Genomic DNA, 141,861 nt, shown 5'->3' with positions numbered 1-141,861 from the left:
CACTGGGTCCTGCCTGCAGCGGAATTCCATGGGCTTTGGGACAGCCTGGTATATGATGTGGAAGTCAAATCTCATCTCCTTGACTATGTGATGACGACTTTGCTGTTCTCAGACAAGAACGTCGACAGCAATCTCATCGCCTGGAACCGGGTGGTGCTGCTGCATGGTCCTCCGGGAACTGGAAAAACATCCCTGTGTAAAGCATTAGCCCAGAAACTGACCATTAGACTTTCATGCAGGTACCGGTATGGCCAATTAATTGAAATAAATAGCCACAGTCTCTTTTCTAAGTGGTTTTCGGAAAGTGGCAAGATGGTAACTAAGATGTTCCAGAAGATTCAGGATTTGATTGATGACAAAGATGCTCTGGTGTTTGTGCTGATTGATGAGGTGGAGAGTCTCACGGCTGCCCGCAATGCTTGCAGGGCAGGCACCGAGCCTTCGGATGCCATACGCGTGGTCAATGCCATCTTGACCCAGATCGATCAGATTAAGAGGCACTGCAACGTGGTGATTCTGACCACTTCCAACATCACAGAGAGGATCGACGTGGCCTTCGTGGACAGGGCTGACATTAGGCAGTACATTGGACCGCCGTCTGCAGCAGCCATCTTCAAAATCTACCTCTCATGTTTGGAAGAACTGATGAAGTGTCAGATCATATACCCTCGCCAGCAGCTGCTGACCCTCCGGGAGCTGGAGATGATTGGCTTCATTGAAAACAACGTGTCAAAGTTGAGCCTCCTTTTGAGTGAAATTTCAAGGAAGAGCGAGGGCCTCAGTGGCCGTGTCCTAAGGAGACTCCCTTTTCTGGCTCACGCACTGTACATCCAGGCCCCCACTGTCACCATCGAGGGCTTCCTGCAGGCCCTGTCTCTGGCAGTGGACAAGCAGTTTGAAGAAAGGAAGACGCTCTCGTCTCGCATTTGATCTGAGCTCCCTGCCTGTGGGTCGCAAGTGACGTTACTGCTCACGGCAGCAGCTGCCCAGAAGTCTCCAAACACTCGGCGCACGTCTCTAGGCCAGAAGCTCCTGAGGCTAAGCAGTGTTCAAAGAAGTGTGTTGTATTTACATGGTTTTTAAGACAAACAGCCTGTCAGTTTCACTATTTTGAAAGCCGTTAATTCACGTTCTGTCCTATGAAGAACTGTCTAGATGTGCTTGTTCCATCCTGTGTCTGGTGGATCAGACACAAAATGCTGACAAATATGGTTTGAAAGAGGCAGTCACCATAGGTTTTAAGAAACAAAAGAGAAACTATATCACCTTATAATAAAGTAATCACAACATTAAAAACGTTTCCCGCACTGAAGATAGAAGGCAGCTTTCTGACCTGAGCTTGTTTTATTGAGTGCACACATTTTAGAGACTTAATGAATAAAGAAACCCTATTCCTGTGTTCTAGAAATGGAGAAAAAAATTCCAGGTAGAGCGTTCTTCATGATAATCAGTCACGGTGCTGTTTGTGGGAAAGTGCAGCCTCGGCGTTCGGGTTGGCTCTTGCCACACACCCTGCCACCCACAACAGGCAGTATCACGTGGTACTTCGGCCTGTCATTTTGTTCCTTCAGTCACATTCCTGCGGCCCAAGTGCAGATTCACGTTAACAATGTAAAGTATACTGGCTAATCGGCGTGCCTCATGGAATGTTGTATTTTGCTCTTATCTGATGCTAAAATTTCATGTTTGTGTTTTATATACATTTTTGAAGAACATGTTAACTTTTGTTACAGAACTTTTTTAAGTATTAAAACTTTTCCCCAGAAAAAAAAAAAAGATAACGATCTCTCGTGCTTCCCATTTCACATTTTGATCTGATAACTTAAATTAAACTGAAAAGCAGGGGCACCTGGGTGGCTCAGTTGTTAGGCATCTGCCTTCAACTTGGGTCATGATCCCAAGGTTCTGGGATCGAGTCCCATGTGGGGCTCCCCGCTCAGTGGGGAGCCTGCTTCTCCTTCTCCCTCTGCCTGCTACTCCCCCTGCTTGTGGTCTCTCTGTGTCAAATAAATAAAATAAACTGAAAATCAGTTTGGGATAAAAGGAAGAGGCTGATTTGTTCAAAATTGTAGGAGAAAGACCTTCATTATAATAATCATTTTCATACATTTAAATAAGTATCTATTTCTTAGAGCCAATCTCTATACCGAGTTGTAGTCTGAGAGTTTGGACTCCAAAATCAGACAACCCCAAGTTCCAAACTTTAATTCACCACTTAAGTGATCTAGGTAAATTATTTAAACTCTCTGAGCTTCAGTTCCTTCCTCCCTGTAAAGTGAGTATAACTATAGTCCTTTCTCTTAGATTTAAAGACTTACACAGAGCCTGACATATATTAAGTCTTTTTTAAAAAAAAGTAGTAATTGTGATTTGTAGTAGTAATGTACTAGGCATTATAGATGTTGGGCTGTAAGGTGAATAAAAGATTTTTGAAGTCTCTGTAACAGGGAGATTTAATTTACCAAGAGGAAAAGATTCCAACTTAAGTTTCCTTTAGACTGTTTTTTGGGGTGGGGGGGAGGTTAAGATTTTATTTATTCATTTGAGAGAGAGGGAAAGCGAGAGAGATCACAGAGGGAGAGATAGAAACAGACTCACTGCTGAGTGGAGAGCCCGATGCAGGGCTCAATCCCACAACCCCGAGATCATGACTTGAGCTGAAGGCAGACACTTAACCGACTGAGCCACCCAGGTGCGCCTAGACTGGATTTTCAGAAGGTTAGGTCATTCTCCCTCCTTCCTCCTGCTTCTCCCCCCGCCCCCCGCCCCAAAGACTTGATAAGCTTTAGGAAAGCAAGCACAATTACTTACCATGAGCATCATCATAGCAACTTATGTTAAGAGTTTGAAATTAAAATAAAGACTTAAAAAATATAATAGTTTGAAAACTAATTTGTTTAGGTCGACTTAATGATACAAACAAATTCCATTTTTATGGGTTGTAAATGTTTTGTCTGTAAATGTGTTTGTAAATGTCTCAAGTCATTGTATTGATACCATCATATAATTACTAAATTCAATACAATTATGCCTGGCTGGTTGGCTCAGTCAGTGGAGCATGCCACTCTTGATCTCAGGGTCGTGAGTTCAAGCCCCACATTGGATGTTGAGATTACTTAAATAAAAACTTTTTTTATAAAGAAGTATTCTAGGGGGACGCCTGGGTGGCTCAGTCGTTAAGCATCTGCCTTCGGCTCAGGTCATGGTCCCGGGGTCCCAGGACCGAGCCCCACATCCGGCTCCCTGCTCCGCGGGAAGCCTGCTTCTCCATCTCCCCCTCCCCCTGCTTGTGTTTCCTCTCTCGCTGTGTCTCTCCCTGTCAAATAAATAAAAATAAAAAATAAAATAAAAAGAAGTATTCTAGGGGTGCCTGGGTGGCTGGCTCATTTGGGCTCCCAGCTCCACAGGGAGTCTGCTTCTCCCTCTCCCTCTACCTCTCCCCGCTTGTGCTCTGTCTCTCTCTCAAATGAATAAATAAAATCTTTAAAATAAAATATTTTTTAAAAAGTATTCAATATAATTATGCCCAATTTTACAAAATTTATCAATTTATATCATTTTAGGGGTTCTCGAGTCCAGCTACCTGGATTCAAATCCCTGGTAACCCGAAAAAAGTGACCATAACCTCCCCATGCTTGTATTTTTTCAACTGTAACATAGGAATAACAGCACCAGCTTCATAGGACTGTTGTGAGAATTAAACTGAACACAGGGAGATGTTGACTATTATTTGTTTTCTGTGATTCCGAGTTCCTAGTAAAGAATGAATCGTGGAGAGAAGTAGGAACAACCTCCCCTATCAAAAAAGGTATCTGAGGGGCACCTGGGTGGCACAGTCAGTTGAGTGCCTGACTCTTGATTTTGGCTCAGGTCATGATCTCAGGGTTGTGGGATCAAGCCCGGAGTTGGGTTCTGCGTTCAGCGGGCAGTCTGCTTGAGGATTCTTTCCCTCTGCCCCACCCCCACTCATTCTCTCTCTCTCTCTCTCTCTCTCTCAAATAAATAATTTTTTTAAAGGTATCTGTGTTGCGCCTGGGTGGCTCAGTCAGTTAAATAGATGTATTCAGCTCAGGTCATGATCTCAGGGTCTTGGGATCGAGCCCCATATCGGGCTCCCTGCTCAGCGGGGAGTCTGCTTCTCCCTCTTCCTCTGCTGCTCTCCGGGCTTGTGCTCTCTCTCAAATAAATGAATAAAATCTTTAAAAAAATTAAAATAAAAAAAGGTATCTGAAAGTCCTAAGTGCTCTAGTGAGCTTGTCTCAGGAAAAAATCTGACCCAACAGGTAGTGAACCACTATCCAAAGAAATGCAGACCAACTATGCCAGTCAGGAATCCATTTCATGCACAACTACCCTAGAGGTTAGGGACAAACCTAGCAAGTCAGCTTATTGGAGCATAGAATCAACTGACTGGTCCCATCCTTTGACTAATAGAATTTTTCGGGAGTCCGTACAAAAGCTTAAAGCAGGGGCACAAAGGCAGGCTCAGTTGGTAGAGCATGTGACTCTTGATCTTGGGGTTGTGAGTTCAAGCCCCACGTTGGGCATGAAGCCTACTTAAAGAAAAAAAAAAATCTTAAAGCAGCCCCAGGCATCTTTACCACACCATCCCCCTGGGCTGTGGCCTCATGGATGGTAGGGTCTAGGTTGTTGCAAGCAGTTTCCCAAGTAGGTTGTTTCCATTACTCAGAGAGTAGTGATTTTTCCCTCCACTGCTCCTTCTCATCTAGTTAGGGGAGAACAGAGGTGTTCAACCAGCAAGCTTTGTGCTTTTCGACACTGGGTATAATATCAGGTTCAAAGTCACAGCTCAACAGATTATTATTAAGACTGATCCAAGGAGATTAGGGAGAGGCAGTTGAGAGTTGGGCAGGCCCCTGAACTATGTCATTCTGTGCTGAAAAACCTTGAATATCTTTCCTACACAAATTCAAAAAGCTTATATTAAAAACAAACCAAAAAAAAAAAAAAACCCTTAAGACCGATTTCTTTTTTACAGGACACGTACCTTTAAAATCCAGCCATGCTGCACTCCTTGTGGGTCCTCAAACTCACTAAGTTCTCACTCCCCCTAAGCCTCTCAGTGCCTGGGATGCCCTTTAGAGAGAGCGAGCAAGAAAGAGAGCACAAGCAGGGGGGAGCAGCAGAGGGAGTGGGAGAGGGAGAAGCAGACTCCCCACTGAGCAGGGAGCTCAACGTGAGTCTCGATCCCAGGACCCCTGGATCATGACCTGAGCTGAAGGCAGATGCTTAACCGAATGAGCCACCCAGGCGCCCCTGATATTTTATTTTTAAGTAATATCTACACCCAACGTGGGGCTTGAACTTACAACCCTGAAATCAAGAGTCACATGCTCCACCGACTGAGCCAGCCAGGCGCCCCTGGTTTCACTGTCTTTCTAAAACTTATTTCGACCCTGTTAGTTTACTTGGTGAATATCTGCCTCCCCACTTTACAAACTACCACAAAAGCAGGGATCTGTCTATCTTGTTCACCACTTACCTCAACACCCAGAACAATGCATGGCATCTATTGGGTAGGTATTTAATAAATATTTATTGAATGGATGAATGCATGCAGGCATAAATGAAACAAAGTGCTGTCCTAGAAGGAGTTGTTTTGGGTGGGTGTATCTACCCTTGTTCTGACAGCGATCATGACTCAAAAGTATTTGGGGATGTCATCGTTTAGAACTGACTTCAGGATCACTTCAGAAGTTACCCAAGAAAATCAGATTCACTACTCTATCCTCACACCTAAGTTTTTCTTTAAAACATATTTCTCCCTGGGGTGCCTGGGTGGCTCAGTTGGTTAAGTGTCTGCGTTCAGCTTGGGTCATGATCCCGGAGTCCTGGGATCAAGCCCCGCGTCGGGCTCCCTGCTCATTGGGGAGCCTGCTTCTCGCTCTGCACCCCCCACCCCGTGCCTGTTCTCTCTCCCCCCTCCCCGCAAATGAGTGAATAAAATAAAAAAAAAAAAGTTTCTCCCCAACTTGACTTTTCTTTTCTTTCTTTCTTTCTTTTTTTTTTTTAAAGTAGGCTCTGTGCCCAATGTGGGGCTAGAACTCATGACACTGAGATCAAGAGTCACATGCTCTACCACTGAGCCAGCCAGGTGCCCCTCCCCAACTTGATTTCTATATTATTCACTGACTTAGGCTCTGAATTACTTGTTTCCCCAAATTAAATTCATCTTCAAGAATAAAAAGTTGTCACCTTTGATAACAGTCTGAAGAATGGACTTTAGGCCCTGAAGACAAATTTGAAAAGAGGAATTCAAAACCTCTCATTTCAACATGTAAATTCTGGAATGTTGTGCTGATTTCAAACAATGCCCTTATTTTACAGTGAAACGCTTTACACTGGGACAATACTATTTTTACCCCTGGATTGGTTTTCCATTTTAGTTATTTTTGAAACAGTTCCATTGAGAGAGAGAGAGAGAGAGAGTGCTCCCGTGAGCAGGTGGGAAGGGGCAGAGGGAAAGGGAGAGAGAGAATCTCAAGCAGACTCCCCACTGAGCGCAGAGCCCTGCACAGGGCTCGACACCATGACCATGAGACCATGACCTGAGCCGAAATCAAGAGTCGGATGCTCAACCGACTGAGCCACCCAGGCTTCCCAAAACAGTTCCATTTTAAAGAATTTATTTCTAGAAAAAAATCCAATGGTTAGATTAAAAGGCAACCTAGGGTCTAAACAATTCGCTTTTTTTTTCTTCTACAAAAATCACTCCAACCCAGTACTTCACTATTCCTCAAACATCTCACACATTCTCAACAGTTCTTCCTGTTCTCTCTTCTGACTGGAATTGGCCCTCCATGCTCCAACCCAAGCCCTAGCAAAATTGTATTCTTCTTTTTGGGCCCAACTTGAATGATTGCCTGTCAGAATTAATTCCATCATCCTCTGATCTCCCAAACCACCTAGGTAGAAGCTCTTAGTCAGAGGCCATGTCTATCTTCTTCATAATTGTATCTCAGCACCTAGCACGGTGTCTGACACATGGTAGATGCTCATGCTCAAAATATATTTATTGAATGAATGAGTGCTTTTCTATTCTATTATCTAGCACATAATAGTTATTTATCTTTCTACCCCACAAGACTGTTAATTTCTTCAATAGTAAGGACCATAGGCTTATTCATCTTTTATCTCTCTGTGATATGGACAGGGCAAAGGTGAGCCCAGAAGAAGTTAGCATTTATCTTGCTAAAATTCCAAAGTTTCCATTCATTTGCTCTCAGATCAGCTAGGATCAAAGTAGATTTCCTGTTTTGTTTTTATCTTCTCTTTAGCCCAATAAAAGCTGCTGATGGTGGAAGAGAGTCTCTAAGTTCTGAACCTTATTCCCCTCCTCCAGCCCAAGCCTGGGCCAGACTGACTGGGTCCAGATGTAGTGTGCCTTAGGTCTAAGTGTCTCCACCTCCCATGTGAACTCCCCTCTCTCCCTCGGTTCCTCGGTTCCATGGCCCTTCCCCACCCGCTCCAATCAATGGTTCCCTCCAGAACTGGGTCACTAACTCAAATGCTTAGAGTCTGGCTGGGAGCAAAAGTGCCTGGGGAGTTACAGGCAGTGCCCTCTAAAGGCAGAAACTAATTATTGCTTGAAGGAATATGAACCCAGGGTTCCTAGAATGTCTGATGTTTCAAGAAAAACTAGAAATCCAGAAATTGTTTTTAAATGTGAACTCTCCCGATGTTTAAGTACCAGCAACTATTTCATTTTTTAAAATTAGGCAAGCCAATTAAAACATATGCACAAGTCAAATCTGGCCTGTGAGCCACTGGTTTCCTTCTCTACTCTTGATCTGCGACCATGTCACCTCGCTGCTCCCCATGGGCATTCTATTTCTTTCCTTGAGCTTCCAGACACAGACTACGGCTGGAGCCTCATCTCCTGCCATTTTCCAGGCACACTTCCCCTTCCCCAGTCTAGGTCATATGACATGACTTGCCAAACCAGGGACCTATGCCAAGTTTTGTAATGCTTTAATGTCTCTGTATGTGCTGTTCCTATTTCCATTAATTGAGCCAACAAATCTTTATTGATCAGACCATCCAGCCCAGCACTCTGCTGGGTGCTGGAGACATAACCTTAAGCACTACAAGCAAAGTTCCTGCCCTCATGGGGCTTACATTCAAGTGACAGAGGTAAACTGCCCGGCTAGCTCAGTCGGTAGAGCATGAGACTCTTAATCAAGTGACAGAGGTAGATGTTACTCAAACAATAACATAAAGTAAATTTAAAATGTGATAGGTGGAGCCCCTGGGTGGCTCAGTTAGTTAAGCATCTGCCTTCAGCTCGGATCATGAGCCCAGGGTCCTAGGATCGAGTCCCACATGGGGCTCCCCATTCAGCAGGGAGCCTGCTTCTCCCTCTCCCTCACCCTCTGCCTGCCGCTCCCCCTGCTTGTGCTTTCTCTGTCAAATAAATAAATAAAATCTTTAAAAAAATAAAAATAAATAAAATAAAATGTGATAGGTTTTAGGAATAAGTCATGAAAATATATAACAAGAAGAGCTAATCTGACCTGCTCTGGGGATCTGGGAAGGCTTCCCTAAAGAAGTGACATTTTCAGGGCACCTGGCTGGCTCAGTCAGTAGGGCGTGTGACTCTTGATCTTGGGGGTTGTCAGTTCGAGCCCCACATTGGGTGTAGAGATAACTTAAAAATAAACTCTTAAAAAAAAAGAAGTGACATTTTCATATATCTGAAATTACAGTATACCGTATCCAAGGAAAAGAGGCACTGGGGAAGGGAGGGGCTGGGTCGGGGGCAGGAGAGCAGTGATCAGAATTTTAGGGTAAGGAACCAGAAAAGTGTGCAGTCTGGAGGAAGCAGGAATCTGGCTTCGTTGAGGAACTGAAAAAGGCCAGGGCTGCTGAGTACAGGAACTGAGGAAGGGAACAGCCTGAGCTGCGGCAAGAAAGCCAGGCGGGGCTAGCCATGCGGGCAGGGTGGAGTCAGGCATGTTAAGAGCTCTGGTCTTTAATCCTGAGGGCAATGGGAAGTCACTGAAAAAGTTTTACAAGGTGTGTGTGTGTGTGTGTGTGTGTGTGAGAGAGAGAGAGAGAGAGAGAGAGAGAGAGAGAGGCAGGCAGGCAGACACAATCAAATCTGCATTTTGAAAATATGCTGCAGGGCGCCTGGGTGGCTCAGTCGTTAACCGTCTGCCTCCAGCTCAGGTCATGATCCCAGGGTCCTGGGATTGAGCCCTGCATCGGGCTCCCCGCTCGGCGGGAAGCCTGCTTCTCCCTCTCCCGCTCCCCCTGCTTGTGTTCCCTCTCTCGCTATATCTCTCTCTGTCAAATAAATAAATAAAATCTTAAAAAAATATATTATGCTGGCTTTTGGGTAGAAAATAGAGAAAGGATGCAGGAGTAGAAGTAGGGAGAAGGAGAAGAAGGAGGAGAAGCAGCGGAAGCAGCAGAAGCAGCAGTAATAGTAGTAGTAGTAGTAGTAGTAGTAGTAGTAGTAGTAGTTGTAGTAGTAGTAGTAGTTGTAGTAGTAGTAGTAGTAGTAGTAGTTGTTGTAGTAGTAGTAGTTGTAGTAGTAGTAGTAGTTGTTGTTGTTGTAGTAGTTGTTGTTGTAGTAGTTGTAGTAGTAGTAGTTGTAGTAGTAGTAGTAGTTGTAGTAGTAGTAGTAGTAGTAGTTGTAGTAGTAGTAGTTGTTGTTGTAGTAGTAGTTGTAGTAGTAGTTGTTGTTGTAGTTGTAGTAGTAGTAGTTGTTGTAGTAGTAGTAGTAGTTGTTGTTGTAGTAGTAGTAGTAGTTGTAGTAGTAGTAGTAGTTGTAGTAGTAGTAGTAGTTGTAGTAGTAGTTGTAGTTGTAGTAGTAGTTGTAGTAGTAGTTGTAGTAGTAGTAGTAGTTGTAGTAGTAGTAGTAGTAGTAGTAGTAGTAGTAGTAGTAGTTGTAGTAGGGGACCAGTCCAGAGGTGGCAGAAGTTCAAGTGAGGCATTACAGCACCTCAGATGGAGGCAGAGGTGGTGGAGATAGAGAAACACGGGGTTTACGATATTTATGCAGGAAACAATATGATTTAGGCATGGAGTATATATGGGGGGGTGAGGCAGTGGAGAGCAATTAAAGATGACTCCCAGATTTCCAGCTGTGCAGTGAGTTAGGGGAGCTGTTCCCTAAGACAGGGGACACTGGAGGAGGAGCAGGTTGGTGGTGAAGGCAACGGAGAGAATGGGAATTTAATTATTTTGCAGATATTTACTTGGTCAGCAAACATTTATTGAATGCTTGCTCTGTTCCAGCCTCCGTCTGTATATACAAAGATAGAAATGTTTCCTGCCCATAAGCTGCTCACCTTCTGGTTGGGGGAGACAGGCAGAAAAAAAAGATGATTATAACCCAAGTATCATGTAGGCCTCAGAAGCCTATGGACTCAAACAAAACCACATGAACACTAATCATCATCCTGAGTTCCTGTTGTTGGCCCTGAAAAGTCCCCTTTAAGTATTTTGGGGACACTTCCAGGGACTTTTCACAAGTGGCTGTCAGACAAAGCAATGGGTTAAGTCCCAGGGCACACCAACACTGCTCTGATCCCCTCTGTCGCTACAAAAGGCACCTTCTGTGGGAATCCTAAGAGCACCCTGGGACTAGAGTGAGGCAAGCAAGGAACATGGCCTTGAGAGGGAATGCCTCCTTAAATTTTGCTGGCCCTTAAATTTTGCTTGAGGTGCTGGAGAAGGCCTGGGTCCTGGAAAAGGAGCTTCTCCCAAGAGATATGTCAAGTCATCTGGGCCCTGAAGCAGCACCGGTAAGGGCAGAAGTTTGAATTTTATTGTGGACACATGGAGTTACACAGCCAGACAGGGATGTAACAGGGGTGCAATTGGCTATCTAGATTTGGAGCTCAGAAGTTTGGGCTAGAGGTCTACATTCCAGAATCACGAACATGGAAAATGGAGAACAGGCCCAGGGACCAAGCTCTGCTGAACAACCAACATTCATTCATTCATTCATTTTGAACAACCAACATTTAAATGCCTTGCCCCCACTCCACCTGGCAACTTCCCAAAGATCCAGCTTCCTTAATTCATGTCCCTGGTTGGTCAGTCACTCTTCCCTGTGCATTCCTGCAGCTCTTTGTAGTCCTCTGCTATAGCACTTTTCAGTCTACATGGTTAACTCTTGGTTGTATATTTGTCTCCTTCACCAAGCCAAGAGCTCCTTGAGGGCATGGACTCTTATTCAATGTTCAATCTCATGCCCATTTTCATTTATTACACTGGCAAAGATTAAAATTATGAGAGGATGGCACCCAGAATTGATTGTGGAGAAGGGAGAAGAGACAGTTGTCTCCCCTGCTGTATGTCACAGTCTTCTTGTATCATTCCTAGAATTAACCTATAGATATATGGATACTAGTGCACAAAAACGTTCAGTGATGTTCATTGCATTATGATTTGCCATACTGAAAAGGTAAAATGACCCTTACACATTTCCAAATATGGCACCAGACCTACATTTCTATCAGAAGTGAACTGGTTAAGAGGTAGCTGATGGAATGCTAGGCAGCCATGAGAAAATGAAATAGATTTCCTGAGAAGGAAAAATGACCAGAATATTTCATTTAAAAACAAGTCCCAAACTGTTTGTATAGAATGCTGCAATTTGTGTTTAAAACAAAAAAGATAGTTTTGCATATACATGTATTAAAATGTCTGGAAAGCTACACAAGTAACCACTGGGTAATGCTTTGGAGAGGGGCAGTCTAGTGCATGGGCAAGGTTTGGGGGGAATTTCATTTTATGCCTATCTTATGGTTGGATTTTTCTTAAAACTAGAAAAATATATATATATATACACACACACACACATATATATACACATATGGTTTTATTTTTAAGTAACCTCTACGTCCAATGTGGGGCTTGAACTCACAACCCCAAGATCAAGAGTCACATGCCCTATTGAGTCAACCAGGAGCCCCAAAAGATATAGTAAAAAAAAAAAATCTCAGAAAATAATTTAAAACTCTGAATCTTGGTCTCCCTTTCTCATTCTCCACCCTCCATATATTTGGCACCAAGTAGGTGTCTAAGACTGAACAGATGAATTACACTCTTGGAAGAGAAACTCTCCTGTTCAAAGCTGGAGCCCTCCTCCCAGGACCTGGCTGCAAAGCAGCAGAGGTAGACAAGGCTTGTGGATCCCCCAGTGGTAGAGGTCACACAGGTCAGGCAGTGACAGGCAAACTTCCATCTTTCCCAATCCATCCATTAGGGACTCACACGAAAGTGAAAGTCTGCAATAGGGTACTCAAAAATGTGTGTAGTAATAATAACAATGGTCACCATCGCCTCTCAAGCACCTACTAATTGCCAGCCTGGTGCTGAGTGCTTTAATCCTCACAGCCTAGAGGTAGGTATTGTTTCGACTCCTGATTTTATCAAAGGGGAGGAAGGAGAGGCTGAGTAAGGGTAAGTAATGTGCTCAAGCAACCAGCAGGTAAGAAGAGCCCAACTCTCTCTGAACCACTCTGCTCCCAGTTGTTCCTACAACCTTCACCATAGTAACTGGATTATGGGAGGAAACAGGGTAAAAGTTACTTACTTGTGTTTTGGAAACTCCCCCTTCAAAACAAAGTCTGTAGTCAGTGAAAATGAGACAGATTAGAGAGCAGGCCTTTCAGATCCACAAGCAACTCTTCACTGGGCACCAGATGGCATGATAGTAATTTTCCTTTTGCTTACAAGTTCTACTGTCAGGAGGTTTACACTGGTATTTGTTCACACCAGTTCTGCAACGTAGATGTCATTACCTCCCCTTTATAGAGGAGGAAACTAAGGCTCAGACAGGTTGTGCTTTTGCTATTGACATACAGCAAGACAAGGCATTGCTGGGTTTGAACCTGTCTGCCTCACTCCAAAGTCAGTCCTTTCACAAGGCTATATACTGTTAATACCTTCAGGTGAACCTGGAGCACCATGTGATACCGTGGTCAACATAAAATGAGCTCCAGACCTCTGAGCTTTCAGGACAGGAATTACTTTTCTAACACCCAGGGAACTCCCAGGGCCAGGCCCACCTCCACCCCAATGGAAGGCTGCTGCATCACTTACTTGGTAAGTTCACCGCAGCGTCACAACCCGTTGCCTCAGTCAGAGATTACCTTTTGTGTGTCTCATCAGGAAGAAGAGCTCGAATCTCCCATCAACCCCACCCTTTTCAAGTAAGTAAAGGTTTGGCAGCCATCTGGAAGGACTGGTGATTCTAGTCCAGAAACCCACAGATACCACTACCCAGCTCCTTCTCAGACACTTCTTTATCAAAGTTTTATTAGCCTCAGCTCAAGGTACCTCCATCTGGGCATCTCATTACAGAGCAAGGACACTTCAGCCATTTGTAATACCACTCCTACCCAAACAGGATTTTCAAGGACAGCAGCTGAAATGAGTTGCAAGAGAGCTATAAATCCACCTTGCCCCCTCTTTCCCCTCCTCCATGCATTTGCTCTCTCAACCCACCTATTTCTTCACACTCTGCAACTGGATTACTCCCATTCCTTAAATGCATCTCTGACATTCTCATCTCAAATGCTCATTTATTCACACTTCCCTTTACCTGGAACTCATTCTCCCCTGGCCCAAATCTATCTCCTGCCTTGAATGCCAACTGCACTTAATAGTCACCTATCTTTTGGCACTGGTCACATTACATTCTTCATTATAATTACTCAAAAACATTTTTTCTCCTACTTATAAACTACCTATGTGACTTCAAAGTCAAGTACTAACAGTGGAGATTTATATATATATATATATGTGTATATATATATATATATTATATGTGCTAGTTTATGGAGATATTTGTGTTTATTCTCATTTCTGTGGGTAGTTTCTTTCCCCCACCCCCAAGAAGATAGCCAGGCCTTAAATGTTCCCTAGTTTGAAGGCTTCTAAGTTTCAGATTCAAAAATCAACAGTTTCTAGCCACACAGGAGACAATGTCCAGAAATGGTTTTGAAAAGCGTGGGCTTAGTAGGGAAACTGATCCCAAAGGAAAAGGAATGGGAGTGCTTTGAATGGGGAAAGCACAAATCTGTGGAAGGAAAGGTTAGAGAAAGCACCAGGTTTCTGAGAGTTTATGGGAGTAGAGACCTAGGCTCATTTGCATATAGCACCCCGGGATGAGGAGACTGCTGTGGGAGACTGTCCACTATATACCTTGGCCTTGAAAGCAGTGTTAAGGCTCTGTCTCTTTGAGCAAGTCTGGAATGATCCATTGTGAAGGGTTGGATAGAGGCAGGGGGATTAGCACTCATATCAGTAGAAGGAGCCACCCTAGTGATACAACCATCACGGATTAAGGACCTGGCCTCTTCCTCACTTTTTTGCGCAATAAACAAACTTAAGTCAGCAGAAAGCAGCGCTATGTGTGAAGAGCTAAAAGGCTTCATCTTTTAAGACGACTTCTCAGACCAACAATGGCTAAACTTTTAGAACCTACTATATTGGAAACCATGGGATAGGACTTCTGGGGTTCCCTTCTTCGGTCGGGCGCCCTTTTCCTCGCTAGATTGCCGGTCTCCAATCTAAACCTTCCCTCTTAGTTCAAGTCCTCCAATAGCCTTCAGTCTTCCCACTGACCCGTCCTTCCTCAATTTCTCCCTCCAAGCTTCCCTTCCCCATCTCCACCCCTCATCCCTGAGTCAGATCTCCCTTAGTCGTCCCTCCTTCACCCCTAGTTTCCCCGGTGCTCTGTCTCTTCCCCTTCCCTGTTCAGGCAGTCTCTCTCCTCTCTTCCTGCCCAGACCGCCCTCCCGTGACCCCCACTCTGGTTTCCGTTCATTTCCACACTTCAGTGACGCCCCTCCACCCCACTTCATTCTCACCCCGAACCCCACAGAGCACAGCCCCCCTCCGCGTCTTAGCCGTTGGTGGGGGCGTGGCCCCGCGAGTAACAGGTCTCCCGCCCCACACTCCGCGGGCTCGCGCGCAGACAAAGACATTCCACAGCCCCCGCCCCTCCGCGCACTAGGCCAGAGGGGGAGGAGACACGTGTCCCGCTAGCGCCGAGTCACGTGGAAAAGAAAACGAACGAAGCCCGCGGCCACTCGCGCACGCGCACAAGACTCTGGCCTGGCGGGCTCGGAGGGAAAAGGGGAGCGGGGAGGCGACTTCTTCGGGCTCCGCGGCGGTGCGCAGGCGCCGTGGCCCGACTGGAGACTTTGTTCTCCGCGGAGAGACCCAAGGGCGGTGCCGGTGGCTGGTTGCGCACGCGCGCCGCCTCATTTCCGGTGCTCTCTTTCGCTGGGTCGCTCGGGTCGGCTTCGGTCGCTGTCGCTCCCGCTCTCCCACCCCCGCCAACCGCCGCTCGGGCCTCTGCCGCTGCCGCGTCGCTTCCTCGATCCCTCGATCGCACATCCGCCCCAATGCAGCGCCGGGACGACCCCGCCGCGCGCATGAGCCGGTCCTCGGGCCGCAGCGGCTCCATGGACCCCTCCGGTGCCCACCCCTCAGTGCGTCAGGCGCCGTCTCGGCAGCCACCGCTGCCTCACAGGTCCCGGGGAGGCGGAGGGGGATCCCGGGGGGGCGCTCGGGCCTCGCCCGCCACGCAGCCACCACCGCTGCTGCCGCCCTCGGCCACGGGTCCCGACGCGACAGTGGGCGGTCCAGCACCGACCCCGCTGCTGCCCCCCTCAGCCACTGCCTCCGTCAAGATGGAGCCGGAGAACAAGTACCTGCCCGAACTCATGGCCGAGAAGGACTCGCTCGACCCGTCCTTCACTCACGCCATGCAGCTACTGACGGCAGGTAAGCGGGCCTCCCGGATCCCTCTGGGTCGACTGGCCAGCAGTGGCTTTGTTCCGCCCGCTTCCCGCCCCCTCGGGGCCAAGCAGTCGTGAACTCCCCTTCTCTCGTTCTCATCCTGGGGAGCCTGGAGTCCACACTCCCATCCCGGCCCTCGGTGCGAGGGAGAATTTCTAAGCTGCAGTGAAGGCCCGAAGGGGACTTGGCGATCTCTTAGCGCAAAGATCTTGATGGATGCGCTGCGCTCCCCGCCCCTTTGCCGACCCTTCCCCCTCCCACTTCTTGCAGCTGCCCTGCGCTCCGAGTGTTCAGATTCTTCCAGAAATGAACCTTTATCTCCCCCTACCTCCCCCCGCAAAGGGAAAGCTTTCTTCATTGCGGATGGCGGTAGACGCCTCTACTGAGGGTGTAGGGGGTGAAGACAGCCCGAACCGGGGAGGGACCGTGGGAGGGAGGGCCGAGGTGAAATGGGGTGAGGCTGGAGTGCCCTGTCCAGCGCGCCGCGGTCGCTGGGGGCCGGGTCGGACTTAGCGGTAACAGGAGCTTAAGTTGCTCGGAGGCAGGAGCAACCTGTGGGAATCCGAGCTTGAGGTTTTCCGAATCAGATTTCCGATTTCGGCAGATAAAATGATAATTGCTATAGAGCCAGAAGGTTGGACCCCTTTATTTTATAAGGTGTTGTTCATCAGAAGGATAAAAATAACCCTAGAGACAGTGAAACGGGGGTAGGAGGAGGTAGAGGGTGGTTTGCAGGACATTCCCCAAGATGGACAAAAACTGAGAGAAGTTGCAAGATGCTTGTACCTGAAAGGCTTGGTCGTCTTTTATTTCTTTTTGCTTCAGTAGTGAAATAGATGAGGAAAAGTAGTCTTTGTTCTCTGTAGACTAACGCTCCTTTCCTGCTCTGCACTGGCCATTCACCTAGTCGCTCTGATTTCTCCCTAAAGCCGTCTGTTTTGCCCTCTCTTCTAGTTAAAACGTTGTTTTAATAAGTATTTCTTATGAGACCTGAATTTTATAAGCAAGTAAAAAGTTGCAGCCTTCAACACTAAATGAGTAGTTGGGCTCATTGGCAAGGTTGATACAATGGACAGATCGTTACGAAAATACCATTGCCCTCCCCTTTGTTCTCTATCTCCCTACATTGGTAAGGGGTCTTCACTTTGTAACGCAATAAACAAAGCTCGCTGTGGTCAAGAATAAGAACATTTGGATAAACTGCTTACATTTTCAATTGGGTGCTTTGCTGTTCTGTAACACAGTCGGATTGTTTGAAACATTACTGTTCATTGTGTTCTTCTGGCAATCGTTTTGAAGACCAGGATGCCTTTTTTTATCTTTAGATTTTTCATATTGTCTTGCATATAGCAAACACCAGGTGTTTGAATCTGAAAGCAACTACATGCAGACTTAGGAATGGCAGGCTAAATGCTAAAGGTTGACTGGTAGTCTAATTTTTATTTCCTCTAATCTTTAAGCAGTCCAGGTTAAGTGAGTAAGAATAACAAACTTTAGAACTTAAAGGTGTTGGCTTGGGTTTGAAATTCTGACCCTTAATTAGTTACCTACTCTTGGGAAGTTTTCTGAACCTCAGTAACCTTATCTGGAAAGTGGGATGGTGAATTGAGAGAATTAAATGTCATGTAAAAGTACTAGCAGCATTCCCTTTGGCCAAAATCAGATAATAACTTATCACCACAGTTTTCTTCTAATTGTAAATCCATGGTACTGAATAAGGTATGAAAACAAGGTATTTTTTGCCTTTCTGACCCCACCAAGTGCCTAGTACAGTGTTTGTCTTTCAAGTAAAAGGTGGTTTCTGAGAATAATCATCAAAAACTGTTGATCCTTAAAACTTACTTACAGGGGCACCTGGCTGGCTCAGTCGGTAGAACATGTGACTCTTGATCTCGATGTTGTAAGTTGGAGCCCATGTTGGGTATAGAGATTACTGAAAAATCTTTTTTTAAAAAGTTATTTAAAATTTTCACTCTTACGGCTTAAATTCTGTTACAAGAGAGTGCTCTTTAATACTTTTTAACTTGGGCTTTTTTGGTGTTTGTTTTTTAATAAACTGAAATTTTAATTGGAGAATTGGGGGTGAGGTAATGCTAGCTCGTTGAGAAAACAGACTTGGGGAATATGGATGCTTCTTAGCGTGGTTAAGTTTTGATATATATTCGACCTGGCTCTTAATGTATTTTTTAATGATCTGGAAAAGGGATTGTAGTTAAGTCAACCCCCTGTGAGGAAGTGAGACTCTGAGAAGACAGAAGAGTAGTATTTAAACTCTGATAAAAGGGTGCCTGGGTGGCTTATTCGGTTAAGCGTCTGCCTTCAGCTCAGGTCATGATCCCAGTATTCTGGGGCTTGAGCCCAGAGTTGGGCTCCCTGCTCAGCAGGTATTCGGCTTCTCCCTCTCCCTCTGCCCCGCCCCTCAGCTCGTGCTCTATCTCTAGCTCTGCTCTCTCTCTCAAATAAATAAAATCTAAAAAAACAAAACTCTGATAAGGATACATGTAAGAAAAATATAGTTAACACTTACTGCGCCAGGCACTGGTCTGAGCACTTTATGTCAAATATTTAGTCTTTGTGACAATATTATGAGGAAGTTACTTTTTTTTTTTAAATTTTATTTGACAGAGAGAGCGCGCGAGCGCACAAACGGGGAGCGCACAAACGGGGAGCGGCAGGGAGAGGGAGAAGCAGGCTCCCCGCAGAGCAGGGAGCCTGACATGGGGCTCGATCCCAGGACTCTGGGATCATGACCTGAGCTGAAGGCAGGTGCTTAACCGACTGAGCCACCCAGGTGCCCCTATGAGAAGTTACTCTTATCCTCATTTTTACAAACAAGGAAATCAAGGCACCCAGAGATTAAATAATTTGCCTACAGTAACAAAATTAGTAAGCAGCATAACTAGGATTTGAAGTCGGTCTGAGTCTGGATCCATACACCTAACCTTCCCCACCCACCCCACCCCCTACTATATGTAATACCTGCAAAAAATTGTGAACAAATTGTACTTCAAAAATATTTTGTACTACTTGGACAAAATATTACAATTTATTTGAATGCATTGGAGTGCTAGCTAACAGGTCAGTAAAGATAAGGCCAGAAGAAGAAGAAGGAAACCCAAACAGCAGAGCCTAGCTCTTGGAACTGACTCTCCTCAGGCACCTCTGCTCATTTCCAAAGAGAATCCTCAAGACCCAGAACACTCTTCCTTCAGCAGCCACATACCCCTTCCTGTCCCTTTCCCAGCTTTATTTTTTTTAAAGATTTTATTTTTGAGTAATCTCTCCACCCAGCGTGGGGCTCAAACTTAGAAACCTTGAGATCAGGAGTCGTATGCTCTACTGACTGAGCCCCCCCAGATGTCCCCCAGCTTTACTTTATTTTGCACCTAATCAGCATCTGATGTACTATATATTGTAGTTACGTGTGTATTTGTTAACCACTCCTCCTTCACAGCTAGAATGTCAGCTCTACCAGGGCAGGGATCTTTTGTCTGCTTTGTTCACTGCTGTATCTCCTGTTCCTTGAAGAGTGCCGCACAGAATGGACTCTTACTAAATATTTGATGAACAGATATTCATCTTCATTGCATGATGGAAAAACATCAACACAGTTCTGAGAGATTTACATTTTGAATATAGATTTCTGTGTTAGCCAAATTGATACTCAGCTATGATGACAATTAAATGCATTTGCAGACATGCAAGGACTCGGTGTACCCATGCTTGTTTTCTGAAACGAAAATAATTTATCTTGTGTTACATATTTATGTAATAAACATACAATGCCTGTACACATATCAGTGTTCTTTTTCTACTTTGTACAATTAGGAAAATATGTTTGTGTAAATGACTCAGGAGTAAGGAAACATTTTGAATAGATTAATCCCCACAGGTTCTTGAAAATATACTTAGAATCTATCTATCTTTCAAGAGCACTCATTGGACATTTTAAAGATAGTCTAGTGAAACTTCAAAATACTTAATTTATTTTGTGCACAATATGTTAGAGAAATACCTATTTCATCTATAGGGCTAGCAAAACCTGTTAAAATCAGAAAGTGGAATTAGTTGCAAAGAATTCTAGACCAAATATAAGTGTAAATAGTAGGATAAACAGGCAGAGGTTCTCACTATTTGCAACAATATTGTTGTTTACATAGGAAAATGGTCAGTGATGCAGCTGATTACAAGATAGAGATGTACAAATCAGTAGGTTTCTGATACATGAGAGGTAGACAATTAGAAAAGAATTGACAAAATCTCATTTTTAGAATAGTATCCAAAAAATTAAAAATTAAAAAAAAGAATAGTATCAATTGCCTTGGGATAAGGAATAAAAATCAGTTCAAAATGTCTGTGAATAATCATAAATAATAACATTAAATAATATTTAACCTTTGTGTAGAGCATGTAACATGTGCCATGAGGTATGCTACTTATTCAGTCTTCCTGGCCATTCTATGAGGAAGAATTTTTATCTCAGTATTACAGATGAGTAATATTGTGATCACATATTATCAACTTAAAACAAAATTTTTTTTTAGATTTTATTTATTTATTTGACAGAGACACAGCGAGAGAGGGAACACAAGCAGGGGGAGTGGGAGAGGGAGAAGCAGGCTTCCTGCCGAGCAGGGAGCCCGATGCGGGGCTTGATCCCTGGACCCTGGGATCATGACCTGAGCCGAAGGCAGACGCTTAATGACTGAGCCACCCAGGCGCCCCTCAAAATTTTACTAAAGGTGATAAAGGGAGATCTGAATGAAAAGAGAAATATGCCATGTCCTGGGGAAGTTGTGGGGTGGGGGTGTGGAAGTGGGGGGACTAGCATTGTAAAGATGATAGCACTTTTAACATGTTGATTTTTTGCATTTCCCAAACTAATTCCAACTGGATTTATTTTTATTTTATTTAAGAGATTTATTTATTTATGTTAGAGCACAAGTGGGAGGGGCAGAAGGAGAGAGAGAGAGAATCTCAAGCAGACTCCACGCTGAGCTCGGAGCTGGTCTCGGGGATTGATCACATGACCCCGATGTGACCTGAGCCGAAACCAAGAGCCAAACATTCAACCTGCTGCGCCACCCAGGCACCCCAACTGGATTTATTTTTTCAACCTGACTTGTTGAATATAAAGTAGCTGGAAGAAGAAATGACAATAAATGAGAACAAAAATTTGGAGACAGGAAAATAATGAAAATCTACAGTATTGACAGAAAATCAGTCAAACAAAACTTAGGGTTTGAGAGCCTGAGAATTAGAAGGAACTCTTAAACATTACTGGTGGAAGTGTGTATTGATACAACCACTCTGGATAACAGTTTAATATTTCATCTGAAAGTTAACTTTCAAATTCCTTAAAATTCAGCAACACCATTCCTAGGAATATGCCCAAAGAAACTTTTGTACGCGAATGTCTCATTCATAAAATGGTGCACGTTGTTCACAAAATGGTGCAACTTGTTTCACTATTGACTGGAGACTGTGAGCTTTTCAAAATGAAATATTTATATAGCTGTGAAAATGAAAACTTACAGCTACATGCAACAACATAGAGAAATCTTGGAAATCTAATGTTAGAAAAGCAAGTCCCATAAGGCTAGATACATACGGTACAATACTATTTTTATAGAACATAATACTAGTGAGATTAAGCAAAATATTGTTAACATACATTTTTTTCTGATAAAGCAGCTTTTTACAAAACTAAACATATGTTTACCATACGACTCAGCAATTGCACTCTTAGGCATTTATCCCAGAAAAATTAAAACTTAGTTTCACACAAACCTGTGCATGAATGTTCACAGCAGCTTTATTCATAATAGCCCAAAACTGAATACAAACCATATGCCTCCAATAGGTGAATAAACTGGTACATTCATACCATGGAATACTACTTAGCAATAAAAAGAAATGATAAATGCAACAACTTGGATGAATCTCAAGAGAATTATGCTGAGTAAAAAGAGCCAGTTTCTAAAGGAAACATATTGTATGATTCCATTAATTTAAGATTCTTGAAAATACAAAATAATAGAGATGGAGAACAGATAAGTGGTTGCCAGTGTGAAGAACAGCTGGAGGGAGGGGCCTCTGGTCGCAAAAAGGTAGCATGAGGAATCCTGGTGATAGAATTGTTCTGCACCTTGCCTGTGGTCGTGCGCACATGACTGATTAAACTGCATAGAACTAAACACATATAAGTGGGTGTAAAACTGAAAAAATCTAAATAAAGCCAGTAGATTGTATTAATGTTAATTTTCTGGTTATGATACTATAATATATATGTGCAAAGTATTATGGAGAAAACTGGGTGAAGGGTATATGAGATTTTTTATTTCTTACAACTGCATATAAATCTACAATTATCTCAGAAAAAGGGAGTGGGGGTGCCTGGGTGGCTTGGTTAAGCATCTGCCCTTGGATCAGGTCATGATCTCCGTCCTGGGATTGAGCCCCCACTGCAGATTCCCTGCTCAGTGGGGAGTCTGCTTATTCCTCTCCCTCTGCCCCTCTGCCCCACTTGTATGTACTCTTTCTCTAAAATAAATAAGATCCTTAAAAAAGCAAAGAAAAGCTCTAAACTCTAAATTATATCGTAAGAAAGAGATTCAGGAGACCCTGGTCAATATGTCATAAGAGGGTTTGCCACTATCTGGAATGTGAGAATTGAGCCCTTCAGAGGGCTCTTTACTCAGACTTTGGGGGATTTTTCTGAACCAATGCCTATCCTCTGTCAACATTGTCTTTGAAATACTGTGTTGGTATCTTTTCCTAGGGCACTAATCTACGGCTTTCATCAGATTCTCAAAGGGGCCCATGACCCCAAAAAAGATTAAGGACCGATTGGTCTGTGCTCTTGCTTAAAACAGTTAAATAATTTGATAAAAAGAATGGAGTTTTTTTATACGCAGATAGTAAACTTACTGGACTTGTGATTCCACAAGGTGGGGACCAACAGAAAAGATACAGGGCAGAGAATTACAAATTTGGGGATGATAAAGTCATATGAAGGTATAGGGCAGAGAATTATAAACTTGGGAATGATAAAAGTAATGAATCATTGAGGGTGTTAATGGTATGTTTCTTTCATTCAGTAAACATTTATAGTTGCCTATTGTGTATGAGACATTATGCTAAAGATGGCAGGTACTCAGTTTAGTGATGGAAGGGGTCCAGAAATCATTAACAGGGGAAGGAGTAAGGTGGTTAAAAGTAGGAACCAAGTGCATTGAGAGTCAAGAGGAGGGCATGACCCTTGACCTTTTGGAGCAGAGATCCTTTGAATCCTGCCCTCCTAAAAACACTGTCTCCGGGTGTCTTAGAAAATCCTGACCATTGTCTTGCTGCTTATGCAGCCCTTATCAAATGTTCAGTTAATGAAATGTACATGGTAGCCTGTTTTTAGTTAAGCCAATCCAGTTGATAAAGTTTGTATATAATTTTCCCTAGTATTAACATTTTTGTGTTTATTAAATCTTTTTTTTTTTTTTAATTATCCTTTTTAAAAGTAAGAAGGGAAGACTAAGAGGTTTAATGACTTGCTCAAGGTCACATACCAAGCATGTAGCAGAACTGGGAATCAAACACAGTTCTGTCCAGCTTCAAAACTCATGCTCTTTCCTCTGAGATATGCATTTAAGAAACATTCCTTAACAGCTCTTTCTACCCACGGGTCCTGTCCCCATGCTTTAACAAAACCACCTTTTGCACCAAAAAAAGAAACCTCATCCTTTAGAGCTTACAATCTGATTGTGGTAAGACCTACCAAAAAAGGAACGGTCAAATCATAGTGAAAGATAGAGTAAAAGAAATGCCACAATATTACATGAATTTGCTCTGACTGATGGAAAGAGTAACCTGGGTTTAAGTACCTGCTGTGTCACTAACAAGTTTTGTGATAAGTTATATACTTTTCTGAGCCCAGGTTTTTGCACTTGTTAAATAAGGATAGTCCTGGTTATAAAGACAAAATGAAACAAATACAAAATTCCTGACACACAGAGACACGGGATGAAATACAATTTTTGTAAGCGCCTTGCTAGAAAACAAATGAGTCACCTCTCTGTGTTGTTTACACTTTAGCTTTCCTTTCTTTGGCTCTTGGGACATCTAAGGTCTCTAGAGGCCCAAGCAAAGATCTATTAAAGGAATTAGTCTCAAAAAAGTTGTCTAGAAAGTACTGTTGCCTGAGGGTTAAACCATTTTTAGGAAGCTTCTCCTTGATTTTTTTTTTCTTCCCAATACAACCTACTCCAGGCTCTCCAAGAAAAGTAAGGCCAAGGAGAGAAATAGAGAATTGGAAAAGAAAAGAAAAACAAGATCAGGCTGCTGAACATCTGAAGCACCCGCAGAGTCCTTCCATGGACTTTAACCACATGACAGTGTCGGAGGGTATAAACTGTACCCCAAATTTTACAAAATCAATTCTTCCTTGCTTAAGTAAAGTCCCCCCTCCCCCACTTTAGAAACTCTTCATCGAGAGGCAGTAATAAAAGCATGAGGTTTTAAGTTAAGAGAAAGCCTGGGGTTTGATCCTTATTCTGGTACTTTATAACAGCTTTGTGATATAGAAACTTTTTTCTGAGTTTGTTTCCTCATTTGTAAAATGGGGATGGTCCAGCTACTTCGCTGAGTTATTTTGTAGGATAAATGAGGTAATAATTGTACGGTGTTTGATACATAGTAGACACTGAGTGAATATTCAGTCCTTTCACTTTCAAACACAGAAGATGAGCCCTCTTGAAGACTTCAAGTTGCCTCTTTGTGTTTTGCTTTCTAGGCTAAACTCCCCTGATTCTTTTATCTTTTTAAAGCTCAGTTTTATTTAAATCATCCTTCTGGAACTTCTCTAAAAATGCTTTAATATTCTTTTAAAAATTGTGAGATAAACTGGACAAAGGGATTCTAATTAAGATATGATTAGTGCAAAATATAACAGAAAGATCCATGTTATAGAAAGGCCTTAAATGTACAGGGTGCATTACACTGCATAAAACATCTTTCTCCTGGCTTCGGTTTTTGCAGCTCTCCTTCTGTAGGAGGACAACAGATTAACAGGCTTTGAGTCTTACCTTCTTGCGCTGGCCAAGTAAAGTTTCTGGAAAGTGCTATAAAATATAGCTGAAGGGCCTAACTAGATGGTAGCAATTAGGACACACAGAGAGACATTTAAAATGAAGCATGTAATTTGTTCCACATTTTTAGAAGCTGTTTGGTGATGTTTTCAGATCACAAATGTGGCATCTTTGTTCCTAGGATTTGTGAGGATTGAGTACCCATTTTTTCAGCCTGGAAACTCGAGATGTTTTCATGGGCACCTGGGTGGCTCAGTCGTTAAGTGTCTGCCTTCAGCTCAGGTCATGATCCCAGGGTCCTGGGATTGAGCCCCACATCGGGCTCCCTGCTCGGCGGGAGGCCTGCTTCTCCCTCTGCCACTCCCCCTGCTTGTGTTCCCTCTCTTGCTGTTTCTCTCTCTCTCTCTGTCAAATAAATAAATAAAATCTTTAAAAAAAGAAGAAGAAGAGATGTATTCAGAGATGGGAGGCTCAAAACTAGTGACTAGAAAAAGCTAATATTAGCAGTTAAGTGGGAGGGCAGAATAGAGGTCAGGATATACCACCAGTAAAACAAGCAAACAAATAGGGTGTTGAATGAAGCATTTAGTCTGTTAATTTTAAGGTCAAATTTGTTCTCTCTTTCAAGCAATGAAACATAGGAGTGTAAGAGCACTGTCATCTACAGTTCTTCTCATAGGAGTAAAGGTTTAGTTAATATTTACAATATGGGGGGGCGCCTGGGTGGCTTGGTCAGTTGGAAGTCTGCCTTCGGCTTGGGTCATGGTCTTGGGGTCCTGGGATCGGGCCCCACGGCAGGCTCCCCCAGAGGGGTCTGCTTGTCCTTCTCTCCCTGCCCCCACTCCTGTTCTCTCTCTGCCTCTCTCTCTCTCTCAAATAAATAAAAAATATTTTTTAAAAAAAAGAATATTTACAATATGGGGTGGGATACTGGGTGGCTCAGTCGTTAGCTGTCTGCCTTTGGCTCAGGTCATGATCCTGGGGTCCTGGGATCGAGCCCCGCTCCCTACTCAGCAGGGAGTCTGCTTCTCCCTCCCTCTGCTGCTCTCTGTCTCTCTGTCAACAGTTCTAATTGTCAGAAAGCAAGGGAGTATGTGCTTTTGGGCATAAACAGGTCAGTTAGCTCACCATATTCTATAACATCTAAAATTAGGCTTTTTAATAAGCAGAAGCCTTCAGTTTGAAATTCTGAACTCTTATGAAGTCTGTCAGAATCAGAGTGACCTTCCTTCATCTGTATACTTCACAGCTGGACTTAATCTAACCAGTTATTTTTAAAAACTGTTAAAGGCATGGGTTTGCACAATGTGTTTGAAGTAGTATATCTTTTTTTTTTAATATTTTATTTTTAAGTAATCTCCACACCGAACGTGGGGCTTGACCTCACATCCCCGAAATCAAGAGTCTCATGCTCCACTGAGCCAGCCAGGTGCCCCTGGAGTAATACATCTTTATACCTTAAACCAGTGGCTTTCAAAGTGTGGTTCCTAGATCAGCAATATCAGCATCGCCTGGTAACTTGCTAGAAATGCAGATTCCTAACACAAATCCCAGACTGGGGTTGGGGCCCAGCAATCTAGTTGAATAAGCCCTTCAGGTGATTCTGATGCATACTGAAGTTTGAGAACCCTTACCTTAAAATTATAGAAGATAGAGGGGTGCCTGGTTGGCTCAGTCGGTTGGGCGTCCAACTCTTGCTTACAGTTCAGGTCATGATCTCGTGGTTGTGAGATCGAGCCCTGCCTTGTGTTCCCTGATTAGCCGGGAGTCTGCTTGAGATTCTTTCCTTTTCCCTCTGCACCCTTCCTTCCCATGCTAGGGCACACACTCTCTCTCTCTCTCTCAAATAAAATGTATTAAAAAATTATAGAAGAAAAAATTGTAGAAGATAGAAACATAGTATGGGGATGATATATAAGAACATTCTGCATTCATTAGAATGTTCCACTGACTTAAGGGAGTATACATTTCTTTTTTTGACTGTTTTCAGTGGACCATGTAACATTTTAGTTGCTGTTCATTGCCTGCACACACTCTGCCCCATCTCTGTTAGTACTCCTGTCGTAGCACTTGGAAGTGTACTTCATTGCCATCTTCGTAGACTGGGAGTGTCAGTGTATAAACATAGTGAAGATGGGGATTATATCGGACTTGTTCTGCCATATCTCCTATACTTTATAGGATGGATGCCTGACCTTAGTAAGTCTCGCCTAGTGGTTAATGATCATACCTGTATCTCTCCCTTCATCTGCCTCTCCATAGAAAGCACTCAGATGCTTCCAATGAAGGAAATCTTTTTGGATACTAAGGTTATATCTGATGAAACTATCTTAACCTGTGAATTGAAAGTACCTCAGTGCATGTTTTCCTTTAGGACATTGACTGAATTTGGGCTAGATAATGTTGATGCTTAAGCACTTCCTAGGAAATGGGCTGTAATTAGTATGTGTACATGTTATTTTATTCAGTCTTTATAGCAACCTCATGAGGTAGATATTGCTTCCATTTTACAGATGAGGAAACCAAAAATTAGAGCAATTAAATAACTTTTCAAAACTCTTAAGGACTGTCATCCAAAGCACTACGTCACAATGGAATTTTAGTAGGACTGTTCATTGTATATTTATTTATTTATTTAGGATTTTATTTATTTATTTGACAGAGACACAGCAAAAGAGAGAACACAAGCGGGGGGAGTGAGAGGGAGTAGCAGGCCTCCTGCCGAGCAGGGAGCCCGATGTGGGGCTCAATCCCAGGACCCTGGGATCATGACCTGAGCCGAAGGCAGATGCTTAACAACTGAGCCACCCAGGCACCCCTGTTCATTGTATATTTAAATTACTGACCTTTGTTTCTTCATAAAGATACGACTTTGTGCTTTTTTTTTTGTTTGATGTAGACTTTATTTTTAGTTCATTTATCCCCTTTTTCCCATCTCTCTGCATTGGTTTTGTTAAATTCACTTATTCTTGAGAAACATTTGAATGGCTCTGGTGTAGAGGCTTCAGGTGGGGATGGAAGAGCAAACTGCTTTCATGAGAAGCAGCCTTTGGGTTTCCTAGTCAACTCCGTACGTCTGAACTCTTTGGTCTTCTACTATGTTATTGCTTTATGCAGACTTGAAACTTTGCGTCTAGATACCAGAACAAACTAAACTGTGTTTGTCTTATCCAGAAATTGAGAAGATTCAGAAAGGAGATTCAAAAAAAGACGATGAGGAGAATTACTTGGATTTATTTTCTCATAAGAACATGAAGCTGAAGGAGCGGGTACTGATACCTGTCAAGCAGTATCCCAAGGTAAGGCATAAAGTGCCTCACTCACTTCGTCGTTTTTGTAGGTGTGAGAGCCATGGGCTGAAATAAAGACTTCTGGAAGTTGTGATGCATCAGGACCTTGAGCCTGTGAAGCTTCTCTACCGTACTTGCAGTACTTGTTTCTGGCAGTTGAAACATCTAAGTCTGTAACAGCATACCTATAGCTAGGAAGGAAATATAACCAACTTTTTATTACCAAAAAGTTTCTTTCTCAAGTGTTTGTTCAGGCTCCAAGTTCAAAGAAAAAAGTTGAAGAGTTGCCCTCTGTTGAAAGATTGACGTGGGGGGAGAAAGATTGCCACACAATCTAAATACAGGAAATGTAACACAAATCCTTGACTAGATGAAGTTAATTTTATTTCTTACTCAGTGTTTTACTTTTAAATAAATGCTTTCTTGTTTTTCTCCTCCTCCTCCTCTTTTCTGTTTTTTAAAGCAAAGAAATTAGTTCTATTTAGTTGACAAAACAAGTACTACAAAAGAATGCCATATGTCTATTCTGTTCTGAGGTCACTGCCTTAAAAATACTTATGTGTGTTGAAGTACTAAGGGTTGCAGTGTGATAGTCTGGAAAGAGCACCTGACTACATCAGGAAACCCAAGTTCAAGTCTAGGAGCTGCTGCTTTCTAGTGTAATGTTAGACTATTCACTTTTTTCAGTCTATCCTCAGCATATCCTACAGTAAAATGGGAATGGTAATACGGCCCCTATTTTACAGGGTTGTTGAAGATCAAATGAAATAATACATATGGAAATGTTTTATAGGAACACGTGTATTGAGAAATCTATTTTTATTTTCTGTCAGTTCAATTTTGTGGGGAAGATCCTCGGGCCACAAGGGAATACAATCAAAAGACTGCAAGAAGAGACAGGTGCAAAGATCTCTGTGCTGGGCAAGGGCTCAATGAGAGACAAAGCCAAGGTAAGCTCCTGTCAGTGAGGCAAGAAGACAATGCCTTCAAGAAGCCAGCACTTGTACAGAATGTGAATCCCTTAAATTTGTGTTGGCTGTAAGAGATTATAGACCAGGTTAACTTACTTGTTCGGCAACCCTGGAAGAGCCTAGGTGTGCCCTGGTGATTGTTTCTTTTGTGACTTTTGACCGCATAGTAATGGAAGCAGCAGTAGCAAACTTTCGCATTTGTAAACTCGTCTGTGAAAACTTGGAAGGGGAGCTGGATATACTAAAACTGGTCCAGACGAAAGACACTAAAATGTGAACAGCATATTCCCTCTCCAGTAACACATAAAAGTGAGAGCAATAATGTTTTGAGTGCAGGTGAGTCTGAGAATTAGTTGTCTGGGTTTTTTAATAGCCTGCTGGAATGTAAAGAACACTAAAAGAAAGTATTTTTTTTTTAAGATTTTATTTATTTATTTGACAGAGACACAGCCAGAGAGAGAGAACACAAGCAGGGGGAGTGGGAGAGGGAGAAGCAGGCTTCCCGCTGAGCAGGGAGCCCGATGCGGGGCTCGATCCCAGGACCCCAGGATCATGACCTGAGCCGAAGGCAGACGCTTAATGACTGAGTCACCCAGACACCCCTAAAAGAAAGTATTTCAAAAGGAACCATGAGTAATCCTGACAACAGAACCTAATGCTGATTTTTTTTTCATGTCATAGCCGCATGGGCTTTGTATTCTTTATAAGTTTCAAAAAAATTCCTATCAAAACAGAATAGTCTTAGCCTTCTAGAGTCAGCTTTTTAGATGAGACATACCAGGTACAGCCTAAAAATTTGTCATTCAGGGCTCTTTTTTGCAACCTAAGTTGACAAACATTGTTTTCTCAGAGCCTCTTCTTTTGTCCACTCACATTTCTCATTAGATGAATACACTTAGGGCTGAAGTATGTTATTCTACCTAATGAGATTTACTTGAGATTTTCTTCACTCTATCCTGACTTTTTTCCTCCCCTAGAACTCCCCAGACCATATAAGCAAATAGGAAGAGCTGGTGCTGGGACACCTGGCTGGCTTAGTAGAGCATGCGACTCTTGATCTCGGGGTCATGAGTTTGAGCCCCACAGTGGGGGTAGAGATTACTTAATAAATTTAAAAAGTTTAGGGGCACCTGGGTGGCTCAGTCAGTTAAGCTTCAGACTCTTGGTTTAGGCTCAGGTCATGATCTCAGGGTTTGTGAGGTCAAGCCCTGCTTTGGGCTCCGCGCTAGGCATGGAGCTTGTTTAAGATTCTCTCTTCCCCTCCCTTGGCTCCCCCCATAAGTAAATAAACTTACTTATTTATTTATTTAAAATAAATAAATAAAAAAGCTGGTACTTAACAGCACTACCTGGGACTTAAAAGCAAATGCTTCGCAGTGAATGAGTGCATGCATGCTTGGCAAACAGCTGATACCTGAATGAAGACTGGAATTAAGTTTCTCTCTTCGGGGTGCCTGGGTGGCTCAGATGTTAAGCGTCTGCCTTCGGCTCTGGTCATGATCCCAGAGTCCTGGGATCGAGCCCCATGTCGGGCTCCCTGCTCAGCGGGAAGCCTGCTTCTCCCTCTCCCTCTGCCCCTGCTTGTGTTCCTTCTGTCACTGTGTCTTTCTTTGTCAAATAAATAAAATCTTTAAAAAAAAAAAAGTTTCTTCTACACCTTCTAATAAGAGCTGCAGTGAATACACCAGGAATTCAAGACAGTGGTTAACTTTTAGTAGCGGACTGATTACAGGTTTAGCAAGTTGTGTGAATTACTATTCTCCGGACCTTGTTTTGCTTTCTTCTTACACTTTGCTGTTTTTCTTAGATTTTTAGGTTATTTCTTGCTATCTCTTTGGGCTGGAAGTAACAGTGTCATTTTCTCCCATTCCATGTGATGTGATGTTTTTTTGCATTTTTCCATAGGAGGAAGAACTGCGCAAAGGTGGAGACCCGAAATATGCCCACTTGAATATGGATCTGCATGTCTTCATTGAAGTCTTTGGACCCCCATGTGAGGCTTATGCTCTTATGGCCCATGCTATGGAGGAAGTCAAGAAGTTCCTAGTACCAGTAAGGAAATCCACATTCTATATCTTTGAGCAAGAGAGAACTGGGATCTTGTGCTGTTGCTAATAAGGCAGGGGTTCTTAATCACGACCTCTGCATAACCTGAAATTGCATACCAAATTCTGTATTTATGTTCATTTTTTGAGGTAGTGTGTTACTTGTACCTAGTTCTCAAAACACTGTGCCCCAAAGCCACTCTACCCGTCCTTGTCTAATGTGGTTTTAGTTATATACCAGGATCTGTTGTTAGTATCTTAGGTCCACAGTGTGTCTGGCATGTTAACATTTGGTTAACAAAGATTTAACAGAGTCTTCACTGAGCTAAGTGTGTTGGTATTAGTGTGGAACCAGGAGGTTATGATAAGACAATGGCTAAGATGGTCATAAACCCCCTGTACTCAAGGGTTTATGTTGTAGACTCTAGAGAGTGTAAAACTCTAGAGAGTGCTAGAGGCAAGAGCCTTCTAGCATCCAATGTTAATAGACTAAATTTTGACCAGGGTGCATTCAGGGCTTTCTCTCCTGGAGGAATTTCTTACATAGAGTTTGATTTGAAAGAGGCATAATTGTTATAGGCTTGACTGTTGATGATACTAAACAAATAGGTGTGCAGAGTGTAACTGAGGCCCTTGAAGAGTTGGGACAGCCCAGGTTACCCTTCTTGCTTATTACCACCTGGTCAGAGAATCCATTCTTTGAATAAGTAGAAAATGGTGTGATTTTTGCTCAGCAAGACCTACTAGTTGTCAGAATTAACATACTACAGCTGAATATTTAATAACCAAGGATGAATCTGGAACGTTAGGAAGCATGAGAAATACTCTTAACTAGAATTGAGTAAGCATCCTGTTTTCATCACTAAAACTAAGAGAGTGAGATGCAGTTCTTGGCTTTCTTGTGTACGCAAAATGAGTTGGAACTAAATGTGGTGTCAGAGGATGTGAGAATTGATAGAGCAAAAATATATAGGCAGTGTGTACCTATAATGCTGAGCTCTAAAAATTCCAACACTGTCTCAGATGTCTCAGCAGCTGTTTTGCTTCCAAGTACCTCGTCTTCTTTAGAATGTTCAAACATGAAACAGCCGATTTAAAATATCTTAGAGAAGACCTCAGAGCTGGTAAATTTTCCCTTGAGAGAGTTCTTTTTACTCTTTTTGAGGTGTTCTATTGAAGCATCCTGAGCCACCCAGTTTCTGAAGGACTGTAGGGGAATGCCCATCTCTTCTTTATCCTTAACTCTCAGCATATTTCTCAAAAGGGATAGCTTTACAAGGCTTTCATGTAAGTGGTCTTCTAAAAAGATGCCTGCCAGGCATATCTGGGTTTCCTCAGTGTTGGTGTAGCATTTGGAAGAATCTAGGCAAATGGGCTGTCATTGGTCACTTGATTCTCCAGGGTGGGTCTCAAGCAGCAGTAATGTGTAAGGTAGGAGGAAGTGAAGAGTTGGGGTAGGGGGGCATCTCTCTGGTGACTAGAATCTTCTATTCTTGAAGCTCTATCCACCTGGGATATATAAAAAAGCATGGAGTATTAAAACTGAATGGCTCTCATCAGGAAATATGTGAAAAGATTTGCAAATGGCATTTGACTCAATTCTTCCCTCTTGTGAAGAAAAAAAAAAGTGAGCCTATTTTTGCATCCATGACCAGAGCCTCCGTTTTCCCCTTAGAACCATTAACTGTACCAGAGAGGCTTCCTGGTACAGTAGGAAGAGCACTGGACTGGGACCTTTATCCGCGTCATCTTGGACAAGTTATTATTTCACTTTTCTGAGCCTCAGGTTCCTTGTTCATCCCAAACATTTGTTAAGTATCTGGTAGGTGCCTAATACTCTGCTTGGGTCTGAAGTAACAAAAATGGCTCCTTTCTCACAATCTAGTGAGAAAGACAATTCTAGAATGACGTGGTAAGTGCTTGGGTAGAGAAAATTACACGGTGCTGTGGAAAAAGAGGAGGGAGTGGGGGTGGCATCAAGGAAAGTTTTTTCAAAAGAGGTAATATTTTAGATTAAGTCTTGTAAGAATGAGTTAGTCTCTCAGGTAGACAAAAAAGGCAGTGTAGTCCAGTGATTCAAAGCCTAAATTTTGGACACAGATAATTCTGAATTCATATCAAGTCTGCTACTTACTAGCTGTATGTCCCTAGGCTGGTGACTTTATATGCCCTGATTCTTTTTTCCCAACTGTAAAATGGGAAGACCTGCCTACTTACTTCAGGGTTATCTTGAAGATTAAACTGCAAAATCTATAGAGAGGTTATTGTAAAGTGTCCAGTATGTAGAGCTTAATTAACGGTAGTGGCTTTTACTATCCTAGGAAGAGGAAGCTATTTGCAAGAATGGGTGTATACGTATGCCAGGTTCTGAACTACAAGTTGTTCCACATGGCTTGAAAGGAGGTTATCCATGGAGAGTGACTGGAAGTGATCTGGAGAGCTAGGTAGGGACTGATTATGAAGATCTTCAGCTGAATAATGAGGGGTCTGCCATCAGGACTTTCCTCGAAGAGGTGACAGGTAGGGTGCCATTTGACTTCAGAGAATGCATGACCTGAGACTTCATCCAGGCATTCAGAGCTGGTCTTAGTATCCAAGGCTTATGTGGGCTGGACAGCTTCTCAGCAGAAGGTGGAGATGTGGCCCAGTAATCCTTATTCTCTTTCATTTGCAGGATATGATGGATGATATCTGCCAGGAGCAGTTTCTAGAGCTCTCCTATTTGAATGGAGTACCGGAGCCCTCTCGCGGACGTGGGGTGCCAGTGAGAGGCCGAGGAGCTGCACCTCCTCCTCCACCTGTTCCCAGGTAAAAATAATGGAGACAACTAGAAACAGGCTGTAAATTTGGCCAGTACCATTTCTCTCTTAGTGGTGCTCTTACCTGCAGCTTAGAAGGGGGCCTCAGGATTTATACCATCAAGAGTGGAATAAGTAGGGCGCCTGGGTGGCTCAGTCGGTTGAGCGACTGCCTTCGGCTCAGGTCATGATCCTGGAGTCCCGGGATCGAATCCCGCATCGGGCTCCCTGCTGGGCAGGGAGTCTGCTTCTCCCTCTGACCCTCCCCCCTCTCATGTGCTCTCTCTCTCTCTCTCATTCTCTCTGTCTCAAATAATAAAAAAAAATCTTTAAAAAAAAAAGAGTGGAATAAGTAGGTCTTAGGTACTTTGGCCATAGTCAAGTGCAGCAGTCCTGTTGAAACTTTTGGTCTTTTAATTTTGGACAGTCCTAGCATTTTAAAATGGTCTCTGGCTTTAGAATTTTGCCTTTTGTGACTGACCTTTATGGAGTGTTCAGATTTTCCATAGTCCACTGATGAAACATTCATAGGTCTGTTGTGGAACCTGGGGAGTCTCCAGGATGGGTCCTTTACCCACCCATGTAGTCCACTGGGGGTTTTTTGGGGGATTTTGTTTGTTTTTTCCCCTGTATTTTAATAGTAGTTTACTTAAGGCATTGTGAAATCTGTCTAGCTCCAGGATTTGCAAACAGGTCTGAACATGAAAGTACCATCTGTGTATTAAAAGCTCCATTTAAAATAAATTTTCTTCGGGCGCCTGGGTGGCTCAGTTGGTTAAGCGACTGCCTTCGGCTCAGGTCATGATCCTGGAGTCCCTGGATCGAGTCCCCACATTGGCAGGGAGTCTGCTGCTCCCTCTGACCCTCCCCCTTCTCATGTGCTCTCGCTCTCATTCTCTCTCTCAAATAAATAAATAAAATCTTTAAAAAAAATAAAATTAAATTTTCTTCTTGCAGGGGCCGTGGTGTTGGACCACCTCGGGGGGCTTTGGTGCGTGGTACGCCAGTGAGAGGAGCCATCACCAGAGGTGCCACCGTAACTCGAGGAGTGCCACCCCCGCCTACAGTGAGGGGTGCCCCAGCACCGAGAGCACGGACAGCAGGCATCCAGAGGATACCCTTGCCTCCACCCCCCGCACCAGAAACATACGAGGACTATGTAAGAAGTTCGAACAGTGCGCCATTTCCCAAGACCTAGAAGGTGGCCAGAGGAAGTTGAGTGATAGGGCATTGGCCCTTGATGTAGGTGGCAGGGACCACCTATCAGATCTGGAGTCTGGTCTCTTCTTTTGCAGTGAATGTTAAACTCAGAAGATTTTTCCATTTTAAGCATAGTTTACTATGTGTGAATAGATTAAACAGCAAACAGGCTGTGCCTTGATAAATACACAGTGTTTTAGTAAGGGATCTTTTCACTAGTACTGCTGATAATGCTCAAGTTCAACATTTTACCTTGCTTCCTGCCCACAATTTGAAGGGTGGTTTGGTTTGGTTGGTGGTTCAGTTTTGTTTGTTTGTTTCTTTTTTTTTTTTTTTAAACCCTTTCTCTGGCAACTATTCCCCAGTGGGTGTCAATTTTGGAGGAAAATTCTGCATTCTGTTAATCTAGAAGCCTACCTTCCTCCCATGGGATGTAATTACCTTCCCTACTCTGTGTGAGTCTGACTTTCTATTTTATTTTGTTTTTTCTAGGGATATGATGACACATATGCAGAACAAAGTTATGAAGGCTACGAAGGCTATTACAGCCAGAGCCAAGGGTAAGTCAGGCAATAGAAGTGCTACTGCGTGTCCTAGGGGTGGATGGGAGGAGTTGGAGCAACCGAGAGTTTTAGGTAGCACACATCTAAGGAGCAGTGTGGTTCCCCTCCAGAGGGTATCTCCTTTGCTTTCCACGTCTGCAAGTCACACAGATCTGTAAGCTTAGATAACTGAGTCTTAATTTATAGTATAGAATCTGGGAATAGCAGATGAAAAATTCCTGAGCTGTGACCACATGGAAATGAAGGGAAAATGCCTTTAAATTGTTTTGTTGTATTATTGCCACATTAAAGGTACATAAAAGTTTAAAAGGAAGCTAGAGTCCTACTACCATAACTTACCTTATTTTCTGCACTCGTCTTAAATAACGTTTTTGTGTATATGTGTTTTATCTGTGATTGATTGAAAAAGTGTTTCAGAATTGTACAGTGGGGACAGAACAGCATGTTTGTTTATTCTCTTCCAGTGAGCCCTATGAATGTGTGTGTGTGTGTGTGTGTGTGTGTGTGTGTACACTATGATTAAGATGGTCAGTTTTGGATTGTGCTTTTTCACTTTAAATTATGTGGTATCCATTTTTCTTTGCTATGGTTGTAAGTTTTTTTGTTTGTTTAAATACATAGCACATACGTGTTTTGGAAATATTTTCTGGTTTGGAGATGGGGCAAAATGAGCATTTTCCTGTCTTACACATGTAGTAAAATGCCTGAAATGTGGGAGGAAGGGGAAATGGAAATAGAGTCACTCTGTAGCTCTCTAACACTCCGTCTTTGGCTTTCAGGGACTCAGAATATTATGACTATGGACATGGGGAGGTTCAAGATTCTTATGAAGCTTATGGTATGTCTTTATTTCCATGGTGGGCAGAGTGTGCAAGTAAGTGCCTGCAGGAGTGCTAGTGGCTGGTTTACTGGGGGCTACCAGGCACACACCCAAAAAGGAGCCTTTAGAAAGCTGAGATGTTGGTAGGTGTGACAGTAGCCGTCCTGTTCTTACTGAGTTTGTGTGGTGTGCCATAGAAGGAGGGGCTCTTAAGGCGAGATGGAGTTACTCTTGGAAAGTTAAGCACATGTCTTAAACTAGATGTCTGTTTGGCCTGGTTGGAGCTGCAAACTTTTAAGCTGATGTTGATCTTTTTCTACTTTAGACCAGGAGAGTTTGCCAGGCCTAGGTCATGTTGCAGGGCCTTTGCGCTTGGTACCTAGGCCACATTGGTGCATACTAAAAACTTCATCATATCCAATTTTATTCTCCAGCCCCACCACATTTTTTTCTTAAGATTTTATTTATTTTGAGAGAGAGAGCGAGTGTGCTTAAGCAGGTGGGAGGGGCAGAAGGAGAGGGAGAACCAGACTCCTCACTGAGCAGGGAGCCCAACGCAGGGCTCAATCCCAGGACCCTGGGATCATGACCTGAGCTGAAGACAGACGCTTAACTGACTGAGCCACCCAGGCACCTGGCCCCACTTCATTTTTAAGAACAATTTTGGATCTCATTGAAAACAATCTCAGTGTAGAGGAAGTGTTAGCTGAAAGGGAACTAGATGGCAAGTAGCTAGCCAAAAGCAAGTTGGGTGCAAGAATCGTGCCTGTCAGTCTCAGATCTGAGGTGGTAGGGGCTGGGGCCAATTCAGGGCAGTACTGGCACCAAGCTCCTTACTGGCTTGGAGAAATCTCAACTCAGTTCTTGATCCCAGGAGAGTTATAGAGGCTGAAATGACAGCAGGACCAAGTTGTCTTCCCTGAGGTTTAGTTGAAAACACATTGCTCAAGAGTGTCCTCAAGAGCCAATTATGACCCCATGTTAATGGGCCCCAGAGGGAGTGCCATGTGGCAGTGGGGTGCAGGGAGAGCAGCCTTTTAAATGCAAGGTATTTTCAACATACCTGAGGGAATTCCAGAGTCCTTGGCCAGGAGCTCAGCAATTGACAGTACATCTTAAGACACTAGTTAACAGTGTCCCGTGGTCCCCCCGCCCCCAACCTTAGCCTAGCTGAAAAGAGGGAATAGGGAGCCTCTTGGAGCTCCCAAAGACAGACAAGCTGAGCTTAACTCTTCAGCACAGTTTGTAGTAGCCAGTCAGCTGCTTGGCTAGGGAAACACTTTTTACCAGTTCTAGCTAAAGGGTACTGGACAGTTGCCATCAGTAACACTGCACTGCTCTGCTGGTAGGCCACTATTTAGAAGGGCAGTGGGATTGCCCCAGGGTATTTCCCTCCCATCCGTGAGGCAGCACAATGGGGCTTCTGTATGTGTTTGACTGAATTACATTTCTGTTTTGCCAGAGAAGAGACTGAACTGAAAGAGGCCGACTGCCTCTCTTGCTCCTGGTGTGCTGTTGCCACAGTTAATCAGTTATGATTTCTGCCTTTATAAACAGGATTACAAAAATAAACTGTCTTGTTAGGACCAGAAGCCACTTGGAAAGTGATGGATGTACCTATTATACTAAGAGTATAAACAAACTTAGGTAGGGCTCTGTGGAACTTCAGGTCCATATAGAGGCTTTAAACCTTTAGTGAATGCAGGCAGCTGGAGAAATACATCGGGGATGAACTGGCATGGGTAAAGTATGGGGGTGAGTGGGAAGATTAAGCTCATAAATGCAACTCCTTTTCATGAGAGGTCAGCTATAGAAGTAAGTGATCATTTCCCTCAGGCTTTTCCCTGTAACAAAGGAAAGCCATTTGAGGATTTCAGCCATGTTGTCTGGCTTCTCTGGACTATTGCATGAGAAAGGAAACCGTGAATTCTCCGTATCATTGCTATAAGCACATTGAACTGTACTTCCCTCTGCCAGAGCAGTGTACCAGCTCTCCTGGTCGGGAAGCCTCATGAAATGTGGCCCTTGCTTGCTTCTCCCAGAGAGCCAGAGGATACTTTTCAACAGGGAAACCTGACTTGCTGTTGGAAAGGAGCTACCTGCTTCCAGTCTGAAAGACTTCCCAAAGTTGCCACATTACCTGAGGCTTTCTCCCCAGTTCCTTTGGGAACAGGAAAAAGGGCATTGCAGACCTACTAAGATTCATTTCCACTGTCTCAAGCAAAGTGTTGGGTTCGTCAGGTTTGGGGGCTGGAGTAGAGATCATGTTGCCTGTGGAGAACCTCTTTGCTAAAGATGACTCCAGGCTTTTGAGCTGTTTCCTTCTGTTTGTCCACTCAAAATTGCCCTACGGCTGGGAAATTAAGCTGTTCAGGAGGGCCAAGCAGAGCGAAAAGCAGGGACCACTGGGACATGCAAGACCCTGGAAGCAAAGCAGTGTTTTTGGTGATCTTTACCCTTTGACCTATTCCTGCTCATCCCAAAATGCCAATAGCACATGGTTTATAAACTGTTCTTGCTTTCCTCACAGGCCAAGACGACTGGAATGGGACCAGGCCGTCGCTGAAGGCCCCTCCAGCTAGGCCAGTGAAGGGAGCATACAGAGAGCACCCATATGGACGTTATTAAAAACAAACATGAGGGGAAAATATCAGTTATGAGCAAAGTTGTTACTGATTTCTTGTATCTCCCAGGATTCCTGTTGCTTTACCCACAACAGACAAGTAATTGTCTAAGTGTTTTTCTTCGTGGTCCCCTTCTTCTCCCCACCTTACTCCATTCTTAACTCTGCATTCTGGCTTCTGTATGTAGTATTTTAAAATGAGTTAAAATAGATTTAGGAATATCGAATTAATTTTTTAAGTGTGTAGATGCTTTTTTCTTTGTTGTTTAAATATAAACAGAAATGTACCTTTTATAATAAAAAGAAGAAGTTGAGTAAAAAAAAAAAACCACAAACCTGTTAGTTTCAAAAGTGACATTGCTTGCTTAAAGGTTCTGAAGTTTAAGGCTTGTTAACTTTCTCTTAGTTTTGATTTGAGGCATCCCGTAAAGTTGTAGTTGCAGAATCCCAAACTAGGCTACATTTCAAAATTCAGGGCTGTTTAAGATTTAAAATCACAAACGTTAACGGCAGTAGGTGCCACCATGTAAAAGTGAGCTCAGACGTCTCTAAAAATGTTTCCTTTAAAAGCACATGGCGGTTGAATCTTAAGGTTAAATTTTAATATGAAAGATCCTCATGAATTAAATAGTTGATGCAATTTTTAACGTTAATTGATTTAAAACAACAACAAAATTAGGTTTGTAAAACTGACTTTTTCATTATGTGGGTTTTGAAATCTAGCCCCAGACATACAGTGTTGAGAGATACTTAGTGGGGAGTAGGTTTTGAAGAGGTGGATTCGGGGAAAGGGGCTGGCCACCTGGATTGAATTCGATGCAGAGCTTTTCAGCCATGAAAAATCCTTCAGTAATCGTACTAATAATTAAAATTTCAGTATTTAAAAAGACAAAGTGTTTTGTCCCTCTGAGGTTCTGCATTCCATGAAAAGCTCACTTGGACACTGGAACCAAAAGCTGATGATTTTTTTAAGTTGACAGTTGTCAATATTGAACTGTTCCCAAGGTAGTTAGTCAAGTATGTCTCAACACTAGCATGATATAAAAAGGGACACTGCAGCTGAATGAAAAAAGGAATCAAAATCCACTTTGTACATAAGTTAAAGTCCTAATTGGATTTGTACCGTCCTCCCATTTTGTTCTTGGAAGATTAAATGCTACATGTGTAAGTCTGCCTAAATAGGTAGCTTAAACTTATGTCAAAATGTCTGCAGCAGTTTGTCAATAAAGTTTAGTCCTTTTTTAATCAAAGTAAATGTGATGAATTGTCATTTTTTTGGGTGGACAATAAAATAGTTTTCTCTTTCAAATAAACTTAAATTAACTCTAAAGTTAATGGGCTTGTTAAAAGTTGGAGACATTCTTAAAAGTGGTGGGGGGGATTTTATTTTAAGTTTACCAAAAAAAAGTTTATCGAGTTGTTAAGTTTTAGTTTAAAAATAACCAAAGCTTTTTCACCCCCTGGAAGTTGTTGACAGCATTTTTATCCCATCCTATCACAAGCTCTAATTTCTGGAGAGAAAAACCCAACTGAGCCGAAACTTGGATTGGTTTCCGTACATAGGCCTCAGTGTTTAAAGTGCCAGCCACCCTCGTCTGCACCTCTCTAGAGCCCCTAGGTGGCCCTAAGTGTGACACCAAATAATCTCCGTGAGCTTGGAAAGGGATAGTACCTGCCTTCAGATATGACAATTCAGCAAACCCTGGGCGCCCTTAAGGGTTTCCCTTCCAATCCCAGAAACGCTGTTAACAAATCAGCTGGGCTGGGGCAGGATCTGGCATGATAGGCTGGCTCTGAACTCCCTCCTGAGACACCAAGAGAGGAAATGATGGAATTGGTTGGCCCTGTTTCCACTCCTCTGTTCATTCTCAGGGTTCTCATGCCTTCCCTAAGGGAGCCACCTAAACTGCTCGGGGGTGAAAAATCCTCTTGTATGAAGTGCCAAGCTTCCTGCAGCAGTGCATGATGGACATTTTTTTTCTTTTTAAAACACACCAACAAAAAAATGTATTTGTAGATTGTGATAAAGTGTAAATAACTGAATTTTCAACCATGGTTTGAAGTCAGCTTTCAGGGCATTATGTCTTGTTTTGATGAAAAGAGATCACTCTATACCCCCCTTTTTAAAGGAAAATTATCGCAAGAGAATCAGGATGTGTAAAGCTAACATGCATCGCAAAAAACCAAAGGTAACCTAAATGTCTGATTTTAATAGCACATATTTCTCTTTTACATAAACTGTGACAGCAACTTGCATAAACAATTCTTTAGCTGTTAATTTTAATGTTAAAACTTTGCAAAACTTGTTTAATAAAAAATAGCTGTAAAAAGAAAAACCATATGCTGCCGCATAAATTAGCCATAACTCTTAATAATCCTGCCCATCACAAGTGAACTGTAATGTAACCTGGGCACAAAGTCTGACATCTTAAATGACACATTGTAAAATTTCAATGACTGTAGATTAGACCTGCTGCTCCCCAAAGTCAAGCTTTCTGCTCAGCTATTTAAAAATGTATAAGGATGAGCCCCATAGGTCCCCGTATTGATATTCACAATGAAATGTTATTTAAAATTTCTTTAAAGTTGCATGTTTCTCTCCTGTAATGTGTAAACTGCATGCAGGATCTCTATCTTTTATTTTGTATGTCTTTAAAACTTCCTCTTCAAAAGGTTGATCTCTTACTTCTCCATTTTCAGGTGATTGAAAACTCCTGAGGCATTTCTTGGAGTAGAATGGGTAGTGAAGACCCATGTCAGGTATGTTAAGGTAGCTTTCTATTAAGGATGTGGGACTTTTATCCTAATTATAAAATAGTTTTGCCAGGAAGTGGCCTGGGACATGGTCCATGGGCAAATCTTTCTCGCATGTCATTTGTACCATATTTACAACACGACCGTCAGTCCATATTAAATTTACTTGTGATGATTGTAGTGTCAGCTTACATCTGTTGGATCCCACCCTATCCTGTTAGTAACCGAATGGGACAATGTTTCATTTGGAGTTCACTGGTTGTAAGCAACAAAGTGACCAGCTAATGTAAATAAAAGGGAATTTATTAGAAGGATGTTAGGGGCTCACAGATTTAGTATGAAGGCTAGAAAATCTGGCATGGGAGCCAGATTGGCTGCAGAGAACTGGGACAGCAGCGATAGACCACAGGAATGTTCTTGAAGCCAGGACTAGCTGTTTAGGTGCTGTTGCTAGAATGAGTGAATTCTAGCCCTGTTTGCTTTCTTTTTCCCTGGAGATGCAAATTCTAGGGAGGGAATGTCAAGACTGTATTAGCTTAAGTCACATGTTCATACTTTACAAGGTTGTGGTAAGAAAAAAGTAATTCCTCAAAAGGAAGTCGGGTGTTATTAGGAAAAGGGAATGGATACTGGGCAGGCAAACAACAGTTGTCCAGGATTATTTGTGTAATACAGAAGTGACTGAGGCTTAATAAGGTTAAGTGACTTCCCGCGGTCATATAATTAGTATGTTGGTTAGTAATCAAGCCCAAGTTTGTTGCCAGAACCTAACATCTTTACTTTCCATATTATATTGCTTTTAATCTAAGGAAGGAGTATTTCTCACCATGAGGAGACCCTCGGAAGAGGATAGTGTGGCATAGTAGAGAGGGCATGAGACCTAACAGTTGAATCGACAAACTATTTTTGTAACCACTTATTTCCACATCTAGGAAGGAAGGTAGTGATAATAGACACCTTATAGTGGTCAGCAAACTGAATGACTTTTATTATATATAAGGCCAATCAATTCAGTGTCCTATACATAGTAAATATTAGTGTTCGTTCTCTAAGAAAGGTTAGCCCCCTGATTGGGGGGTGGGGGGCTCTGACAACTGAGCAAGCCTACCTGCTGATTGAAGCCATCCAGGAACTAGCTGGATGATTTTTCCCTCTGCCCCTGAGTGGGTTGTTAGGGTTAGGAGGGCACCGAAGGGAAAAGAACAAACTCGGGAGAGGCCAAAGGCACATAGAGCCTTTGTCAGTGAAATTTGCCTTCTTGGAGTTCATGTCTTCCCAACCTGCCTCTCCCAGGAGCCTCTGAGATCTAGAGACTTTAAAGAGGACTGTGTATATTGAGCATGGTTCTGGGCACCAAGGAAGTCCTAAGTTTGATATTGATTACATGCATGGCAAAACAATTTTAGAGGAAAGTCCCTGAATGCAGAGAATTAGTTCCAACTCTTCCTGGGGTAGTCTTAAGAGCAGAATTTTGGGGATGCTTCTTTCCTCATTCGGCCTGTAACTTGCACCTGGAAAAACAGGTTTTATTGTTGGCAGACCCAGGTCTGTCGGTGGTCTGCCTTTTCTGGATGTGGAGCTTAGTCAGTTGGTCCCAATGTTTTCCATAGCTTTCTGTCACTACCTGTGAATGTTTATTACAGTCCTGTAATCTTTAGAGCCAAGCAAGATTGGGGACCTGTCCTGACTCTGCCTCATCATAGCCTTGGTCTCTGTTTTGACAAAACCAAACCTTTAATCCCTCTCTGGGCTTCATTTCTTTATCATCAAATGAAGTTGATAATAGTAGCTAACATTACTGTGATAATATCCTAAGCAGTTAATAAGGACGATCTCATTTGGTCTTCTCTACCTTTCTCTCTCAATTAATACAGAATTCGTGTAACTTAAAATTTACCATTTAACCATTTTAAAGTGTACAGTTTGGTGGCTTTTAGAATATTCACAGTGCTGTGCAACCATCATCACTATTTAATTCCAGAAAATTCCCATTACCCCCAAAAGAAATCCCATACCTGTTAGCAATCACTCCCAATTCCCCTCTTTCCCCAGCCCCTGGCAACCACTCACCTACTTTCTGTTTCTGTGAAATTGTATAATATGTGCCTTTTGTGATAGGCTTCTTTCACTTTGCATAAAGTTTTCAAGGATCATCCCTGTTGTAACATGTATCAGTACTTTGTACTAGTGATAGGAAGCATATTACTTCCAAAAGCAACCCATTTCATTTAAGACAACCCCAAGTATTAGAAGTTATCCATCATTTTGAATGAGTCATGGGTTCTACCTTGGACCCCTGAAGGAATATCCTATCAAACATTTGAAGTTCATTTTCATTCATGTTTCTTTTCCAGCTCCAGAAATTTTTTTGTTAGACTTGCTGGATCTGATTTTCCAGAAAAACTAGAAATTTGGATTTTACATACAGCAATTGTTTAATGTCCGCTCAGATTAGTATTAGTCCCTGTAAAACCTCTGTGGCAAGCCAGTGCTGCCATTAGGCAGCCTACCAGCTTGCACCTTCTGGTTAACTTCTATTATGTACAAATTAAAAGACACGTTAGGATTATTGGGATACAATCATATCCATAGGATTCACCCATTTATAGTGTACAATTCAGGGGCGCCTGGGTGGCTCAGTCGCTTAAGTGTCTGCCTTCTGCTCAGGTCATGATCCTGGGGTCCTGGGATCGAGCCCCATGTTCTTGGGCTCCCTGCTCAGCAGGGAGCCTGTTTTTCCCTCTCCCTCTGCCCTCCTCCCTCACCCTAGCTTGTGCTTGCTTGCTCTCTCTCAAATAAATAAAATCTTTAAAAAAATATATACAGGGTGCCTGGGTGGCTCAGTTGGTTAAGCGACTGCCTTCGGCTCGGGTCATGATCCTGGAGTCCCGGGATCGAGTCCCGCATCGGGCTCCCTGCTCGGCGGGGAGTCTGCTTCTCCCTCTGACCCTCTTCCCTCTCGTGCTCTCTATCTCTCATTCTCTCTCTCTCAAATAAATAAATAAAATCTTTAAAAAAAATAAATAAATAAATAAATAAAAATAAAAAAATATATACAATTCAGTGTTTTTTGTTTTTTGTTTTTTTAAGATTTATTTATTTGAGAGAGCGAGAATGAGAGAGAGAGGGTACATGAGAGGGGAGAAGGTCAGAGGGAGAAGCAGGCTCCTCGCCGAGCAGGGAGCCCGATGCGGGACTCAATCCCAGGACCCCGGGATCATGACCCGAGCCGAAGGCAGTCGCTTAACCAACTGAGCCACCCAGGCGCCCCAATTCAGTGGTTTTTAATAGATAACGAAATTGTGTAGTCATCACCACTGTCAATTTGAGAATATGTTTATCAACCTCAGAAAAGAATTCCCATGCTTTTTAGTCATCTCGCCCAGTCTACTGAACTTCTCCAGCCCTGATCAGCCACTCATCTACTTCCTACCTCTGTTGACTTGCCTATTCTGGACATTTCATATAAATGGAATCATACAATATATGGAATATTTTTTGACTGGCTTCTGTCACTTAGCATCGTGTCTCCAAGTTCCATCCATGTTGTAACTTGTGTCAGTACCTCATTCCTTTTATTGTCAAATACTGTTTGATCATATATGTTTTTCAGCATTATTTGTCCACTCACCCACTGGTGGACGTCTGGGTTGTTTCTGCTTTTTGGCTATGATGAAAAATACTGTTATGAGCATTCATGTACAAGTTTTTGTGTAGACATATGTTTTCAATTTCTTGAACATGCACCTAGGAGAGGAATTGCTGTGTCAGACAACAGCTCAATGCTTACCTGTTGGAGGGACTGTCAGACTCTTATGTAGAGGCTGCACCATTCCCACCAGCAATGTATGAAGTTTCTAATTTCTCCGTATCCCCACCAACACTTAACTATGTTCTGCTTTGTTTACTGTAGTCATCCTACTGGGTGTGAAGTGGTGTCTCATGGTGGTTTTGATTTGCACTTCCCTAATGACTAATGTTGAGCTGCTTTTCGTGCGCTGATCCACTGTTTGTGTATCTTCTGTGGAGAAATGTTTATTTAAATCTCCTGTCAATTTTTTAATTGAATTATTTGTCTTTTTATTATTAAATTGTAAGTTCTTTATATGGTCTGGTGTGAGACCCTTGTCAGATGGATGATTTGCAAGTATTTTGCTCCCATTCCATGGGTTATCTTTTTATTTTTTGAAACACAAAAGTTCCATTTTGTTGAAGTCCAGTTTATTTTCTTTCGTTGCTTGTGCTTTTGTTGTCTTAGATAAGAAGCCATTGTCTCATCAGCGTCCTGAAAATTTATACCTATCTCCATCTAAGACTTTTATTGTTTAAATTCTTACATTTAGGTCTGTGGCCCATTTTGCATTAACTCTTGCATATGGTGTGCGATCGGAGTTTCATACTCATTCTTTTGCATATGGATATCCAGTTGTCCCAGCATCATTTATTAAAAAGACTGTTTTGGGGGTGCCTGGGTGGCTCAGCCAGTTGGACATCTGACTGTGGATTTCAGCTTGGGTCACGATCCTGGGGATCATGGGATCGAGCCCCACATCAGGCTCCATGCTCGGCAGGGAGTCTGCTTGAGTTTCTCTCCCTCTGCCCCTCCCCCTGCTCTCATGCATGCACACATGCGCGTGTGTACGCTCTTTCTCTCTCTCCCTCTCTCTCTGTCAAATAAGTAAATCTTTAAAAAAAAAATCTTTTTTTTTTTTTTAAAGATTTTATTTATTTATTTGAGAGACAGAGAGAATGAGAGAGAAAGCACATGAGATGGGGGGAGGGTCAGAGGGAGAAGCAGACTCCCTGCTGAGCAGGGAGCCCGATGCGGGACTCGATCCAGGGACTCCAGGATCATGACCTGAGCCGAAGGCAGTCGCTTAACCAACTGAGCCACCCAGGCGCCCTAAAAAAAAATCTTTAAAAAGACTGTTTTTTCCCCATTGAATGATCTTGGTGCCTTTGTCCATATTGACACACTTATTGACCACAGAGGTATACTACCTTTTGAAGTAGGTATTACTTAAAAGTGATTCATACAATTTCTGGCATGTAATAGCTACTCAATGATAAGGAGTAGCTAACTGGATTATTTTGGCACCACTAAAGGCTACTGGTAAGTGATGGGGCTAGGATTTGATCCCATGTATGGGTATCTCCAAACCACATCTTTACCCTGTGCTTATAGTGCAGGCTGCTAAAGTGGGAATGAGGCTTGCTGTTCTAGCTGCCACGCCTGGCCATATGTAGTTCTTCAGGAGCTTCGAGGCTGAGCTCCACATGCCATTTCCCCACCATCAACGTCCTTTGCTCCTCTCTCCATCTCCCTCCACGATTTCTGTGGAATCTCCGGGGTGCTCCTGGCAATGACTGTGGCTGCTAAGGGAACAGCCTCACCCTCTCTTACCTAGGGATATGGTAGTTATTCAAGAAGGCTCAGGGTTTGTCCCCTCTTGTTTTCTCCCTACCACTTCCCACCCCCTGCCGCAAGCTAAGAATGAAGCTAAAGATGCATCAGCAGCTGCTAGAGCTTTCTGGCCACTAAGGATGAAACAGATTCAGACTGTGTTTTGTTTCAGGAACAGTAGCCTGAGAGTTGGGACCGAAAAACCTTCTTGCTCACGCATATGCAGAGTTCCCCTGTACCATGTGCATAGCGGTATAGAGGTGTTACAGTAGTGGATGTTTTCCTCAGGTTTTTGAAACTTACATACTCCCTGCCTGGTCTCAAACCCCGAAGTTCTGTGTCCCTCAAGGCTTTGCCCAAAGATCATATCGGAATTGGAATGTACAAGGCAGAACATGGACTCCCTCTTTCTTGATATGTTCTTGTGCTTCGTGTGGACCTATGCAAGCTGCTGTTTGCTGGCAGTGTTACTGTTAAGTAGTCATTTAAATTGTTCCTCCATCTACTCCCATTCATTGATCTTGACCCCACTTTGTAAAAGGAGGAGGAAGTGACGTAGGGAAAATAGGCAGCTCTGCCTGGCTAAGGGAGGAGAGAACTGAATTTGCAGGCCTACTATCTGTCCCTATTTTTGGAAAGGAGGCAGCTGATACTAGGAGGGGTGGAGTAATTTACCACAGTCTCATAGCAAGTTGTGGGGTGTGCCTGTCAACATTTTTGTATACTGAAGTCCATTCTCTATGCTGAAAGTGTGCTCCTTCTGTAAGATAACGCCATATTTCATTGACACTGAGGCCATTTATTATAAGATGTAGCAAGTACTGCAAAGAAAGAAAAAATATTGCCAATTAAACTGACACGATAGTTTGTTTTCGTATCAAGTATAAAATGCATCCTGATTTCGGGGATGTTAAAATCTGAAAAATACGTATTTTAACTACTATTGCATTTTGTCAGTTCTCGCATTGATTCTTTACTATGTGCCATGCACTGTCTTCTCCACCTGTAAAGTAGCTATTATTGTCCCGTTTTTACACAATGATGAAACTGAAGCCCAGAAAATTAAATAACTTATCCAAGGTCATGCAGCTGTTAACTAGCGGAGCTGGGATTTAAGCTCAGACAGTCTGATTTCAGAGTCTGTGATCAACCTCAACTTTAGGATTATGCTGGAATGTAGAAGGAGCTTTACCTGTCAGCCAGAACCATCTCAGGGAGCCTGTACAGCTGTTCTCTATCCTGGAAGGAGGCTGCTTCTGCAGGAATATTATTGCTAGGGCAGTGAATATTTGCTGAGGCCACTTAGGTCTTTATTCTGGCTGTTCTGGGTCATGGGTCTCCATCAGTTCATAGTGTCTACCTTCCAAAATCTCAGTCTAATGGGAGAGAGTAAGTCTTCAACAGTTACAGTAGTGTGTGGTTGTGCTCTGTTGCTGAGCCCAATACGAAGGACCCTGAGGGAACTGTCTGAGAAGGTTTAGAAAACACCAGGCAGACAGATTAACACAGCACCTTAATATGGCTTTAAAAAGACTAATGTCAACTCTGCCGCCTCCAGGGTTAATTCCACTAGCTTTGGAGCCTTAGGCGAGCTATCCTCCCCAAGACTCAGTTTCATCATCTGTAAAATGGGAGATTATCATTTATGTCACCACATTGTTGTAAAGATTGAGTGAATTCATGGAAAACATTCAACATGACCTGTATAGTAAGCACCCAATAAATGTTAGGCTGGAAGAGAGGTGAGTGCCCATTTTGAAAAGCTAAATGTTAGGCAAAGTATTTGGACTTGATTCTGAAGTTTAGGGAGCTGTCGAAGGCCCTGAGCATGAGAGTGACTTGGACACACCTGTGTTTGCCATTATGCCGGCAAGGTAGGGAAGGAGGGAAGGAGCAGAGGAGCAGAGCTTTCTGTAAAGTGGCACCACTCCTTGTGGGAGAGTGAAGGGGATATTCTCCCCTCACCTTGCCTGCCTTCTGCTCTCCTCTTGCCTGAAGGCCTTTTGGTTCTAATCTTTTTGAGAAAGAATAATCCTCTGTCCTCTCAGAGATTTGGGCTATTTGAGGGTGGGACGTTAGGCCTTTGTCGTGTGTTAAGGGCGAGCTCCCACCTCCTGTCCCTTTAACCCACCCTGTGAATTGGAGACCGGAACCTGGAGTCTCCTCTGGTAGAAACTTTGCTCTTAAGGAATTGTTAAACATGGCTTTGCTTCCCCTGAATGCATGAAGATTCTGCCTCCATTTTAAGCTCTTAATTCTGTGCTAATTCTACTGGAATTATCATATGCAGATACAGTGACCTACTTAATTTCACAGACAACCCTGTGAAGCAGGGATTATCCTGAGAAACTGACAAGTCCGGATTAGGATGACCGCAGGCCCTAAGAGCTGGAGTTTAGACCCAAGTCCCTGCTCTGACTTAACTGCCTCCTGGTCTCTTCTGTATGCCTACAGTGGCCACCAGAAGATCAGCTTACACTCAAAGTAGTTCCCAGCTGTGGTGTACAGGATGGGTACCCCTTTCTGGTTTCCAGATTCCTGAAATTAAGAGAAACATATCCTTCTGAGCCTTCCCTTTCTCTCTCCAGAACCTTCATGTACCTCTTGCTCTCTGGATTAATAGTCTTTACATGTTTAAAGCTAGCAAGCATTGGATGACTAATAGCCTGAGCAGACAGGCTGGATACAGCTGTCTGAGACAGCAGCTGTTGCGGGGGGAGGGGAGGAAGTGCACCGCCCAGCCTAACTACTTGTTCTCTTGTTCCCTGAGCTCGCCCTTCTAGGCCCCTTAGGAGCAAAGGCCTATGGTGGCCACTGCACGCTAGTTCCGTCGTGGCCTGATTGCTCCCTGGGCTTCCAAGGAGGCTGCCTTCAGGGAGCAGACCAAACCTTTTTAGGGGGTAATAAGGAGCAGATAAGTTCACTGACCTCTAAAGTCAGTTTTCTGGGGTGCCTGTGTGGCTCAGTTGGTTTGGGCATCCAACTGTTGGTTTCGGCTTGGGTCATGATCTTGGGATCATGAGATTGAGCCCCATGTTGGGCTCCAAACTCGGCAGGGAGTCTGCTTGAGATTCTCTTCCTCTCCTTCTCCCCCCACCCAAATAAATAAAATCTTTAAAAAAAAAATAAGTAAATTTTCTAACCCCTGGGCTGAAAATATTCTACTCTGTAACCTGTTCTCGCACTGGGGCCGAGGACATGTTCTCAGCCAGTGTTCTGCCAACCGTAGGTCTCTATTCTAAGAGGAGGGAGACCTGTATCTGGAAGGGACTTGAATTTCATAACCATGCTGCTGGAGTTTAGCTTCTCGACATTCCTTGACTACAAACGCAGCATCCTCTTGGCAGGAGGTGGACTGCTGTGGTGAGTGTCTTAGGCTGGTGTCTCAGGCAGCAGATGGGCAGGTAGGAGTTTTCGGGTAGGAACACAAGCTCTCTCAGTGCTTCTCCCCACCTAGACCTAGGGAGCTTGTCTCTTCCAGGAGGCCTTGTCAGTTCCAGGGCAAACTTGGGGAGGATATGGGGACTCCTGAAAAAAGACAACTCATTTGAGAGGTTTCCAGGCAGAGTATGACGCACAGCCAGGCTGCCAGCCCGGATCAGTCACTTAAGTAGAACACAGTGCCAGAAATTGGGAAACTACTCCTGTTCTTAAAACTACATTAAGATGCCTGAATTAACTGTTCCCTTGTCAACCTCTGGAGCCCACTTAGTCTACCTCCGTCTCTTCTTCCCAGACACTGTGGTGTGAGAACTTGAGATAGAAGAGTTTGGGTTCAGATAGAGCTAATTCCTCCCAGGGGCTTTTGGCTCCTGCAGCCTTCATGCTTCCCATTCATGGCCCAGCTTTAGGTATAGAACGGGTGCTCCCCATTTCTCAGGCTCTCTGAGGTTGGAATTCAGAAACAAGCTCTACATTTGCCTTTGAGAAAGAAATACCTTGTGTTCTGATAGGATTCATCATAAGCTTCTCTCCAGAGGTCAATATAAATGCCCCCTTTCATTCATTTTATTTTTTTTAAATTTTATTTTTTCATTTTTATTCATTCATTTTATTTTTTTATTTATTTGCGAGAAAGTGTGAGCAGGGGGATGGCTAGAGGGAGAGAGAGAGAGAGAATCCTCAAGCAGACTCCCCATTGAGCACAGAGCCTGACACAGGGCTCGATCCCATAACCCTGAGATCATGACCTGAGACAAAATCAAGATTCAGCTGCTCAACCAACTGAGCCATCCAGGTGCCCCAATTTTATTAAACACATTGGCTAATAGAAATTGGAACACCTACTGTGTGCTAGACACTGGAGATTCAGTGGCAAATAAGGTAAAATTGGTTCCTGACTTCATGAGCTTATATTTGAGGAGACAGATGCTAAAGAGATGTTAGTCTCATAAATAGCATACATCATTTCAGTTGTGATAAGAGCTATGAAAGAAAGGAACAGAGTTGTATGAGGACAGACACCAGGCAGACCAGCCTAGCCCAGGGGTTCTCTTTGAGGAAATGCTGTTTAAGCTGACATCTAAAGGAAGAGTTAGCTAGACAGAGGGTTTATGAAATGGTTTGGGGCAAGGACACAAAGCACATTCTAGGCAGAGGGTGGGACTGAGGCAGGTTCAAGGTGAGGGAGGAACCTGGCCCTTACTCCAAGGTCAACCCTGAAGACCACTGAATCCGGGAGTGAGGTGTGGGGAACAACATGATTAAAGTTAAACTTCACTTGCTCCTGAGTGGAAAATGGATTATGGATTATGAGGACCTATTTTTTTTTAAAGATTTTATTTATTTATTTGAGAGAGAGAGAATGAGAGGTAGAGAGCACGAGAGGGAAGAGGGTCAGAGGGAGAAGCAGACTCCCTGCTGAGCAGGGAGCCCGATGCGGGACTCGATCCCGGGACTCCAGGATCATGACCTGAGCCAAAGGCAGTCGCTTAACCAACTGAGCCACCCAGGCGCCCTTATGAGGACCTATTAAGAAACTTTGTGTTAGTCCAGACGAGAAATGAGAAAGACCTCTAGTAAGTAGGGTGATACCAGTGAAAATGTGGAGAAGTGACTGGATCCAAGGACTTTTCAGAGCTACCCTAAACATCGTTTGGTGGCTGATTAATGTGGGAGAGAAGGGCTTGACCAAGAGGGGGCTCCTCCACTTACTGGCTGGAACAGCTGGCAGAATGGGGGCACCATATGTTAACAGAATGGGAGCACTGCTACAGGCTTTGGCACGTGCCCCAGGCTTCAGATGTGTGTCTCCTGCAGATAACCCTGAGTATTTGGAGCTGGGATGAACCCCTCAAAAGGCCAGAGGAGATGCCCCACTGAGCCTAGGACTGAGGTACTAATAATAGCTGTAAGAAGATGACTGTTTCCTCATTCTCTTTCCTCTAAAGGCTTTATGGGTGTTTTTTTTTTTTTTTTAAGATTTTATTTATTTACTTTAGAGAGAGCACAAGTGGGGGGTGGGGCAGGCAGAGGGAGAGGCAAAAGCAGACTCCCTGCTGAGCAGGGAGCCCGACATGGGGCTGGATCCCAGGACCCCTGGACCATGACCTGAATCGAAGATAGATGCTTAACCGACTGAGCCACCCAGGCGCCCCTCCTCCAAAGGCTTTAAAGCTCTTTGTTAATGTTTATCTTTTTCACATCTCTGGGAGAGCAGAAATCATTTTCCCTTTTGTACAGCTGGAGGCCCCAAAGTTTGAATAGCTAAAGGCTCCAGTGGCTTAGTTGATTCTGCCCTGGATCACTCAGCTTAGGCACCGCTAAGGATGGGAGGTATGTATATGAAGTGAGAATCCATTCTCATTGCCCGACCAACAGCACAAAAGCAGCTCTTAGGCCGTGGACTTCTATTGCCTACCCATCTGTGCACCTAGAAACCTGTACAGAATGAAATAACTAAAGTTGTGCCATGGGGGACGCCTGGGTGACTCAGTCAGTTAAGCCTCTGCCTTCGGCTCAGGTCATGATCCTGGGGTCCTGGGATCGAGTCCCACATCGGGCTCCTTGCTGAGCAAGGAGCCTGCTTCTCCCTCTGCCTGCCTCTGTCTCTCTCTCTCTGATAAATAAATAAAAATCTTAAAAAATAAAATAAGGGGTGCCTGGGTGGCTCAGTCGTTAAGCGTCTGCCTTCGGCTCAGGTCATGATCCCGGGGTCCTGGGATCGAGCCCCGCATCAGGCTCCCTGCTCCGTGGGAAGCCTGCTTCTCCCTCTCCCACTCCCCCTGCTTGTATTCCTTCTCTCCCTGTGTCTCTCTCTGTCAAATAAATAAATAAAATCTTTAAAAACATAAATAAATAAAATAAAAAATAAAGTTGTGCCATGGGATGAGGAGATTGTAAGGGGGGGGCACCCTGGCCAAATGGGAGGCCAGGAAGCCCCTTGATAGGGTAGCTTCGTGTCTAATTTTCTACCTGTGTCTTTGCAGTGATCAGAGGACTCTGGAAACCAGGAGAGCTGCCCGCTGTGTCAAGGCTGGCCTGAGGGCATTTGCTGAGCACAGAGAAACCCAGGAGAGATCAACAGTCTTTTCCCACTCTACCTCTTGATCTGTCTGATTTGCATACAGAAAGCCAGCCAGGATCCCCTAAAAGAGTCTCTAGGCCCAGAATGGAGTCCTCAGGGCTGCAGGGGGCTGTGATGCTAACAATTAAACCTGCTCAGGACTTTAAAGAGTTGAAGGGGACTAATGGTATCCCAAGGACAGCCTCCTAGATCTGAATAAACTGGCATCTGCCACTGTGTCACTCCTATTTTGCCTGCTTCCCCTTAGCCTCCAGCAGAACTGGCTGGAACACACTACCTCCATCTCTTCCTTCCCACCTTACCACACCTGGTCTGCCTGTAAGTGCCAGCCCAGGAGCCCTTGGGCACCTCCGGAGGGTTCCCAGGACAAGGCTGGTTGTCACCTCTGTTACAGGCAGAGGAAAGCCAAGTGAGAAGGTTTATTTACTTTGAACAAGTTATTTAACCTCTGAGCCTGTTTTGCTCTTCATTGTTGATTACTAACCTTGTCTAAAAGGCTCTTGAAGAGTAGGGCTTTTCCATTTCACCTCTGTACTCTATCCCTTCCCCAGCAAATACCTGGCACTGAGGAGCTCAATAAAAGATTTGGTCAAGTGAAGAATGATCCCACTCTGGTAGCTTCTGTCAGTTTTGGGAAAGAGCCAAAGGCCCCTTGCCTAGCTCCTACTTTTCTAACTATATTGAGCTAGCTGTTTGTCCTAACACGTTCTCTCGAAGGATTGGAAAGTCAGCCTTTGATAGACTTCCAGTTTCCTGTGGCCTATGTCTAGGCTGATTTCATACTGAGCTTCCTGAGAGGTTAGGGTTGTCTAATATTATACTCTTCCTTTAATAAAATAACTTCTGGTCATTTATCCTAACAAGGGAACCAGGAGAAGAGCTGAGTTTGGGAAGAGAGACTGCATTTTAACTGTGCCTGGGGCATTCTAATGAGCTTGGATTCATTCTTAGCAGGAAAAGGATGTTGAAATCAGTTGATTTACTCTGGGCAAGTTAGTAAACATCTGAGCCCATTTTTATCTTCATTATTGATTATTATAAATAATAGCTAATAATGTATTAAGTGCTTAATATATAGCAGGCACTATGTCAAGCGTTTATATGCACAATTTCACTTAATCTTCCAATCCATGATACTCATTTTACAGATGAGGAAACGGAAGCTCAAGGAGGATAAATAACTTGTATAAAGCTAAAAGAAGAAGATATCAGACTTCATAGTCCCACTTTTCACCCATACGTCTCACCACCACAAGTACTTTGAAACAGGAAAGCATTTGTGTTTGTGTGAGAGATTTATGTATGGTGACAAACCTTATCCAGGTTTACTCAAGGTAGAGAAGTTTCCTGTGCCCAAACCAGGAGAGTCCCAGGCAAACCGAGATGCATTTGTCAAATTATTTGCATTGATACTCTTTGTCCAGAGCTGACCACTGAGGCTGCATCTTCCTTGGCTTCTTGGTCGCTTAGGCCTCACCTTGTGGCTAGAGTTCCTTTATCTTATCCTTTATTTGAGGACTTGCTGCAGGTCAGCAGGCAGGGGCGTAGTTTGGCGCAGGGAGTTCGGGATTCAGATGGCATCTGAATGATAAATGGAGCCACAGAGCCTGGGTCACTATCTGAAAAGCCAGCAGTCCTTTCCTGGGCAGCCACACCCTCCACCCCCAGATGCAGGGGTATCTACTTGGGAGCCACAGAATTACAGTAAAGCTCATGGAGCTAAAGCCAAATCCTACATTCAAATCCTATAGCTCATCACTTGGTGTGTATTTTTCTGGGCCTGTTTACTCCTAAAAGTAGGGTAATAATCCTTGTCCACTCAGCAGGATTTGAGAAACAAATGAAATGGGTATGAAACAACTAACACGAGGTCTACATATAATACTGCTCAACACTTAGGTTTCCTTCCTCCATTCTTCCGGCTTGTGTTTCTTCCCCAAGTCCTGCCCACCTGTCACGTCTGTCACATACAGCCTCCTCCCTCCTCCCGTTACTGCTTGCAGCAGCCCTGACCTCGGGGGCCACCCCCCCCCAGCTGCCCTGCCTGTCAGTCACCTCCCCTGCAAGCAGAGAAGGGATGACATCAACCCTCTGCCCTCCCCCCCAGCTGAAGCCTCTGAACTGTTTTGAGCCATAAATATTTGAGCTGGGCCTTCCTCTGGCTGTTGCCAGGGTGATGGGCTCTCAGGGGACTGGGGTGGGAGTGTGGGGCAGGGCTGGCCGCCTGGGGCCTAGCAACAGAGCAGGCTCTGGAGGGGCGGTTATGAAGTCTGGCCAAGAGCCGGTGCTTGTTGCAGCAGGTTCTGAAGGCTGTTGCTCTGTCTGCCTGCCTTCCCTTTCCTGGCCCCCTCAGAGTGACTCCTGCTGCTTCTAGGCCCAGCTCTGCCCTGGAGGGCTACGTGATCTTGGGTAAATTGCTAAGTGTCTCTGGGCCTTCATTTGAACATCCGTACCAGAAAAGTCCCTGTTTAACCCAGCGCCAGAAGACAAAACAAAGGAGGTTTTACAAAAATCCTATGAAATACTAGGTTAGTTGTGACTGGAGAAGCTAGGCCGCATAACCCTTTCTGATAGACCTAACGGCTGGAGTCCCAGGGCAATGTGGATGCCACTCCAAAGATGGATTGTCAGATAGGGCCCTGCCTCTCCCGTCCCCCTCCTCAGGCTGCAGCCCTGGCTACTTTTCTACAGTTCCCAGGTCTAGCTGGACTGCCTGGCACAGGGTGTTCTAGCAAGGAGTTGGGCCCAGTGACTTATGAGCAGAGTTGATGAAGGCCTTTTTTGCTTGAGATACAGAAACTCAGACCCCCCCACTCCTCATCCCCAGATTAGATCTGGCCCTCATCTACCCCTGTCCCATAGATCTTACATCTCAGAGCTAAACGCTAGGTTGTGGCAGCATGCCTCACCCCTCCTTGGGATGGGTCTAATAAAAGAGACCCAGAGAGGGGGGCACCTGGGTCCATGCCCCATTCATACCATTAAGACTCTGGATTGGGTCCAGGATTCCATATCCCCGGTCCAACCGGGCCCACCACAATTTTCCTGTTGAGCAGGGAGCTCTGATTCCTTTGTACCAAGCTCCCTCTGGTGGTTGAGATGTGCATTGAAGGAAAATAAGATCTCAAAAGTGAGACTAAATTGCAGGCCACTTAGAGGTGGGATGGTTTGCTTTATACCAAGGAGAGAAAAATCCTTGTCCCCAACTCCTAAGGACAATCATTCCATTTCTTTTTGTTTTGTTTTGTTTTCAGAGAGAGAGAGAGTCGGGGGTGGGGGCAGAGGGAGAGGGAAAGAGAGAGTCCCAAACAGGCTCGACGCCCAAAGCAGAGCCCAACTCAGTACTTGATCTCATGACCCTGGGGTCAGGCCCTGAGCCAAAATCAAGAGTCAGATGCTTAACCAACTGAGCCACCCAGGTGCCCCTCATTCTATTTCTTACATAAGCTATCTCTCCCACCTGTCTGCTTTTGTCATTAATCACAACAATTCAATGACAGGAATCCTAATTTTACCAAGGAAACAGACTTAGAAAAGTATGATCAAGCCCAAACTCTTCACTGTATGTAGCATTCAAGAACTTAACCTCTTTTTTCAACCCCATCTTCAATTACTCTCAAGCTGAAATGGACTTGCTCTTCTAAAACATAGCTTGCTTCTGGGCCTTTGCTCACACTATCCTCTGTATCTTCATTGCCCGCTCCAGCCTCACCCAAGTACATTACCTACCCAAGTCCTGTTCATTTTTGAACACCTAAACAAGAAATACAGCATTTTCTAAAGCTTGCATTTATTATCTTTGTAATCATCAAATACTATAAGACATGGGAAGACAAATGTCCGGGTAAGTACAGGTGGGTGGGTGGCCATGAGATGGAGAAAGTGAGACGGGGAGACGAACATATACGTGGAAGTAAGAATGGCTCAGGAAATTAGAAAAACATGAAGACACGTGGATTCTCTTTTGGCACTTGTAATAAAAATCAGGTGTAAGTATTCTTGCTGTCAGAAGAAAGAGCCAACCCCTGCAGAACTGGAACAGAGCTACGGATGACATTTCTTCAAAGTCTTCAATCTTAAATTCACATTAGTTTTCTTTGTACTTCATGATAGATCTGTGTCATAATGATAGTAACTAAAACTTAAATAGCACTTACTGTGCACCAGGCACTGTTCTTTTTTTTTTTTAAGATTTTATTTATTTATTTGACAGAGAGAGAGAGAGAGCACAAGTAGGCAGAGAGGCAGGCAGAGGGAGAGGGAGAAGCAGGCTCTCCGCCGAGCAGGGAGCCCGATGCGGGGCTCGATCCCAGGACTCCGTGAGCATGACCTGAGCCGAAGGCAGCCACTCAACCGACTGAGCCACCAAGGCGCCCCTTCACCAGGTACTGTTCTAAGTACTTTCCACAGACTAATCTTCACCATAATTTCCTAAGACAGGTACTAATACTACCCTGGCTTGACACTGAGAAAACTCAGGCACAGGGAAGTTAAGGAACCCCTTAAGGTCATGAAGCTTATAAGTGGTGGAGCCAGGATTTGATTCTAAGACTGGCGCAGAGAAGGTGCTCTAAATAACGACACGTAAATATTGAAAATATTGCCTCACGTTTTCATGAATAAAACTGACATTCCAGAAAGCAGTATGTGTTTTATCCTGTGGTTTCAGCACCCCCACTGGGTGCCACTAGAGGTCCGCAGAATCCAGGTAGAAAACTACTGATCTAGAGGACAGAAGTGCCAGCCACGGCCCCAGAATAACGTGACCAAGGAAGAGATCCCAACTCTTGACACCCAATGACACAGGGCTGGCCCAGAGCCAGTGGCATTTCCTCAAAAATCCAGACTCCTGGAAGAACCAATAGAGAGCAAGTTAATCAGGAAATGAAGATGCAAAGAAAGGAAGTGAGGGCTTCAGGGTCGCAAAACATGTGGCCACAGATCTGGAAAACAAGAACCTAACCAACATCCTGCCATCTTCTGATTCTCTTCCCCAGGGATCCTGTAGAAGGCAGATGTGAAAAGACTAGAACCTAGATACCTCTGCTGGATACTGGGATAGAAGTGTACATCGTTCTGGATTATTTCAGTTGCAGTTGTCAGACAGCAAACACGAACTGGTTTTTTGTAATAGAAAAAGTCCAGGAGTACCTGGGTGGCTCAGTCAGTAAAAGGTCCCACTCTTGATTTCAGTTCAGGTCACGGTCTCGGGGTCATGGGATTGAGCCCAGCGTTGGCTCCATGCTCAGCTGTGAGGCTGCTTAGGATTCTCTCTCCCTCTCCCTCTGCTCCTCCCCTCCCCTGCAAAAATAAGTAAATAAATTTTTTTTCAAGTCCATAAGGATTCAGGTATCACTGGATCCAGGGGTTCAAATGATGCTATCAAGACTGTGTCTACTGATTTTTTTACTTTTCTGTATTTCCTTCATTGTTTAAATTCTACCTCCTTAAAAGGTGGCAACACAGGCACCACAAGCTCCAAGTTTATATCTCCCTTGCTTAGCCACCCCAGAGGGGAGGAAATTATTTCCCAATTGTTCCAGCAAAGGTCCTAGGATTGCACTGCATCTCATTTGGCCTGACTAGTGTCACTAATCCCTCCCCCTCCCTAAAACCAGTCACTGCAGCCTGGAGAGGCAGGGATGGAATGCTTTGATTCGCCAGGCCAGGGTTATCTGCCCACACTGGAACTGCAGAGTAAGGCAGCCCCACCAGACCACATGGACGGAGAGAGTGGGAGGAAGGGTAGTTCCCCAAGGGAAAATCAAAAGTGTTCTAACCAGAAGGAAGAATGGATGTTGGGCAGGCAAAATCAACCTGTTCAAGGTGGGCAGGGGCCCCAGATAATGGGTTACCTGCACAGCAGCCCATCCGGGTGGCTTTACCCTCTTACACTGGGTCACTGGGTTGTATGAATGCCCTTAAATCAATTAAGCAAACATTTCCTGAGTATCTGCCACGTACAAGGTCCAGCACCCTTCCACATAATAGATGGAGAGCAAGACATGCCCCTGCCACCAGTCCCCATAAGGCAATTACCAGCCCTGAGCTATCGCTTCCTCCCATAGGAGCGTGACAGGCCAACTCTTCTACCTCTCTCAGAAACCAGCTCTGATGTCATCTTCCATGAAGCCTTCTCTTGACTACCTCCCCTGTCGGAGTTAGTCACCCTCCGTCCACCTCTGGACTTGGTACATACTGCTACTATTACCACACTGTGTCATAATTTATTGGTTCTCCTCTCTGTCTCTCCCAATGATGAGTGGCACCTCGGTATCCGCAGTGCCCGCTATATAATAGATGCTCAAAAATGTTTGTTAACCTGAGCTAAAATGAGTTTCCAGGAATGGCCCAGCTTCAGTCTTCTATGGAGTATTCCCGAAACTATTTAGCTTTCCTTCCCAATTGACTTTCCTTTTAAGAGCTAGTTTGCCACTACCTGAATTCAACTGAACTAATACACATTTGAATGTCTATCACATGCCAGATAGTGTTGGGCTTTGGTAATTCAGAAATTAACAAGATACCTTTCAAATTCGGCAGTCTAAAGAGGTCAGAGCCAGCTCTTCTACCAGAATTTCTTTGGCTGGAAAAAGAAATCTCAGCCCTGGTTTCTACATTACATTGTGAACTAGTCATTCTCCCTCTCTGGGCCTCTATTCCTCCAGAAGGGAAGGCCTGACTTGGTGTAAAATCTGTAATTTAATAGATGTATACGTGTTGAATTAAACTTCACATTTCCATTTGCCTAGGCTATAAACCTTGGAGTAATACTCAATCTTTTTTTTTTAAGATTTATTTATTTATTTATTTGAGAGAGAATGAGAGAGAGAGAGAGCACATGAGAGGGGGGAGGGTCAGAAGGAGAAGCAGACTCCCTGCTGAGCAGAGAGGCTGATACGGGACTCGATCCTGCGAGTCCAGGATCACGACCTGAGCCGAAGGCAGTTGCTTAACCAACTCAGCCACCCAGGCGCCCAGTAATACTCAATCTTGTCTTTCTTCCACACACCTATTCAATCTGTCCACAAATCCTATTGACTTTACCTTCAAATCCAGAATCCAACACATCTCCCTCACTCAATCTGGTACAATCCATCAACATCTTTTCCTAAAATCATTGCCATATCCTCTGTCTGGTCTCCTTGCTTCTACCCTTGTTCCTTTACAGTCTATTCTTACACAGCAGCCAGAGTGATTCTTTAAAAATGAAAGTTCAGGGCTCCTGGGTGCCTCAGTTAGGTGTCTGTCTTCGGCTAGGTCATGATCCCAGGGTCCTGGGATCGAGTCCCATGGCAGGCTCCCAGCTCCGCAGGGAGTCTGCTTTTCCCACTGCCCCTCCCTCCACTAGTTCTCTCAATCTTTCTTGTTCTCTCACTCTCTCTCAAATAAATAAATAAAATCTTAAAAAAAAAAAGTTCAAACCCGCCAATAGTTCCCCATCTCATTCAGAGTAATGACGAGCCCCATATGGTCCACCCCTTCTCACATCCCACTCTCATGTCTATTCCAGCCAAGCTACACTGACCTCCTTGCTGTTTCTTAAACACACTAGCCATGTTCATACCCGATGGCCCTTCCACTGATTTTTCCCTCTGCCTGGAATACCCCTTTTCTCTGGATAGCTGTATGACTGACTCACTCATTTCCTTCAAGTGTTTGGACAAAAGTCACTTTCTCAGTGAAGCCTACTCTGACTGTCCTGTTTAAAATTGCAAACTCCCATCCCCCCTTCCTGTTTACCTCCACAACAATCATTCCCTTCTAACATACTACAGAATTTACTAATTTTATGTCCATCTCCTCCCACTTAACTGTAAGCTCTGTATCTATTAATTAAATATCTGCTAATTCATTCAATTAATTGAATATTGATGTCTATCATGTGCCAAGCACTGTCCTAAGCCATGGAGTTACCAGGTGATTAAGACAGTTTATAGGTCTTGTGAGGGAAGAAATCCTAATGGTTGGTGGTAGTAGCTCATTTATTGAGTGCTTCCTCTGTGTTAAGTACTTGCCATGCATCCTAATAATAATGATGGCTAACATTTATTAAAACAGACCCTGTTCTACATGCGGTATCTCATTCAATCCTCACCAAGACCTTTAAGGTGAATATTACCAGCCTCATTGTAAAGAGCAAGAAACAAGATTTCAAGGCTCAGAAGGAGCAGAATCTGGATTTGAACTAAGGTGATGGCAGGAGAAAGATTTAGGACCTAGGGTCCACCAAACTAGGTGAAAGATTGGTTGTGGGGGGATCGAGGGAAGGAAGGAAATGACTCCCAGGTTTTGACCAGGGTGGACCAAAGAAAAATAAGGCCGAAGACAAAGACGAAAGCCCAGTTTGGGACGCGTTGAGTTTGAGGCGCCTGCGGGCCACTCCTGGCTACGGTCCATCTCGGGCAGGAGCCGAGAGGCGGTTCCGGCCCTTTCCCTCGGGCCTGAAGAAATGCTGGGAGAAGGCACGCACGGGAAGAGCAGGCGGTGACTTCCCTCCCTCTGGGGTCTCGGAGCAGCAGCTGCAGGAAGGGCGTAGGGGACCGTGAGACAAAGAGCGCGCAGCCACGGCCTTTGTCCGCGCGGCCCCTTTAAGAAAAGCGCGCCCCCAGCTTCCAGCCCGCCTTGTATGCAAATTTGGCGGCCAGCGGGAGCGCGCGGCTGATACCCGGGGACGGGGCTGCGGCGGTTAGTCCTCTCCCGGCCGCCGTCGCCTCCGACATATTGCCCGCAGGAGCTGCGGCGGCGGAGCGGAGAGCGCCGGGGGGAGGAGATGGGTGAGCGGAGCGGTTCCGGCTCGGCCGGGGAACCGGCGGGCGTGGGGGTCGGGATGGCCAAGATGCTGACTGCTCCCCCACGCGGACAGGATCCCGGCGAGGGAAGGGGGAGGGGATGCGGGGCACAGAGGGACCCCGCCCCCTCCTGTCGCTTTGCGGGGTGGGGCCTCGCTTGTGGGGGCGGGGCATTGGCGCGGGGGGCGGGACTTCTAAAATGGAGAGGTCCTGTGGGGGCATGGGCTTTGGGGGGGACCCGCTCACCTGGGCTAGAAGTGGGGACGGAGCTTAGCGGTGGGCGGGGCCTTGGTGCTAGGGCGGAGCTCGTGGGCTCGTGGGCAGTTGGCGCTTGTGCGGGGGCGAACTTTCTGGGCTGTAGCGGCTTGGCACTGGGGGAGATGGGGCGGGAAGGAGACCTTCCAGACCACGGGAGTCCATTCTGGAGCGGAGCTTCTGGGCAGAGAGAGCTTTTATTGGCTTGTGGGCGGGTTTTCTAGGCTGACAACAGTGTGTAGGCGGGGCTTCTGGGCCCAGGGGCTTTATGTGGGTGTAGAGCTTCTAAAGAGAGGAGAGTAGGTGTGGGCAGAGCTTTTGGACTGAGGGTGCATGTGTGAGATGTTTAAACCAGGTATAATAGGGTGTAATAGTATATGAAGAGGGCTTCTGGGTTGGGGGCTGGTTGGGTGCAGAACTCCTGGACAAGTACTTTTTGGAGACATGTGGGAAAAGCTTCTGAGCTGGGAAGCTAGGGCAAGGGGTGGGTGTATGTGTGTAGGCTGTGTTGCTATGAGGAGGTTTGAACAAAGCTGTAACTTTGATTAGGCCTTGGGTGGTGCTTCGGAGCTTTGTGTAGGACCTTTGTGCAGGATGGTGCCTGGGAGCTTGGACTAGACTGCTAAGCCTAGAGAAATAGGTTTTGGGTCCACAACCACAGCATTCTCCCAGAGCCCACATCCTTGACCCTGTGCTCAGGCTGTGGTCCTGACCCTGAGACGCCAGGCTCTCAGCCTCTGGTCCTGACCAACCATGAGACACCTATTGAGCTGGATCTTGGACTCTGGAGGAAAAGGCTTCAAGGGTGCCCCAGATCCTAAGCCTAGAGAGACTTGTAGTATCTGAACAAAGCAGTGTACACCAGAGCTAAGAGCTCAAGCCCCAGACCCCAAACTACCTGTGACACAGTATAAACTCAGTTTCCTAATCTGTGGAAGACCTACTTTGCTGGGTTCATTCACTCGTCAGCATACACTTACAGGGCACTTACTTTATGCTGGACACTGTGATGGAAGGAGGGGGTACAGCAGTAAAAAAGACAGAAAAGGGTAATGACCTCACTGACCTTCTGGTCTTGTGAGAAAGAGACAATAAATGTGTTAACAAATGAATGAGATAATTCCAAGAGTGAATTGTTGTGGGAAAAAAAAATAGAAATGAGAGAGTTATGGGGGCAGGTACTTTAAAAATGGCAGTCAGGGAAGGGCTTTGTGGATAGGATACAGCAAGTACAACAGGTAGCAACAGGTTTGGTTTGCTTAAGGAGAGAAAAGACAGGATGGCTGAAGCATGGAGGCCAGTCAGAGAATGGTAGGAGATGAGGCTGACGAGGTAGGCAGGGGCCAGGTCAGAGGTCTCCGTGATTAATGATGGAAGGAGGCACCAGGTAACCAGTAGCCAGTATTGCTATTATCCTTGATCTCTGCCCTCGGGCTTGAGGCTCTACCTTATGTTGAGTCCCACAGGAGGACGAAGAGGTCCCAACAGGACATCCTACTGTCGAAATCCTCTGTGTGAGCCAGGATCTTCAGGGGGCTCTGGTGGGGGCCATACTTCCAGTGCATCGGTCACCAGTGTCCGTTCGCGCACCAGGTAAACCACCTCTGTCTCTTTCCCCTCACTATGGGCTCCCGGGGGCAATACGAACAAAGCTCTCCTTCACTGGGCTCGGGCTCTAGGATTGGAGATGTCAGATGGGGGTTTGAGTACAGCGAGCAGCAAAAAAGAAGACTCAGAAGTGGTGGTCACTTGGGCAGATGCAGTGTGATATAGGGTAATAAGCCCAAAGACCTGGATTCCAGTTACAATCCTGCTCCTGGTTTGCCGGTGGCTTGAACAAGTTGTTTCCCCTCTCTGGGCCTCCTTTTCCTCATCTGTCAAATGGATCTAATAATTCTTTCCTTCCTGGGGAATGTTGGAAAGCCCGGATAAGATTAGGGTTAGGAAAAGGCTCTGTTGGCTCCTTTGTCTGACAGGCAGGATTAGGAGGACTCCCATCCTTGCCAGGAGCTGCTTTGCTGATCCAACCCCACCACCCTGTGTCCTGGAAGGCCTTCTTTGGTGGGGTTCTCAGGTCAGCTCTTGTTGTTTTTCCCTGCCCACCTCCCAGGAGCAGTTCTGGGACAGGCCTCTCCAGCCCGCCACTGGCCACCCAGACGGTTGTGCCCCTCCAGCACTGCAAGATCCCCGAACTGCCAGTCCAGGCCAGCATTCTGTTTGAGTTGCAGCTCTTCTTCTGCCAGCTCATAGCCCTCTTCGTTCACTACATCAACATCTACAAGACAGTGTGGTGGTATCCGCCCTCCCACCCACCCTCCCACACCTCCCTGGTAGGTTCCCAGCTAGGACCACCTTGTGTGTGTGTGTATGTGTGTGTGACATTTGGTTTCAGTTTAACCCAGCTTACCAAGTGCACTGTACACTTGGCCTCACGCTGGAAATGGAGAGTGTGGAAGGAACAGGAAGCGAATGATTCCTGGACGCTCACCCCTGATTGCTCAGTACCGTGTTAGGCATTTGAAAGGTAGCAGAGATAAATCTGGCAGATGTTGCCTAAAAGAGCACAGAATCTTAAGTCCTGTCGGGGAGAAGAGCCACGGGCATACATGAGTTTCAGGAGTGGAAAGATCTCCATGCCCAGAAAGAGGTGCAGGGACGGGGGCACGGGTGATCAGAGCAAGAGGGCTCACACACCACTCTCTCATCTCCAGGGACTGTCCCACTTCCCTCCTCTCGGTCCTGTTCTGCTCCTCTAGGTAATTTCCTGGCCTGATTCAGCTGGAGGCCTGTGAAGGTCAGAGAGTGGGGACAGTCCCTGTGGAAAGGACTTGGCAGGGGGAGGTAGGGATGAAAAAAGCCCGTACATGGGCAGGGGGCCCACGTGACCCCCAGCCTCTGCCCACCCCCGACAGAATTTCCACCTGATCGACTTCAACTTGCTGATGGTGACCACCATCGTTCTGGGCCGCCGCTTCATTGGGTCCATCGTGAAGGAGGTGATTGGGTCCCAGAGGCTGGCCGGGGACGCTGGGACTCCCCTTTCCCCTGGGGGTACCAAGAAAGCATTCCAAGCCCTTCAAGCCTCAGGCAGTTCCTTGGGGCTCCCTTTGAACTTGGTTGGAGAACATTACATCCCACCACTCTTGGAGCTTACGGGGCATCGAGGAAAAGGATTCGCCTTGCCAGGTTCACCAGCCCGGCCTGCTGCCCCACGTTCCCCTGGGTGGGATCACAGGCCGTGCCGGGTGGGATGTGGGCACAGCCCCGGTGGCCTCCATCCAAGGCCCCATCCCGTCCTGTCTCGTCCCGACCCAGGCTTCTCAGAGGGGGAAGGTCTCCCTCTTTCGCTCCGTCCTGCTGTTCCTCACCCGCTTCACCGTTCTCACGGCAACAGGCTGGAGTCTGTGCCGCTCCCTCATCCACCTCTTCAGGACCTACTCCTTCCTGAACCTCCTGTTCCTCTGCTATCCGTGAGTACCCCTCACTTCACCCCCTCACTGCCTAGCACCCAGCTCCTGACCTCTGCCCTGAGTGTGGCTGGGTCAGCAGACCCCCGTACCTGGAAGACTCAGGGAAGGGCAGCAACAATGTCCTCCCACACTGTCTGACAGCATCCCCCTGAGAACAAGAGGATTAGCTTGCTTTTGCAAGAGCAGAAACTGAGAGAGCAGGCATAATTTACCCTAGGTGCCACCAATGGGGAGGTCAGAATGGGACTCAGATCTGAACGTATATGCCAAAGGAACGTTCCTGATGGGGATGCATGGGCTTCGTCTCCCTCTCCTTTCCTTTTCTCTCTGGTTCTTTCTTTTTTTGTATCTTAGTGTTTATGTAATCTCTCGGTGCCTCCCCCAGGTCTGTGTGCATGCAAGCACCTGCGTGTGGAAATGTTTCTGTGTGGGTGTCTGTGCATGGAATGTCGGGGGGGGTGTACCTGCACGTGCCACGTGTGTATGTCAGTCTTCATGTCTGTTTGCTCACTCACTCCATCTCACCAGAGCTCAGGTTGTTGAGGATGGGAAGATCCTGTCTGGGAGGAACCCAGGACTGCCCCCTTCTGGCCTAGAACTGGGGAGAACTTTGGCAAGACGTCCATTCTGGCTGTTCCTGGTGCAGGCTCCTGGCTCCCTGGGCATGTACAGTCATTTCCCAACCCCGGAGCTTTCTGGTGCATGAATTTCCTCAGGCTGGGCCAGTTCTCTGTCCTGGGAAGCTTCAGAGCCAGATACTCATCCCTCTCTACCCTGCATGACCAAAAGGGTTCTGTCATGGGAGGAGACCCATCACACTTGTTTCAGTTATTACTAGTTTTTAATTGTAAGAGTGACACATGTGTCTTATAAAAACATTGAACTTTACAGAAGCTTCTAACGTAGAAAATGAAAGTCCTCTTTAATATCAGTCCTCCAGAAAACCATTATTTGCAGCATATCCTCCCAAATTTTTTCTGTTCAAGCATACTCACATACACTTTTTTTTTAACAAAAAGGGATTAATCTATGCATGATGCTGTACAATTTACTACATTTTTCGCATAATCCTATAACTTGGGTATTTTTCTATGGCAATACATACAGGTCTGCCTCATTTTTTTAACGGCCTCATAGTATTCCATTATATAGATTTTTCACAGTTGTTGTATTTGCCTTCTATTGGTGACCTTTCGAGGTGTTCCTGGCTTTTCCCTATTGGAGACAATGAGGTAGGGAACCTTCTTTTGCATACACCTTTGACCACTTGTCCAATAGTTCTGTAGAACAGATTCCCAGAAGTAGAATTACTGTACCGAAAGGTGTAGTCCATAGATACTAACAAGTGACCCTTCAGGGGTTGTACTGGTTAGAGCCGTCAACAGTTGCCTTAATTTTTTCACCTTGTGGTTACTATCCAGTGAATCCATTCTCCTCGGATACAGGTATCACCCAGTAGTCATATTTTGCTTTACTTTTTTATTTCATTTATAACTTTTTATTAACGTAAGGCAGGCATATCCTAACAAATCAATCCAGGAGTGCTAGAAAGCTTATGATGAAAAGCAGCCTCCAACCCCACTTTTCAGCTTTTTAGTCCCACTCCTCCAAAGCGATCTCCTTCAGTGTTTCTGGCTTTCACTGTTTTTTGAGTTACCCCCATAATTCTAGTATCCTTGTGCCTTTATTCCTTTTAAAAACATATGATTGATTTGATAGTTGGATAATAGGTTTACAGAATTAAAATTCAACATGTATAAATATGTGTAGAATATATACATTCAAAATGTGTAAAGAACATAGAATGAAAAAGTCTCTCCTCGGCTCCTGTCTGTTAGCTGCCCAGTTTCCCTTCCAAGAGGCAACTACCGATATTTCTGGTTTCTCATATATCCTGGAAATAAGTGTTTTATGCATATACAAGCCTATCATGCACACATACATGCACACATTCATTGATTCCTTTCGATGACAGATGAAGATTTACTTAGTTCACCCTTCCATCCATACCGTTCCCAGTATTTTATAACTTATTATTATTCTCTATTCCAGTAATGTCAGTATGCCTGTATTTTTTATTTCATCAACAATAGTATCTTAATCCCTTTTATGTAGACGGTAATATTAGGAACGCTACACATCCACTTTTCCTCCCCTCTTCCTCCTCTCACTTCCTGGCAGCTATAGTCTTATATATTAAACTTGACATTCATATTCTCCTATATAACCACATTTAAGTCTTCCATTCTTTGTCTATGGTTAATTCTAAAAACTAAAAAGCAGTAAGTAGTCTTGATGTTATTATGAGTAATGAAAATATTGTTCACCTCAGGGCCAAGTAGTGTGCATAGATGATATTCCTTCTCTATAGTTACTGAGTTTTAATCTTGGGCCTCTTAAAAAAAGAAAGTTCCTCATGTCAAGGTCAAATGGTTTCTCTTTTCTTACATTCCATCAGTTGCTTAATATCATGTCACATTTTAGTTTGCTTCATATTTAGATTGTAACTTTCTTATACAGCCTTTTTTTTTCCTTGGAGTTCTAATTGCCTTTCTTTTTTCTTGTTGACAAAAGAATGATGGGCCTTCAACATATCCTCCAGTTTATCCAGCCTCTCAATCATGCTACCTGTTGCCTGGAGTCCATTTTTCCCCCTAAAGACATCCCTCCTGGAGCCCTCCATCCTCCTGCTCCAGTCTGGAGTGGTTGTTCTTTAGGCCTGCTGTACAGCTCTCAGCCTGGGACTTCCCTTCGCTGCCCTCCTGGGTTGGATCCACTGTTTCCTGGATCCCATGTCTTCCTCTTTCTTCCTCTTCCTCTTATTTTGCTGGAGTGCATTATCAGGTAATTTCCTTAACAATGGGTATGTGGGAGGTATATACATTCTGAGGCCTTGCATGTCTAAAAATGCCCTTATTCTGCCCTCATACTTGATTGATGGTTCAGCTAATGTAGATTTCTAAGTTCAAATTCATATTCTCTCAGAAGTTTGAAGATATTACTCCATTGTCTCTAGCATCCCATGTTTCTAATGAGAAGTCTGATGCCAGTTTGATTCCAGTTACTTTGTGGATGACTCGTTTTCCTTTCTGAAAATTTTTAGAGATATCCTGTTTATCTTTTGATTATTGAAATTTCACAAGGAGGTGTCTGGTGTGGGACTTTTGTCATTCATCTTATCAGTACTCTAGGACTCTTTTAACCTGGAGATTTGGGTATATCTTCAGATCAGGAAAATGTTCTCCTATTATTTCTTCGATAATATCTTCCTTTCTATTTTTTCTATTCTCTGTGGGGCTTCTGTTTATCAGGTAGTAGACCTCATAGATTGATTATCTGTTTCTCTTATATTTTCTCTCATATTTTTCATCTCTCTCTCCCTTTCTCCCTCACCCTCCCCCCATCTTTCTGTCTCTCTCTCTCTCTCCCCCCCCCTGTCTTTCTTTGCTCTCTCTTTTTACTTTGCCTTTAGGAAGATTTCCTCAACTTTATCTTTCAGCTTTTTTATTGAGTTTTTCAGCAATCATATTTTTCATCTCCAAGGCCTCTTATTTCCTGATTGTTCTTTTCTCATAGCATTCTGTTCTTGTTTTAAAAATCTCTTCTGTTCCCTCAATTTTGTATTTCCACTGGGGTCAGTTTTTTGTTTCATGCTGCTAGTTTTCTAAGCATAGTTTGTTTCTTTGGTTGTCTCTTTACACTGACAAATGAAGGACTGAATAGTTGCAGTGCACTTCCTCTCCCTCTGCCATTATATATATATGTGAGTGGGAGGTTTGACTAGGAATTCTAAGTACATGAGCAGGACACACTGACTGGCAGACTTTGCTTTAGGATGAGGAAGTGCAGTGCTAGTTGTCAGGTTGTGGGCCTCCATAGGCCAGAAGCCAGAGTGAGAGGGTTACTCTAAGGTGCTCCCATTAGAGACCACAGTTCTCTGTAGACAGTTTATTCAATTTTTTTATCTAAGAATTCTTCAGGGTAGGTTGTATGAGGTAAGAGAATAAAGGGACTGACTTTTACAAATAAATACAGATCTTTGTTTAATCCCATTTGTTCAGTGCTGCTGCTTGCTTCTACCCTTTATCAGCTGTGCCTACTTCAAGTCAGAGTCTCTCTTGGGTCACTAGGCAAATAAGCTCCTACCCCCAGTGCAGTCCTCTCATAGCATATTCTAGATCCACACCATCCAGTTTAGTAGCTTCTAGCCACCTGTTGTTATTGAACATTCGAAAGAGGCTAGTTTGCCTCTTTCACTTCAGTGTGTTGTAAGTGTGAAATAAACATCAGATTCTGAAGACTTAGTACAAAAAAAGAAAGTAGGGGCGCCTGGGTGGCTCAGTCGGTTAAACACCTGACTCTTGGCTTTGGTTCAGGTCATGATCTCAGGGTTGTAAGATTGAGCCCTGCGTGGGGCTCCGCGTTCAGCGTGGAGTCTGCTTGAGATTCTCTGCATTTCCCTCTGCCCCTCCCCCTCCTCAAATGTACTCCCGTGCATGCTCGTTTTTCTCTCTCTCTCTAAAATAAATAAAATCTTCAAAAAAAAAAAGTAAAAATCTCATTTGTAAATAATGATTAGGTGTTGAAGTGATAATGTTTTGTATATATTGGGTTGAGTAAACTAGAGTATTAAAATTAACTTCATATTTTTTTTCCATGTGGCTACCAGAAAATTTCAAAGTACATATGTGATACTCATTATATTTCTGTTGGACAGCACTGCTCTAGATGATGGCTTCCTTCCTCATCTGTTAACATGTTTCCATCTGCTTTCTAAATTTGTCACAATCACTTGTGAGCTGATAACCCCACTCCCATTCTTTTTGCTGATAAGAATTTATTTTCTACTTTTATACCGTCACGTCTTAAGTGGAGAAGATGAGAGGGAATCTGCTGTCTTGCATGTGAAATAGCTTCTAACTTGTGATTTGTGGAGCAGTTACTTGCTGTCACCAAATAATTTAATTATATCTGCAGTCCTTCTTAGAGGCAAAACCAGGGAGATTCTTATGTACTTGGCCATAAGTTTGGGTCTGAATCCCTTGTATGTTCCTGTAGGTGCCCCACTCCTTCATTCCCAGAAGGTGTCCTGAAGAGTGTTGTGGGAATCCCATTTCAGTCATCTTTTCTGTCCCACAGAATCACTGGTCTCTCTTTTCTAAACGAAATTTTATGAGTCTTGTACTTTGAATCAAGCACCGTGATGAGTGTTGTTGCAAGGTTTAAAGAAAGTATTTATGAAAACACTACGTGTAATGCCTGTCTGAGTGGAGAGAATCAATACGAGCTATGTAACTTAGGGCAAATTAAGGAAACTGAGGCTCATAGAGGTTAAATAAGTTACCCTAAATTACAGTACTAGTAAGTAGCAGAGCTGGGATTTTTTTTTTTTTTAAAGATTTTATTTATCTATTTGAGAGAGAGAGAACGAGAGATAGAGAGCATGAGAGGGAAGAGGGTCAGAGGGAGAAGCAGACTCCCTGCTGAGCAGGGAGCCCGATGTGGGACTCGATCCCGGGACTCCAGGATCATGACCTGAGCCGAAGGCAGTCGCTTAACCAACTGAGCCACCCAGGCGCCCCCAGAGCTGGGATTTTAATCCTGGCCTATTTGACCAAAGGTTATGCTCCTGACCACAGTTCTCCAAGTTATCTTACTTAACCTTACCCCAGGGAAGATGGTAACATCCCTGTTTTATAGACCAGAAAGCAAAACCCCAAAAAGGCCAACTGCTTACCCAAGGACGCTCATGTATCCCTTCTTGGAACATCAGAAAAAAAGGAAGAAAAAAGTTACTACTGATAAGAAAACGTAGCATTCTCATTGGCCCTAACTCCTGGGGGCAGCCAAGGGACCCTTTTGGGGCTGTGTCTGAGGACCCGGGGAAATGGATAAGCCCCAAGCTAAAAGAAGGAATGTCTATAAATAGCACCTACTACAATGTTCCATGGACCGTGCTAGGCATTTAGCTACTTCCCCCCCTTACTTACTTATTTATTTATTTATGTGTTTGTTTTTATTTAAAGTCATCTCTGTGCCCAATGTGGGGCTCGAACTCACAAGCCCCAGATCGAGAGTCCCGTGCTCCACCAACTGAGCCAGCCAGGCACCCTGGCTCTTAACTACTTTTTTATAATTACCTACTTTCCTGGGCTTTGGGTCCACCTAGTTTTCTCCTCAAAAGATGCTAGTCATGCACTCAAAACACCCCTTGACTAATTAGCTCCAGCCCTAGGGGTACTGCTCAGGGAAAGGGACCTGTATTGTTCAAGGGCCCATTTCAAGGGCGCCTGGGTGGCTCTGTTAAGCGTCTGCCTTCGGCTGAGGTCATGATCCCAGGGTCCTGGGATTGAGCCCCGCATCGGGCTCCCTGCTCGGCGGGAAGCCTGCTTCTCCTTCTGCCTGCCACTCCCCCTACTTGTGCTTTCCTTTCTCTCTCTGTCAAATAAATAAATAAAATCTTTTAAAAAAGGGGGAGGTGCCCATTTCAGTGCCAGGCACATAATAGGCACACAATAAATACTATTCCTGAACCTCCTTTCTCCACAAGCTGAAGAGCTGCCTCTTGGTCTTTGGTACCAGATGGTTCTGGGTTTGAATCCAGGCTCTTTTGCTTTCTTGCTGGTTGGGTAACCTTTGGGAAATCCACTTCACCTCTCTGAGCCACAGCTTCTTCAAAGGGGGTACAAAATAATAGTACGGAATGCATAGTGTTCTTAGGAGAAGCAAAAGAAGAGAACACGTGTAAAGCGCTTAGTACGGTGTCTAGAGCATTGTGTGTGCCCAGTGAACGTGGGCTGTTAGGATCACTGTTAGTCAGCAGTAGACCATGAGGCAGGGCCCTCAGCTCCTGCTTCCTACTTTGTCCCTGATGCTCAGCACAGTGCTTGGCCTGCACTCGATGCTGATACCTATGTTGACTGATCAAAGGATGGCTGGATAGAAGGATGGGTACATTCTCCCCTCTGAGTAGCCAGGAGAGCTAAAGCTCAGGGAGGAAAGAAGAATCCTTCCGTGGGTAAGGGTGGGGATCGTGGCCCACGGGCAGGCCTCCCCCTCACCATTGTCTTCCCCAGCAGGTTTGGGATGTACATTCCGTTCCTGCAGCTGAACTGTGACCTCCGCAAGACGAACCTCTTCAGCCACATGGCCTCCATGGGTCCCCGGGAGGCGGTGAGTGGCCTGGCGCGGAGCCGGGACTACCTGCTGACACTGAGGGAGACGTGGAAGCAGCACACACGGCAGCTGTATGGGCCAGACGCCATGCCCACACACGCTTGCTGCCTGTCCCCTAGTCTCATCCGCAGCGAGGTGGAGTTCCTCAAGATGGACTTCAACTGGCGCATGAAGGAAGTGCTGGTCAGCTCCATGCTGAGCGCCTATTATGTGGCTTTTGTGCCTGTCTGGTTCGTGAAGGTGCGTAGCTCAACCCAGGGTGGGGGAAAGGGCCTGCCTGGGGCCTTGCCCTGCTGCCTGCCCCACAGGAGCCCTCCTGCTTGCATGAATAACTGGGCCGTTGTTGATAAGATTCCCATCTGTTCTCTTGAGGGCTAAAGTAACAACTACCTCGATTTTATTTTATTTTATTTTTAAGATTTTATTTATTTATTTGACAGAGAGATTCACAGTGAGAGAGGGAACACAAGCAGGGGGGAGTGGGAGAGGGAGAAGCAGGCTTCCCACCGAGCAGGGAGCCCAATGTGGGGCTCGATCCCAGAACCCTGGGACCATGACCTGAGCCGAAGGCAGACGCTTAACGAGTGAGCCACCCAGGCGCCCATGACTGCCTCGATTTTAGAGTGGAGAGAACAAGGCTCACTGAGAGGACGTGGCCTGCACGAGGTCACCTAGCCAGTGAGGGGGACAGGACATTGTTCATAATACATGATAACAGAAAGCAGTGGTATATTTCACTAGGGCTGTTTTGGCCCAGGCCTGTCACGATATGCAGCTGTATCATGAAGTAGGAAAGCCAGGACTCATCCAGACCCAAGCGACTCCAAAAGCCTGTGCTTTCTCTCCAGCTTGTATGGCCTTCTGGGAAGGTACCTCCCCGGCAGCCAGTAGGCTTGAAACATTTCTCCAGGGGTGGACTGCACTGAATGATTCAAGGCTGAGAGGACTTCATGTTTCTTGAGCACCTACAATGTGCTAGAGCTTTCAGGAGTGTAATAATCCTCCTACCACCTCTCAGAGGTGCTTGGTAGCTGTTCTTACAACGTAACAGAAAAGAAAGCTAGAGCACAGAGAAGTGAGATGACTTGCCCAGCGTCACGTAGTTAATAAGGAACAGAGCCAAGATTTGAACTCATGTCTTTTGGACCCCAGAGCCTGTACTCTGGCTCGGAGTGGTAGGCGGTGGGAGCAGTTTTGCTGTAAGAGGAGCTTATAGAGAACTGAGTAGTGGGCACAGGGTCTAGGTCCATGATTAAGCCCTCTTTGTTAGGTGTTTGATCCTTGGTCTCAGGCCCCCTGGAAGGCTGCCCTGGTTTCTAAAGCAGATCGAATCGTGGAAAGGGGAGGGGGTGAGGCCATTCGGGGCATCCCAGGCCTTACCCATCTCCTGCTGCCCCCAGAACACACATTACTATGACAAGCGCTGGTCCTGTGAGCTCTTCCTGCTGGTGTCCGTCAGCACCTCAGTGATCCTCATGCAGCACCTGCTGCCCGCCAGCTACTGCGACCTCCTGCACAAGGCCGCTGCCCACCTGGGCTGCTGGCAGAAGGTGGACCCAGCACTGTGCTCCAACGTGCTGCAGCACCCGTGAGTTGCCCTCCACGTCCCTGCCCAACCCCAGTTCTCGTGGTCCATGTCTGCAGAGCCACAGGCCTTCTCCCTCACCAGCTCATGCATTTAGTTGGCAGATGGTTGTTGAGCACATCTTGTAAGCTAGGCCTTGCGGCCAGAGTGGAGTATGGCTGGGCCCCAGGCAGACGTGTCCCCTGTGCTTAGGTAACTTGCAGTATGCTGGAGACGGGAGAAGGCCAGGCAGTAAATTCATAGACTCGTTGACTTTCTCATTCACTGACTGTTACTTACGCAGCTCACGGACCGATTTGCTCTTGCCTTCATTCATTGCTTCTCTCCTTCTGTTACCTGCTCACTTATCCGTTCAGTTATTAGGTCACCTCCTTTCCGGCAGACGTTTAACTTCTTCTGAAGCCATACCCGGCCTGGTGCTATGCCTTGGACAGAGGAGCTTGGACTTTGACCTACAGGCAGAGGGGGGCTATGGGAGGCTTTGGAACAGTAGAGGAACCCATTCCAAGGTGCCTTAGAACCATCAGTCTGGGCAGAGGATAGGGTGCCACGTTAGCCGATGGAGAACCCTGGCCAGGGAAGCAGAGTCACAAAGAGAGAATGACCAAGACAAGGTCCTAGAGGAGGTCAGTCTGGTGCGGGTGACAGCCACGAACACAAATGGTTATAGGATGATGGGAAGAAGGAAGCCCGGCTGCAGGACAGCACTGCAGAGACAGAAGCACCTGCTCAGGAGCCCAGCGTCCCCTCAGCCTGGCTCATCCTTCATGGTGCCATCCTCACAGTACTTTTCACCCAGGTTACCCTCATTTTTTCCTGCCTTTATCCCCCCATTAGACTGGAAGCTCTTCAAGTCTGGGCCCTCCTGAATCACATCTGAGCCTCGGGCCCAGCACAAGGTGTGGCAGAGAAGAGGCCCCTAGGACAGGTTTGTAGAGGTAGGTCCATCAAGAAGCAGAGATGCAAAGGGAGGCCACAGAGACGCCTGGCTGGCTCAGTCAGTAGAGCATGTGACTCTTGATCTGGGGGTTGTGAGTTTGAGCCCCACGTTGGACATAGAGATTACTTTACATAGATAGGTAGGTAGGTAGGTAGGTAGGTAGATAGATAGATGATAGAGGAAAAGTAGCTAAATGCCTAGGACAGTCCATGGAACATTGTAGTAGGTGCTATTTACAGACATTCCTTCTTTTAGCTTGGGGCTTATCCATTTCCCCAGGTCCTCAGACACAGCCCCAGAAAGGTCCCTTGGCTGCCCCCAGGAGTTAGGGCCAATGAGAATGCTACATTTTCTTATCAGTAGTAACTTTTTTCTGATGTTCCAAGAAGGGATACATGAGCGTCCTTGGGTAAGCAGTTGGCCCTTTTGGGTTTTTGCTTTCTGGTCTATAAAACAGGGATGCTACCATCTTCCCTGGGGTAAGGTTAAGTAAGATAACTTGGAGAGCTGTGGTCAGGAGCATAACCTTTGGGGTCACATAGCCCTCCATGCTAGTCAGGGTCCCTCCCAGGCTCTGTCCAAATGGTCGAGGGAAGGGGATAGACATTGCCAAATGGGCCTAAAGGGGACTCGGCTTAGCCTTAGCCTCTGAAGGGAGGGAGGAGTAGAAAGGTAGAATATAGGTGAACATGAGGAGAAACCTGTCCGTAGCTCACCATGATGGTCCACAGAGAAGACCCAGGCTCCTTCGCATGGCTTCCCAGCTGCTGAACTGGGCCCTCCCAGCCTTGTCTGCCTCCTCTCTGACCATGCCTTCCCTGTTCATACTCTGCTCTGGCCAGACCAGACCGCTTCGGATCCTCAAATTCTGTATGCATGTTTGTATCCAGGCTTTGGCACATGATGCTTGTTTTGCCTAGAACACCCTTTCCACCTTTCTTTTCCTGATTAATTGCTATGCATCCTTTAGCAGTTTGCTTTCTCCAGGAACACTTTCCTCTCCACCCAGGATAGGTTCAGTGCCCCCTACCCCGTGCTCCCACAATCCCATAATATCATGATCATTGCACCCAACTCTTTCTGCTCTGTTTGCTCATTTACTTGCCTGTTATTCCAGGACTAAAGCTCCTGGAGGTCGGGGTCCTTGCCTGTCAAGCGCTCAGCCATCTCACTCCTGGCAGAGTGCCTGGCTTAAAATAGGTCCACAGTAAATTTTTGTGGTTTGTGTCTAGTCTTTTTTTAAGATAAAATTTTTATATGGTGAAATGCACAAATCTTTTTTTTAATTTAATTTAAATTCAGTTTAATTAACATATAGTGTATTATTAGTTTCAGAGGTAGAATTTGGTGATTCATCAGTAGCATATAACACTCAGTGCCCTACTTAATGCCCATCACCCAGTTACCCCATCTCCCCACCCACGTCCCCTCCAGCAACCCTTGGTTTGTTTCCTAGAGTTAAAAGTCTGAAATGCATAAATCTTAAAGTGTACAATTCTTTGAGTTTTGATAGTCCTGTACACCCATGTATAGGTAGACCTGTACCCCCTTGTAGAGGTAGGCCTGCCTGTACCCCCATATGTAGGCAGACCTGCACCCCCACATATAGATAGAACAAGATGTAGAACATTTAGAGCCTCTCAGAAAGTTTCCTCGTGGCTCTTCCCAAAGACTGCCCCCCACTTACCACCACCACCCAGACAACCATTTTTCTATTTTCTTTCAAAACTAACCACAACCTCACATAAATGAAATCTTGGGTTCGGTTTCTTTTTCATTCAGCCTGTTGCCTGTGAAGTTCATCCATGTTGTTAGATATAACATGATAACTAGTTTTTTAATTTTTTTAAAAAAAGATTTACATATGTATTTGAGAGAGAGATGAAGAGAGAGTGCACATGAGCAGGGGAGGGGAAGTGGGGGAGGATATCCAAGCAGACTCCCACTGAGCTTGGAACCTGACATTTCTCTCATGAGCCATGAGATCAGGACCCGAGCCAAAACTAAGAGTCAGGTGCTTAACCGACTGAACCACCCAGGTACCCTGATAACTGGTTTTTAAATGAATGAATCAACAAGGTAGGAACATGAGTTAGAGTTTTTTGTGATTCTCTGTCCTCTGGCCCAGGACCCTTGGAGTCCCTGGGAGATGTGGCAGAATTGGAAGAACGCACCATCCCACTCACATGCTCACTGAGGCCTCTCTGTGCCAGGCCTTGTGCCATGCTCTGAGGACATAGAGATAAAATGGACACCACCCTTCCTTCAAGGAGTGAGGGATACAAGGAAATAAGTGACGAAACACTGGGGAAAGTGGACCAGTAGCAGGAGATTCAGGTTGCTGTTGAAGGAGGCTGAACTCTGTGGGGAGTTTGAGAAAGGCTTTCTGGAGGATCCTGAGTTTTAAAAGAGCTTGCCAGAAGGATATGGCATCAGGAAGGGCAGTCCAGTTGGAGGGAGTGACTTACACAGAGACATGAAACCGTAGGCTGTGCTGGAGAACTAGAAACCGCTAGGAATGGCTTGAGCACAAGCTATGCGGCCAGAGTCCTGAAAGTCCACGCAGGGCCTCAGAGGCCACAACGAATCCTTGGGGACTTGACTCCAAGGGCACTGAAAACGCTTCAGAGGGTTTTGAGTGGAAAATAGGCTCAGCTTGGTGTTTTACAAAGACCACTCAGGCAGCTGTGCAGTGGACCAATTGGAGGCTAGAGGTGAGAGTAGGTGAGGAAAATGCAGGGCTCCCGGGTGGCTCAGTCGGTTGAGTGTCTGCCTTCAGCTTGGGTCATGATCTCAGGGTCCTGGGATCGAGGCCCGAGTCGGGCTCCCTGCTCAGCGGGAAGTCTGCCTCTCCTTCTCCCTTTGCCCCCCCCCCCCCCCGCTCCTGCTTTCTCTCTCTCTCTCAAATAAATAAATAAATAAATAAGAAAGAAAATGCACCCAAAAGGGAAAAGCGTTTTCTTAACAGCCCCTCAGACCTGAATCTCAACCCTAGACCTTCTGACTCCCATGAATTTCTCATGATTCTTACCCCATTTTTACAGAGGAGGCACCTGAGACCCAGGAAAGGAAAGTCACTGTGTCTAAATGATAGAAATGGGAATCGGGCCCTGGTGGTCACACCAGGCCCAGTCTGCTGGTAGCCCCTTTTGTGGGTGAGCTGGGTGTAAGGGGCACTGTTGGGCTGTGCCTCCAGGTGGACAGAAGAATGCATGTGGCCACAGGGCGTGCTGGTGAAGCACAGCAAGAACGTCTACAAAGCCGTGGGCCACTACAACGTGGCCATCCCCTCGGACGTCTCCCACTTCCGCTTCCACGTGAGTCTCCTCCCCTGGGAAGGAGGGGCAGGGCCTGATCTCAAGCAGGGAGGATTCCAAGGCAGGAGGGTGACGTCCTAGCGACAGAAAGCTATTTACAGTATTTCTCCAATCCAAAGGAAACCCCACATGTGCAGCACAGGACAGCCATACAAACGGTGATTCCATAACTGCAGTTTACTTGCTATAGCAGATCTTTGAAAACGTTGGAGGGAGGCGGGAAAGATGACACCATAAAAGGAGGGGTTCTTAGGAGCAAAAACCATAACTGTCCTCATTCATATGGTGTGCCGGGCACAGTGGTAAGCACCTGCCACACACCCTCCATTCAGCCTTCACCTGGCGCGTGAGAGAAGTGCCAGGGCTGTCGCCATTTTCTGAGACTGAAATTGGCTTAGGGTCTGACTTGTTCAAGGGTGCCTTGCTGGGAACCTTGGGGTCTGATAGTAAGGACTCATGGACTCAGCATTATGAAAAGAGCTGCTCAGAATCGCTGAGGTTAGCGGTCTCCATTTTATTTACTTACCTTGCTATCAAAATTCTTTTTTCCAACACAGTCATAGACTAAAGTCTGGTATATAGGACCTCATGGCACCGCTCTATTTGAAAGGGTTGGGACTCCCTTCACTTCCCACTCACCACTGCCTTAGGCCCCAAAAGGGCCTCCTCAGATCCTGGGCTTCCAAGGAACACAGTTTGAGAAATTGATCTGGGTGATCTCTTCACAGTAGAGAAACCTGAGGCCCAGACAGGAAAGGGACTTGCCCAAGGGTCCTGCAGGCTGTCAGGTGCAGAGCTGAGCCTGAGCGTGCTGGTTTCTTGGACTCCTATTTCCTGCCATGTCTCTTCCCATCCTGTAAGCAGCTTTTGAGGTTTAGTTACCTTGGCCCCTGAAGAATCGAGATTCCCTAGACCTTGATCACTCTTTGAAACTGATCAAAACATTCTTCTTGAGTCCCTGCACTCTACCCTGCTTTGTAAATACCATGTCAGAGTGAGGTGTCACCACATGCCCTGAAAGCTTCTGGCCTAGGTCGGGATGCTACCCATGAAGAAGTGGGTGACTCAGACTGTAAAGTCTATAATAACTTTCCATATCTATGTCATAAGATTCTAATTTGTTTGGTCCAGGCTGTAGCCAGGAGGATCACATATAAAAAGGTGTTGATTGTAGACCAGAAAAAGTTTGAGTGAGCAAGCAAGGTCTCTCAAGAAGAGCTTCCTAGAGGAAGGTAGAAGTTCAACAAGATCTTAACTTCTGTGGGAAACAGTAGTCTTTTTTTTTTTTTTTTTAAGATTTTATTTATTTATTTGACAGAGAGAGACACAGTGAGAGAGGGAACACAAGCAGGGGGAGTGGGAGAGGGAGAAGCAGGCTCCCCACTGAGCAGAGAGCCCGATGCAGGGGCTTAATCCCAGGACTCTGGGATCATGACCTGAGCCGAAGGCAGTCGCTTAACGACTGAGCCACCCAGGCGCCCAAACAGTAGTCTTGACAGAAGAAAGACCATAAGCAAAAGCAGAGAGGGTGGCAGAGTCCCCACCCACATCTGCATGGGGCCCCAAGAGCCTGTCCCCTTCACTGGCCCCCCCAGAACCCCCATCCAGGAGGCAGGTTTCTGGAACATACTTTCTAGTCCCTGCCTACCCTTTCCTGGGCAGTTCTTTTTCAGCAAACCCCTGCGGATCCTCAACATCCTTCTGCTGCTGGAGGGTGCTGTCATTGTCTACCAGCTATACTCCTTAATGTCTTCTGAAAAGTGGCACCAGACGATCTCCCTGGCGCTCATCCTCTTCAGCAACTACTATGCCTTCTTCAAGCTGCTGCGGGACCGCTTGGTATTGGGCAAGGCCTACTCCTACTCGGCCAGCCCCCAGAGGGACCTGGACCACCGGTTCTCCTAAGCCCCAGGGTGACCCCAGGGACAGCATCCAGGCTTCAGCCAGGGGCTCTCTGGGAAGGGGCAGTTGGGGAGGGTTGGGTGAGGGGCAAAAAACCCCACAAAAACAGACAAAAAAATTCACCAGAGCTTTGTATTTTTGTTACATACTGTTTGTTTCTTTGATAATTGATGTGATTATGGGGGGGGGAAAAAAGTCCTATTTTTATACTCCCATTAAGCCTGTGTGTCCTTTGTTTCTTTCCCTTCTTCTTGCCTATCAGGTAGAGAGCAGATGTTAGAGGTTAGGATTCTGGGCCAGGAAGCCCCATGTGTGGCTTCTGGGGCCCCTATGGGTCCTGCCTTCTCCAGTAGAGAAGAGATGAGGCACCAGAGGTCATGGTAACAGTGGTAGCTACTGATGGCTGAATGCTGTGTACTGGACATTAATCTTACGTGCATTATAGGCCTGTCTCCATCCAACTTTTATGACAACCCTAGGAGGTAGGTGCTGTCATTCCAATTCTACAGATGAAGAACAAACTCAGAGAACTCTAGTGACTTGCCAAAGACAACACAGTAGTCAAGAAACCCTCCCAAAAGACAACACCACTATCCTGGCAGAATGTGATGTCCTGATTCTCTCAGCATGCAGTCACTGAGACCCTGCTCTGTGTCAGGTGCTGCGGGATAGGATGTCCAGACACAGAAACAAAAAAGTCACACTACACTGGGATGGGTATAACAGTTAGAAGATATGGAGTAGCACAGGAGAGAATGTTTGATGCTCTCTGGACTTCTTGGAGGCGGGGATAGTCTGAGTTGGCAGCCACTACCTAGGTGGACAAAATGAGGGAAAGGCACTTCAAGCAGAGGAAAGGACATACGGAATAGCACAGAGATTTGGAACATCCTGGTATATTTGGGGAGGGTAAGCAGAATGGTTCCTAGAGCAGGAAGGATAAGGAACATAGGGTGGGGATGGGGTGGGTCTGCAGGGAGGTGATGGATCAGGAAGGACCAATGGCTCTAGGCGAGGGAGAGAGTGTAAGCGAGGCCAAGTGCTAGAGTGGAAACAAAGCTGCTTGGAGAGCCCCCTGGCTCCTATAAGACAGGCTGGAGGGCTTAGGCTGGGAGAAAAGGACAGTCCTAGCCACTCATCTGCTCTGCCTGTGTTCGCTGAGCCCTTGTTGGCCACAGGATATGCAGATGAGTCTGTGGTGGTGTATGGGAGACACTGCAGCAAAAGTTTTTGGTGTCTCTGGTGAGGAAGGCATCATGCTGGGCATGGGACAGATGCAAAGATGAGGAAGATGCTGTCCCTTAGACAACCAGGAGAGAGAACTTGTGAGCAAATTAGGATGCTATGTTTTAGCTGAGGAAAATGTGTGTCCAGGGCCCTGGGGAGCAGAGAGGACAGATACCCAGTCTGGAAAGAAGAGTTTTTCAGGAAGGGGAAAGTTGAATTGGGTCTTGAAAGTGAATTTGTTCACCCCATGGTCAAGGGGGAAGGGAAGGCATTGAATTCCAAGCAGAGTAAATGGCATATGCAAAGGCAGAAAAGAAGATAGCATACTTGGGGAAAGGGGGTTCCCCGAATATGGATGGAGCCTGGGTTGCCTGGTGGGGAGGTAGCCCAAGAAGTGAATAAGGACCAGCCTGTGTGTCAGATTGCAATGTTTGGGCATTACCTAAGGGCAGACAGAATTTGCTAAGCAGAGGAACAACCTGACAAGGTCTCTGCTTTACAGAGACGGTGCAATTGGGGAGCCTGGAGGCGGGAGACCACTGAGGAGCAGGCAAAATAGACCAGGAGAAAATAAGTCTGATCTTGAGCAGAGGCAGTAGGGAGAGAAAGATAATGCTGCCTTTCCTGACCCTGAGTTCCAGAGGTGGCTTTTTGAGTTGTTTCCCTTAATGGGCCAGGCACAGGCCAGACACACAACTAGAGGAGGCAATTTGTTGCAACAGAACCTGGAAACCCAGGTCCCTCATTCAGCTTCTAAAAGACAATTCCCTGTTTGACTGGTGACTTGAAGACATACCCTTCTCCTGTTTGTTGAGGCGGGGGACCAGGACTGGCCTGTCATTATGCAAAAAGGGAGGTCTGATGTGTACCAATCATAAATTCCATGATTACAAAAGGCACATGAACGCTTAGCCTCAATTTCCTCATCCTAAAAAAGGGAGATCATCCCTCACTTTGTGGAAGTCACAGGCCTATTCATTTGTTGCTTATTCAGTAAACATTTATGGAGCACACACCATGTGCCAAATCCTGTGCAAGGTGCTGGAGATGTGATGAACGTACAGAACCTACCCCTGCCCTCAGCTTGCTAGGGGTGGAGGTGGGGGACGAAATCGGTCGGTCAACTATAAAGCCCTGCACCAGTCTCATTATTTTTCCACTTATCTCCCAATAAGGTTGTAATCGGGTTGACTCTTAGCTTCTTTATTTCCTTATCTCCACATCCTTCTCTTCCCCCTCTCCAGAGGATTCCTTATTCATATCCAGCTCAGGGTCTATGATTGGCTTTAACTACGAAAGGAGAAAAATTTGCTAGGGGAGGAGACCTCAGTATAAAAGAGGAAATAGGAGCAGAAAAAGCTGAGAATTCCTAAGCACACTCGACTTTCTTTAGTAAGTATTTCCCCGCCGCCCCCCCCCCCCCCCCCCGCCCCAGTCTCTCTTCACTGCTCTTCTAGTCCACCCCTATTCCCCACCTTTAGTAGCTGCGGTCTCTTTAAATGCGCTCCTCCCTGTAAACTAGGCTGCGGGGCGGAGAGCGCGTTTCTTCCCCGGGTTGAATGTTAAGTTGTTTGTCCGTTTCGGCCTGCCGTCCTGCAGATCCGCCATATTGTCTGCTGAAGCTACCGCTGAAGCTGCCGCCGCTGCCGCTGCCGCCGCCAAGTAGGAGCGAGCGGAGCCGCGATGGGTGAGTAAGGACGCCAGGCAATTGGGGACTCGAGCTGAGGCAGTCCTGGGGCTTGGGGTCTAGTGGGAGCCTGTCTTCGGTCTGCAGAAGATGTCTGAGGCCCCTCCAAATAGGTCTGAGGGGAGAAGCCAGGCCGGGGGAGCCGCTCAGGCCAGTTTGGGGCCGGGCTAGGGCCCTTGCGGGAGCAGTCTTCGGGGGCTGGTTCCGGGAGCACCTTGCCACGCCTGGAGCCCCCACGTGGTGGCCCAGGGCTGGAGCCCACGCGTTCCCGGGGGCTGGAAAGGGGCCGCTCCTCCGGACTGCGCCGAGACCGGGGCTGGGGGGACGGGCTCCCGGCGGCAGGCCAGGGCGGCGTTGAGGGAGCCCTCTCCAGGCGTGTGTTTGACCGACGCGCATCTTGAGTGGATTCGGGGTCTCCTCTGAACTCAAGGGAGATCCTGCCTACGTCGCGAGTAGAGTCCTCTGGTGAGGGAACGCCAAGCTTGCCGGCTCCAGGCCCGTAACCAGGGGCAGCCATGCCGTAAGCAGCCCGGGCCGCTGAAGGCCGGCAGAACTTCCCGAGCCACGGGCGGAAATGGGGTGGTTCGGTTGGACTCAGAGTGACAGCCTAGTAGTAGAAAACCGTAGGCCAAGACCTTGGGGCCGTATGTAGTAGATGGGGGATTTCAGGTGTGGGCCTGGCCTTGGTTAGGAGAAAAGGAGCGACCTGTTGCTCTCTCTGAAGGGACTCTGGCTGGCAAGGCCTGTGCTCAGAGAGAATCCGATGGCTTGGCTAAGTCTTTGGACTTAGCGACAGAACCATCACTGAAGAGCTATTTCCTCTTAAGCATTAAAAACTATGCATCTTGTTAAGCTCTTCCTACGCGTGGGCATTGTTCTGACGGCTTTACATGTCACGTTTTACTTAATATGCACAATCTAATGAGACAGATACAACTGTTACCCCAATTTACATGTAAGGAAACTGAGACTTAGAGGTAAAGTAACTTACCCAAGGTCACACAGTCAGTGGCTAAACCAGGGTGATCCCTCCAGAGCCCTAGTGTATATAGCTGCAGTTCTTTATGGCTTGGCCACCTAGTGGTTGGGCTGGAAAGGGGGGAAGAAAGCTTTTAACCCTAGGCAAAGTTGTAAAGGTGTTCTTTTGTGCTAGTGGGCCCGCTTTGAAATCTTTAGTCTGAATGAAACTGAAAAACTCCACAGTGAATTGCTCACCCCAACTATTGTGTGTGGAGGGGAGAGCTAAATGAGATTCTGGGTTTGAGTTTTGTAAGAACCGTGATCCTGAGGAACCATAAATTATTCCCTTGAGTTGCAAGGCAATGGCTTTAGAATCAGATCTGGTATTATAATCCTGCCTGCCACTTTCTGGCTTTCTCGTCCAGAGAAATCATGTAAATATCAAATGCAGTAGAAAGCATCTAGCACAGTGCACAATAAATGTTATTTTCCTTTCCGATTCTTCCTTTTCCACATCTGTAGAAGAAGGGGAAAGGGAGTGTTATCAAGATGTTTTGAGGACTAAGATAACAGTGTTTAGAACCTAGTAAGGGCTCCACTGGCATCAGAACAGATTCTTTTCTACCTTCCTTCTAGCATTCCTTTCCCTTAAGCACTCCGGTTTCCAGAATCTACTGTCAAGCCTGATGGGCTTATCTTTGTAACTGCAGCTTTATGTATCAATGGAAAATTTAGGGGACTTTTATGTTACAGATTTTCTGTTGGCTTTCAATTTTAGAAACACTGGTGTCTCAAAGGGAAGGAGCTATTGTTAAGTTTATTAAGCTCAGTGGAATAAGTTTATAGATTGGGAAACTCCCTCAGAGAAGATAACACAGCTAGTAAGTAGCAGAGCCAGAAGTGAGATCCTTACCCATTTTCCTATACAAAACCTTTTAGAAGAGTTAAGGTGTGAAGTAAAATTAGTCCCTTTCTGGTAGACTTTGAAATGAAAGTTCTTATTATATGGAGCAAAAAAGCCTGAGCAGGGTCCTGAAGGGGATTATTAGTCTAGGGTCAGGTGGCCTCCCTTTTTCTCTCCAACTCCATTTTAGGTACCTCTTCCCTGTCCCATTTGGTCTTTCTGAATGTCCAGCTATTGGTGTTCGTGTTTTTTGGTTGATCCTTATACATACGGTGTGAGTGAAACTGAGGATACATTTAATCCTAACATGGAATCCAAGGTAGTTTGGGTTATCCCCATTCATAAATGAGTAAACTGAGGCTTTGAGAAGATTAGGTGACTCATCCAAGGCTGGTGATCTAGGCCCTTTGTGTTCTGGGGATACTAACACAGCCCTCACCACACCTCCATGAATCTAGAACCTGCTGTATTTCACTGCCTCTCAGGTGTGCTCTACTCAAGCCCTACTATATCCTATACTGTTTGTCCTGTGCCAAAGTTCATTAGCTTTAACAGACTTTTGTAGTGATTTCACTGCCATTAGAAGCCTGTGGGGGTGATCCTTGCAGCTCTAGAAGTTACTTATTCTGACCCTCCCTAGCAGAGACCACAGTCCCTTAAAAACTAAGCTTTGGCAGACGCCCGGTAGTTTTATCACCCATTCCTGCCATCTTGCTAACCAGGAATCTGGCAAGCCCCTCCCCAGCCCCAAGGATAGGACTTGATTAAATAAACTATTAACCAGTCATTGTAATTCTATCTCCCTAGGCAGTGATTGATTTAGGCTTGGGTATGTGTTGCAGCTCTGGCTAATTAGACAAGAAGGGAAGCCTGGGGGACTTCTGGCAAAGACTTCCTTATTTAAAAGAGATTTGCCAGGTTTTATTTTACTATTTTTTTTTTTTTTTTGCCAGCTTCTTCTGTTTTAACTTGGGTATCACCAAAGTATGAGAGCCTCAAAAAAAAAGAAGAGAGAGAGATGGGCAAGCTGTAATAATAGCCAGCACTTAAATAGAACTTGCTATGTGCTAGGCACTAAGTACTATAATATTAACTCCTTTACTTCTCAGATTCTCATCTTGTAGTTGAGGAAACTGAAGCATAGAGAAGTTCAGTAACTTGTGAAAGGTCAGAGCTAGTAAATAGAACCACTTACTCAGGTAGTATGGTTCTCACCAACATAATGGGCTATTGAGGGCTGTGTTCTGCCTCTGGAAAGGAAAGAGCCCTTTTCTGACTCTAAAATTGGCATTAGTAATGCTGGGGTCATGAGGCAGAATTTATAAGTAAGAGCAGTCAGCTCTAAGGGTGAGAGTAGAGAAGATGGGAAGAATCTGTTGTTTTCTTGATGTTTTTGAGCGACTGAGTTAGGCAACTTTGGAACTGTCTTACCTCTTGATTTAACTAGGATACTTAAGGCCACTCTAGTTTGGTTTTTGGCTGCAAGTAACAAAACCTTTCTAACTGAGAACACTTCTTGGTCAAGAAGTAACTTAGCCCATCTCTTATATTCCCTCCAACCCGGGTTGCCCACCACCCGTGCATAACAGCTACTTGCAGAGTAGGCACCTAATCGTCAGTCACCACCTCTGTGTCCCCCAAGCATCAAACTTACTCCCCTTTCCTGGCCAACTTTTCCTGCATTTCTGTAAATGGTAGAACCATTGGTCCAGGCACTGGGGCATCTATCCATCTTTGGTTCCTCACTCTTTTCTTCCCTTTCTGTATTGGCAATTGTTGAAGACTCTGATCATGTTACTTCTAAATTGCTTTGTGTAGGTTCTTCTCACAGCAGAGACCCACAAAGAGTATTAATTCTGTGCTCTTTAACCTTACCGAATCTCAGGCTCCTCAAACTGAAAATGTGGATGGGGTGCCTGGGTGGCACAGTTGGTTGGACATCCGACTCTTGATTTCAGCTCAGGTCATGATCTTGAGGTCGTCGGATCAAGCCCCACATCAGGCTCCACGCTGAGTTTAAGACTTCTCCCTCTGCCACACCGCCCTGCACACAGGTGCTCATGATTTCTCTCAAATGATAAATAAAAAGTGAAAATATGGGTAACACTGTTTATTAATACTAATGAAGATTCAGTGAAGTACTAGATACCAAAAAATATAAATTGTAAAGGTATTTTAGAAGCCCTCCAGATCTCTTCTATAGCTTCCTGTACCACTGCTGTAATTCTTGCTGTAGCAATGTTGCTAAAACACCCATTTGATCTTACCACTCTACTCCTTAGTTTAGGAAACTTCAGGGATTTAATATCTACAGGGTAAAATCATGACCCATACAGTATGGTATTCAAGGCCTTCCTAATGATTTTACTAATCTTACTGTATTTAGAGGTTTATCTACATAGCCTGCATTCCACTCAGACTACCTCCTTTGTATGTTAGCATTACTGGTGAGAAAGAAACAGTCCCTTCCCCACCCATCTTTTTCTGTGGAAATCTTGCCTGATTTTCAAGGTCTGATTTAAATGCTACCTCCTTCATGAACTCTCAAATACTTTATGCCTTCTAAACTAGAAGTGAGCTCTCTGAATTCTGTAGCACTTTGTTCTTGCCTTTCATATAGCCCATTTTATATTTTTTCTTGTGTTAACAGTTACTTAATCTGTAATATAGGGGCACCTGGGTTGCTCAGTAGGTTAATGGTGTGCCTTCGGCTCAGGTCATGATCCCGGAGTCCCAGGATCAAGCTCGCTCCACATCGGGTTCCCCGCTGAGCAGGTAGTTGGCCTCTCCCTCTGACCCTCTCCCCTCTCATGTTCTCTCACTCTCTCTCAAATAAATAAATAAATAAATAAAATCTTTAAAAAAATCTGTAATATAATTCGTTCTTCATCTCCACAGCCTTATAGTTCTCATCTCTAAAATAGGGATAATATCTACCTCAAAGGAGTGTTAGGAGGGTTCAGTGAGCAAATGCGTGTAAACCATTTTAGCATGGTGTTTATTATCACGTAGTAAATACTTAACAGTAATTGCTTTTAGTCACTTAGTGAATAAATAAAGGACTTACTATGTTTCAGGCCCAATGCTAAAAATAGATTAAATAGATTGTTATTTATTCTGTTAATCTATTAATAGATTAAATAGTTTGTCTTTGAGGGGAAGGCAGTAACATATTATGAAAATTTGTCAGAAGTACACTTTTAGGTGCTGGGCAGGCAATGGTTATTCTTCAGTTTTAGCAAATGTTTATTGAATACTTAGTATGTGCAGGGACTGTTCTGCTCTAGGCCCTGGAAATACAGTGGTGAACAAAACAGACAAAAATCTGTCTGGTGAAATTTCAGAGTTTAAATTCTAATGGGTAATCAACCATATGGAGACTGGAAGGCCAGCTACAGAGCTTGATGGGGTCTATGCAGCTCTAGCCAATTGATGCCATGGGGGACTGGAGGTCTAGCATTGCCTAATTTTCCATTCCTTTCCACAGTCCCTGTCCCCTTGAAGTTGGAAATCCATATTTTCATGATATTATTGGATTAAACGTTTATAAATATTACAAGTTAACTCTTAAAATCTAAAAGCCTTAGGGCACCTTAGTGGCTCGGTAGATTAAGCCTCCGACTCCATCTCAGCTCGGGTCTCAATCTCATCGTCCTGAGTTAAGGCCCTGTATTGGGCTCTATGCTGGGCATGGAGCCAACTTAAAAATTCTAAAAACCTTAAGCTAACCAAGTATTTGGATATTTGAAGCCGAATATAGCCCAAGACCTGCCTGTCTTGTAAAATATTAGAAAATAATATTCTATGTATTTTATAAAATATTTCTTCTTAGTTTATGTATAAAAAAACATTTATTTTATTTTATTTTTTTAAAGATTTTATTTATTTATTTGAGAGAGAGAGAATGAGAGATAGAGAGCACGAGAAGGAAGAGGGTCAGAGGGAGAAGCAGACTTCCCGCTGAGCAGGGAGCCCAATGTGGGACTCGATCCCGGGACTCCAGGATCATGACCTGAGCCGAAGGCAGTCGCTCAACCAACTGAGCCACCCAGGCGCCCAGAAAAAAACATTTTAAAAGGATGAAGATGGGCTCCTGGGTGGCAGTGATGGGTTAGACGTCTGACTCTTGGTTTTGGCTCAGATTATGATCTCAGGGTTATGAGATCGAGCCCCACATCAGACTGCTGAGCATGGAGTTGACTTGGGATTCTCCCTCTGCCCCTCCGCATGTGTGCTCGCACACGCACGCTCTCTCTCAAAATAAATCTTTTAAAAAGAGGATGACGACAGACATTTTTAAAGTCTTGCGGATCATGATAGCATTATGTATTTAGTAGGTATTCTTAAGACTTTATATTTATTTATTTGTCAGAGAGAGCACAAGCAGGGGGAGTGGCAGGCAGAGGGAGAGGGAGAAGCAGGCTCCCTGCTCCTGATACGGAACTCGATCCCAAGACCTGGGATCATGACCTGAACCGAAGGCAGACTCTTAACCAACTGAGCCACCCAGGCGTCCCAGTAGATATTCTTTTTAAGCATAATATATTTTTGGAGTAAGGTGCACAAGAGAGGGGCACCTTCTGAGTAACGAGCTTGCTTCTCCCTTTCCCTGTGCATGCTACACCCCCCTCCCTCTTGTGCCTTCTCTCTCTCTCGCTGTCAAATAAATAAACTCTTTGAAAAAAAAACAACTAAGTAGGGGCGCCTGGGTGGCTCAGTCGGTTAAGCGTCTGCCTTCGGCTCAGGTCATGATCCCAGGGTCCAGGGATCAAGCCCCGCATCGGGCTCCCTGCTCAGCGGGGAGCCTGCTTCTCCCTCTGCCTCTGCCTGCCTGCCTGCCTACTTGTGCTCTCTCTCTCTCTCTCTCTCTCTGTCAAATAAATAAATAAAATCTTAAAAAAAAAAACAAAAAAAAACAACTAAGTAGCTTGTAAATCCACTTAACTAGGCACCCAAACAAACTACATTATGAGGCAGTATCTTATTTTTTATTTTTATTTTTTTAAAGACTTTATTTATTTGAGAGAGAGAATGAGATAGAGAGAGCATGAGAGGGGGGAGGGTCCGAGGGAGAAGCAGACTCACTGCTGAGCAGGGAGCCCGATGCGGGACTCGATCCTGGAACTCCAGGATCATGACCTGAGCTGAAGGCAGTCGCTTAACCAACTGAGCCACCCAGGCGCCCGAGGCAGTATCTTAAATGTGAGTGAACAAGTATCCTCACCTTGGTATAACTTCCAGTCTCCCCTCAGGAAAATTTGGCCATGTGAACAACAGATAAGCATTGCCACATTGCCAGTATTAATAAGCTTATATGTATATATACACCTACGACAAAGGTAAGCCTTCCTAATACATATATTAGTATATTAGCATATATACGTATGTTTTTCTTCCTACCTCCTAGTTAATCTTGTGTCCCACACTTGGGAGACCAGTGAAAAATGGTAAATATTTGGAGGCAGTCCAGAATGCTGTGGACACATATAGTAAGGGGGTCCACCCTCGCCCAGGGGAATCAGGGAAGGCCTTTTAAGCTTAGTGAGATCTGACCTAGGGTAAAGAATTGTCAGTGGCAGGGTGGGAGTGATTATTTCAGAAGCAAAAGATTGGTAGACTAAAGGGATTGGTAGCATGGGGGGAATGATATTTGGACTTTATCCTGATGATAGTGAAATGCCATTTTAATCTTAGAAGTGATATGATCAAATTTATTTATTTATATGACTTGGACAGCTATAGGAGGATGAATTAGGCTGCAGGAAGATTCCAACCAGGAGGTTCTTTAAGTGGTTGGTTCTTTTTTTTTTTTTTTAAGATTTTTTATTTATTTGGACAGAGAGAGAGGGAACACAAGCTAGGGAAGTGGGGGAGGGAGAAGCAGGCTTCTCGCAGAGCAGGGAGCCTGACACGGGGCTCGATCCCAGGACCCTGGGATCATGACCTGAGCCGAAGGCAGTCGCTTAACCAACTGAGTCACCCAGGCGTCCCATGCACAGGCCACTTCTTGTATGACTTTGAGACCTAGTGGTCAGTCAAGAGAAAGTCCCCCAGTTGTGGCCATCTGTTTACCATAACTTTGAGTACAGATCTTACATACCTCTTGTCTGCTTTCCATGAAATCAGTGTCAGTACCGCTCATGTGATACTCAAGAAAACCCATTGAGAGAAATTAAATATTGAGAAATAAGACTTTATTGATAATGTTGAGCTTTGGAGCACCACATACCATTGTAATATCTAAGTCACCCCACTCCCCACAAACCAGGTTTACCCTTCTGGGTGCAGTATTTCCCCCATTGAGAATGCATGCCTTTAAAAGAAACCATTTATGCCAGATATTTCAGAATTGTAATCGTTTAGATTGTAGAAAGGCCTTATAGTGTATAAAGTTTCGGAATTTCAAATTAGGGATTGTGGATTGTGAATTAAAAGAAATGTATAAGGAGCAGGTTTATGGAAAAGGTGACAACTTAAAAAAATTTTAACATGCTTTTTAAAAAGATGTTTCTGTCAGGTGTCTGACTTTTGATCTCAGCTCAGGTCTTGAGTTCAAGTCCTGCATTGGGCTCCACGCTGGGCAGGGAGCCTACTTTAAAAAAAAAAGATGTTTCTGGGATATCGGTGGAAGGAACCCCTTGGGTATTAAGTGTGGACTGCAGGTGCAGATTTGAAAGTTACCACCATCTTCCAAAGAAGCAATAATTGTCTAATGAGACATGATTGGAATTGCTTTGGGGTGATGTAAATGGTAGAGAATAGTCGTCCCCCCCCCTTTTTAAAGATCTGAGAGAGAGAGAGAGAGACTGGGGGGAGTGGCAGAGGGAGAGAATCTTCAAGCAGACTCCTCACTGTGTGGGGAGCCAACACAGAGCCTGATCTCATGACCCATGAGATCACTACCTGAGCAGAAACCAATAGTTGGATGCTCAACTGACTGAGCCACCCAGGCACCCCAAGAATAGGCCCTTCTTTAAAATGCTGGCTCATTGGTTCTTACAGCCTAGCTTTGGAGGGAGTGAAGATGGACTAGAAGGGTAAAGATCGAGAGAAAGAAGCTACAGTGTTAGGAGAAAAGGAAAAACCACCTATGATAGCAAGAAAATATAGCTGTCCTCTTTGACCCTAACTTCCTAGAAATTGCCCTTATGGGGAATTGAGGCCTTTCAGAGTAGGAGCTGAGAAGAAAAAGAAAATATCATTGATTCAGCACCGAAGCCCTAGACACCATCCTATTACTTCATCAGCCCTACAGGACTATAAAGTTTATTATGCTCATTTTATAGATAATGGATGTAGGGACTCAAAGGTAGTGGTTCTGCCATTGGGATTGGAGCCCAATCCACCTGCCTTCCAAATTGGTGCTCTTTCTCACTCCATCATTTTGGAAGGAGTTGACAGGATTTGAGGGGACAACACTGGATGTCTGTCCACAGCATGCCTTCTGAGGGCAGAAAGGATTCCCTTTGTGTGGCCTCTGTCTGGTGCTCCTCCCCCATATTGTCTTGGGCCCTTTGTATATGGGGCCTCAGAATACTGCCTCCCAAAATTGGCTGCTTCTTTTTGGATTAATATATACGGGTTAGAGAAATCTCTGCATTTAATTTGTCAGAAGGGCTCTTGGAAAAGCCCTTTCTCGGATTACTTAAAAGTTAAAACAAAGAGCTAATCAGAGAGATTTCTGTAATTCAACCTACAGACACTGACAATGGAGAACCCTCCTTGTTAAGGACTAGGGATGGAGCAGCGTAGTGCTGCAGAATAGAGGCCAACTGGCCAGCAGTTCTTTTGTATATATATATCAGGGACATTTTGCTCTAGACCTTTGTTTTTATACCTAACCAAACTGTTATTGTTCCTCAAACCAACCTTGGGCTTTCTAATCTCCTCATCTTTGCTCCTGGTGAACTGTTGTCCCTCCCCACCTCTATTATCTTCAGAAATATTAACCATCTAGTGGGGCACCTAGGTGGCTCAGTTGGTTAATGGTCTGCCTTCGCCTCAGGTCATGATCTCAGGGTCCTGGGCTCCTTGCCCTGTGGGAAACTGCTCCCCCCCCCACCCCGCTCGTGCTTGTACACTCTTGCTCTTTCTCTCTAGTGTGCTCTCTCCCAAATAAATAGATAAAATCTTTAAAAAAGAGAGAGAAATATTAACCATCTAGCCTCTAAAGACCCCTGTGGAGCTTATACTTAGGACAGATAGTTCTCACTCCCACCTTCTGAACTCATTGAACATTTAGATTCATTGTCTTTTATATTCTTGATGCTATGAGACTAAAGTAAGTTGTAAAACTTCCTAAAGGCAGAAACCTTTACACAGTGCCTGGCACACACGTTTTTTAAAATGAATAATAAATCACTTGTCTATTTGAGTCAGTTTGGAGATGATTATTTGGAAAATATATATATACATACGTATATATTTTCAGATTTTATTTATTTCAGGTTCAATTAATTAACATTTAATGTATTATTGGTTTCAGAGGCAGAGTTCAGTGATTCATCAGTCTTGATAAAATTTTATTTATTTGACAGAGAGCACAAGCCAAGGGAGCAGCAGAGGGAGAGGGAGAAGCAGGCTCCCTGCTGAGCAGGGAGCCCAGTTTGGAGCTAGAGCCCAATGTGGGGCTTGACCCTGGGATCATGACCCAAGTCGAAGGCAGACGCTTAACCGACTGAGCCACCCAGGCGCCCCAAGATTTTATTTTAAGTAAACTCTACACCTAATGTGGCATTCGAACTTACAACCCCAAGATCAAGAGTTGCACACTTTTACCGACTGAACCAGCCAGGTGCTCCTATTTTCTTGATTCCTTGAATGGTGTGAGTGCTCGGAAGATGTTCAGTGAATATTTTGGGGCTGGCTAATTGGAAGTTGAGCTCCTCGTCTACTTTATTTTTTTAATTTTTTTTTAAAGATTTTATTTATTTGTCAGAGCACAGCAGGGGGAACGGCAGGCAGAGGGAGAAGCAGACTCCCCACTGAGCAGGGAGCCCGCTGGGGGACTCAATCCCAGGACCCCGGGATCATGACCTGAGCCAAAGGCAGATGCTTAACTGACTGAGCCACTCAGGCGTCCCGATTGCCCTACTTTAATTCATCTTAGTTCCTTGTAGCACCTGGTGGCAGTGGCAATGGGTTGTCCCTAAGAAGGTGAGAGCTGCCAGATTCTGCACAGTCTACAAAGGATAGTTGGAAATTTTCTGTTGGAGAAATTGGAGTTTGGACTACAGCTATCCTAGTACTGTCCTGTGTTTCTCACTACCCCTTACTTCCGACGCCTAGGTCTGACCATGGCACTTACATATGGACTCAAAGGCCAAAAGGACTAGTAAATCTGTGGGAGAATTAGCATTAGAGAACTGGTCTCTGGAACCATCAGCATCTGACTGATCCAGTACCTCGGTGTGCCATACTTCACTCAGACCTTGAGCTTTGAATACATAGTCATGTATGCAGATACAGTTTTTCCACGTGGTCTTTTAGCCAAACCACCTAGTTTATAGATTCAGCTTTGTTTCCTAGAGTGATCACTGCTCAGCCCAGGCCTGTGAGGATCGGCCAGAATAGCAGTAGCCTTATTATGGCCCCGTTGTGGACTGACCCAGTTGTCCCATAGAAGAGCCTCTCCCATTGTCTTTGTGACTAGCATTTCTGACAGGCTGGCAGATAATACCCTGAGAGCTTCATGCTGTCGTACCTGTTTGATGTACTGTTTTCTTGTTGCAGTATTTCCTGGTCATGAAGCTAGGGGAGAAATTCCAGAAGTTTGAAAAGCTATTACCAAACCTAATCCTAAAGTAGTTTTGTGTATATTCTCATTTATCTTCATTATAACTCTGTGGTATGAGACAGGGTAAGGGTAGGAAAATCAAGATACAGATAAATGACAACCAAGTTTGTACATTTATTAAATAGCAAGGCCAGAAATCAGATTGTCTAGCCTTGTAGTTCCTTTCACCAGTACTACACTGTTTCTAGCATGCCTTTTGGTGATCCATCTAGCACAGCTGCCTTCTTTCAGCCTACCTATTTCTTTCTAATACAAACCCTTGATGAACCCTTGTCCATTTACATAATGTTGAACTTTTTAAAAAGATTATTTTATTTTATTTTTATTTCTTTTTTAAAGATTTTATTTATTTGACAGAGAGAGTGAGAGCAGGAACACAAGCAGGGGGAGTGGGAGAGGGAGAAGCAGGCTTCCTGCCTAGCAAGGAGCCTGATGCAGGGCTGGATCCCAGAACCCTGGGATCATGACCTGAGCCAAAGGCAGACGCTTAATGACTGAGCCACCCAGGCGCCCCTATTTTATTTATTTATTTTTTAAGATAACCATGGGATGAGAAGTTCTTTTTTTTTTTTTTTTTTAAGATTGTATTTATTTATTTGACACAGAGAGACACGGCGAGGGAGGGAACACAGGCAGGGGGAGTGGGAGAGGGAGAAGCAGGCCTCCTGCTGAGCAGGGAGCCCGATGCGGGGCTTGATACCAGGACCCTGGGATCATGACCTGAGCCGAAGGCAGACGCTTAACGATTGAGCCACCCAGGCGCCCCTATATTATTTTATTTTTAAAGATTTTATTTATTTATTAGAGTATGAGCGGGGGAGGGGCTCCAGAGGGAGAAGGAGAGTAGCTGACTCCCCAGTGAGCCTGGAGCCCAACGCCAGGCTCAGTCTCACGACCCGAGATCATGACCTGAGCTGAAATCAAGAGACAGATGCTTAACTGAGCCACCCAGGCACCCCCATAATGTTGACCTTTTTAAAAACATTTTCAAGCCCTACACCAGACTTAAATGACATTTATCTCAGCTCATCATATTTCCCTCAACTTGATATCATCAGTGTAACTGCTGCCACTGCCAGTGACTCCCTTCCACACAAACACACGCATGTGGGTTGGGGCACTTCTAAAACAAGGATGATTAACTCAAATGGTTGTTTTTGCTTTTCCTTTGAAGTGGCAAACAGCCTTCAGATGATTGCCTAACCACTTGCCAGTCCCTACATTTTTCTACTTCTGTTCCTATCAGTGTTGTCATCTAATATTTGTATTCCCCATTCCTGGCAAGAACTGGATCATACCTCATTTGAGGGATTGACTCAGGCAATGGGTAGGGTAGTAGAAGGAACATTGACACTCCTTCCAGAAAATAACAAGGGAGTCCCTTTGTGGCTAGTAGGCTGTTTTAAAGTATATGTAATGGAGAGAGCATTGGCTTTTAGAAAACCTGGATTAGACCCATTTAATTAGCTGGGTCCTTCTGCAAGTTATGCCTTGGTCTCCCTACCACTAAAAGGGGGGTTTTATATGAGTTTAGCCTTAAAAGCTAAGCAGATTATTACTAAATTATTACCATTCAAATTTGAATTTTCCCTGGGAATATCCCCTCAGAGGTTAGACATTGATTTTGGGATATTTCAAAGATCTTTCAAAAGGGTATCTTGGCTTTTACTCTAGATTTAGATAAAACTTTTTGACTAGAGACTTTGGCTAGAGACTTCGGAAAGCATTCTGGGCTGAACTCAGAAGACTGCTTCACACCTAGCAGTGAGGACACAGATCTGTGATTTTCTTGGCAGGGGCATCATGATCCTTGCTGGCGTTGGGGCCTGACAGAGGTCTCCTAGCAAGACAGAGAACTAAGAAACTTGATATAGGAAAGGAACTTGTTGTATACTGCAGCAGTTTATTGGTTTAATAGACTGGTTTAATCATAAAAACCATTAAGTTTGAAGGCATCGCAATTAAAGATAGATTCATTAAGAAAGGACTTATGTGGATCACTGGTTTGTCTTTATTCTCATGTGTTAGGTATTATATATAATGCCTAAAAAGAATAGGTATCCATTTACAAAAGAACGAAGTTGGATACTCACCCCCTCCCCCACCTTATACAAAATTAACTCAGTGGATCAAAGACAAATGTAAAGGGCTAAAACTATAAAACTCTTTTAAGAAAACAGGAGTAGGGGCGCCTGGGTGGCTCATTTGTTAAACGTCTGCCTTCAGCTCAGGTCGTGATCCCAGAGTGCTGGGATCGAGCCCCGCATCAGGCTCCCTGCTCAGCAGGAAGTCTGCTTCTCCCTCTCCCACTCCCCCTGCCTGTGTTCCCTCTCTCTTTATATCTCTGTCAAATAAATAACTAAGTAAGTAAATAAATAAATAAGAAAACCGTAGATCTTAATGACCTTGGATCAGACAGTAGTTTCTTAGATACAACATCAGCACAAGCAACCAAACAGGAAAAAGATAAAATGGACTTAGTCAAAATTTAAAACTTTTGTCCTTCGAAAGGCACCATCACAGGGATGCCTGGGTGGCTCAGTTGGTTGGGCGTCTAACTCTTTGATTTCAGCTCAGGTCATGATCTCGCGGGCTCCGCTCTCAGTGAGGATTCCTCTCGAAAATCTTTTATTAAAAAAAAAAACAAAACACCATCATGGAAAATGAAAATTATGTAAGTGTTCACTCGTTGCTTTGTTTTGGCTGCCAGGCAGCTAACATGTCAAAATGCACCTCAGTTTTTTTATTTTTCTGTTTTTGTTTTTTTCAGATTTATTTATTTGAGAGAGCACACATCCGGGAACAAGCACGAGTTGGGGGGAGAGGCAGAGGGAGAAATAAACTCCCCACTGAGCAGGGAGCCTGGTAAGGGGCTGGATTCCAGGACCCTGAGATCATGACTTGAGCTAAAGGCAGACACTTAATCAGCTGAGCCACCCAATTGCCACAAAATGCAACTCAGTTTTAAGTTGGTTAAGCGACTGCCTTCGGCTCAGGCCATGATCCTCGAGTCCCGGGATCGAGTCCCACGTCGGGCTCCCTGCTCAGCAGGGAGTCTGCTTCTCCCTCTGACCCTCTTCCCTCTCGTGCTCTCTATCTCTCAAATAAATAAATAAAATCTTTAAAAAAAATAATTGATTCTTATCCTGCTGTCTGTCTGTCTATCTATATCTTTCCCTGTTGTGTCTTTTTTTAAGATTTTATTTATTTGAGGGGCACCTGGGTGCCTCAGTCGTTAAGCATCTGCCTTCGGCTCAGGTCAGAGCCCCACATCGGGCTCCCTGCTCCGCAGGGAAGCCTGCTTCTCCCTCTGCCACTCCCCCTGCTTGTGTTCCCCCTCTTGCTGTGTCTCTCTCTGTCAAATAAATAAATAAAATCTAAAAAAGAAAAGATTTTATTTGAGATTGAGAGAGCGTAAGCGGAAGGGGGGTGAGGAGCAGAGGGAGAGGGACAAGCAGACTCCATGCTGAGCATGGAGTTCAATGTGGGGCTCAATCTCACAACCCTAAGATTATGACCTGAGCCAGAATCAAGAGTCAGATGCTTAACCAGCTGAGCCACCTAGGTGGCCCTCATCTTTCCCTTTCTTCTATACAAATTGGTATATTCCTATACCAGATTTTTGGTTTTATATTTTTATTTTGTTGAATGTGTTGTTAACCACTTTGGATCCTTTGGGAAACTGAAGTTTAAGTTGTTGGAACATTTGAGAGCATGTGTGTGGTGTGCACTGTGCCGTGGATTCTTGCTCTCAAAGATTGAATGGTTTAGATGTGAGAGGTGATGAGTTATAAACTAAAACAGTATCATTGCAGGTTGTCAGTAGGAACCAATTTGGGTAACGAGTCAAAGATAAAGTGGACACTAGTTAAAGTGACAAGGGCAGATAGATTTTAATTGATAATGTTACTATTATAACAGGGAAACGTGCACTGAATTCAACGTCTATTTCTACAGGGTTAACTGGGCATTTTAAAGGGAGGATGGAAGAATAGAGGGGCCAGAGAAAGGGGGCTCAGAAGAGTAAGGGAAGTGAAAAATTACAAAATGTGAGAAAGGGGGATTAGTCCATCTGAAACCCATCTGGGTTTGCTAATTGGTGCTTAGGCTCCCACCCTCCCACAGACTGGGAGGTGGGGGCCCTATTTTCAGGTATTGGTGGAACAAACAGTAAATTCTTTTCGCAGCCCTGAGATTTTCTCAAGTGGGTGCTTTGAGGGGGGACTAGGGTCGTACTAGTGACCCGTTAGAAACTATGTTAGTGTTTTGTTCAATGATTTATAGGCCATGGTTGAGGCCTAGTTGAGAAAAGGCTCAGAGGAAGCTGGGTAGACTGGTTACAGAGAGACTGGCACATGTAAAAATCAGTTTATCAATAGTTGAAATTTGGGGAGGAGGAAGTCTCATGGCTGACTCTACGGCCAGGTGAATGGTAATAGCATTAACCGAATGAGGGAAGATAAGAGAAAAAACTGGTTTAAAGAGAAAGCAAGGGCGCCTGGGTGGCTCAGTTGGTTAAGCGACTGACTTCGGCTCAGGTCATGATCCTGGAGTCCCGGGATCGAGTCCCACATCGGGCTCCCTGCTCAGCAGGGAGTCTGCTGCTCCCTCGGACCCTCCCCCCTTCTCATGCTCTCTCTATCTTATTCTCTCTCTCAAATAAATAAAAAAATAAAAAATAAAAAGACTGTCTTTAAAAAACAAAAAAGAGAGAGAGAAAGCGAGGTAGAGATACAGCCAGTAGGCATATATGGAAATACACTTTCAGACAGGAGGCAGTAACAGGAGGGATCTGGTACTTGACATAAAAGTGGAGGCTTGAGAAGCGGGCTGCTCCGGCTGAGAAGAGGACCGAACGTAGAACTTTGATGCACACTGACAGTGGGAGATGGGCACTGAAGAGAACACAGTGTGAAACCTGAGGAGTTGTAGGAAAGGTAGAAGTGGGAGAAGGTGGTACTGTCAGAATCATGGGTGGAGTTTTAAGAAGGCAAAGGTGATCATCAGTGACAAATTAGAAAGTCAGAATCAAGGCTGTCAAGGTCACTGGATTTAGCAGTCCAAAATGTATTCTGAAGCACTTGTGTCCTGCTTTGCAACTTGTTTTTATTGTTTTCATATCAATTCTGGAGGAACAACCTATGGTTTCTGGGTTTCTAGGAAGAAACCCTTCTAAAATCTGCCTTTGGAAGTTGTGCTCCACTCCAGGCACAGGAAGATTTCTTTGCTGTACACTTCTTCACTTACCGGCAAACACGTACTACGCAGCTGTTACAGGTAGGCCTTGTGTCTGAGGCAGTGTAGGTGTTCAGTAAATATTGAATAAGTACTGGAGATAAAACAAAGGTCTCTGCCACTGCAGAACTTAAAACATCCTACAGAAGAGAATAGACACAGACTGTAAAATAGTGTAACAAAGGAAATAAAACAGGTGTTCTGACAAAAATAGCGTAGCTGACTTTGGGTTAGGATAATGAGGAAAGGGCCTAGCAATTCTAAGAGCTAGGGAAGAGCATTGCGGGCAGAGAGAAAACAGGAAGTGTGAAGACTGCAACCGGAAACAGCCTCCAAATACTGATAGGGCCATTGTGACAGGAGCATATGATGAATGAAGGTACAGTTGACTAAGATGAGATGAATATATAGGCAGGACCTTGAATTGGAAAAAGGATTTTCTACATGGGAGCAGTGGTGTCTCTGGTTTTATTGGGGTGATGAATGGGGGGTGTGGGGGAAGAAAGGAAAAGGTAGGTTGCTTTAGTAGCCAGGTGAGAGAGAGTAGTGACTTGGATGGTGTGGGGGTCAGGAATTGAAAGACATGTAAATACATTCAAGATATATTTGGAGATAAAACTGAGACAGGTTTTGACAACAGATTAGATGAAAGTGGAGAGAGAAGGAGTCAGGGATGGCTTTTACTTGGGTTTTGGGTTGAGTAACTTGTAAATGTTGTTGTTGCTGTTGCTTTTTGGGTGAGGGGAGTTAGTTAGTTTTGGGTATCCAAGTAAAGATTTTGATAGGTAGTTGAATATATGGGTCTGGAGCTCAAGGGAAAAGGCTGAGCTTGGGACATAAATTTCTAAGTTATCACGGGAATGGATGAAATCACCTAGTAAGAGAGTGAAGATAGAAACCAGTGTATAGATGTAGGGAGGAGGAGCCATTAAGAGGCCAGCAAACTGGATGAGGTGGGGAGTGGTGCCAAGACAACAGTGTTTCCGAGAGAGAAGGGATTAGTAATCCTACTGAGGGCTTGGAAGAGGGCAGAAATTTCTCTCCATTAGATAGGGCAACAGGGAGGTTGTTGTGACCTTGATAAAAGCAGTTTTCTGTGGAACAGAAGGAATAGAAGTCAATCTGAAGAGTTAGAAGACTGAACAGAGCACACAGATTCAACAATAATGGTTAATGCCTATTTTTTTTTAAGATTTTATTTATTTATTTGACAGAGACAGAGATAGTGAAAGCAGGAACACAAGCAGCAGGAGTGGGAGAGGGAGAAGCAGGCCTCCCGCCAAGGAGGGAGCCCGATGTGGGACTCGATCCCAGGATCCTGGGATCATGACCTGAGCCGAAGGCAGACGCTTAACAACTGAGTCACCCAGGCGCCCGGTTAATGCCTATTTTTAAAAGTTGGTCATTTTATCATAAAATATGTAATTTTATTACATATTAAGAAGCATCACAACAAAATTAAAGTGAATGGAGACTTAGGGTATGTAGATGACTGTCAAGAGAGATCTGGTTGCCATCTTATCAAATTTATTATCATTTGGGCAGCCCACCATTACATGTCTCCTGTTGTGATAAGCATGAAACACACAGCATCCCCTTAATGTATTATTGCCAAAAACATATTGTGAACCCAGGGCGCCTGGGAGGCTCAGTTAACCCTCTGCCTTCGGCTCAGGTCATGATCCCAGGGTCCTGAGATTGAGCCCCAGTCAGGCTCCCTGCTCGGCGGGGAGCCTGCTTCTCCCTCTCGGTCTGCCCCTCCCCCCCCAACATGCTTGCTTGCACAGATCTCTCTTTCTCAGATAAATAAAAACTTTTTTGAAAAAAAAAATATGGTGAACCTGAATCTACTCTAGCCTTAAGACCTAACTTCGGTTTTATAGGAAATAAAAGAGATGGGCATATAAATTAATGACAGAAAATGAGAATGCAGGGCATTCATTTAAGACAACTGACCTAGTCTCTTCAGAAAGTATCACACGTAAATAAAGGGATCGGGGGAGAGAAGGATAGGGATTTTATAGATTAAAAATGACCAGATGCGGGCGCCTGGGTGGCTCAGTCGGTTGAGCGACTGCCTCCGGCTCGGGTCATGGTCCTGGAGTCCCAGGATCGAGTCCCACATCGGGCTCCCTGCTCAGCGGGGAGTCTGCTTCTCCCTCTGACCCTCTTCCCTCTCGTGCTCTCTATCTCTCATTCTCTGTCTCTCAAATAAATAAAATCTTAAAAAAAAAATGACCAGATGTTAGAATAATCATATTGTTATTTTTAAAAAGTTTTTATTGTTTGAAGCTACATACTGAAATATATATAGATGAGGTGTCAGGAATTTGCTTAAGTGATTCAGGATCTGGGAGTAGATAGAAACATAAATTAATGGCTACTGGTTGATTATTGAATCTGAGTTATTGCATTGAGATTATTCTGTCTACTTTTGTATATATTTGAAATTTTCCATAATAAAATGTTAAAAGACTAATACAGTGGGTGAACCTTGACTGGATTCTGGCTTGGGCTGGGGGCGGGGGGAACCCAACTAGCTATAACAACCATTTTGAAACAAGAAAATTTGAGTATGGACTAGATAATAGATGTTTCGTTAATTTTCTTAGGTTCGAAATTGTGGTTATGGGGGCGCCTGGGTGGCTCAGTCGTTAAGCGTCTGCCTTGGGCTCAGGTCATGATCCCAGGGTCCTGGGATCGCGCCCCGCGTCGCGCTCCCTGCTCCGCGGGAAGCCTGCTTCTCCCTCTCCCACTCCCCCTGCTTGTGTTCCTGCTCTTGCTGTCTCTCTCTGTCAGATAAATAAATAAAATCTTTAAAAAAAAAAAAAAAGAAATTGTGGTTATGTAAGAAGGTCCTTATTAGGAGGCACATACTAAAGTAATAAGGGTGAAGTGCAAGTTGTGACATTTACAACTTTGAAATGTCCAGTTAAAATATATATACGTGTATGTTAAAAATATCCGTACATCTGATGGAGTAAAACAAATATGTCATTGTTAAAAATTGTTGAATCTTGGGGCACCTGGGTGGCTCAGTTGGTTAAATGTCTGACTCTTGATCTCAGTCCAGGTCTTCATCTCAGGGTCATGAGTTAATCCCCATGTTTGTTTTGTTTTGTTTTGTTTTAATTGTTGAATCTTAAAAGAGTTTACAGATGTTTCTTACACTATTTCAATTTTTTAGTGTTTAAGTAATTCATGGGGCACCTGGATGGTTCAGTCAGTTAAGCGTCTGACTCTTGATTTCTGCTCAGTTCATGATCTCAGGGGCATGAGATTGAGCCCTGCATCGGGCTCTGTGCAGAGCGTGGAGTCTGCTTAAGATAATTTCTCTCTCCCTCTCTCTTGTTGCACGTGCTCTCTTGCTCTCTCTAAAAATAAAATAAATTCTTAATAAATAAATAATTCTTAATAAAAAGGGGACAAAAGTTTTTTTGCTCTTCATGAGAACAGAGAAATGGGGCAATAGCTTGGGTAGGGGGGTGAATGAAAAAATACACTCACAAGTGACTGACTGATTCTTAGGATAAAGAACTGCAGGTGGTAGGGGCACCTGGCTGGCTCAGTCGGTGGAGCATGGGACTCTTGATCGCAGGGTTGTGAGTTTGAGCCCCATGTTGGGGGTAGAGATTACTTAAAAATAAATCTTCAAAAAAAAAAAAAGAATTTCAGGTGGTGAGATTCCTGGAACTATTCCTGTGGTGCTGATTTTAGCTAGCAAAGTTGTAAATCAATAATACCAAAACTTTGCCATCAACTTTGTAATTATCTACTAGATAGACCAGCAAGAAGACAGGTAAAATTTAAGCCAGCCTATGATAAGAAACTGAGCCAGGTAAGTTTTGGAAGAGCATCTTTGAAAATGTCCAAATTTACCTCTGTCATTTGTGTTGTGTGCTGTCTTCCCACCCTTCCAGTCTCATCATGGCTGACTTTATCTGTTTTCGAAGAATTTTGATTTAGTTAATTCTGGTTGTATAGGTGTTCACACAGCGTCAGATGTACTTTAAGTTTGTGGTTGGTTGGATTTGTGGTCTAGGGAGAGAAGTCACTGCAAAGAAAAACCTATTACTATGAAAATGAGTTCCTAAAAATCAGATATAGTGGATAGAAGGTGGAACTCATAGGCAGACATCTTGGCAAAGTTTTCAATTGCTCCCTGTTCATATGCACTAATTAGAGAATTGATTGCCAGTAATTCTCAAGTTAAAATGACTGAGTACATAGATCAATATAGATAGAACCTAGTCCAAGGGCAGGAGCCAAATTGAATAGAATTATGTGTGTTGGGGGGATGGAAAGAAGTAATTCTCAGAGGTTGGATGTGAAAGTGGAGGCCTTTAGAATTAGAGATCTAGATCCCAGTCCCAGCTTCACAATTTAATAGCTGAATGATCTTGTGTAAGTCATAACACTTCTGAACCTGGTTCTTTAGCTCTTAATTGCTATTTAGCTACTGTCCCAGGGCTTAAAACAGCTGATTTCACCATAGCCCCTGTCAAATCTTGTTTGGCTGGCACAGTGTTGTAAAAACTGAGTATGAGTGCAATCCCTGATGTAATATTATGACTGTCCTGTTAAAAATCATTCACCTCTTTACCCCTTTTAAGGCATTTGAGTTTGTGTTTAACTGAAATTCTGGGATGTGACCAGATTTGTTTCTTTATCAGTGATGGAATAGCTTCCAACCCAGAATTCTGATGGATTTGCTGTTACCAATAGCTTTCCTTTTCAGGAAATGAGAAGAACCTGGAGTTTGGGACCAAATAGGTCAGGGTTGATATTAGCTTCCTGACTTGTTCACTTACCCTCTGAGTCTTTTTTCTTGTTTGTTAAATGGATTCTCAGGATTGTTGTGAAGATTAGAGATATCAACAAAGAGGTTGGCACTATCGACAAAAAGGTCGGCTCATTATCAAATGTTAGTACCCTTATGGGCTCTATCCTGGTACCTACCCTCTTACCCTTTTCGGTTAACAGGCATATGGCCATAGTGTTTTAACCCAGGAATCTTATGTTGATACATATTTGCTAGAGAATTCCTAGTGAAAGGTATGAGAGGCCAACTGAAAAAAGCCATTTAACCTGTAAGGAATCAGGTTTTTCTTACTTTCTTTAAGAGGCCTTAAATTGGGGAGTAACCATTTTATCTTTTATCTCCTTCCCAGTGCCATTAAGAAACCTTTAATGCATCATTATGAGTTGTAAAGCTTCTAACTTTAGCATATGCCATATAGTCAGTCTGTGTGATTTAAAGCCTTAGCTCATTCTCAGTACCCGGGCAGCTATAATAACATTTCTTTAGAAAGCTTCCCTCTGCCGAGGAGCGCCCACTCAACACCAGGACAAGGGAAATCATTTGAAAAGATGACTCTTCATAGTGTTCCAGGTCCCATCTCCCTTGAAGATTGTCAGGTCATTGCCTAGAAGATAAAGCTAGTTCCCTTATCTCCTAAATATAGCTCCTTTGGGTTCTTCCAGGCAGATGCCTTCAATCAAGTGATTGCTTGGTAGCTTTTTGAAGTACAGACCATGAACATAAAGCTTTCATTTGGAAAGCCCTAGAGCCAGCCGGTGTACAGGACCTGAGCTTGAAGGCGTAGTAGTATCATTCCCATCCCACACACAGGACAGCTGGCTATGCATAGTACGCTTTTTTCTGAGAACATGTGCAAAATTTTTAAGTTTTATGGATCTCAAAACTTTAAACATCAGTGATTAAAAGGAGTACTGCAGTAATCTTGCTACTCACTCTGTGTGTGACTGGAGACTCAGGTTCTTTATCTGTCAGTTAGGGTTTATAGTAATTTACTAGGGCTGCCATAACAAAGTACCACAGCCTGTGTGGCTTAAACTACAGGAATTTATTTTCTCACAGTTCTGGAGGCTAGAATTCCAAGATCAGGATATCAGCAGGGTTGGTTTTTTCTGAGCCCTTTCTCTCTTCGGTTTATCAGTGGCTGTCTTCATGTTTACATGGTATTCTCCCTCTGTGTGCATCTGTATCTTAATCTTTTTATAAGGACACTAGTCATATTGGACTAGGGCCTTATCCCAGTATCCTCACCTCTTTAAAGATGCTGTCTCCATACAGTCACATTTGGAGAGACTGGGGGCCAGGCCTTCAACATAGGAGTTGGAGGCAGGGCAGAATTCAGGCCATAACAGGGTCCTTGCCTATTTTGTATTATTATTACTGGTTCCTTGGTTCTAAAAGTTTATAGAGAGTGCATGGTAACATTTGATGTTTATTTCCTAGAAATGGGAAGTACAACTTCAGGGAACTGTTCGCTTTGAGAGAGTTCCTTGCCTAAGAAGACCCAAAGGCTGTCTAAGACAGATGCTAGAAAATGTATTTGTATCATGGATTTCTTTTTTTTTTTTAAGATTTTTAAAAATTTGAGATAGGGAATGAGTGGGGGGAGGGGCAGAAGGAGAAGCAGACTCCCTGCAGAGCAGGGAGCCTGGCGCAGGGCTTGATCCCAGGACCCCAGGGTCATGACCTGAGCCAGAGGCAAATGCTTAACCGACTGAGCCACCCAGGCACCTCGTATCCTGGATTTCTTGATCCAGCCCCAACAAGTAGAGGAGTGCATGATGAAAAAAGTCCCTTTGCCTACTGGTCCCTAAATGAGAGTCCAGCATTCCTTTGGTTGCTGATTCCAGATGTGCTTCTGCGGTTGTTCCGTCTTCCAATCTAACCTCCCCTGCCTTGCTTCTCCAGTGAAGTCATAAGCAAATATTTGTGATAGTTTCTTGTCACCGTGGTGACTAAAGAAGCACAGCCTGGTTCTCCTTCCAGCTTTGCTGTCAGCTCTGCTCGAAGGGGAGGGGACAGCCCTCTAGGAGAGCCCAGACTCAGAGTCATGAAAAATCATGTGTCAGGTAATGGGGGACAGCAATCCATAGTGCTGCCTTTAGGAATTTGTCCTGTGCCTCTTAGTGTCCAGGCACAGGAGTAATCAGGAACTCCAAAGGAGGCCACTGCAGTCCCCTAGAATTTTTTTTAATAAAAATTCACTTAGGGACGCCTGGGTGGCTCAGTCAGTTAGGCGTCTGCCTTTGGCTCAGGTCATGATCCCAGGGTCCTGGGATGGAGCCCCGCATCGGGCTCCTTGCTCAGCAGGGAGCCTGCTTCTCCCTCTGCCTGCTGCTCCCCCTGCTTGTGCTCTGTCTCTCTCTCTCTCTCTCTCTGACAAATAAAATCTTTTTTTAAAAAAAAATAATAAATTCACTTGGGCTTCACCAAATGGATGTGGAGACATGCACATTCTAAGACCCACTACTGCAATTGGTTCACCAAGCTACTTTCCAGAATGACCGAGGCACCTTCTCTGAAGTTTCATTTCCTCAGTTTCTCTAGCTCCGGAATTCAGCTCTTTTTTCAACTTCCATTTTCATTTCTCTTTCACTCAGATTCTCTTAGTAGACTCTACTCTGCCCCCCTCCCATTTATGTATGGGTGTTTCACCCCCAACCTGATTTCCTGGTTGAAGAACCAGCCCAAATCTTATCTTGGGAGATTTTTTTTTTAATTTATTTTTCTTGATGTAGTGTTCCATGATTCATTGTTTGCATATAATACTCAGTGTTCCCTTCAATACGTGCCCTCTTTAATACCCATCACCAGGCTAACGCATCCCCCCACCTCCCTCCCCTCTAGAACCCTCAGTTTGTTTCTCAGAGTCTACAGTCTCTCATGGTTTGTCTCCCCCTCCAATTTCCCCCCTTCATTTTTCCCTACCTACTATCTTTTTTTTTTCTAACATATAATGTATTATTTGTTTCAGAGGTACAGGTGTTTGACAGAGAGATCGAGCACAAGTAGGCAGAGCAGCAGGCAGAGGGAGAGGGAGAAGCAGGCTCCCCGCTGAGCAGAGAGCCGGATGTGAGACTGGATGCCAGGACCCTGGGATCATGACCTGAGCCGAAGGCAGCTGCTTAACTGACTGAGCCACCCAGGTGCCCCGGGAGATTTCTTTTTAAACTCTCATTACAGGGGCGCCTGGGATCCAGCCCCACATCCAGCTCTCTGCTCAGCGGGGAGCCTGCTTCTCCCTCTCCCTCTGCCACTACCCCCTTCTTGTGCACGCGCTCTCTCTCTCTCTGTCAAATAAATAAATAAAAATCTTTAAAAAAAATAATAAACTCTCACTACAATCACCCCAACCACTTCAGAAGAGGGCAGTCATACTTGTTCTTTCTGCGTGCGTGTAAAACTTATTTTTCACCCCTTTAGCAATACCTTTAGTAACTGTTTCCAATTAGAAATGTAGGAGAATGGTGGGGAGGCACCTGGGTGGCTCAGTTGGTTAAGTTTCTGACTTTGATCTCAGCCAGGTTTGATCTCAGGGTCATGAGTGCAAGCCCCACATTGGGCTCCTCCCTGTGCATGGAGCCTACTTTTATTTATTTATTTTTAAGATTTTATTTATTTTTTCATGAGAGACAGAGAGAGAGAGAGAGGCAGAGGGAGAAGCAGGCTCCCAAGGAGCGGGGAGCCCGATGCAGGACTCGATCCCAGGACTCTGGGATCATGACCTCAGCCAAAGGCAGATGCTTAACCATCTGAGCCACCCAGGTGCCCTGGAGCCTACTTTTAAAAAAGAGAGAAAGAGGGGCGCCTGGGTGGCTCAGTCGTTAAGTGTCTGCCTTCAGCTCAGGTCATGGTCCCAGGGTCCTGGGATCGAGCCCCACATCAGGCTCCCTGTTCGGCGGGAAGCCTGCTTCTTCCACTCCCCCTGTTTGTGTTCCCTCTCTCTGTCAAATAAATAAATACAATCTTTAAAAAAAAAGAGAGAGAAGAAAGAAAAATTTAGAGAATGGGAAATGCCTCTAGAGGGAGACTAAGTAAGGCTTCCTCTACTTGTGGGTTAACATAGGTATGCTCGTGCTCGCTTGCTTTCAAATAAAATCTTTTAAATAAAGAGTGGGACGCTTAACCCACTGAACCACCCAGGTGCCCCAATCAGCGTCACTCCTATCAGTTTTTTAAATACTGAGATTGTTTTTAAAATGTAAATATGGGGTGGAAGGTATGATAAAGTCCCTCTGGCCACAGGAAGAGACAGGAATGAGGTGCAGAAGGAAGAAGTTTGTTATGCTCACAGGTCAGAGAGGGAGCCACTGCATGCATGTAGGATCACAGCAGAAAGCACCAGGTGGTCAGGAGGCAGAGGGGGCAGGGGCAAGCTGATTTAGGCCAGAGCCTTTATTGAGATTTCTGAGGTAAAGTGAAGGCAGGACATAGTAAACAGTTTAGGACTGGTTAGTTTTTGGTTGTTTTTTGTTTTGTTTTAAGATTTTATTTATTTGACAGAGTAAGAGAGCACAAGGGGGGGGAGCAGCAGGCAGAGGGAGAGGGAGAAGCAGACTCCCCAGTGAGCAGGGAGCCCAACATGGGGCTCCATCCCAGGACCCTGGGATCATAACCTGAGCCAAAGGCAGGCACTTAACCAACTGAGCCACCCAGGTGCCCGCCTCTGTATTATTCTAAGCATTTTATGGTCTTCGCTTGTATTTAGGTTGCTGATCCATTTTGAGTTAATTTTTGTATATGGTATGAGCTAGGTGTCCAACACGGTTCCTTTGTATCTGGAAATCTAGTTGTCCCTGCACTATTTTTTGAAGAGACTATTCATACTCCATTGAATGGACTTGATACCCTTATTAAAATTATTTGGCTGACCATAGATGTGTGAATTTTTTTCTACACTCTGAAATTTATTCCGTTGATCTGTAAACACCCTTATGCCAGTACCACGCTATTCTGATTATTGTAGCTTTGTAGTAAGTTATAAAATCAGGAAGTGTTGAGTCCTCCAACTTTATTATCTAAGAGTATGTTGTTAGTTTCCACATATTTGTGAATTTCTGGCTTCATTCCATATGGTCAAAGAAGATACTTTGTCTGATTTCAGTCTTTTAGAATTCATTGAGACTCTTTGTGGTCTACATGTCTATCTTGGAGAATGTTCCATGTATACCTGAGAAAGTATATTCTGTTGAGTGGAGTGTTCTATAGATCTTTTTAGGTCTAGCTGATTCATAATGTTGTTGAAGTTCTCTGTTTCCTTATTAATCTTCTATTAAGTGTTCATTTTTTTTAAAAGATTGATTTATTTGAAAGAGAGCACACACGAGCCAGGGAGGGGCAGAGGAAGAGGGAGAGAGAGAATCTGAAGCAGATGCTGTGCTGAGCTTGATTTCCTGACCTGAGCCAAAACCAAGAGTCAGCCGCTTAGCCAACTGAGCTGCCCAGGCACCCTGGTGCATTTATGTTTTATAATGGCCATATCTTCTTGATGAATTGACCTTTCTTTCAGTATATAATGTCCTTCTTTATCTCTTGTAACAGTTTTTGACTTGAAGTTTTTGTCTGATAGTATAGCTAGCCCAGCTCTCTTTTGGTTACCAAATGGATGAGATACCTTTTTCCATCCATTTACTTTAAACTTGTCTGTGTCTTTGGATATGCAGTAAGTCTTTGCAGACAGTGTATAGTGGTTGGAGAGCTTAGTCCATTTACATATAATATATTACTGATAAGGAAGGACTTCTGGCATTTTACTCATTGTTTCCTTTGTCTTACACATTTTTTGTCCCTCTCTTCCTCCATTACTGCCTTTTGAGTTCAGTTGATTTTTGGTAGTGAATTGTTTTGATTCCCTTCTCATTTCCTTTTGTGTATATTTTTAATTTCTATTTTGTGTATGTATTTTTAGATATTGTGGTTACCATAGGGATTACATTTAACATTCTAAATTCATAGCAATCTAGGTTGAACTGGTACCAACTTAACTTAAAAAAGTCTTTTACTATACAGTTCCAGTTCCCTTTATGTTGTTGCCGTCACAAATTACATCTTTACACGTTGTATGCCTGGTAACAGATTTATAATTATTTTATATGTTTGTCCTTTAAATCATCTAGGAAGTAAAATGTGGAGTTAGAAACCAAAAATATAATAATACTGATTTTTATATTTACCCATGTAGTTACCTTTACTGCCTTGAAGTTACTGTGGAGTGTCCTTTAATTTCCTTTCATTTTCAGTTTGAAGGTCTCCGTTTAGTATTTCTTGTTTAGCAGGTCTAGTGGTAACAGACTTCCTCAGCTTTTGTTTATCAGAAATGTCTTAAGTTCTCCCTTTTTTATGTGAGTTTTTTAAAAATTCTATTTATTTATTTGTCAGAGAGAGAGCAAAAGAGAGCACAAGCAGGGGGAGCGGCAGGCAGAGGGAGAAGCAGGCTTCCCGCTGAGCAAGGAGCCTGATGCGGGGGCTCGATCCCAGAACTGGGATCATGACCTGAGCTGAAGGCAGATGCCCAACCAACTGAGCCACCCAGGCGCCCCTTCTCCCTTGTTTTTGAAGCACAATTCTGTCAGATATAGAATTCTTTTGACAGTTTTTTTTTCTTTTGGATCTTTAAATTTGTCATCCCAGTGCCTTCCTGGCCTTCATGGTTTCTAATGAGAAATTGGCTTGTTATGTGATGAGTTGCTTCTCCCTCACTGTTTTCAAGATTCTCTTTGTGTCTTTGGCTCTTAGCAGTTTGATTGTGTGTCTAGATATGGAGTTTATCCTCCTTGGGATTCAGTGAACATCTCTATGTGTAGATGCATGACTTACATTGAATTTGGGAGGTTTTCTGCCATTCTTTCTGTCCCTTTTTCTATTTCTTTGACTCCCATAATGCTTGTTGGAATCTGATGGGTCTTCTAGGCTCTGTTACTTTTCATTCTTCGTCCTTTCTGCTCCTCAGATTTCATAATTTCAGTGTTCCTGTCTTCAAGTTTGCTGCTTCTATCATCTGCTCACATCTGCCATTGAACCCCTCTAGTGGATTTTTCATTTCAGTTATTGTACTTTTCAATTCCAGAACTTTTTTTTTAAGCTTATCTACTTACTTAAGTAATCTCTACCTCCAACGTGGGGCTCAAATTCACAGCCCCAAGATCAAGAGTCGCATGCTCCTCCCAACTGAGCCAGCCAGGCACCCCTCAACTCCAGAACTTCTGTTTTTCTTCTTCTGTTTGGTCCTTTTTCAGTTTGTTGATACTCATTTTGTTCATGCATTGTTTTCCTGATTTCCTTTAGTTTGTTTATTTATATTTAGCTCTTTGAGTGTATTTAAAACCATTGTTTGAAAGTCTTTGCCTAGTATGTCAAGTATCTGGGTTTTTTTCAGGGATAGTTTCTATTTTTATTTGGCAGAGAGAGACACAGCGAGAGAGGGAACACAAGCAGGGGGAGTGGGAGAGGGAGAAGCAGGCTTCCCGTGGAGCAGGGAGCCGGATATGGGGCTCAATTCCAGGACCCTGGGAGGATGACCTGAGCCAAAGGCAGACACTTAATGACTGAGCCACCCAGGCGCCCCTCAGGGATAGTTTCTGTCAATTTATTTTGTCCTTTCAAATGGGCCATACTTCCCCTTTTTCTTCATATGCCTGGTAATTTTTTTTTTAATTAAAAACTGGATATTTGAATATTATAATATTGTAACTGGAAATCAGTTTTTCTTTTTTTTTTAAGATTTTATTTATTAATTTGAGACACAGAGTTAGAGAGAGAGCATGAGCAGGGGGGAGAGGCAGAGGGAGAGGGAGAAGCAGGCTCCCCGCTGAACCAGGAGCCCAATGCGGCCTCGATCCCAGGACCCCGGGATCACGACCTGAGTTGAAGGCAGAGGTTCAACCATCTGAGCCACCCAGGCACCCTGGAAATCAGTTTTTCTATTTGTCATGTGTTCTTGGCCCATTTGTGTTTTTTTTCTTTTATAATTCCATTTTATCTCCATTATTGGTTTAAAGAAATGTTTTGAATGGGAAAAAGTTATTTTATATGTACCTATATGTTTACCATTTCTAGTATCCTTCCTTTTGTGAGGATCTGAGTTACCATCAGATACCGTTTTCCTTCTACTTAAAGTAATGTAGTTTGTTGTTTTTAGCACTGTAGTTTTTCTTCAGTGCATGTCTGCTAGAGACAAAGTCTCAGCTTTTGTTTGAAGAAGTCCATTTCTATTTCACTTTCATTTTTGAAAGTGTTTTCATTGAGTATAGAATTCTAGTTTGACAGGTTTCCTTCAGTAAATTAAGGATGGTACTTCATTATCTTCTGACTTTATCACTGGTTTTCAGGAATTTTGTATGATGTGCCTTAGTGTGACTTTCTTTGTTTTTTAAAGATTTATTTATTTATATGAGAGAGATAGTGTGCATGTGTGTGCAAGGGGCGGGGGGTGGGCAGAGGGAGAGGGGGAGAGAATCTAAGCCGATCTATGTTGAAAACGGAGCCCCATACAGGACTCAATCTCACGAGGCTGAGATCACCACCTGAGCTGAAGCCAAGAGTCGGTCGCTGAACTGACTGCGCCACCCAGCTGCCCCTGATTTTCTTTGTTTTTATCATAATTAAGGTTTATCATGGTTTCTTGGGTATAGGGATCAAATTTGGAAATTTTTCAGTATTTGTTTCTTCATAAGTTTTTTTCTGTCTCCCTTCCTCCTCCACCCCACTTTTCCTCCTGTGAATCCAGCTACAGGTATATTAGGCCATTTGATAACATTTGCACTGCAGCATCATTTTGGGGTCTATTGATTTTCTTCTGACTGTAGGTCATATTTTCCTGCTTTTTGGCATATCTGTAAATTTTTAATTGGATTTTTGATGTAATTTTTTGTTTTTGTTTTTTTAAAGGATGTAGAGCTTTATAGGCAGTTGTTACATTCTGCTCAGTTGGTCAGTTTAAGTCTTGTTTTTAAACTTTGTTAGTAGTCTTTTGTGTAGGGATAGTTTAATCTCACTATTAAAGCATAGCCCTTTTGGGGTCTTCACTGAGTGCCCTGAGTGATCAGTGAGGAATCTCCATTCTGATTCATCAAGTGCCTTCCTGCCCTTAGTCTTCAGCATGGATTTACGGGAACCCCAAATAGATTTCCTGAGTTTTTTCTGTGTATCTCACTCTTCTCTGGAACTCTGCCTCACAATTTCCAGCTGTCTCAATCTCTAAACCGTCCAGTCTCTTTCCCCAATTAATAAGATTCCTGTGCTATTTGGTAACCCTTTCCCTGCTTAGTGGTCTAGAACATGTTTCCTGGCAGAAAGTCAGAGATAAGTAGGGCTCACACTCTTGGGGATCACAGGTTTTCACTGCCTCATGTCCGATATCTGAAACAGTTTACAGCAGGAAGGTAAATCAATCCCTGTTATTCCACCATGACTGGAATGGAAGTGATAGATAGCTATGTTAATGTCTAACAAAGTAGACACAAAGCATTGTTAAGGAATAATTAGGCTGTTTACAATTTAAAAAAAATTCCTAAATACACCAGGAAGGACAGGACTGTTCTAAATGTATGTACCTCTAATAAAATTGTCTTAGAATGTATAAAGCAGGGGCGCCTGGGTGGCTCAGTCGTTGGGCGTCTGCCTTCGGCTCAGGTCATGATCCCGGGGTCCTGGGATCGAGCCCCCACATCGGGCTCCCTGCTCCGCGGGAAGCCTGCTTCTCCCTCTGCCACTCCCCCTGCTTATGTTCCCTCTCTTGCTGTCTCTCTCTTATTTATTTTTTCAAAGACTTTATTTATTTGACAGAGAAAGACACAGCAAGAGAGGGAACATAAGCAGGGGGAGTGGCAGAGGGAGAGGAGCAGGGAGCCCGATGTGGGGGCTCGATCCCAGGACCCCGGGATCATGACCTGAGCCGAAGGCAGACGCCCAACGACTGAGCCACCCAGGCGCCCCCATGACTTTGAAATCTTGAAGTTAGGTCTTTTTCCAGGTTGGTGATATGTGGTACACTACTCTCACTGCTGGCCAGCTCCAATGAGCCATGTGATCACAAAGGTAAACAACTGATACACTTACAACCATTCTGTGCCCATATGGCCATTCCTTTTTTTTTTTTCCACTTTCCATACAGTATTCAATAAGTTACATGAGGTAGTGAATATGTTACTATAAAATATCTTTGTGTTAGATGATTTTGCCCAACTGTAGGCTAATATGAGTGTTCTGAACACGTTTAAGGCAGGCTAGGCTAAGTTATGATATTCCGTAGGTTAGGTGTATTAAATGCATTTTTGACTTACAGTATCATCAGCTTAACAGTGGGTTTATGAGGACATAGCCCAATCATGTAAGTCAAGGAAGACCTGTAAATTTAAAAGAATCTCTGAGGGGCGCCTGGGTGGCTCAGTTGATCAAGCGACTGCCTTCGGCTCAGGTCATGATCCTGGAGTCCCAGGATCAAGTCCTGCATCAGGCTCCGTGCTCAGCGGGGAATCAGCTTCTCCCTGTGACCTTCCCCCCTCTCCTGCTCTCTCTCATTCTCTCTCTCAAATAAATAAATAAAATCTTTTAAAAAATAAAATAAAAATCTCTGAGTCTCTAACTACAGTGTAATTATATTAGAAGTAAATAACAGAAGATGTAACTCCCCAAATATTACTAATTTAAAAGAACACTCATGATCCAAATAAAACTGATGGAAATTAGGTATTCAGAAGTGAATTACAATTAAAATATTAATTTGAAGGAAATTTAAAAGCCTTAGGAAGATAATAACCAAAATAAAAAGTCTGAACATGAATGACTTAGGTACATGAGTTAGAAAAAAGTAGACAGGAAGGGCTCCTGGGATAGAACCCCCCATTGGGCTTCCTTCTTGGCAGGGAGTCAGCTTCTCTCTCTCCCGCTGACCCTACCTAGTGCTCATTCTCTCTCTCTCTCTCTCAAATAAAGTCTTTTTTAAAAAAATATGTGAAATTACCCATGAAATCCTGTGATAAGCCGCACTTGGTCAAGATGAATTAGTTTTTTTATACAGCGCTGGTTGTGTTTTAATATTATTTAGAATTTTTGTATCCTTGTTCACAAATGACCTAAGAAAAGTATAGGACCTTCTCATATTATTATTGTTCGGTGTTGTTATCAAAAGAAATGCTCCTCAGGGCACAGTTAAGCGTCAGCTCTTGGTTTCTGCTCAGATCATGATCTCATAGGTCTTGGGATTGAGCCCCAAGTCTGGCTTGGCACTCAGCGGGGAATCTGCCCCTCCCCCCACTCACTCTCTCAAATAAATAAACCTTAAAAAAAAATACCCCTTATTTTCCTGTTTTCTAAATGTATAAGAGTAAATAATTTATTGAAAATTTGGCAGAACTCTGTAAAACCACTTAGGCCTGGCATTTTCTTTCTCTCTTTCTTTCTTTTTTTTAAGATTTTATTCATCATTTGTGAGAGAGAGAAAGAGTGAGCACAAGCTCGGGGAGCGGCATGCAGAGGGAGAAGCAAGCTCCCCACTGGACAAGGACCCTGACACAGAACTTGATCCCAGGACCCTGGGATCATGACCTGAGCCGAAGGCATACGTTTAACAGACTGAGCCACCCAGGCCCCCCGGCCTGGCATTTTCTTTGTGAACTAGTCTTTACCGTTGATTCAACGTATTTCATGATTATAAGGCTAGTGAAACATCCTATTTGAGTCAATTGTAGTAACTTACATTATTCTAGGAATTTGTCTTTTCAAAAGGTGTTAGCATAAAGTTGTTAATATTCTTTTTAACTTCCTAGTTACTGTAGTTCTTTTTTTATTTGTAGTATTATTTGTGTCCTCTTTTGTTCTTTTATTTATGTATTTATTTTTCTTTTTTTTTAAAGATTTTATTTATTTATTTCAGAGAGAGAGAGAATGAGAGACAGAGAGCACGAGAGGGAAGAAGGTCAGAGGGAAAAGCAGACTCCCTGCTAAGCAGGAAGCCCGATGTGGGACTCGATCCCGGGACTCCAGGATCATGACCTGAGTCGAAAGCAGTCGCTTAACCAACTGAGCCACCCAGGCGCCCCTGTGTATTTATTTTTAAGATTTTATTTATTTATTTATTTGACAGAGAGACAGCGAGAGAGCGAACACAAGCAGGGGGAGTGGGAGAGGGAGAAGCAGGCTTTCCGCGGAGCAGGGAGCCTGATGCGGGGCTCTATCCCAGGACCCTGGCGGCATGACCTGAGCTGAAGGCAGATGCTTAACGACTGAGCCATCCAGGCACCCCTCTCTTTTATTCTTTTAAAATCTTACCAGATTTGACTTCTTTTAGTCTTTTGAAAGATCCAAGTTTTGCCTTTTTTAATCCTCTCTACTGTATGATTTTTCTCCGTTCTACTTTAAAAAAAAAAAGATTTTATATGAGAGCGTGCGAGAGCGCATGTATGGGGAGGAGAGGGAGAAGTAGACTCCTTGCTGAGCAGGGAGCCTACCCATGGGGAGCCCCTCATGGATAATTTTATATTAGAAAATCTATGGTTTAATTCATTCATTATGCCTTTTAAAGAGAAAAACCACATATCATCTCAGTAGATGCAGAAAAAGGATTGGATAATAATCAACACTTAGTCATGATTAAAAACGTGTAGAAAACTAGGAATACGAGGGTCTTTTTTAAACTGATCAAGGATGTATGCCAGGGCGCCTGGGTGTCTCAGTTGAGTGCTTTCAGCTCGTGATCCCAGAGTCCTGGGATTAAGCCCCACATCAGGCTCCCTCTTCCTCTGCCGCTCCCCCTGCTTATGTTCTCTCTCTCTCAAATAAATAAAATCTTTTTTTAATTTAAATTCAATTAGTCAACATACAGTACATCATTAGTCTCAGATGTAGAGTTCAGTAATTCATCAGTTGCACATAACACCGAGTGCTCATCACATCACATGCCTTCCTTAATGCCCATCACCCTAAAATTTTTTTAAAAAGATTTGTGTTAGAGAGAGAGAGGGCGTGTGTGTGTGTGTGTGTGTGTGTGTGTGTGTGTGAGAGGGGGGGGGGAAGGGGCAGAGGGAGAGGTAGAGAAAGAATCTCAAGCAGAGCCCAACAGGGGGCTTGATCCCATGACCCTGAGATTATGACCTGAGCCAAAACCAAGAGTCAGACGCTTAATGGACTGAGCCACCGAAGCGCCCCACAAATAAATTTTTTTTTTTTCCAAGAAAATACAATGTTGGGGCAAGAAAGAAATTGATCAAGAGTTTCTAAAACTAGACTTGGGAGGGGAACCTGGGTGGCTCAGTTGATTAAGCATCTGCCTTTGGCTCAGGTCATGATCCTGGGGTCCTGGGATCAAGCCTCATGTCAGGCTCTTTGCTCAGCTGGGAGCATGCTTCTCCCTCTCCCTCTGTCTACTGCTCTGCCTACTTGTGCATTCTCTCTCTGTATGTGTCAAATAAATAAAATCTTTTAAAATTTTTCAAAAATTAAAAAACTAAAACTAGACTTGGTCAGAAAGGGAGATTTGCTTGATGACAGTAGTGGCATAATGAGAAAGGAAAGTGTTCAGTAAACCATGCCAAGACAATTATTTATCCACATGGAAAAAAATGAAATTGAATCCCTATCTCATATACAGTTAAGTTTCAGGTAGATGAAACACTTGCATGTAAAAGGCAAGCTTTAAAACCTCTAGAAGACATAAGAAGCTATCTTTCTGATTTGGGGAGCATGAAAGGATTTATTAAACAAGACACATAGAAAAAGCTGAGTATAAAAGAAAATTTTAACTACATTATATATATAATAATATATATCTGTATATATATATTTACTATATATATAATATATAAAGAACTTGTTAAAGAACTCCGTAAAGTAAAAATTGAAAAAACTGAAAAGCTTCAAAGTGCTAGAAGATATTTGTAACACAAATAACCCACAAGTGATTAACAACTAGAATATCTAAAGAGCTACAGATTGATAAGAAAAGGGCAAATAATTCAATAGAAAATGTTCAACATACACAAATAGATTTTTCAGAGAAGGGTAAACATGGCTAATAAATATAAAATCTAACCTCAGTAATCTGGGATGTGCAAACCATTATCAGTGAAATACCTCATACACCGTAGGGATCGGCAAAAGTGAAAATTCCAAGTAATAAGATCAATGGGAACCTGTTGTGTATTGCTAAGATAGTGTAAATTGGTATCACAGTGGAAGGCAACATGGTGCTAGTTGGTCAAATTTAACATTTACCTGCCTACAACCCAGCAATTCATTCCTTAGAATTCTCAAAGTGTGATCTGCAGAGTATTTCAGAGGGCCTGGGAAGTGAAGACTAAGATGTTATTTGCCAACTCAAAATGGATCAAAGACTTAATTGGTAAAAACGGAAACTATAAAACTCCTTGAAGACAACATTGGAAAAAAGACCTTGGTCTTGGCGATGATTTTTTTTGGATACGACACCAAAAACATAAGCAACAAAAGCAAAAATAAACAAGTGGGACTACATCAAACTAAGAAAGCTTGAACTAAACTTAGAAGCTGCTATACAGCAAAAGAAACAGTCAACAAAATGAAAACGCAACCTATAGAATGGGAGAAAATATTTGCCAACCATGTATCTGATAAGGGATTAGTATCCAAAATATATAAGGAGCTCATACAACTCAACAACAGACCCCAAATATTCCAGTTAAAAATGGGCAAAGGACCTGAATAGACATTTTCCCCAGAGCCAGACATAGGAGTGGCCAAGGTATGAAAAAAGTGCTTAACATCACCAGTCATCAAGGAAATGCAAATCAAAATCACAGTGAGGTACCACCTCACACCTGTTGGAATGGCTATTATCAAAAACACAAGAGGTAAGGTATGCCTGGCTGGCTCAGTTGGAAGAATGTGCAACTCCTGATCTTGGGGTAATGAGTTCAAGCCTCACCTTGGATGTAGAGGTTACTTAACTGAATAAATAAAAACTTTAAAAACCCCAAGAGATAACAAGTGTTGGCAAGAATTTGGAGAAAAGGGACGGTTTGTACTCAGCTGGTGAGAATGTAAGTAGGTAGGGGTTCCTGGCTGGCTCAGTCAGTAGAGTATGCAACTCTTGATCTCAGGGTGGTGAGTTCAAGCCCTAAACTGGGTATAGAGTTTACTTTAAATTTTTTTTTAAAATAATGTTAAGTAAAGCTACTATGGAAGAGAATATGGAGCTACCTCAAAATTTTAAAAATATAACCTATCAGTACCACTTCTGTGAAATGAAATCACTATGTCAAAGAGATATATGTACCCTCGTGTCATTGTAGCAATATTTACAAGAGCCAAAACATGAAAACAACCTAAGTGCCCCATCAACAGATGAATGGATAGGGAAAACATGATGTATATATAAACAATGGACTATTATTCAGCTATAAAAGGAATTCTATTTTTTGTTTTTTGGTGTTTTTTTTTAAAGATTTTATTTATTTATTTGACAGAGAGAGAGACACAGCGAGAGAGGGGACACAAGCAGGGTGAGTGGGAGAGGGAGAAGCAGGCTTCCCGCCGAGCAGGGAGCCCGACACGGGGCTCGATCCCAGGACCCCGGGATCATGACCTGAGCCGAAGGCAGACGCTTAACGACTGAGCCACCCAGGCGCCCCAGGAATTCTGCTATTTGTGACAGTATGGATGAATCTTGCGGTCATTATGCTAAGTGAAATAAGAAGTAAAAAAGAGAAAGACAAATATAAATCCATGTATGTGTAGAATCTGAAAAGACCAAACTCAAAGAAACTGTAGATGGGTGGTTGCCAATCTGGGGTGGGGGAAATGAATGAAGGTGGTCAACAAGTACAAACTTCAGTTGTAAAGTGAGTAAGTTCTGGGGATCTGATGTATACCATAGTGACTGTAGTTAACAGCACTGTAGTATATCCTTTAAAGTTGCTAAGAGAATAGATCTTAAATGTTTTCACCACACACACACACACACACACACACACACACACACACACACAAAACAGTAACTGAGGTGATGGATGTGTCAGCTAACCTTATGTGGTAATCATCTTGCAGTATGATGCATAGATCATCACTTTGTGTACTGTAAACTTAAATGATGTTATTAGTTATATCTCAATATAGCTGGGAAAAAATTTAAAAATGTTACTTGCCAATTTTTACCATTTTGATGTTTGTATTGCAGAAGTAGTTCAAAAGCAATGATGGGTGAAATTTCTGGTGCCTTAGCACAAATCAAGACAGTGGCACCAAACTATACTAGTAGTCCATGTATTTGCCACTAACTCCCTCACTGTTGGAAAAAAAATTTTGCTAGTTTCACTTAAGAATGTCCTTGATGAAACAGTACAAACCCAACCTTTGAAAATGTGTCAGGAGGAAAATCACCTGTGGGTAATTGAGTTACTAGCTAAATTAGACATTTTTTAAATTGACACCATTTTTGGGACGCCTGGGTGGCTCAGTCGTTAAGTGTCTGCCTTCGGCTCAGGTCATGATCCCAGGGTCCTGGGATCGAGCCCCACGTCGGGCTCCCTGCTCAGCGGGAAGCCTGCTTCTCCCTCCCACTCCCCCTGCTTGTGTTCCCTCTCTCACTCTCCATCAAATAAATAATCTTTTTAAAAATAAATAAATAAATAAATTGACACCATTTTTTAAGAAGAAAAGAGACAGGGGCGCCTGGGTGGCTCAGTTGTTAGGCGTCTGCCTTCAGCTCAGGTCTTGATCCCAGGGTCCTGGGATTGAGCCCCACGTCGGGCTCCCTGCTCAGTGGGAAGCCTGCTTCTCCCTGTCCCGCTCCCCCTGCTTATGTTCCCTCTCTCACTGTCTCTCTCTCTCTCTGTCAAATAAATAAATAAAAAAATCTTTAAAAAAAAGAGAGACAAACCAAAAAATAGACTGAACTATAGGGAACAAACTGATGGTGCAGGTGGGCAGGGGAATGGATAAAAGAAGTGATAGGGATTAAGAGCACACTTATCTTGATGAGCACCGAGTAATGTATACAATTGTTGAATCACAGTATTGTACACCTGAAACTAATATAACATTGTATGTTAACTATAATTGAATTATTTTTAAAAAGTTGACACTATTTTTTACTTGAAAGAATGACAAACTGGTTATTCAGACTTAGATACTGGGCAGATGTTTTCTCAAAATGAATGAAATTCAGGATAGCAGTTTCCTTTTGGCTGGAGTTGGAGTGGGGCTGGAGGAGCCTGGGACAGGGTAAGTGCCAACAAGATTCAGACCTATTGATAACGTTCTAGTTTTTAGATTTGGTGGTGGGTTTACAGATGCTCATTGTATTTTTTGCTTGGTAACAACATTATGTTTCATCTTTTTGTATGTATCAAATATTACAGAATAAAGTTTAAATTTTAATGTGAAAAATAGATGGTGGGCATATGGGTTATTAAAGATAACATGGTATTCCACTGAATTAGTTATGCTGTAATGTATTTCACCTAGCTCAGTTAAATATATTAGAGTTTATCGGGCAAGTCAAGTTTGCTCTCGTCATAGAGGTGATCATAACTTCTGAGCATTTACCATATGGCCTAGCATTGTTAAAAGTAGTACTTCACAGGTATTAACCTATTTAATCCTTACAACTCTATGAAGTAGGAAGTCATGTCCCTGTTTTAAAGATGAGATGTCAGGTGCTAAGTTATTGAGATTATCAGGTCTCCTTGAGGAGCTTCGGTCCCCTGAGTAGGGGAGATTGGGAGGCTGGGTAGGGACAGAAGCCCAGTGAAAAAGAAATGCTATCCTCTTAAAAGCTTTTGTATTTGTTATCTTCGCTTTTTCTAGAGACCATGGCGAGCCCCGGGAAAGACAATTATCGAATGAAGAGCTATAAGAACAATGCCCTAAACCCTGAGGAAATGAGACGAAGAAGAGAGGAGGAGGGCATTCAGCTCCGGAAGCAGAAACGGGAGCAACAAGTAGGTTAACCTGAGTGTGCTCAAACATAGTGTTCAGGAAGACAGTCCAGCCACAATGGTTGGTCTCCACCTTTCATTCTCACTTTCCCCTTGGGAAAATAGCTTAGCTCTGTGGGCCACTCATCTAGTTTCCTTTATTGTAAAGATGTTGGAAGCTTTGAAAAAAGAACCAATCCCTTACTCCTTTTCCATAATTTAGAACAACTTATGGGGTGCCTGGGTGGCTTAGTTGGTTAAGCATGTGACTCTTGATTTCGGCTCAGGTCATGACCTCAGGGTTGGGAGATCAAGGCCGCCGCCCCCCCGCCCCCCCCCCCCCCCCGCCAAAATCGGGCTCTGCATGGGCATGAAACCTGCCTGCTTAAGATTCTCTCTCTCCCTCTGCCCCTCCCTCCCCAACTTGCACTCACACATGCTCTCTCTCAATTAAAAAAAAAACAATTTAGACATCATTTTTGTCTATTTTCACATATATGAAATATATATATCATTTTTCATATATTGTCTTCGATATAATATTCTGGTTCTAGCCCCTTGTTGTCTTCTCTCTTCTTCACCCCCATAGTCAGTGTTAGGCCTGGCTCCTTAAGAGGTTCATCAGCCATTCTGGCTGCCTTACTTCTCTGTCTTAAGTCCATTCTTTGTAAGTCTCCCTAGGACTGAGACTTTGTTAATGCCTCATCATCTGTATTCTGGCATAAACCACCACGACTGGTGCCTTGCCCAGGTCTAGATGCAGTCAACCTGCTTTTGCCCACCCTCTTGCTTTACTCTTCTTTCTTTCCTTCAAAGCCTTTTATACCCATCAACTTTTATACAAAGGGCACAGAAATCTTCACATGTTCTCTTAGGGGCACCTAGCTGGTTTAGTCAATAGAACATGCGACTCTTAATCTCAGGGTCATGAATTCAAGCCCCACATTGGGCATAGAGCTTACTTTAAAAAAAAAAATGTTCTCTTAAAAAATGTGAACAATTAGGTATAACATAGTAAAGCTGTTGGATATCTTTCCATGTCAATATATTAAGCTTGGCATTATCTCAGCTATGCTAGCATATCCTTGACAGTTACTGCCATAATTTAGCATTGGATCATTCTTGGTTTTCTTTATTACAGTGAATAGTTTTACTACTCTCTTCTCTTTCAGCTTTTTAAACGGAGAAATGTGGAGCTGATTAATGAAGAAGCTGCCATGTTCGACAGTCTCCTCATGGACTCCTATGTGAGCTCTACCACTGGGGTAAGGCCCTTGCCTGTGCTTCAGGTAGACCTGGGAAGTACCGGTGTCTATAGAATAGAAACTGGGCAGTTCTCATCTAGTGGCTTTGCCACAGTCATGCTAAGTTCTTTTTTCCATGGTCCAGTTTTGTAACTAGTCAGCATAAGGAATCAATAGGGTAGCATCTGTGATGGAGACACCTGAGGAAACATTTAAGGAAAGCCATCCTTTGCCTCAGAGGTTAGGAATCATCCAAATGTCCCAACTTAAAGCAGCCATGGATTAAACCACAAACACCTTCTCCTGAGCCTGCTGTTATGCCATCCTCTTGCCCTCAAGTCTTTAGAAAGCAGGATGCCAAGCAGGAGTGTGTACTCATATCTAGCTCTGGTGTTGGTTTGCAAAGTCTTAAATCTGTCTGACGTTCTAGGAGAGTGTGATCACACGAGAGATGGTGGAGATGCTCTTTTCTGATGATTCTGACCTGCAATTAGCAACCACACAGAAATTCCGGAAACTGCTCTCCAAAGGTACAAAGCCTGGTCCTCCTGCGGAGGCCCTACATGGTTTAACCTCTTGTTTCCTCTCACTGACCTTACCTGCTACTCCCCTTCACTCATTCTGCTCTAGCCATACTGCTTTGGTATTCCTTGGACAAGCCAGGCACATTCTTTTTTTTAAAGATTTTATTTATTTATTTGACAGCGAGAGAGGGAACACAAGCAGGGGGAGCGGGAGAGGGAGAAAGCAGACTTCCCGCCGAGCAGGGAGCCCGATGCGGGGCTCGATCCCGGGACCCTGGGATCATGACCTAAGCCGAAGGTAGACGTTTAATGACCGAGCCACCCAGGCGCCCCAAGCCAGGCACATTCTTACCTTTGCACTGGCTCTTCCCTCTGCCTGATATCCTCTGGTCGCTGATAACTGTGTGACAGCTCCCCACTTCTCTGATTATATTCTAGATTCTCAACAAGCCTACCCTGATGCCCTATATAAAATTGCAGGTCCCCTCCACTCTCAGCATTTTTAATCTTCTTACCCTGCCCTACCTCTCCTTTATTTCTCATTACACTTACTAACATAATAGAATGTTTTCTCATTAGATATAAGCTCTGTGAGGGCAGAGACTTTTATTGACTTTGTTCATTGTTATAGCTTCAGTACCTAGAACTGTGTCTGGCACATAGTTTGTACTCAATAAAAATTTGATGTATGATAGGAAAATACTTCTTGTCTCAGTATATGAAGCACTCCTCCCGAGAAAACAAATGCTCTTTTTAGAAGGGAAATAGTTAGATGAGGGTTCCCCATTTCTTGGGCTTTCTTCTCTTCCTTAATTCTTTACTTCAGGAATTAAGTTTCAGGAAGCCATAGGTGAATATACTTATTTTGGGATTGGTTTTCTCTTTAGCATCCCAACTGTATCACACATTTCAAAGATGACTAATTATTGTGAAAACTATGTCACCAAAAAGGAGTTTGAGAATATCAATAAGGACAGTCAGGACTACCTAGGGAGGATGCGTGGACTGACCCCAGTGAATACACCAGCCAAAACCTCTCCTGACTTTTTCTTTCCTTCCTTTCTCCCTCTTCCAGAGCCTAGTCCTCCAATAGATGAAGTTATCAACACTCCAGGAGTGGTGGATCGGTTTGTGGAGTTTCTGAAGAGGAATGAGAATTGTACATTACAGGTGAGGCCTGGTGTAGAAGGGTACCAGATAAAAGACCTTTTCCTAAGAAATTGTTGTGGGGTGTTTCTATAGACACATCTCTCGGGAAATAGACAAGTAACACGAGGAAGTATTTAAGAGATGCATCAGAGATCTTGGTCTCAAATAAGAGAGCCCAAAAATTTCTTCCCTAAAACAGTCTCAAAGGCAAGATACCAGAGGGGCATTTGGGTGGTGCAGTCGGTTAAGCATCTGACTCTTGGCTTCAGCTCAGGTGATCTCAGGGTGGTGAGGTCAAGCCCCAGGTTGGGATCTGTGCTCAGCATGGAGTCTGCTTAAGACTTTCTCTCCCTCACCATCTGCCCGCTTCCCCCATTCCCGGTGCTCACTCACATGCTTTGGCGCTCTCTCTCTCTGAAATAAATAAATCTTTAAAAAAAGAAGAAAGAAAGATACCTTAATATGCCCGTTTGATTATTCAGTTACAAATCAAAGAAGATTCTAGGGATGCCTGGCTGGCTCAGTCAGTAGAGCATGCAACTCTTAATCTTGGGGTCATGAGTTTTGAGTCCCACATTGGTTGTAGAGTTTACTTAAAAAATACAAAGGTTTTAGTCCACTTCTAATTACCTCTGTGACCTGAGGCAAATCATTTAGCCTCTCTAGGTGTCTCTTCAGAAATAGGTAGTGAGTCCATCCGTTAGACCTAGCCAGAAACTCAGCTGAAAGGGACTTTGAGAGATGCAGGTCACTCTAATGCTGGTTTCAGAAATGAAGAACGTGAAACTCAGAAAATAAAGCGACTTGCCAAAGGACTTGGGTGCTGTGGTACTGCAGAACTAGACTTGGGACCATTGAAGCCTGGGTCCATCTTCCCATTGTGTTACATCACTGTCCACACTGCTTTTTGTCAGTTTTTTTTTAACAAAGATTTTATTTGTAAGTAATCACTATACCCAACGTGGGGCTTGAACTCAACAGCCCCGAGATCAAGAATTACATGCTCCACTGACTGATCCAGCCAGGTGCCCCTGCTTTTTGTCATTTAAAGGGGAAGAGGAGGAAGTTCCTGGGTGGCTCAATCAGTTGAGGCTCCAGCTCTTAGTCTCAGCTCAGGTCTTGATCTCAGGGTCATGAGTTCAAGCCCCACAATGGGCTCCATGCTGGGCGTGAAGCCTACTTAAATATAAGATAAAAATAAGTAAAGGGGAAGAGGAAAAGGCTTATGTTTGAGTTTTTTAGTCAGGGGCAAGCGGCTTACTACTCTCAGCCAGCTGGTAGGCACGGCTGCTCTGTTTGGAATGATCTCTCAGTCATGGCTTAATCTCACTTTCAGTTTGAAGCTGCCTGGGCTCTAACGAACATTGCCTCTGGAACCTCTCAGCAGACCAAGATTGTCATTGAAGCAGGGGCAGTCCCCATTTTTATAGAGCTGCTTAACTCGGACTTTGAGGATGTACAGGAACAGGTAATGCTCACATTTGGCTTAATTCTTGGTGGTCCCTGTGTTAATAATAAAAAATATATTTGATCTTTGTGCCCAGTTCCTAAAAACTACTAAAAACCTTGGCATTTCCTGCATGATAAGAGTGTCTTTCGTTATTTATAATGGAACACACCTAATGAGATGATTGAGTAGGGCCCCTAGGTAGCCTCAAGATGAGGAAGGTGGTCATCAGAACCCCCAACTCTTCCCATACCTCCACCCCAACCTCCCCAGAGAACTTCTGGGTTGGTGAGCACATTGATGCGGTGCCCTAGAGAGGGCATGGAAGTTCGGTACCACCATGACTGCTCACCCCATACCTTGCCCTATGCATCTCTTTCATTTAGCTCTTCCTGAGTGATATCCATTACAGTAAGCTAGTAAATGTAAGCAAAATGTTTCCCTGAGTTTTGTGAATCATTCTAGTGAATTATTGAACCTGAGGAGGAGATTATGGGAACTTTTGAATTTATAGCCAGTTGATCAGAAGTATGGTGGCACCTGGCAATTGTAGCTGGTGTCTAAAGTGGGGGCAGTCTTGTGGGCCTGAACCCTTAATCTGTAGGTCTGTGCTAACTCTTAAGAGTTAGTGACAGAATTGAATTGGATTGGGCGCCTGGGTGGCTCAGTTCGTTAAGCAACTGCCTTCGGCTCAGGTCATGATCCTGGAGTCCCGGGATCGAGTCCCACATCGGGCTCCCTGCTCAGCGGGGGGTCTGCTTCTCCCTCTGACCCTCTTCCCTCTCATGCTCTCTGTCTCTCATTCTGTCTCTCAAATAAATAAATAAAATCTTAAAAAAAAAAAAAGAATTGAATTGGATTGTTGGACACACAAACGGTGTTGAAGAATTGATTGCTGATGTAGAAAAAACTCCATGCATTTGGCATCAGAGGTAGTACTGGAAAAAAGACACCACAGTACTCATTTCCCAATACCCACAGATCATAGAGATTAATACACAACTTGCATTTCTTTCATTGGATTTTTATTGATTGGACAGAAAGTAGAAAGTGGTGCCTAGGGGTGCCTGGGAGGCTCAGTCATTAAGCGTCCACCTTCAGCTCGGGTCATGGTCTCAGGGTCCTGGGATCGAGCGGGAAGCCTGCTTCTCCCTCTCTCACTCCCCCTGCTTGTGTTCCCTCTCACTGTGTCTCTCTCTGTCAAATAAATAAAATCTTTAAAAAAAAAAAAAAAGAAAGTGGTGCCTAGATTTTTTCCTCCCTTACTACATACTGGCTAGATCCTGTGAGGCTGCAAGAATGCAACTTTCCAATCACTTTCTCTTCTGAGGAGTGGGCATAGGGAGGTCTTGGTTTGGCTTCTTCGGCAGCAGTACAGATGTCAGCCTGTCTTCCCCTACTAAATTAGGAACTCTGAGAGGAGAGGCCCTCATAGAGCAAATGCTCAATAAGGAGGTCAGCAAGGAGGATACCTTGATATGGTTTTTGTCCAAGTTACTGGTGGGTACTCACTGGTATAAAATATTGACAGAAGCCACTAGAGTCTGTGAGTGACGGTTCCATCATCTGCTTTTCAGGCAGTCTGGGCACTTGGAAACATAGCTGGAGACAGCTCCGTTTGCCGAGATTACGTCTTGAACTGTTCCATCCTTAATCCTTTGTTAACGTGAGTAATTATGATCATGTGCACCTGGGGCATCTGTAAGGCAGCCACGTGGCAGATCTTTGGGGGGCAGCTTACCTTAAGATGTTGAGTAAGTGCAAAAATACTAAAAGTATGTTGATTGCCAAAGTAAAAGATAGAGGTATCTTTTGAGAGTAAAAAAGATTGTGTCTGTGCCAAGGAGGATCTTCTGTTTCCTTACTTCATGGCACTATAGATTCTCATGTTGGTCATACCTGCCTCATTGTTGAGCCAGGAGAGAGAGGCAAGACTAGCACATCTGGAAAAACCCAACCTTCTCTATGGAATGCATTGATTTGCTATTTTATGCGTAGGTACATTGCAGAGCTATGTCGTAAACCACAGATTAAAGACCCCAGGAAGGGGCATGGGGATCCTTTGCCAGTCCCTCCCTCCCATACCCTTCAAATAGAGCTTCATCTAAATCAAAATAGATGGAGGAGTTGTACTTCTTCGGAGACCACAGTCTGAAAGACTACCACTGTAACTCTTTCTTGGGCCCTTCACAGAAAATCATTGCTTATCTCACACTAGACCTTCAGCTTTTATTTGCAAAGAGAACAGTACTCCTTGTTTAGATCTTGTGGCCAGAGTTAGGAGCACGGTATGTCCTATCTTAAAAGGCTTGCAGGCTTACTCAAATTTCAGCCCTTTGTATGTCCTTACTAGCTGTGGTCTGAACAAGCCACAGCTGGTCCTTATCCTCTGTGAAGATGTAGGTCGGCCTCCTGGCCCAAACAAGCTCAGTTAACTTAGAGGTCTGTGGGTAGAAAGACACAGTGAGGCTGCTAGAGTCTTAGGGGTCTGATTGGATTTGCTCGTGGGGTTCATAGGTGACAGCCCTGTGCCAAGGGCATCATTGCTTAGGATCTGTCTGGCTTTGCTGTTTCCTTCAGACTCCTTACCAAGTCCACACGACTGACGATGACACGGAATGCAGTCTGGGCCCTGTCAAACCTCTGCCGAGGAAAGAACCCACCCCCAGAGTTTGCAAAGGTGAGAGAGCTTCTTACCAGTTTCTGAATGAAAGTTTCCTTCATATGCAGGCATTTTGATATAGGAGTCTTCAAGTCTTTGGGCGACCCCTTAGGGTCTCAGTCCATGGGATACTGAAAGAGGCAATTGTCAGTGAAGTAGGTGATCTCGTGTGCTTTGGATAGCATAGTGAAAAAGGTAGTCCTGATGGTTTAATGTAGCAGAAATCTCTAGGGCTTAGAATTACTTGTAGGGGAGGAGAATTACTATTAGGGTTAGCAGTAGAGCTGATGTAGCCCTGTCCCCTCATGAGTCCCTCTCACTCTGCTTCCAACAGGTCTCCCCTTGTTTACCTGTGCTGTCTCGCCTACTCTTCAGCAGTGACTCAGACTTGCTGGCAGATGCTTGCTGGGCCCTTTCTTATCTGTCCGATGGCCCCAACGAAAAGATCCAGGCAGTCATAGATTCTGGAGTCTGCCGAAGACTGGTAGAGCTTCTAATGTGAGTGTCTGGTTAGAAAGATTTCCTAAAGTTCTCCAAGCTCCAACTAAAGAGCTGTCATAAGCAGTGTACTGCTCTGTGCAGAGGGCTGGAGCCATGACAGTGCTGCTGGCCCTCTGCTGATCAGGTCTCCCTCCTCTGTAGGCACAATGACTACAAAGTGGCCTCTCCTGCCCTGAGAGCAGTGGGTAACATTGTCACCGGGGATGACATCCAAACCCAGGTAAGGAGGGAGCTGTTTAGGGACAAAAACCCTAACCAAGGGTTTGGGTCTTGTTGGGGGTGGGCAGCATGGTCCAGGAGACAAAGCATGGGCTTGGGTGAAAAATTCCAACTTTGCCACTTTCTGAATGATCAACTTGATTGCCTTAATTTCTTTTATAAGTTGGAAGCAAATCATTGTCCATTGGGTGCTTTTGAAGGAAAATGAAATGTAGCAGACTAACTACCTGGGACATTGTGGGGTAATTTTTAAGTTTTTGAGTCATGGTCCCCTTCAGACACAAAGCTGTAGAATCTTACCTCTACTTCCTACACCTTTAGAATCCTACAGACGCTTTCTCATGTTAATAACACCTCCGATGAGGGCACAGTAAAAAGGGTTCCTTTGTTCAAATGCTAGAGATCAGAGTATTCTTTTGGTCTTGAGTAGTTGGCATAATTCTGTGGGATTCTTGACAAATTTCTAAGAGTTGAGTGATCTCACTCAAACCACACTCAATTCCTAGGTCATTGTGTGTGTGTTGCATATATGTTGAGTAAGTGCAAAAATACTAAATTTTTTAGTAGAATAGAATTTTCATAACATAACATGTACTGCTTTTACCATTCAGTGTACACTTCAGTGACATTCAGCCCATTCACATTGTTATTTAATTGTCATCAACACCCATCCCCACAGGGTTTCATCATCCCAAACTGATTTCTCTGTGCCCATTAAATAATAACTCCCTGTTTCCTCTTTCCTGGGTCTCAGTCCCTGGTAGCCATCATAACACTTTTTCTCTCTTACGAGTTGATTACTCTAGGTCTCTCATATAAGTGGAACTATATGTAGTTGTCCTTTTGTGTCAGCTAATTACCCTTAGCCTAATGTCTTCAAGGTTCATTAATACGTAGCATATGGCATGCCTTCATTCCTTTTTATGGCTGAATAGTAGTCCATTGTATGCATATATCACATTTTGTTTATCCATTTGTCTTGTTGATAGATACTTGGGTTGTTTTCACCTTTTGGCTATTACAAATAAAGCTACATTGAACAGTGGCCTACAAGTGTCTGAGTCCCTGCTTTCAGTTCTTTTAGGTACATACCTAGAAGTGGAGTTACAGGATCATACGCTGATTTTATGTTTAAGATTCTGAGGGACCAACTGCTGTTTTGCACAGTGGCTGTACCATTTTATGTCCCCACCAGCAATGTACTAGGTTCCAATTTCTCCACATCCTTACCAACACTTGTATTGTCTGAGGTTTTTGATAATAGCCATCCTAATAAGTGAAATGGTATCTTTTTGAAGTTTGGTGGGTTTTTTGTTTTGTTGTGCTTTTTAAGTAGGCTCCACACCCAGCATGGGGCTTGAACTCACAGCCCTGAGGTCAAGAGTTGGATGCTACACCAACTGAGCCAGCCAAGTGCCCCCTTATTGCAGTTTTGATTTGCATTTCCCTAATGATTAGCAGTGTTTGGCATCTTTTCATATGCTCATTTGCCATCTGTATTTCTTCTTTGCAGAAATGTCTGTTTAAGCCCTTTCAGCATTTTTTAAATTGGGTTCTTCAGTTTTTTTGTTCTTAGTTGTAGGAGTTCTTTATTCTGGATATTAATCCTTATCAGATACGATTTGCATATATTTTTCTCCCATTCTGTGGTTTGCCTGTTCACTCTGTTGATGGTATCTTTTGATTCACAGATGTTTTTAATTTTGATTAAGTCCTGTTTACCTAGTTTTTTTTGTTGCCTGTGCTTTTGGTGTTCTAGGTCATTCTTAACTGTTCAGCCCTCCCTTGCCTGCTCCACTTGCTGAGCAGCCCCAAGGAGTCAATCCGGAAGGAAGCTTGCTGGACCATTTCAAATATCACTGCTGGCAACAGGGCTCAAATACAGGTAAAACAAGCAGGAGGGAAGGGGGCAGGGCAGGAGCAGGTGGGAAGTCAAGGAAACATGAGAGGTTGTGGGATATTTCCTTCTAGAAGAAATAATTTGTTCCCCTTTAGAAATTGGGGTCAGTATGTGCTGTTGAATATTCTTTTTAAGAAGCCAGGTTCCTCTGTATCCTCTTTGTCTATAGGAAGAACAAAGGACTCCCAGGAAGAGGAAGATGTCTGAATCTAAGCTGATTTTGTAGGCTAGATTTATTAAGCCTTTTTGTAGGCTTAATCTTCTTAAAGTGACTTTCTCTGTGTGTTTCCCCCTCCCCCTTCCTCTCTCAGGCTGTCATAGATGCAAATATCTTCCCTGTATTGATCGAAATCCTTCAAAAAGCAGAGTTCCGTACAAGGAAAGAGGCAGCCTGGGCCATCACCAATGCTACATCAGGAGGAACACCTGAGCAGATCAGGTATCCATTTGTTTCTCATTGTCTTGAGTGATATGTGTACTCTCCGTCTTGGTTCATGGTCTACAGTAACCACTAAATTGCTTTTCCTGGGATAGGTCTGCCCCAGTCCAACAGCACCAGGTTTAACTGGTAAGCTACTAGATTGGCACTGGAATCTGGAATAGATTCCTGTAAAGCACGTATCTCTTTTCTTCCAAGAGAATAGAAGCCTAGGACACAGACATCCATCTCTCCTCTACTTTCCACCTTCCAGAGAATTACCCATACAAATGGAAGGAGAAACCATGCTGTGATTATTCATAGCAACTTCTTGGGGAAATCCTTTTTGGGGGGTGACACTTGGGAGAAGCAAATAGCCATTTTGTGTGTGTGTGTGCGCTCTTTGATTTTGGTTTCCATCATCAGCATGAGTAGGAGTGATGGGACCTGAACAAGTGTTTTGCCCTCAGCTTGTTGCCCAGAAAGAGGAGTAGGAATATATTCAGCATATTTAAAGCCTTAGGAGAAAAAGGATAACCATTGAGTTAAACTTTGAAGGATTCAGGGTTGTAAAAGCCCTTTTGGACAGGGGAAAACATAGGTAAAGGTACAAGAATCAGAAACCTGGAGATGTTTACTTGTTTGACTGGAATGTAATGTCCTTGGAAGGGAATGATGGGAGATGATGCTAAAAAGGAGCGTAGGAACCTGATTGGAGAGGGTCTGTTGTCAGGCCTGTAGAGCTTGGGCTGAACATTTTAAGCAGGGAAGTGATGTGTTCAGAGTGGTAACGTTACAGCAAGGGGACAATAGAGACAGGGAGGAGCAATCTATGGCAGCCTTCCCCACAGAAATGAACTAGACCCAGAGCATTGGAAGAGTGCAGAGACTGAGATAAAGAAGTGGCTATGAAGGCTCAGCAAAAGGGGGTTGCCGAGAGTGTTGACATATGTGAAGGAGACCCACGGGCCCTACAGCACCTGCCTAGCACTTCTTCTGCCCTGCATTAATTTAGAACTTCCCTGGTCTCTGCCCCTAGGTACCTGGTCTCACTGGGCTGCATCAAACCCTTGTGCGACTTGCTGACTGTGATGGATTCGAAGATTGTACAGGTGGCCCTCAATGGGTTAGAGAACATCCTTCGGCTTGGAGAGCAAGAGGGCAAGCGCAGTGGCTCAGGGGTCAACCCATACTGTGGCCTCATTGAGGAAGCCTATGGTATGTGTCCTGTCTTCAGCCTCACCTCTGCCTTAAGTAAAGAGGTTCCAGGTCAGGACTCCAGGGACTGAGGGCCCCCAAGGTAGTTTACATGTAAGGCTGTGGGATTTAGGGGGTCATCATTGAACAAGGTTTTATCCCATCATTTCATTCTCCCTCTGAGGAGCAATAGAGCCACTTCTCTTTTTGATAGGCTCTGCCCAGTAAGTAGGCATGGCGCAGATGCAAAAATAGAGCTCCAGAATTGATGAGAGAAACAGGCACTGGAAGGTATGTTTTCAGTTCAGTTTCTAGCAAGTTCCAGTAAAAGTGTTCATCACTCATCTCTGAGAGCTTCAGAGAAGCTAATGATTGGCCCAGGCCACACTGGTATTTAAAGCAGAGTCAGGACTAGAAGCTGATGTATAACTGACATTTTGGTCTTTTTCCTTTGGGGCTGTGTAGTTTTAGGAAGAAGTCTTGGCTGTCCTCTTTCTTGTCAAAGAGAGATCTGATCGTATTACTTACGTTGATAAACACTAACATACCTCAGGGAAAGAAAAACATAAATGTTTCATGGCCCCATAGAAGAGCAGTTACATTTTACTCTTGTCCCTCCTTCCTTCTTGCCACTGCCATCGTAGGCTTGGATAAAATTGAGTTTCTCCAGAGCCATGAGAACCAGGAAATCTACCAGAAGGCCTTCGACCTTATTGAGCACTACTTTGGTGTAGAAGATGATGATAGCAGCCTGGCTCCCCAAGTGGATGAGACACAACAGCAGTTCATCTTCCAGCAGCCTGAGGCCCCCATGGAGGGCTTCCAGCTATAATGTCTGCCTCCGGGGAGGGGAGGGGATGGGAAGCACCACCAACCAGCGGAAAAGCAGCCCTCTGGTGGGCGGGAAACCAGCCCCCCCATCATCAGCCACCACACACCTCTGCTGCCCTGGAAACTGTGCTCTTGACCTGCTCCGCCCCCTTCCCTGGAGGGAGCACCCTCTGGACAGACAGAACCATCTGAGGCTCACATTTGGGTTTTGTGACAAGAAGGGGACGTGTTGGGTTTTTCTTCCTTACACTATATTTTGGCTGCACATATGTCTTTAACCCAGGAGCCCAGGGGTAGACAAAGGAGGACTGAGGTAATCAATTTTGCACCTTTTTAAATTTTTTTTTTTTTTTCCTTTCATGGTGACTTCCTTCCCTTTTATCTTCCTTCATCCTTCCCAGTTCTCTGCCCTGATCTGTGTAACTCTTATCTTGGGTACTTGAGCAGATGGAATATTCCAGAGGTGGGGGGTGGGAGGGGAGGGGAGAAATTCAAAACAAAGTGTTCTTGCTCTGACAGAATATTAATCTTGTATGCTTGGATTGAGTTATTTAATTTTTTTTTCTTTTGCACATTTTTCTTGTATTAAGATTGCTCTTTCCAAGAGCCGTGAGTTCCTGGTTTTAGGAATCCCAGCTGCCAGCATGGTCTGGGACTAGAGGCTGAGGGGGAGGTCACCGTGAGACAAAGGTTCCTTCCTCCCTCTAACCCCTCCGCAGACCTCTTTAGTTTGGGGGGTCACCTTCCCTCCAGGGGCACGTACACCAGTGGGCGTGGAGGGGAGGAGCGCAGGCCTTCAGGTGGGTCTTCCCATGTGTCGCTACTGATCCCATGTTTCCTACCCACCTTCCAGTGGTGCGACCCAGCTTCATTTGTTTACTTGAAAATTCCCCTCGGAGTTGAATGAACCTCTGAGGTAGCTGTATTTTCTCCTAAGCACGAGACAGGGGGCGGTGGTCCTTCCTCTCTCCTAAGGAGAAAGTCCTTGCTCTGGTGACCCATAAGTTGCAGAGGAGGTGGAGTGAGAGTGTCATGTATTGGGATAGCCAGGGATCCCTGCCTTTGGCCTTCCTTCTTCCTCTTCCATAGTTGGATCATGTATATTTTACTTCCAAAGGAGAGAATGTCAAAAAGTTCTGTATTTTTTTATATTCTATATATTAGGTAGGTCAGTCTTATTTGGTCTCAAGAGGAAGAACTGTCTGTAATTTCTATAAGTAGGATACTGTGAGGACGACCAAAAAGAGAGGAGGAAGCTGCTTAGCTCAGGAAGCCTGGGCTTGGTCCTTTTCCTCTCTGCTTAGGTTCTGGGCCACCACCTGGGACCAACCCTTAGCTCTGGAACCTTCATATAGCAGGTCAGCCTGGTCTGATTGTCCCAGTACCTGAAGGGAGCAAGGATGGCCCCAGGGCCCGGAGAAGTCTACCACTCTAGTCCTTATTGCTAAGCGTCCTGCTTATATCAGGAAACCCAGAAAGCAGTCTGCCTTCTCAGATCCAGTCTCAAAAGCCCTGGCCACAAAGTATCACACACATCTGCCTCTCCAGTGATCATAGAAACTTAGCAGCCTCGGGACTTTTGTGAGAGTTATTGGTATCTTTCCTGTTTGGGATCCTTGGGCCTGGTTTGGGTTTTTTCCCTTCCTTGTGACAGTTATAATCCGAATGCCTTTTCTCTTTGAGTAAAGCTAGAGCAGCGCCTCTGTGGCTTGCCTACGCTTTGGTGGATTACATGAGAGTAAAGCCCAGTTGTTGGGGAGAGGAGTGGAGAAAGTTGCTGGCTAAGTGTAGACCAACTGTGCAGCTGTGGGCACAGTCTGCCCTGCCCCTGCTTCCCCACTGCGGTTGGTCCTGTGCCTGCGCCGAGCTGTCATTGCCTGTCCCCAGGGACAGTGCCACTCTCACTCCCATTCCTGCAAATCCCTTCTGGCTCAGGTTAAATCCCTGCCCCTCTGCTTACAGATCTAAAGTTCAGGTGCTCACTGTAGGCCACTGGTCTTGACTTTTGCCGTCTCCTAGTGTTGAGATCCGACTTCAGAACCATTTGCTGAGGAAGGTGGTGTGGGGCTTGCAGTTATCACTGAAAAGTCACACCAATGCTGTGCCACTTCAGTACGTCAGACTTTAGTACCTGACCTTAGTACATCAGATGCTATTCTTCAGCTTAGGAACAACAAATACCAGCCCACAAGGAGACAAGGGGCGGGACCTCTGTTACTTGGCCCACTGACTCCATTACAAAACTTTCCCCCTACAGTTCAAAGAGAAGCCACCTGCCCCCCTCCGTCCTTACCCAAAGGGCAAAGCACTTTAGTAGGACCTATTGTGTACATCTCAAGCAATAGTTGAGTCCCTGTCATTGGGGCCAGATTTTTATTGTGAGACATACACACCCTGCTTTTCCCAACTACTCTAAAATCTTGTACTTCAGATCTGGGGCCTATACCAGATGGAAGACTTCTGATCCATCTGGCTGCTGCTTACAAGCCAGCTTTCTCCAGGGACTAGAAAGGCTGAAGTCTCCCAGGGTGCAACATGAGGACAGATTTCTCATCAGATAAAGTGGCCTCTAGGAGCTTTCCTTTGTTGGCGTCTTCCTCACACCATATTTTCCCATTATTTCTTTCTACCCCTGTTTCAGTCAGCAGGTGAGATTCTGCCAGCCCACAGGAGCAAATAACATCTTCAGTGTCTCCTCTCTCCTTTGGTCCTCTTGGAGAGCAAAACATTATTTCCGTAGCCCAGCCTTGACAGCCACTCTTCGTGGGCAGCCCCGATCTGGACTTCAGACCCTGGCCTCAATGAGGTCACAGTCTGCTCTCCGGTAGGTCTCTGAATGGATGTTGTAGGGATGAAGGGGCTCCACAGCCTGTTGTCGGGAATAGACTTGAAAAGACCTGTTTTTGGAATCTTCATATGCTGGCACATGGCTGGTATATCCATTTAAGATCTCCGCTGGAGGTGGAGATACCTAGGTGTGGGTCAGGGCATTAAGGAGCCTTTTAGCTGAAGTGTTTAAAGACTGTTGGCTATTCTTTATTGCCAGCCCCTCTGGTTATCCTACCCCCAGCATCTCTAGTACTAAGAGTCTTTGGTCTTACAAGTCTGCCTTCAGTTCTGAGCTGACCCCAGGTGACTGCATGGCCTTGGCACTGGCTGCTGCCTTCTGGTAGAACTTCATGGGTTCCATTTTCAGCTGGCCAGCCTGGTTACTTGGGGCAGTGCGGACAGATGACTCTTCCAAAAAGCAGGCATTGATGACCTCAGCTTTCGGGGACCCTTGCTGTTCCCCCTTTACCAAGAACCTTAGATCTACTCCTACTCTTTGCCCTGGAAGCCACTTCCCAAGAGCCCTATTTTTTGGAGCTAAACTGCACAGATAATAGCTGCTACTGTACTTGGTCAAGGAGGAGTGAAAGAAGGCTCTCAGGCACACTTTTTCTCTCAAGTCACACTAGTTTAAAATGAAAACCATCTGACAGAATGAACTGGATTTCCAAGTTCTCATGTCTACCTGTTTCCCTCTATACCCTAGAGCTACTTGTTTCCAGCAAACTAAAAGGGAAGATGAACAGTACTTCCCTCCTCTTCTCCCTGAGACTCACTCAGCTTGGTATCCATCATCTTGGATTCTTCAGTAGATAATCTGTGAGCCCAGATTCTGGATTTTCAGTTGAAGGCAGGGAGCCGTAGGGAGGACAGGCTGGCTGGAGGCCTCCCTGGCAGCCTGGGGAAAGGTGTGAGGCTCAGTGCACTGAATCATAGGACGTACTCGTAACCAGTAGCAACATCTTCTAGGTAGGACTGTCCTAGAAGTGAGTAAGTGTGAGACTGAGAAATTGCTGAGTAGGTTTCTTCCACAGCCGTTTAGGATTGCACATTCTAGACCAATCTTGTCCAGTATTTTTTCTGTGTCTTAACTTTTGAAGTCTTTTTGTTAAGCCAGCAAGCTGAGAATTTGGCCCTGCGGGGATCCATGTGGTAAGCACTAACTGCTCTTTGTCCAAGGCCTTCGTAAATGATTCCGTCATCCCACTGTCTACCCCCTAGCCCCACCCCCACTTTAAGACCATGACAAGGGAAGAATCTGAAGTCAGTACCAATCAAGTCTGTGAATTAAAGCTGTTATTTTTCCGCTGAGAGGGCATTTTGCATCAGGCCTGGGGTATGTGCAGAACCAAAACTGGGTGTGGGCAGCAACATTAAGTTGGGCCCCGAACACCCAGGAAAAAGGTCTCTGTAGTGTGTCGTAAAGGTCTCCAGTGGTTTTGGGCCTACCTCGCTATTTCTGGGCCAGCCTGACTGCTGATGTCCATGTTAGCACATACCTAAACCCCTTTTCCTAATGCTAGTCCTCCTCCCCTGTGTAGATTAGATTTTCAGCTCCTGGGTTTGGGGAGAAAAAACTCTGCCATGCCCTGGGGCCAGTGAAGGAAGTCAAAGCTCAGATCCTGAGATTGGCTGGGAACCTCTTGACTCAGGATATCATTAAAAAGAGTCCACCTCTACCAGAACCCTCAGACCCTGGAGTTAGGTATTGTCTCTCTTAGCCAGCTTCTGTGGGAACTGCCTTTGATGACTAAAGAAGCTAAGGAGGGGTGGGAGGTGGGTATGAGGTCCCATCCACCGAGGTCAGACTGGATGTCCTTCAAAAACAGCTTGGGTTCCCAGCTAAAGACCCTAGGAAGGTGAATCAAAACTTTTCCCCATTGGTTTATTCTTTCCAGATTTGCTTTTAGTTTTCCAAGAACTATAGACTCTGGCTATTTTCCATGTTCTCAGGGCCCCTGGGTAGACGGACAAAGTTTGATGATTGCAGAGCAGACATAGGCCAAGAAACCGTGGCATTGAGTGTGCTGAGTCCAGACAAATGATATTTATATACACATCCAAATTTGAAGAGAAAATGTATTTCTTTAGGTTTCAAACACTGTACTAGATATAAAGCAAAAATAAAAACCTGTTGCAAAGTTCTAAATCGTCTTCTTTCGAATGATCCTAAACTGGATTTTTTGGAAGTGAATGAGCTAAGGGTGTTTAAACGTGTGGCTTAACAGTGGAGTTAGGATTGCAGCAGCCTGCTCCTGCTTATAAAGAAATTTTTTTTTTTAAGATTTTTAATCATTTGAGAGCACAGGAGCTGGGGGGGGCAGGAGCAGACTCCCCAATGAGCAGGGAGCTCGACACCTGGCCAATTCCAGGACCCCGAGGTCGTGACCTGAGCCGAAGGCAGATGCTTAACCAACTGAGCCAGGCGCCCCAAGAATTGCTTTTAAGTAGGCCCCACACCCAACACGGGGCTCAAACTCACAACCCTAAGATCAAGACCTGAGCTGAGATCAGGACACTTAGCTGATTGAGCCACTCAGGTACCCCAAGAATTTTTTTTTACTCAGCTTTATTGAAATATAATTGAGATACAGTAACTGGCACATATTTAAAATGTACAATTTGATAAGTTTTGACATGTGCACCCATGAAACCACCACAATCAAGATAGTGAACATATCCATCACTTCTAGAAGTTTCCACATGCCCCTGTGGAGTCCCTCCTTCCCGCCCAACCCCCAGCAACCACTGATCTGTGTTCTGTCACAATAGTTTAGTTTGCATTTTCTAGAGTTTCTCTACAGGATTTTGACATTTCATCAGTTCCTCTTAACAGCCTTTTGAGCCACTGGGGTCATACAAACTACTCCCATTTAGGTCAATTCCTAGGACAGAGATTACAAACAACCAGCCAAAAAGCTGATGTAATCTAAAAGGAAGGTTTTGGTTGGCTGATAGAGTATGTTTAATTCATTGCCATCATTTTTTAACTTGAAAAATTTCTGGCACTACTGGATCTAAGTTTCTGCTTGAAAACAACCTGCAAGAGCTCTATTTTACCACAATCCTCACCATTCCCAATGGTCTCCCCAACAATCTGGAAAATGTTAATAATTGTTGCTAT

General features: G+C 44.4%; 3 protein-coding genes and 1 pseudogene across 10 annotated transcripts; all 4 read left to right on the top strand.

The window, feature by feature from the left end:
* LOC114217071 (pachytene checkpoint protein 2 homolog pseudogene) overlaps positions 1–1,659 on the top strand; it is a 3,517-nt pseudogene extending 1,858 nt beyond the window's left edge.
* Positions 1,660–15,253: 13,594 nt separating this feature from the next.
* Positions 15,254–54,090, top strand: KHDRBS1 (KH RNA binding domain containing, signal transduction associated 1). 4 transcript variants are annotated; one of them, XR_015768007.1, is made up of 12 exons: positions 15,254–15,774; positions 28,044–28,168; positions 28,993–29,109; positions 31,036–31,182; positions 33,850–33,983; positions 34,931–35,132; positions 35,666–35,733; positions 36,516–36,574; positions 39,087–39,279; positions 41,880–41,939; positions 52,597–52,672; positions 53,766–54,090. XR_015768007.1 is itself a non-coding variant. In XM_028113671.2 (9 exons), exons 1-9 carry the CDS (start codon positions 15,393–15,395, stop codon positions 39,182–39,184), a joined length of 1,332 nt encoding a protein of 443 aa, XP_027969472.1. In that variant the 5' UTR covers positions 15,254–15,392; the 3' UTR covers positions 39,185–40,434. The 4 variants fall into 4 exon arrangements, 1 of the variants encoding a protein (XP_027969472.1); XR_015768005.1 differs by lacking the exon at positions 52,597–52,672; XR_015768006.1 differs by having other exon boundaries at positions 52,597–54,090.
* Positions 54,091–62,516: 8,426 nt separating this feature from the next.
* TMEM39B (transmembrane protein 39B) lies at positions 62,517–83,850 on the top strand. Of its 3 annotated transcripts, XR_015768003.1 has the most exons (10): positions 62,517–62,640; positions 64,377–64,503; positions 65,021–65,240; positions 65,823–65,906; positions 66,226–66,380; positions 73,460–73,796; positions 74,957–75,144; positions 79,278–79,398; positions 81,061–81,782; positions 83,772–83,850. XR_015768003.1 is itself a non-coding variant. In XM_028113607.2 (9 exons), exons 1-9 carry the CDS (start codon positions 62,637–62,639, stop codon positions 81,301–81,303), a joined length of 1,479 nt encoding a protein of 492 aa, XP_027969408.1. In that variant the 5' UTR covers positions 62,517–62,636; the 3' UTR covers positions 81,304–82,222. The 3 variants fall into 3 exon arrangements, 1 of the variants encoding a protein (XP_027969408.1); XM_028113607.2 differs by lacking the exon at positions 83,772–83,850 and having other exon boundaries at positions 81,061–82,222; XR_015768004.1 differs by lacking the exons at positions 62,517–62,640; positions 64,377–64,503; positions 65,021–65,240; positions 65,823–65,906 and adding an exon at positions 66,026–66,096.
* A 278-nt stretch (positions 83,851–84,128) lies between these two features.
* KPNA6 (karyopherin subunit alpha 6) lies at positions 84,129–140,886 on the top strand. Of its 3 annotated transcripts, none has more exons than XM_028113606.2 (14): positions 84,129–84,214; positions 123,707–123,840; positions 124,989–125,081; positions 125,491–125,590; positions 126,660–126,754; positions 128,070–128,201; positions 129,758–129,846; positions 130,761–130,860; positions 131,177–131,340; positions 131,485–131,563; positions 133,322–133,447; positions 133,774–133,901; positions 134,920–135,098; positions 135,722–140,886. In XM_028113606.2, the coding sequence occupies exons 1-14, from the start codon at positions 84,211–84,213 to the stop codon at positions 135,907–135,909; spliced, it is 1,611 nt and encodes a 536-aa protein (XP_027969407.1). In that variant the 5' UTR covers positions 84,129–84,210; the 3' UTR covers positions 135,910–140,886. The 3 variants fall into 3 exon arrangements, with proteins under 3 accessions (XP_027969407.1, XP_027969405.1, XP_027969406.1); XM_028113604.2 differs by lacking the exon at positions 84,129–84,214 and adding an exon at positions 100,609–101,151; XM_028113605.2 differs by lacking the exon at positions 84,129–84,214 and adding an exon at positions 123,025–123,121.
* The last annotated feature ends 975 nt before the right edge of the window (positions 140,887–141,861 follow it).

The sequence above is a fragment of the Eumetopias jubatus genome, unplaced genomic scaffold, assembly GCF_037043125.1.
Source record: "Eumetopias jubatus isolate StellerSeaLion01/CBP00866 unplaced genomic scaffold, mEumJub1_p1.0 scaffold_4, whole genome shotgun sequence".
Classification (NCBI taxonomy): domain Eukaryota; kingdom Metazoa; phylum Chordata; class Mammalia; order Carnivora; family Otariidae; genus Eumetopias; species Eumetopias jubatus.
Note: the sequence above shows the minus strand (reverse complement) of the source record. Positions and strands in the feature narration are given on the sequence as shown.

Excerpts from the sequence above, each read along its gene's own strand:
- KHDRBS1 (XM_028113671.2), top strand. The coding sequence starts at position 15,393 with ATGCAGCGCCGGGACGACCCCGCCGCGCGCATGAGCCGGTCCTCGGGC. Across the intron at positions 31,183-33,849 it reads TCAAGAAGTTCCTAGTACCA|GATATGATGGATGATATCTG; the intron begins GTAAGGAAATCC and ends TTTCATTTGCAG. Across the intron at positions 36,575-39,086 it reads AGATTCTTATGAAGCTTATG|GCCAAGACGACTGGAATGGG; the intron begins GTATGTCTTTAT and ends CTTTCCTCACAG.
- TMEM39B (XM_028113607.2), top strand. Across the intron at positions 65,907-66,225 it reads TTGGGTCCATCGTGAAGGAG|GCTTCTCAGAGGGGGAAGGT; the intron begins GTGATTGGGTCC and ends GTCCCGACCCAG. Across the intron at positions 66,381-73,459 it reads CTCCTGTTCCTCTGCTATCC|GTTTGGGATGTACATTCCGT; the intron begins GTGAGTACCCCT and ends CTTCCCCAGCAG.
- KPNA6 (XM_028113604.2), top strand. The coding sequence starts at position 101,016 with ATGGTTTCTGGGTTTCTAGGAAGAAACCCTTCTAAAATCTGCCTTTGG. Across the intron at positions 131,564-133,321 it reads GGGATGACATCCAAACCCAG|GTCATTCTTAACTGTTCAGC; the intron begins GTAAGGAGGGAG and ends TTGGTGTTCTAG. Across the intron at positions 133,902-134,919 it reads GGAACACCTGAGCAGATCAG|GTACCTGGTCTCACTGGGCT; the intron begins GTATCCATTTGT and ends CTCTGCCCCTAG.